This window comes from Thunnus maccoyii, chromosome 3 (genome assembly GCF_910596095.1).
Source record: "Thunnus maccoyii chromosome 3, fThuMac1.1, whole genome shotgun sequence".
Classification (NCBI taxonomy): domain Eukaryota; kingdom Metazoa; phylum Chordata; class Actinopteri; order Scombriformes; family Scombridae; genus Thunnus; species Thunnus maccoyii.
In genome coordinates, this window is record NC_056535.1 from 9742070 (window position 1) to 9863965 (window position 121896).

The window sequence follows — 121896 nt, forward strand, 5'->3', positions numbered from 1 at the left end:
TGCCTCATTGTCTGTATCAGAGGTGTCCAGCGTTGACTGTCTGCTATGGGGCTGCCATGGCTGTGTAGTGGCTCTCACTGAGTATTTCTTTTTGGAGCAGCAGTACCCGGCCACTGCCTGCTGAGAGCAACTTAGTCCATACAAGGTCAAGTAAAGGTGAGGCACTAGTCTCTTTGGCCCTGGTGTATAGTCTGCTTTACTACTGTGAGAGAAGTGTATTCTGGGTTCTGCTCTTACTCCACCAGACTAGAATGAGTGTCACTCCCCTGAGAGGAGCTGTCATGGGCAGGAAATGTGCTCTGAGAGGAAGAAGGCACAGACTCCACAACCACTGACCAATGGCTAACACACAGGACCATGAAAAAATGAATGGGAGGCAGAATTGGAGTGGCAAAAAGCATGCCTCTTAATTAGAAAAGGTTTACTGAGATGGTTTTTATCAAATCTTGCAGCAGGTGTTTATTAGACATGAAATAGATTCTGTTCAGAGTTCAACATTCCCTCCTTCAGGACCTGGAAAAGCCACAACATTACAATTACACACCTGGAGAATTCTGCAATGGCAATCAGAAAACATGATTAAAAATATTAAATATGAGGTGGTCTCCCATGAATCTCAATTTTGGAACCACCATGGCGGTGGCAGCCATTGTTTTATGATCTCTAAATGGCTTTAAATGTTTCAGATGAGTTCTAAAATGGGATATTATCACCATTATCAATTTGACATTATTTGCACAGCTCAGCTTCACACTTCAGCTTTTGTTCAAGATTGCAGTCTCTACCATTAATACAAGGAGCCCCAGTATTTATGATGTGCATTTAATGGCTGACTGACACAAATCTGAGGTAAGTGGGGTAACAGAGGGGAAAATTGTATGGGAATCAAACTTTCTTGTTAAAGGGGACATATGCTTTTTGTGATTTTCTGTTGTTATTCTGTTATGATGATGGATGTCTATGTTAAACATGTCAAAGTTCCAAAACTTCAGGTGAACATATGTAAAAATATTCCCTGCAAGTCAAAAGCCAGGGCTTCAGCCTGCTCTGAACATTTCATTTGCATTGTTAAATCTACTTCCTCCTCGTGATGATCAGTTTGTTCGAGCATGCCCACAAATGTCTGTCCATTCCATAGTTGTTGTTGCTAAGGTTGTTCCATGGGTTGTTCATGTTGTCTGCTCGCATGTGTTAGATCAGATTTGGGCTCAAACATGTATGATGATTCGAGTAAAGAACGAGATAAATAAGCAAAATCCTATTACTACTGTTTGTTTACTCTGGAACCGCTGGAAGTCTGCCGAATGACAGCTTCCAGAAGATGGCCAATCAGAACAGAGTAGGTTTGTCAAAAGGGCGGCCTTAAAGACACAGGATCTAAAATGGCCTGCTTCAGACAATGGCTTAACTGAGGGCTGCATAAAGAGCCAATGTAAGATAAATCCGTTTTGGGTTTTTTTTACTTTAAATAATCCTGAAAATACAGTTCCAGAATATAAATATAGACCTGGAAATGTGACTGATACAAGCAATAAGCTAATATAATAATAATTACATTAATTATCATATTTTTCCTGCAGAGAGGGAGGACCACCTGCAGAGTCATGCTTCGACTGACACTGCTGCTTGAGGACGTAGATTTTTATTCACGTATTTCATTATCTATTTATCACACTATTGCAGGAGAGCAGGACACAGATAGAGCCAGATGTTTCCTGTGAGCATGCTGGCAGACTCAAGAAGCTCAGCATCATTGTTGTCATCCATAAGATCTTCAGACTAAAGACCCCCCCCCCCCCCCCCCCCTCATTCCCCCACCCCCCCAGCAAGTTCATGGAAGCGCCTTGCATTCCAGACAGTCAAAGGGGTCTGGAACTCAAATATATATATATATATATATACCAAACTGACTGAAGGTTTTTCTGTCATCTTGTGCTGCCAGAGCAAATCTACCCCTGTTGTTCTAAGTTTGCATTGTTGCATTCACTTTAGATGCATTTGTGCTGCCACAAAATTGTATATTTGCATTGTATATAAACACAAAACCAGGAAATGTTTATTATGCACATGGGGTTGAGATACTTAAACCAAGCTTTAAACATACAGTAACCGAGTTATACTTTAAATCAGTCAAAGAAGTGCATTGATTTCTTGCTATGGCAAACCTGCAATATAAACACTTCACACAATCAATATGATAACAACAACATATAATACACAAATTATGATGAACATAAATCTAGAGCCACTGAGTTTAGAACTAAATAACTTTATTAACTGTTTTGCTGCCTAAAGGTGCATGCATGTGCAGGGCTGTGCACGTGTTTGTAAATGCATGTGTATGTATATTTGTGTTTGTGTGCTACATGTGGATTCATATATTCAAGATTTTGTGCATATTCAGTATGTGTGTGCGTGGTACTGGTGCAGAAACGTGAAACATGTGAAACGTGCGCTGGAAGCAAAGTGGTGGAGGCGAGGGCAACATGACTGCATGCTTGGCTTGCTCTCCAGGCTCTCCCTCAACAAAACAATAGAATCTTTTACTCTGCCTCTCCAAGTAGTGGGCTGTAGATTGGCAGCTGCCCAAAAATGCAAGGTTTAATAAAGTATCTGTATGTGGGAGGCCTGGCACATATGGCCAAAATAAATGCATTTAGCACCATCAAAGGTTTTGAAACATTCAGATTTGTGGAAGCTTTGTATCGGTGTGGGTTTGTGTGCATAGCAGGGGGTCATTTCAGTCCTTATATTGTACATAAAGATAGGGATTATGTCATTTTGCCATCCCTTAATTCATTCTTTATCGAAATGACAACAGTGAGATAATAGTCCTTACAACAAGCAATAAGTGGATATATGATAGTTAAGCCAGTATTAATATTGATGTTTGATGCATAACAAGGTGATGTCAGTTTTAAGATAAGAGCGTTTTATGATATATACTGAAATGGTGCCTGAGATAGAACCATCTAGCCACTGTGCTTTTATGAATTATGAATATACCCTGAAAGTAACACATTAGCTGTATTTCCTCTCTATGAGACAAGTGGCCTATGGAAGGAAAATAAAATTCAAAATTCAAAAAAGGAGCTACTACTTATGTGCTGCTTTTAATTTGACACTACCCTACAGGCCCTATATTGTACGGTATGTTAAATGCTCTAAAAGGTTTTACTGCTATAGCTTCTTCTTTTGGTTGCCTTGATGCATGTTATGGTGTAAACTAATTACAGGAGGGTTTACATAGATGAGGTGATGAGATATTGTTTGATAGCAATGGTACACGTTCGGCTGTTATGATCACATATTGCAGAGTAAGAATAATGGACGAACTGGCTCCATAGCACCTCAATGCTAAAGTGCAAATCTAACAGTACAGAAAAAAAATGTCATCTACATTATCCCACACAATGGAAGAAAACATGTTGTGTTGTCACATCATCTGAACTGTGTGGCACAGTCTTATAATACCAGAGTGTACAGAAATGTCAGCCCTTTAGTGTAACGAAAGCTGAGTTTGCATGAAATAGAGAAAGCTGAAATATGAGGAAGATAGAGTGAGAGGTGAAGCGTGAGTGGGAGGGGTAGAGGAGGGTGCACAAACACAAAACAACATAAAAATGATAGAAGCGCACTGGAATCCAATTTAGAGGCCTAATCAGAGCAATGCTAAAGGAGAAAGAAGAGCAGAGCTGAGGTGGAACGGTGTGCCTGATGAAATTCTGTGAGCACACATCAGCAATCATCTCTCCCTGCGTCATGGATAAGATAGAGATTGTAAGCTTGGCTGTGAAAATCTCTCAGTGGTGGCAAATCTGACATAGTTATTTAATACAAAGTGTCCATTGATATGAATCAGGGATTCGATTAAACACTCTCAGAGAAAAAGTACAGGAGAATTGTTGCTTGTTGCTTGAGCTGTACCTTATACACTAAGGTAACCTACTATTTGTACCTTTTAAAGGGACAATTATGTACCCTAAGGGACCAAAATGTTCCAGTAAACAGAGTATGTCACATTAGGCAATACTTAAAAAAATAAATCCCCCCACCTGTTTTTGCATTTATTCCTTTTTCTCACCGATTTCCTCTGCAATGCAGTCCATCAACCCCGTATGTAACTATGTCCATACTGGATGATTGCGCACATTATGATTTAAGTCCAGTGCCAACATTAAGTGCCAATGGAGGAAGTAGTATACCATAGCCAGGATAGCAGAAAGTAACAGTGTGGAGGTCAGGTTCATGGATGGGTATGTAGTTTGTCTGACTTTTATCAAGGAGACTAGAGATCACCTCCATCACAAACGAGGAATTAAACGAACAATATGTCATTTCTGCCGCTAGAGGTCTCTCAATCAAAACAATAACAAAAGACGGAGTTTGATGACATTGTGAAGTAGCGTGAAATCATGGGAGTTGTTGTCTTCATTGTTAAACAACCAGCTTTTCCAGGTTAGGATTACTTCATTGTTCATCGCTCAGGAGGTTTTTACCAGGAACTGAATTAGCTGCTGAGGTCTCCTCCCCTCCAGAACAAATAGACCCAGTGATTAAAACAGGTTAAACCATAAACCAAACCATGCAGTTTCATGTAAAAAATCAGCGTTTCTCCAATGGAGGGGCTGCTAGCCAAGCTGCTGATAACTTAAGATAAAGACGTTCGGCATGTTTTTACCAGGAACCAAATTATCTGCAGCGGTCTCTTCTTCTCCAAAACAAACGTGTACGGGGATTAAAACCAGTAAAAACACTGTATAAAGCAGTTTCACGTAAAAAAATCAGTGTTTTGTCAACACTGTTTGGCAGGCACAGGACGTCTGAGAGGGGCTGCCAAATGAAACGGACCGTTACCTTGATTAAATTATGGATTTCTCTGGGTTTGAAAATTGTTGGACACATTTGGGATAATGTAAGTACACAACTCAACAAAATATATAACATAGGTATAGTCGTTTTTAGACATTTTAAAGCAAAATAGTTACATATCATTGTTTTAATGTTTGCTTTTTTATCAACCATATCCACAATCTTTCCCTAAACCTTAGCCAAATATTTTTGTTGCCTCACTATGAGCATACCAAAGCAAAGTGGGTTTTTTTGTCGTTTTTTTTTAAACGCTTGCCATTTGACATAAAAAAAAACATAATCTTTGTTTTTCAGAATTGCCCAATATCAGTGGTCTCGACTGATGATAGGATTGTCTTGAAAGAAGAAATCTGTCTTGACCAGGGCTTTTCAAAATCTGACACTGTGTGCCCCTCTCAGACTAAATCAAGATAACAGTAATCCTCAAATCAGCGGGCCAAACTACAATAACTGGTTCCAGCAGTTAAATTTGCATGAAATACGTACAGCAAAAATTCATTTGCTTTCTGTCTCACTGATGTCTGGTTGAGTTTGATGCAGCCAACCCAGAAGCACTGCTGCCTGGTGCTGAACACAGGTCTTTGTGATGGTAGGCAAGCGCTACCAACACCATCCATCTTCCCTGATCATTATGCTCAATCTAAGTGACTACAGTAACTGTACTTTTTCTTCAGGCTGAAGTGGTACAAATCTCTATACCTAACCGTCAAAGTGTACTTTACAGTTGTATGGTGAATGGGAAGGTACAGTACCTAGGTCTGAAAAGGACCCATTATTTGTCTGTTCTGGTGCATCTTCAACAAAATGTACTTTTCAGCACAAAAATGTAAAAATGTATGTGTTTTTTCACTTTGTGGTATATGTGTTTGTGTAGCCCAATTTTACATGTACAGCAAAACCTTCCTCATCAGTATGAGGCTCATGTCTAGTGTCTAGTGTTTACCCACACAGCCCATTCTCACTCCCAACTCGTCACATATCGAAGCTTGGTCAGGACCCCTTGGCGCCACTTTTTAATGCACTGGGTACCCTCTTCAGCGTCATTTTTTAACGTGCAGGGTAGTCTGGTGCTATGAGACCGATGACGTCTATATAAGGTGGCAAATTTCAGCCTGGTCGCCAGAATAAAACATTGGCATTGTACGTTTCTTCAAACCACAGATATGTTGAATATGTACATTTCAACGAAACATATCATATCAACATTTCTGAAGTGACATACTTCACATGACATCTATATAAGCTGACTTACTTTCTCATTAGGAGGTAAAGGGGTTGGTGGATGGCTTGTAATGTTGGCAGAAAGTTGGAGATCAGCACTGAGTCAGCACAGAGTACGGTTCGAGACCACCTTGCCATTTTTATTTTATTTTTTATTTGAACCCAAACCATGATCTTTCCCTAACCCTAACCAAGTGATTTTTGTGCCTAAACCTAACCAGAACTTAACCAGAGCGTTGTCACACCATAAAATATAATCATTTTTTAACAGTGACTACCGTGACACTGCACATTGAAAAATGAAAAAAGTGACACCAGGTGGTCCTGACCAAGCTTCAATATGTGATGAGTTGGGAGTGAGAACTTGTTGACCCACAATCAAATAGTCAATTCTCTTCACACATACGAAGCAGTTCATCTTAAGTTTATTAGTTGGAAAGTAGAGGTGTTGTTTCTTTAATACATAAAACCAGTTCAATATATATTTAAACTCTGAAATGCAATTCAATATGCTTTTAAAAAAAAACTTCCTCATCTTTCTTGTCATTGCCACAGGGTCATAGGAATAAAATGACCCTGGATTTGTCATGGCACTTGTATAGCACTCCTATAAATCTGAACTTGACACCACATTGAGCTCAATCAGAACTGGTCTTGTAACCATGCCCTAACCTCGGAGAACACCAATTGTTAATGTTCTTGTAAGTGTCTTTCAGCTCTCCTGAAGCCAGATCATATTTCATGTTTTTATTGAAAAGAGTGCACATTTGAGTTCATAATCGCCCCTGCATTACGCCAGGGGCCCATTCCTCTCTGGCTTCTCTGATTTATGTTTCACTAATCTCTGCTCATGCTTGTATAGAGTGTGAATGTAGCTAGTGGCTGATGTGGATATCTGAGAGCATTATAAAGCACTACAGGGAGTCTCAGGCTTTGAGAAATTGTGTGGATGGGGCAGTGCTGTGAGTATACATCTATTGTTAATACATCCTCTGCCCCGAGGGCCACCTCCAGGGGTACGTTAGGGGCTGCAGTTATCTATTAGCCCCAACTTATTATCAGTGAAAGAACAAATGACATGATCTTAAAACCAGATTGTGTTTTCTTGAATTGTCTATGTACAGTATATGTTGGGGATGGAAATTTGTCCATGAGAGTTCATGAAAATGTTGCTGTAGTCAATGAACCATGTGACATTAAAGTTTTTTAAGTTTTCTTTGGTCTGTCTGGGGTCTGTGCAGACTGGTTTGCTGTTGAGATTCTGTACTGAGGTGGACTAACTCTGATTGGATTGTGGTTGTTTTCCTGAGTGTAATTTGCACATCAGGGAGAGTTCCAGCTGTGATGAAAGGAAACTGATTCATAATTCATGGGGTTGTAAATGTGGGTGCAACGGGCTAATGGGCGAAGTGCTGTTATGTAATGAAATACAGCATAATAAAATTTAGGAATACTGTATGACCCCTGTGATAGGAACCTGGGTTTTTTTTCACAAATTTGTCTATACATGTCAAGTTAATTTCATTTCACCATAATGCAAGACGACCCCTTTTTTTGTTCAAGGTGAGGTGCTTGCCAAGAATGTATATCCTGCTGGCAGCTAGAACAGAATTAAGTTGCATTATAAACAAAACAGCCACACTTGTGAAATATCCAGTCTTGTCTTATTACTGTCAGTGTTTAAAATGGGAACAATTGACATGAATCTGTCTTTTGAAGTGACACTTAAGACACTTTTAAAGCATAGGTCAGACTTTCTCGAAAAATAAATCATTAAAACAAAGAGATAAAAGAAAGGTAGAAGGACAGATCGGAGCGAGACAGGAGGATAAACAGAGAAAGAGTGGGAGAAAGAGACAACCATAGCATGCTAAGGAAGCACAATTCCTTTGTTCTCATGCCACACACAGGAAAAGGCCACATCAATGATGTTGGCTGTTTCCAGCGAATAGCATAAAAGAGGGAGGGATAGAGCTAGATGAGAAGAGGGAGAAAGTGAGCGTAATCCATTTGAGATTCTGGAAGGGACTCAGTCCTCCCTGTCACTCGTCCATCCTTCCCAGGAAACACAAAGAGCATTATGCATGAAGCCCAGAAGGTCTCTGAGCACGCACCATGCTGTCGCCCAGCTCCACCGTACAAAGTCACTCCGACACCATTTCTCTAGGAATTCACAATGCTGCATAACACAATAAAATACGTCCAAATCAATGAGGGGTTAAGAGGTGATAATTCTTACAGCTTTTGGCTTTGACCACCTCCTCACTGCCCCTATTGAAGTGTGACTAACAGCCAGTCAACTTTCAGATATGACATCTCTTTCTCTGTAGGTGGAGGTTGAATAAAAAAATGTCATGAGGGAGTTATAAAGGATATTCAAATGCATTGTGTCCTTTTCTTTTGAAGTCTCAAAGTGCTGTCTTGGATTTTTCAGATTTATGTGGATTTTCTCTTGGGTAGAAGTGCAAAACTTCCTTATTCTGCAGTAAAGTTTAGTGAAGAGATGCAAGATGGGGATGTGGCAACCACCCAAACATTGTACAGGTGTGTTTTGCAGATAGTGTTAGAGTAAAACACACCATAGGGAGGGGAAATAAAGAAAAAAGATAAAGCCTGAATCAGCTCATACAAAGAAAAAGCTATGTGATGGCATATCCCGATTAAGAGCTGGCGAGACAGAGCCACGTTCACCTTGTATGCATTTTTTGTAACGCAACTACCGGCACAAATCCCAGCACGTCAAACAATCTGACATAAACAAAGATTTCACTTTTACCTGCTTGCAGACATGCATATTTGTGCAGACAGTTTTCAAATCTTCAAGGGACATTGTGGGACTTTGTCTCCATTTCCCATATCTGCACAACTTATTCTCATAATTTCTTTAGTGTGCTATAAAAGGGCTAGACAATATTACCTGAAATACATAATGACACAGTCTTGATAGTGATAAAGGAAAGGATAATTTACTGTATACATAGGTTTTACCTTTTTAATTGCTCAGTCAATATGTTATGAGACAGTGCCTTTTGACTGATTGACAAATCTGAATTTGGCTCCCATACACCTTAAGGACATCTTGATTGGTGGGAAAAAATACTTGAGTCCCTCCAAGTTTACTCCACTTCCATTGTTCAATTATATTGTTGCCTTTTATATGCAAATTTGTCTTTTCTCTGTGAGGTAAATTATTACCACTCAGTGTAGCTTATTTTAAATTAGGCCGGTGAAAATTCATGTCAGTTTGGGGAGAATTTTAGTGTAGGACTCAACCCTATGGTGCTTAGTAACATATAGTATTCCTTTGATTCCCAGTTTGTGATGACATAATCCTCCTGTGTTCTCACTGGTTTTCTCCTACAGTCCAGATATGCAGGTCAGGAGAATTAATGAATTTAAATTGCCTGTAGTCATGAAGATGAGTATACGTTTCTGTCTATATTACTCTTGTATTTGACTGAAATTGATGCTGCATTTTTCTTTTTTTTTACTGTCTCTGCTTGTGAATTCTGTATTGAATGCCATGCCCTTGTAACATGATACACTGAATATGCAAAATATTACTGTCACACTTGTGGCACCAAAGAGCATGGAGATGCCATGAAGTGTCCTCTTGTCTTAAATCCGATGAAAGTCAAGTCAAGTCAAGTCTGTTTTATTTATTTAGCAAAAAAATCACAGCAAAAGTTATCTCAGGGCATTTTTCACAGAGAGCAGGTCTAGACTGTACTCTTTAATTTACAAAGACCCAACATTCCAACATGAGCAAGCACTTGGCGACAGCGGCAAGGAAAAACTCCTCTTTAATGGTAAGAAACAAACAGGACTGGGCTCTAGGTAGGCAGCAATCTGCTTTGACTGGTTGGGTCAAAGCAACCGGTCAAGGCAGACAGAATGATTCGTCCAAGAATGTACAATGAACATATATGTTTGTGATACACATTTTACTTACAGATGTTCACAAAGACCCCATACCGTCTCATAATAAATCTGCCAAGAAAAGAAGTGTGTGGTGGCTGAGCTTTGCAAGGGGCTGAAACACACATGTCACTTAGAATTCAGCTGTGTCACACCCCTGACCAAGCCAGTGCAGACAAATATTGGTTTTATGTCAAAAAGCTACTTGAAAGTTGGATGTGTTAATCTTCCTGCTAATGGCCTGGCAAAGGCCTCCTTATTATTCTGGCCCCAGCCTCCCTCTACCAAGGGTGTCTCCACAAGGTTAATTAGTGGAGAGTCCCCTGAGGTTCCCCACACGATGTAGGCTTAGGATAGTGGAGGTGCCTCTACACAAACAAGGTTAATGGAGCCTCAAATAACTCCCTCCTTCTCTTTCCCTCATCCACATGTATCCATGGAGAGTGTTACTGTGCCCCAGTTATTCATCAGTCTTTAAAAGTGCTATATGTAAGAATAGCTCCAGCCCGTCCTTTTTTGTAGTACCATTTTGTACCTCAAGAGGCTTTTGTGAGTCGCTGTAGTGTCCAGTCTCCCCTCAGTCTAACATGAGAGGATGAAGAAGTAGCGCTGCCCCGAGCAACCAGCAGCGATGGTGGAGATTTTGAGCCATGCTAAAAGCTCTTGTAATTTTCGATCTAGAACCATCATTATGTCACTTTATTAAATTTTAGTATTTTTTCAGGCAAGAAAGTAACTATTTAGATTCCCAATATGTGGTCAGTTTATCCAAATAACACCTGTTTGGATATTTGCTCCGACGTTTTCGGAGATATAAGGAGCTACTTACCAGGTGATACCAGCCAGTCATCTCAGCCACTAGAAGCTCAACTCCTGATAAACCGGTCAAACTTTGTCATCAGCCCAGGGAGAATATGATCTGATAAACTGATCTGTGCAGCTCTTTGATAATTTCCTAGTGGCTCTAATGTCTCTGTAGCATTTTGATATCTTGACGACCGTAGCACAGATTCACTGTAAACAGTAGGCTTCTTCATCCTCTCATGTTAGACTTAGGGCAGACTGGACGTTACAGTGACTCACTATCGTCTCTTGAGGTACAAAGTGGAATTTCGAGAAAGGACGGACTGGGGCTATTCTTATATATAGCACCTTTAAGGTGGCAGGGCTGGCTGCCTTGGGTGCTTGATCTGTAGGTATTAGGTACTGAGATGACATTCACATCTGCTTACGGTCATTGCATTACTTAAGTAATATTTCAGTTGTCAATGGGAAATGGCAGTATGGTAAACAACAAACTGCTATTTCTAGCTATATTATGTGAAGAAAACAAAGACGTTAAATCATCATGCGTCAGTGAGCAGAAACAGCAACAACAGGAAACATTTTCCCTACTAAAAAATGCATTTGGATATCATTTCGCCTAGAAAAACCATTTTAGGAACTATCATCCATCAACGATCTTGCAGCGTAGCAGCTTTTCTGATGTAGGTAATAATGTCCTATTGAGCTAATCTCAAGCCCATGGGTCTATCTTTACAAGGCTTAAATCAAAGAAATAACACACATGGAGAGAACGGGGCCCTTCGAAGGTCACTGTGTTACAAATGACATTGCATCAAGAGTCACACTCTGAATCACACCCTTGAATAAAGTGTGTCTCCAAGCCATTCCCTAAGGCGTATGATTAAGCACGCTGCACCTTGCCATGTGCAAGGCTCTTCCCACCACGCCTGCCCTACCCCCCTCCTCCTCCCACCTCTGTGACCCCCGACAGGAACAACATGATTTATCACACCAATATTCCCTTCAGCACCATCCTGATTGCTTTGATTCCTCTATTGACATTTCCTACCATACCACCTGCATGCATTTTTCATGCTTGTCCTGGGATGGCGAGCATGCGTCCATTGATGATAGTCATAAAAACACTCAAAAAAGACACCTTATCTCATATGGCGTGTCTGGAGCTTTATGTGCAACAATCATGTTTATTTTATGTTCCAGGAGTTCACAGGCTGCACAATGCAACTCTGTCTATCTCTGCACATCTATATCACCTTCAGAGAGAAAGAGATGAGAGGCATCCTGCTGCTTCTTCGAGGTCACAGGCAAGGAGGGCACTGATGTGCTGGAGGTTTGAAAGGGGAATGAAAGGCAGGAGAGGAGCAGCTAAAAGTTTTAAAGCATGACCCAGTCCCCCTTTAGTGACGAAGGTGGCACAGCGTGTGCTGAGAGGCTTGTGAAGGAATCTGGCTCCTCTTACTCTCTCATATGCACATCTAAGCACTTTCCCAGTCTCTTGTGGCCTTGTCACTGTGTTTATGACTGTATGTGTGTGTGTGTAGAGATTTGTGCATGATCGTGGGTGTCCGTGGGTGTTTGTGTTTATCAGGTGTGGTGCTTGGTTTTGTTTGGCTTACAAATTCCATGCTCCCCAGTGCAGTGAGCCATGCTGTGTGTGATTCTGAAGCCTGAAATGAAACAGAGCCATCTATTGCAGCCAGCATTTCAGATGTCACCACTTCATGCTGTTGAAGTTGAGAATTTGTCAGCATTTGTTTTCCATTGTGGGAATACAAGAATGTCTTCATAACCCCCTCCCTCTGCAGTGCAGCAAAATCACTTAATACATATGATCTGCATGGTATCTCTGCTGTATAGATGTTTTGAGAGCCTACCAATGATCCTTCATGCATCTGCTTACATGCATATATGATTAACAGATCAATCACCTCTGTGAGTGCTTCTCTCATATGATATCATAATATTATGTCTCCCATGCTTTGATCCAGGCTGGTTATTTCCATCCAGGGAACTGCAGCAAAACCTGCAGGAACATCACACACTCGAAGAGCCAACACTTCACAAGCTCTGTTTGATACATCTGTCTCCAAGCATGGAGACCCACTGAGTATGTTATTCCACAGCACATTAATGGAGGGCCTCCAGCTGAGTGTGGCTGACAGACATCTGGGGGAGAGAGATAGCTAAGATGTGGCAGCTCCTGTCGTTGTATTGATTTACTCTCCAGCACTGACATTCAGAGCAGACACAAGCCAAGCTTTGCCAATCCTATGTTCTTGGGCTGTTATGGATTTTATGGTGGAAAAGTGAAAGTTATTGTGTGTGATGCTGAGGTGTGGCACTCAACTCTGGGGGAGAGTCTGCCCTGCTCTTTGTCTTGAGTGAAAAATGTTTACTGTGTCATAATCTGCCCAAACTCTTTGGGAGGGAACAGAAGGATGAAAGGGAGGGCTCAGGCTCATACATATGCATAGCTGTGACATTGTGAACTCCAAGGGTTAGCACAGAAAATGATGACTAATTATGTTTGCCGTCTGTCATATCAAAAGATGTGCTGAGTACAGGATGGCAATGACCGTCCCCTCCTCTGCCTATCTCTTTCACTTTCTTTCTTTGTCCGATCTCCGTAGGTCTCAGGTCTTCGTAGCGTCTTTCTTGCCTATTTTAATTTCCTGTCAAGCAGTCTGCCTGCTGTCTGTGTGACTAAGCTGCTAGATTCCTTGCTTGTTGACTCAGCAGTTAAGTGCATTAATTCCCCATCTCGCTCACTCATTTGGTATTCTGATGGATAGAAAACAAAACTGTTCTCTGGCTTGCTAAAGCCACATAAATCTATATGTAAACATATAATAAAACAGAGTCTAAAACTCTAGCTTTGTGTTGGATCACAGCAGTGTTACAAAGCTGAATAGCTACTTTCAGAAGTTGTATGCACTTATTTTCCCCTACTTTTGTATGCACTGCCTGTACTTTTGGCCTCACGGCATTATATACATATATTCACAGAGGTCAAATTTAGTGAGTTAGTGCTTGGTCATGTCTGCTTTTCTTAAAGGCTGAGAGTTGGACCATGAGTGCAGATTATATAGAATGAAATGGATCTGCATTCAGTCAGAGAAAAGGTCATTAAAGTGTCCAGGCTCTGTGCATGTGTGAGAGAGAGAGAGTGTGAGACAGACAGACAGAGAAGCAAAACCTTTTGGATAATGTAGATTTTTCTTTCTCTCTCTGGTGATCTGCTATGCCGTCCAGCCAGTCAAGTTAATGAGATGGGCAGAGCCTTGCTGTCATTGTCTCATTGACTTTTGAAGAGGGCCTTGTAGTCAGAGTACTGAGCTGAATTCTTTTGAACCCACGTCTGGGAAATGTGGTTAACAGGCAGGTCAGAGAGAAGACATCGCACACAAAGAGGCAGAGCGAGTAAAAACAAAGAGACTCAGGAAGAACAACAGAGGGTAAGCAAAAAGTGATAGTAACACAGCAAGTGGAAAGAGAGAAAGAAAGAGACGCCTGAGATAGAAGTGAAAAAGAGAGAGAGATGACGGACAAACAGGGATCGACAGTGTGGTCCAGACTCTGGGCAGGCTCAGGGTGTCCGCTCCATGTGGTGAGCCCTGTGGGTTGTTAGCTGAGCACCCTGCTGCTACTTAAGTGTGAGGGAAGGGTCAGATCTGGCCGCACAGTCTGTTGGGAACTGTGGCTCTCCATCTCTGGCATTCTGACTGCTTGCAGCTCACTGAGTGGAAACTAACGATAGATTATTGAGGGAAACCGCAAATTAGTTGTTCTGCCTCAACATTCACTCATTTTTCTCAGGGGAGAGGAGCAGTAAGAAGAAAAGATGGGATGAGAAAGAATGGACAAACCTTATGATTACCCACAGGGCCAATAGAAGTGTTAGTGTAAACCAGGAAAAACAACCAGAGAACATGATAAAGATTATTCTCTTAATTTAATACGTGTTCAGAAGCTGGTGGCTGAAATCAATGAACTTGATTTTTTTACAATGCCATTTATCTTTGTCTACACATGCTATTTTTCTGTACAGTTTTAGTCTTTAGGCCCCTGCAAATATAGTGAATACAGGGTATTCCATACCTTATTACCAAGAACTGAAATATTGTAACATACTGTATATAACATACTGTATATTTTCCTCTTTCCTTTCTTTCCTTTTTGGTAAGCTTATAGTTAGGACCAGGCTATGCTGCTCTAGGCTAACACAGTGCCAAACAGCTGCTATAGCTCCAACTGTACACATTCATGTACCATTAATGCATGTTACTGACTTGGCTTCTTCCCTGGAGTTTTTGTGCTTTCTCGTCTTGCAGGTTTCTATGGGTCATGGACCCCCTAGTTATGGATCCCGGGCTTCCGTGGATCATGATTGCGGACCACCTACTGCCATGGTCTTGCTTAACACCAGCTATTATTATTTTTAATCATATTCCTATTATTATTATTGTTGTTATTATTGTTGATATTGTGCCTCCCCGTGTCTGTCTCTCCTCTCTCCCCCTCCCTCTTTCTCTCTAAACCCAACCCGTCGAGGTAGATGGCCGACCACCTAGAGCCTGGTACTGCTCAAGGTTTCTTCCCTAAAAAGAGAGTTTTTCCCCACCGCTGTCACCAAGTGCTTGCTCATGGGGGAATGTTGGGTCTCTGTCAATTAAAAAGCATGGTCTAGCAGAAATAAATAATATAATAATAAATAAAATTGACTTGACTTGACTTTTAATGAAACCCTGAAGCAGTTCTAACCAGTATAGTGTGTTTTACTAAGTAATGCGTGGCTTTAATTATATTTTGTCTTCAACATTTTATTATTTATGAAAATGAGCATACAGAAGAAATTTGAATGTTTTGGATGAAATAATAATAATAATAATGAGATAATATGAAGAAATACTATATATTACTAGAGCTCTTTTGGTAGCTTTCTTTGTGAAATGCCACATTGATCTCAAAATCCAAACTTTGTTGTAAATTTAAGACGCTTTGTAAGCAACATAAAACAACAGCAGTTACTTTGTATTCTGGGAGAATAATGACATGATTTCTATCACTGGAGACAAAAACACAGTTTTTGCTCTGCGAGACAGGACAACATCCCAAATGAGAAAAGTTGAATTGCATTAGTAAGGGCCATTGATATTCTGACAGTCTTTTCTGAATATCAATTCTCCCAAGAGGAGAAAAAGTCCCTGGTGAAGCAAAGAAAAAAAGGAAACCAAAGCCTAAAGATGTTCAAGTGAATCATCTTTTAGTCATTCTGCTTGGCTTTGGCTCTTAGTGAATTTTTAGACTTAAGTTGAATGTGTCACTCTTCACTGACAGGAGATGGGGCAGACGTTTTATGTATTAGGCAGGATATGTTGACATACTGATACTGAAATATTATGCCAGTGCAGCACTTTTCACTTCATTTGTGCTTTCACAGTGGTTAGTTTAAAGAGACCGGCAACCAAAGACTGTTTCACTGTGTGGACTATGGATCACTGACTATCAAAAGCTCTCACCCAAAAGAAGAGGGTTAAGAGCAAAAATATCAAATAAACATGAGGCAAATTCCCTCCCAGTTGATATTAAAGCAGTTCACATTTGCACATTTTAAAAGTTTTCAAGGTTTTACAATGTAGATTTAGTTATTTAACCATAACAGGGCTTAGAAAAAGATCTCTTGGTTGTAGTTGTTCATCATCCTCTCCTCCCTTCCATCTTGTCCTCCCTAGCCTGCTGACACTGATGGTTTCTAAGTGAGTATCTCATCCCTCTCTCTCTCCCTCTGTCATAATCATTGCTCTTTATGATCGGTTTGCCCTCTCTGCCCTTTCAAGATGTGGCATGTAATGAGGGCTCTGGAGGACTGTGTGAGTGGGCTATTTAGCTATTCAGACAAGATCAGCTCACACATCCCACGCTCTCTAACTCGACTCCCTAACAATACCTCTCAGCTAAGCGCAGTGATTGTTTGTCCCGCTCACAAGGTCACACGCTGGATGGAGCTGGTTCTACTCAGACATTCAAAATCCATGTCTAGCCTTTTAGTGTTTAAATCAGATGATTAAATGAGTAATTTACTCCATAGATTCACAGATATGAAGATGCATTGTGATTATTTTAAAGAGTTAAATAGCCCCCAAACTGATAATGTTCACACACCTCACTGTTGAATTAATAAATTATTCAATAATTTAATTTTCATGTCAGGTCATATAAATTATCCATCCTTTAAGAGGTTATTCAGACACACTTATTTGCAACAAACTAAAATTTCCACATGTACTGTAGCCTATACCCACCAGCATCTTACAGCACAACTGCACATTATTCATTCTCTAGCAGTGCAAGCTGAATCATAGACATTAGAGGTCTGCATTGAATTGAGTGGACTTGTACAGTTAAAGTGCATAGTATGCTGCCATGAATATAAATGCATGATGCACACTGACTTTGACTCATCTCCTATTGGGATTATTCAGATGTTAATCTCCAACAAACCCAAAATCCTGTATGCATTCCCACCAGCATCCTACAGCACAACTGCTATTATTATTGGCCTCATGAATGTTTAAACATATAAAGACAACCTACTTATATTAAATCCCAAAAGATCTGCTACAGTCATATTTTGTATAAATATAAATACTATACACAGTCTCACATAAATGTAAATAAAAAAACAAATTCAAGTCATGCATAGGCAATGCAGTCCACTTGAATTATAAAGCTTTTATTTGTCATAATTTATTTCTCTCCTCTTGCTCCAAGCTTCAGAACAGTTTTCACTATTTACTTTTTTTCTATATTATTTTAACTGTACAAATTTAAACTCTACACAGTTGTCCTAATGCTGTTTTTAAAGCCTTTTCCACAATGCCAAGAATATAATTTTGGTGGAAATACACAAAAGAGTTAGAGTAAAACTAGTTTAAGATTAAGATCTAATATTAGCGCAATTGTTGAATGTAAACTCCACCTTAAATCTCCCACACACCCAAAAAATATATATTATATATATATATATATATATATATATATATATATATATATATATATTATAGACAAGACCTTGGTGTCACCAGTGGTGGCTATGGCACTGCATTGAATGGAAAATCAAATCTTAAAGTACAAGAATGTAAAACAAAGTGTGCCTCAGACAAAATGTTATTTTCTAACAGAGCTGGATGAGCTTCTGCAGTTGTGAAAAAAAGATCAGTTATGCTGACCATATGTTTATTATACAGTTGAATAAGAGTTTTTGATGGTTCTTTAAGATGACATTGCAGCACTACCTGCATTTTATTTCAATTTAATTTATTTTGACACAAAACGATAGCACAGGACGTGAGATAAAGTACAACAAATGTTACTTAAACAATGGAAGGACATTTTTCAAAAAGGCACCTGGCTTATCTGATGGTAATAACAAAATTGATGTAAACATAGATGAGCGGTTTAAATAATACTTTGGTAAGTACTTTTCTCTATAATTCATTCTGCTTACATTCTTACATGCAAACGAAATATGATACTCGTTCATTTAGTCTCTATGCAACCTGTTTTATCTTCCAATGACCTTTGGAATTTAGATATAATACATTTTCTTTGTACTGAGTGAACTTTGAATTTCAAACTGCTAATAAGAATGCATGATGCACATTCAACTTTGGAGAGCGTGCGTGTGTGTTCATCTTCTTTAAGCACCGCCCATGATCGCCGATTGACCTATGAACGGAGACGTTAACGCGCACATGCTTCCGACGTCACCTCTCTTTGGTCTTCCGAGTCAACCATGGCGGCATCCGTGGCATCCCAGGCTGCAGCAAGAGGACTGAGGACAGCAACCTCAAAGCACATACTTCTTGACAAACTTAAGGTAGTCTTACAGCTGATATTCCTCAGAATGCGGCTCTCTTCTCTCAGGCTGGGCTCGGCTGCTGTACGCCCGTTGTCACCGTGTCAGGGAGCTGTTAAATGTAGCTAACCTGCTAGCAGGTTAGCATGTGTGAGCGGAGAGAGGTTTGACAGATCAAAGTTGAACTGTGAGACTCTGCTAACCTTTAGTCCTGCAATCATGCATGTCTTGTAATAACTGCAATTCTTCAAAATTACTTATTGTTTGAATACAGCTTGTCAGAGGAAAACTTAACTAAACTGTTAACTTATGTATACCTGTCTAAATGTTATAGTATGCTCCATTTAGTCTTAATCTGTCACTCCTGACATTAACATTTATAACCTTGAATGTATGTGTGTAAAAAGAAAACTTTGTAGGTCATTTTTCGTTACTTATACAGTGGGCTGTGAGAGTACTTGGTTCATCATTAACAGCACAGAAATGTTCGCAGTTTAACTCAGTTGTCAGACCACTTTAACATATGAACCTGATCCCTGCTACCAGGGAACAACTGGACGTTTCTGTATGCAGCACCGTTTCAGATAAGACCACAGTCAAAAGGTTGACTCTTGCACTTTGATCTGTCAGTGTCTGTTTTCTAGCTGTGAACAACAGAATTTATCTGATTAGGTTTATCTATGTGGCAAATGATTGCAGTTACATTGTGAGCCCCTTTGCAATCAGAGCATCAGGCTAAATGATCAAAGAGAGAATGGATACAAAAACTGCTAAAGCCACAATAAGGAATCAGTAATAAATCTCCCTGCCTTGTGTTTACTAACAAACAAATACACTTTTATAGTGAACTAAGCAGAGCTGTGTATCGTAGTAAATTTCAAAGCTTCAAGACAACAGATGAACATATCAGCATGTTCTGTCCTGCTATACACAGTGGCTCAGTTGGACGTTTTTTTTTTTTATGTCATTATTTGAAGTGCGTCTGTGTAAACATTTGTAACACAAGTACAGATATCCTGGCTGAAAGGACAAAGCAGGAACCTGCTGATACTGTAAACACTGGTCCAGTCAAGTGATCACAGTCTGTTTGGCACTGTGTTAGTCTTACAGTTGGACTTTTACAGTCTTGTGTCGTGTTGTTGTTTTTTTTTTTTTTTTTTTTTTTTTTTTCATATCTGCCTTTGCTGTGTGGCTTTGATAGGTTTTGGCACTGCTGAAGCCTTTTTGACACGTTTTAAATGGAGTGCAATAGAATTGTTTTTAAATAGCCAGTGCACCATAGTGGTTTACAGTAAACACTGGATTGAATATGGGTTGTGCTTTATGAAGCAAATGTGATGACCAGGGTGCAGCTTTTAAATCTATCTATAATTTGTTTCTATTTATCAAAATCATTAAAAATATCATAAAATAATTAAATAAATAGTTAAATGCCCATCGTAACTGCTTTCTCTTCCAGATGTTATTAGGTGATGATAGTGGGCTGATACATGAATGGGGCAATTATCATCAGGTGATTTTAGTTTATCACAGATGTATTGTAAGAGAGCATATGCTATTGCTGTTGACAGAAACGATATAAATATTGGTGCGATAGAAATTATTTCTCAACTGTTGATAGGGGACATTGCTTGACATTATACTAACTGCAAATCACATCACAAAACATAGCTATTTCCAACCAATCATATGGTTGTCCCTAAGGTATAGACCTTAGGAGATGAGGCCATTTAAAGTCACGTTAGGTGGATGTGGATGAGACAGTCCCTTACTGGTGTAGGCTACTTAAAGACTGACTTTAAAGTTGATGAATTTATACAGTATTGTTAACTGCATTGAAAATCTGTACCAGTAAAGATGGGAAATACCACACACTTAGTTTTTTACCTGAAGTGTTGCAATCCAATAAAGCATGCCGAGTGAAAACACTTTCATCTAACACCAGCAGTTAGACCTGTCCTCTGGAACAGGCAGTGACACCCCAAGAGAAACACCCGCAACAAAAATTGATATTACTTTTTGCTTTTTTCACCAGTAATAGAGGCATCAAATATGCTGTTTCTTTTAAAAATGGCAAAATGCGTGGTAATGATATGCAATTTGGAAATGAGGGATTTGATGAAGTGAAGCTGATGAAGTTTTATCTAGGGTGCAAAGCAGAGAAGATTACTGAATTTAATTACAGGAAAGCACTAAAGGCATTCAGAATGTATAGGTGCTAGTCGGTGTTGAATGTGACCTTTTATTGATTAAACCATCAGAGGCAAATTTTACAGGGGTTTGACACTAAGTCATATTTTAAATTTACAACCCTGACAGATTTCCACATACATCACTGCACAAGAAAGAGGTGGAATTTTGTCTTGAAGAATTACCCAATATCCTACAAAACACTGTTCAGAACATGTGTTGAAGCTGCTCCTGAAGGCTAAAGGCTGAAGTTTGCCCTACGAGGCTGCTGAGGTTGTTAATTATTTTTAAGTTTTGTTAAGTAGTTTTTTTTACATGTGGCATTTAACACATAAGATTAAAAATACACAGAAATCACAAAGAATATGTGGAGACTAGTGGCTATATTGATCCAAAAATGATATGCAGTTACACACCCCACACTAGAAATTAAAGGTAGAGTTGGTGATTCTGGAGAAAGCATGTTGACATTTGAACTAAACACCCAAACAAACACACCCCTCTCTTCATGCTCCTTCAGAAGCTCCGCCCCCCCCAAATTCCTGACCAAAAGAGAAATATGGCAGAATCCAGAGTGTCTGATGTGAACACAACAGTCCATCCACACTCTCCACCTCTCTGCAGCCTCCCCACTTCTCACTCTACCTGTGTTCAGTGCCTCTGTCCACAGAAGTAACTGTCTGTCAGCTGCAGCCCCCGGAGAGCTGAGAGGACAGCGGCCGGACAAACTGCCTTCACCAGGTTCACTGACAGCAGAAATGTACTGAACCGAAATAGTTTGCATGTCGGCTCCACGGGAAGAAATTGACAGTGTTTGTATTTATTTATTCATTGATCTTACTTCCCCGCCCATCGTAGTGAGTGATGTGTGTCATTCATGCGTATCTAGGATCAGTGTGGATTGATACATTTAATAAAATGGAAGCGTATCTGTTCTATGAGATGTGCAAGTGAGGAACGTCAAAAGCACTTCTAAAAACACTCTCTATGTGAACTGGCCATGGCCTCTCTCCAGTTCACCAGCCCTCCCCTACCAGTCAACAAGTGCTGGAGATGGGAGACTGTCATGTCCTCACAACAGACAGCTGTTCTGATGACTTCTCCATTTTCTGTGCACGAGCATGAATGCCCCTCTTGCTGATTGGCTGGAATAATGTTGTATGGCTCGGTCCGAGCCTCTTTGTTTGTTTCCCATTCACAGTGTCAGTGCTGTGTATGAATACTGGATTTTTTTCAGTGCACACACAGAACAGACAGCTAGCCGACCGTGAGGAGATAATCACTGAATTTGACAAAAAGTGTATTTAACAATCTTTCTCCAGAATTGCAGACTCCACCGTTAACTTTTTTCTGTTTGGTGTACTAAAATCACAATATTGTTGTTTTTTCCTTTCTGATATCTAAGAGATATGTGATTGATGATGATCTTTCTTTGCCTTCTTACCAGGGATGTCAGTTTTGGTTAATTTTGCTTTTGACCGACTGACACCCATTAACTGGTTACTAACCGGCAAATTTTTAAGAGAAGTTGTGATGTAGCTTTCATTTGTGAGAGCTGTCCAGCAGTCGGTGGTCAGAGCTAGCTTGTCTGCCCTGGTTAGCTTGACATTTAGCTCATCCTTCTTCACCTCAAAGTGTTTTCAATGCTTTTAGTCACAGTAGCTCTCAATGACATAATGTACTTGGGCTCAACGTACCAAACTAGGTTTTTCTAAGTGCTCGCCTGTGAGTGGTATCAGTGCTGGTATCAAAAAGTAAAGTTAATGTTACTTTTTGAATATAACTTACATCATAGTATAGTTACAGACTCACATACTCTCCTACCAGGCTCTTGGAAGCGGTCAAAACTGATTTTCTCTGGCAGTTAGCATTTATGCGACTGCCTGTTTGTCTTTTTGAGCTCCTTATCATCTGTCACAGTGGTATTTGGCAGCTTGACATATTCTGTTTCTGCCGTAGAGACGTTGGAAGACACTTTGGACTTGTTTTCACTCCTCATGAATTTATTTCCTCCATGGCAGAAAAACACTTTACATGAACCTTCTGGACTAACAAAACACTTTTAGTGCTGACTGACTCTAACACACTCACTATAAACAGACTTTAAGACATTTGCTAGCCTAGCAACATCAAGGCTACAAACAACCCATAATGCAACACTCCGTGTAGGAGTCGGTTTTACACCACTACTTATCTGATGATGTGAACACGTAATTGTCTAGTCGTTAGCGGACTGCGTATGCAAATTAAACTACAGACTGACATGCGTAACCAGTCCAAAAAAAAGACTCTAAATGTCTGCCAGTGCTCCGTATATTGTTTTAGTCAAAGATGCTTGCAGTGGCATCCCCTTAAAAAGTAAACTCTTGCAAAACTTCTAATCTCACATTTATGCTTGGCTGTTGTACGTGCTTCTTGAGTACATGCACACACTTTCTCTTTTACCCCCACTTGTGTGTCTCTCTTTTTCCTCTTTCTACCCCTCTCTCTTGGGCCAGGTGATAAGAGTAATGATCAGGGATTCTTTCTGCTCTGTTGCACAGTATCGGAGCTTGAACTGATTGACAGCCAGGTATCTCCACAATAGAATCAAATCAGCTTTGACAGTATGCCAGCTAACCTAAGGAATTCAATTTGTGATGATTTGTCAACAGCAATACAGAGGACATCACAATATTCAGATGGTTAGGCTCTAGGATGCTCTTAAAGGGGGAGTGGGACGTTGTGTTTTCCCCCCTGCTCTATCTCTCTCTTTCTCTCTCTCATAAATCAAATCTCCTGAATTCTTGTCTGCACAGCGAGATAATCCTCAGGCTGTTTTTCACTGTCGCTGCACAGTGGTGAATTTGTAAACGTTTGCTAAGTTTTTATTTTTTGTAAGGTGTTCCTGCTTAGTAATAGCCCAACAGTGTTGAAGCCCAGCATGGTTTGAAGGGAAACACTGGGAAGCGAGGTGTCTCAATGAGACTCAGTCCTGAATATTTTACAGAGGGGGGTGGAGAGCCCTCTGCTTGCAATGACTTCTTTTGCTGGAACTTCAAACGACGGGCGGCTTCCCCATCTGTCTCAGCAAGAACACATTTACATTTCCTCCCCGCAAGGGATACTGGAGGACGAAGTTAGCTCTAACTGGATTTGAATATCGCTTCACCAAGGTTAATAGCCATTTCTGTAGCTGGTGAGGTGCTTAGGCTTTTTCAATAATTTAGAAGGGCTGCAGTCATTAGGAAATGTTGGCAGCCTCTGAAATGGGGAATGCAATGAGTGAATGCACTCCTATCAGCTTAACTTCTGCTGTTGTTCCAGTGTAGATAATGAGGGAGAAGTGGGAGTGATGCTGAAAATTAGTTGAGAAAACAATGTCAGTGATTGCTGACAGCTGTAATTCATTAAAAGTGTAGTATGTTGAGGATTATTTGCAGCTGCCATACTTACACTACACTAACTTATCCGTCATCTTTGAAATTAGACCTTCAAACACATCAGAACTCTAAACTGACATGGTATGGATTGTGGATTTGTTTTGATAATTCAGATTTCCTGGGGCCACTCCATATGAACATTTTATTAAAGTCATTGAGACCTAACTTGCTCTCATCAGTGTTAGGATATTTGCCAGCCTGATAGTGATGGCAGTATTACTGTGTGAGTCTACATGCTGTGTTACACCTGGGACACACTCTCTGTGTGAGGAGTGTGTGTGTGTGTGTCGCGGAACCTCTTGCTTTGAATTTTGGCGCCAATGTTAACAGGTTAGAGAGCAGCCACACAGCCCGTGTGAGCCTCCTGTTTCAGGCGTGGCTGCAGCGGCACGTCATCTAGAGGTTCAACATGACAACAAAATGACAGCAAAACGCAGTAGAGACTCTGAAATGAAACAAGTGCACATGAATTACATAAATAACATAAATAAACATAGTCTCTACTGCGTTTTGCTGTCATTTATGGCTGCGCTACTCTCCTCTGCTCTCTGTGTTTCACCGCGGGTGGAGCTGAGCCCTCCGTCTGTGCTACACACACAGCGGAACAGAGGAGAGACAGTGAACCAGGCGAAGTACTTGAGTTCACGACAACTACACTCGTTACTGTAAGTGCATAAAAGCTTCACAAGTAAAAAGCCAAGAAGGGTAAGTTATTAATGTACACACGGTATATATTGTCATATTGCACAGCCCTACCTAAAAGTAATAAATTGTCTCCACACCACCCGCAGTTATACTCAGCAGCCGTAGATGCTTTAACTGGATCTCAAAATTTGATTAGCTAATTTGTTTATCCTAGACATGGATGTCGTGATAATTATGGAAGTGTGCAAACATGTCATTAAACATCCTTTTCTTAATAACAATAATAATGATAATATTACATTTTCTTTTCAAGGTACACAAAGACGTTTTACACAGAAGAAGAAAGAAAGAAAGAAAAATAGATCTCTATATAAATCACTAAAAGCAAGAGAACACACTAAAAGTACATTCTGTAGCAGGGGACATTAAATCAAACACACAAAAGCAGCTCTAAAAAGGTGAGTTTTCAGTAGTTTTTTGAATGCAGTCACAAATCTTATTTTATAAATGTAACATGAACCACACGGTTATGGCTCTCAATAACATCAGTGACTCACTTTTGAAGCTGTAGCCACGTTTATACATGTAAACTTACATGTACATTGGACTGACCTTTGACATAGTTGTGCATCCTTGTATTGCTTGGCTTTATTTCTGCCTTATCTTCCCCTTAGACCTGACACCTTTGAATATGACTCCGTACATCCTCTCTTATTAACTATGCTAATTACTGAAATCCCTATCTGTAGAGACACAACAGTCAGGTTTTCTTTTCTTAAGCCTGTCTGCAGGAGATTAGACCTGCCCTGCCTAAAGACCTGCCAATGATGCAAATCTCACTGATCTAAATCCTGGAGCCACGCTCTGCTGCTCCCGCCTCTGTCTCTGCTCTTCTGTTCTATCCTCAGCTCTTTAACAGACAGATGCCATTTCTCTCTCCATACTCTAATGGTCTGGGCCTAACTTTAGCTTTTAAGAGGTAAGGACATAGAAAGCTACAAGTGGGCAGTTGCAGTAATTAGAGCAAAAGGTACATCTTACATACTTTGTCTGTGATTATTTGAAATGACCCTTATCCATCTAAGATTTATAAAGAAATGTACGACCATTTAAAATACCATTCTGTAGCTGTTTAAACTGAAAGTATAGGCATATTCATCTGTATGCCTAGATGTGCTTAACAGTGTAAATGTAGGCGATTAATCTCTAGTGTTATGTCTGTGAGGATGAGTCATTATGCTTTTCTTAAACCAAAAGGCAAAGTGGCCTTAGGCTTTACCAGATTTACAGTCTCACTATCCTTGCCATTACTCTTCATCCAAATCTATGGAGGCAGTGCCAAAACTGAGGACAGAGAGAGGAACTTCTGCCATCAACACTCATTTACTTTATTAATTAGAGGAGACCAGGCTAGATGGCTTTCTGAATTAGCCAACTAATGCTTCATGGGGCATGCTACTGCTACATGGATGGCTGTAAGTGGGAATATGCCTGTGATTCACACTGGCCTGTTTATGCATAAAATCCACATCAACTCTGCTTCTTTGCCTCCTCCGTTTCCTTTTCTGCGTGTCACCTCTTTCACAGCTTACTACACAGCGCTTGTCTAATTGCAAGACAGCCTGTATTTATGAGTTGCAACACAGTAGCAAACTGCCATCTCATTAGCAAAAAACATTCTACTGCAATAAGTATGGCAATGATTTTGATAGTCACTCTGAGTACTGCTCTCTCTCTGATTCAGCCTGTGCTCATGGAAGTGGACACTATAAAGTTCCCCTTTAATTTCCCCCTGCATGGTTAGCTAAATGGATGGGAGAAAGAGACGAGTTCATAACCTGAATGGGAACAAATCAATTACATAGAATTGGTGAACTGGCAATCTGTTAATTTCTTAAACATTTGATAATGCCCCTTAAGGAGCATTCTGGTTAATTAACTCTGCAGTCATTTGTTGTCACTAATTAGGCAGTGTCATTTCAAAGGGGTTAGGGTCTGGCCAAGACAAGTAATGAGGATTTTAACCTCACCAGACATCCGGGAATGCTACTGTATAATATGTGATATGCAGTGCCTCTGGAAACTGCAGTTGTCCACTCACTGTAGTTAGCAGTTTTGGTTAGCACAGCTTTGGTTGGTTTGGTTAGCACAACTTTGTACAGATGAGAGGTAGGGATTATGTTTAGGCAGGAAAAATTTATTTTTTCTAGGACCCAATTCTGCATAACTGCATATCACAAATCCAGTTTCTGCAATGTGGTAATTTATGATAGTGTATGTAAATGTGATAAATGATATGTACATATTTAAATTAATCCTTTTAGATTTTAGCTCTCCTATCACATTAAGTGTTCCCATTAAGCTTCTTCCAGTGACCCAAGACTCCCTGTTACTCACACAAGGCCCCTTGTGTGAGCAATAAGCAAGACTAAGCGTCTACAGTCATGCTGCAGCTCTGTGAGGCTGTACTTAAGCACACCTTAGAGCAAAATAACAACATCACCATGTTAACATGCTGGTGTTTTGCAGTTATAATAGGGAGGGTAACATGTCTAATAAAGAAATGGATATTTCACTCAAAACCCCAAATGTCAACCTCATGGTGGCGCTAGAGGAAAAGTCAAGGAATCACCAAAGTCATTAGGATTCATGATCTGGGGAACATGAATGTCCGTACAAAATGTCATGTCAATCCATCCAATATTTGTTGAGATGTCATTCTTGGCTGAAGCGGAGGACTGATGGATGGACCAACACACCGATTGAGAGCATGGCTCCATGGGTGGTTCTTACTCTTGTGTTTCTGCTGCACTATTTTTCTGTGATGCTTTCTTATTTACTTTTTTTATTCTGGCAATGGAGGAAAAAGTGTATTAAGACATGCCATCTTAGATTTTGATAGGCAGGGAATACTCTGTGGTCATTAGGAGGACATTCAGAGTCCTAAAATGATCTCAAAGGTCCTTTTGAAACCTCCCTGATTGGAGTCCCGTAAGCTTCTCTCCTGTTCTTAAAAGGGATGTCATGCAGGCCACATCAATACAGATTTGCAGAGTCCTCATGAATATGCCTGCTTTAAAATTAGCCTTTGTGTCAGTGGCAATGAAAGCAACAGACTTTCTTTATTTTTGCAGAGACTCTCTTAAAGGGTGGGCCCGGTATTTTTTGTTTTTTGTTTTTGAGGTTTTTATATCATTCTCTAGCTTCCTAGTAGTGTTCTATATGTATTCAATGTGCTTAGCACTCTAAACCACGTCACAACCCAGAAAAACACGCAGATAGAGTCGCCCTTTAAGAATCAATCCTGGATTGATGTATTGAGATTTTCCCCCAATTGAACTGTACTACGTCCAGCCTTTGAGACTTGTTAATGATGATAGCCTCAGTGTGAATGAGAAGGTGCCTTGTGCTCTGCAAGTTTATTCTGCTTTAATGCAGCTTTTCATGGGGCATGTTTTTTAACCCCCACAGTACCACTAAGGGTGTTTTTTTTCCGGGGCAGCTTCAGGTTGCGCCCGACACAGATAAGACCCACAGAGAGGTTAAACCCGTGGGAAGATGTTCTGGGGTAAGCTGAAAGAGGCTTATTTCGGTTAATTAAGACTGGTGGTGAGTCTGTGTCTGTTGGGAAAAGGGAGGTTCTGTTATGCTCATGGCTTCGGAAACCTAGGCGCCAATTTATAGATTGTGTACACATGGCGAAATACCTGAGTTTTCGCTTATTAATTCTCAAATTACCACCACTGAAGTACGCCTTCTATGTATTGTATTTTCTTTTTTTATGTTAGTAATATTATCAAGTGGGTTTTATTTTTCATCTTACGTACATCTACATGTTTTTATGTTCATTTTGTCTTTTTTTTGATGTGAAGCACTTGGTGCATGAAATTAATTTTCTTGTAAAGCACTTTGAGCTGCGTTTTTTGTGTGGAAGCTGCTATACAAATAAAATTATTGTTATTATTATTATGTAAAAGTTTTATCTACAGTATATTCATAATTTATAAACTAATGGTAAAAAAAACTCAAATTAATTTGTTACTTCTGAAGGGTAGTGAGTGATGAAGGCTCTTATAAGTTATTGACTGGCTTTCCAACATGTCCACTGCTGTACTTTATTACTGGCAGAGCACTGGGTGCCATAATGTTCTCAGAGCTGTGAGTCATACAAAGAAAAAACAGCCTTCAAAAGCACAGTAGGTCATGTATTCAATTGAGGTGGTCACAATGTTATATACACATGTACCATATATTGCAATGCAGTAAATATGGAGGTCAATATATTAAGCACACCCTACTTTACAATGTTATACAATAAGCAGTTTCCTCACCAAGGCAAATATTGAGTTGAATCAACACTTCTTTGACTGTTTGAGTATTATACAGTTGATGAATTGCTTTGCATACATGCAGGTAGGGCTGCAAATAGTGAGTATTATTAGTCATTAATCTACCCATTATTTTCTTAATCAGTCGATTTGTTGGAACTATAATTAAATTAATTAAATGTCAGCAAATACTTCCATTAAACCATCAAAAGCAGAGCCCATGCTGACTTCTGCAGTTGTCTTGACCAGCAGCCAGAAACCCAAAATATTCAGTTTACTATCATAGAAGACTTAAGAAAACTAGATAATATTCACATTTGAACATAAAGTGAATTTTTGCCATTTTGCTTAAAAATTACTTAATTAATCAGTGATCAAAACTGTTGCCAGTTATTTCTGTCTGTTATTGTATCCACCAGCTGTTTTAAGAGTGTGTAATATAGGTGAAATTAAGATTTAATTCAATATCATTTTACTAGGGCTGCAAGTAATGATTATTTTCATTATTGATTAATCTGTTGATTATTTTCTCAATTAATCGATTAGTATTTTGGTCTATAAAATGTCCAAAAAGGGTGAAGTATATCGATCACTGTGCCACAGAACCCAAGGAGCAACCTCAAATTTCTTTTTTGTCCGACCAACAGTCTACAACTCAAAAATATTCAGTTTACTATCATAGAACACTAAAGAAGACAGAAAATATTCACATTTAAGAAGCTGGAACCAGTGAATTTTAGCATTTTTTTCTTTAAAAAATTGCTCAAAGCGATTAATCGATTATCAAAGTAGTTAGCGATTAATTCTCTGTCGATCAACTAATCGATTAATCGACTAATCCTTGTAACTCCACAATATACATCACAAAATGCCTTACCTATGCACAACCACATGCTGAATAATCAAATTTATTATTGCATTTAAATATTTGTCATCATATGTAATTAATTACTATTGAATTTAACTATTTCCCTTCTTTAGTATGTATGAATACCATGGCTAAACAGCAAGACAGCCATGGCTGGATTGTTAAAACCACCACAGTGTTGAAGCCATTTGTTAGATAAATAGCCTGTGTTCAGAGATAATGTTCTCTTAGTGTTACCAGCTGCCGGGCAGAATCACAACCTAACTCACTGTTGCCTCGATCCAGTCTATCTTCACTTCCATTCAAGAAACAAATGTGTTTTTTGACCTGTGACTTCAAGCCTTTGGATTTTTGAGTGACAGATTGACGAGCAGCGCAGCATTGACTGGCTGCTATTTATGGGCCTGATCAAAGGTGATTGCCTGCTTTGTAACCTTTTCCTGTAAATTAAGGCTTATGGCTCTAATAAATTTCCAAGGGAGCCAGAACTACTCTGTCAGATGGTGACTTTTTGACATTGTTCCACTCTCTCATAGTGATAAAGACAACTGCTTTAAATTAGCCCTAGGATATTGACTCCCTAAGTTTAACAGAAGGGCAAATGACAAAGTAGTGGCATGTCTTGAAATGACTTTGCAAAGTGCCAAGATCACTCATCCCCTCACTGCGATGACACTTCTCACAACAAGTGTGGTTTGACATTGTGCATCCTGCTCTCACCCAGACATGAGACTGCACAATTTTTTGCCTCTTTGGAGAAGTCCTGATGTTGCATGATGCTGTGCTGAGTACCATATGGACCAGACAAACAAGTCTTTTGGGAGTAGCGTTGCCTATACCAAGATTTTGTCCTTCAGTGCCACTTGTGTATCAATACAGCTGCGGACAAGGACTTGGCAATCTGACGTAGCTGCTGCCATCGCACTACTTCTCCTCTCTGTGTCTTTGTGTGAGGGCACAGTCACTCCGAGTGCTCTGTGAGGAGAGGGGCCATTTGGTGACATAGCTTATTCAGCACATTTCAGTGTTCCAACATTTCCTTTTGTTGTTTGTTTTTTTTTGTACTTGTGAATGTCAACACAATTCAGTTTTTAGGAGATGTCTTCGTGAGTTGTTGTCTTTAGGTTTGTTTGTTTTCTCCCCGATTCTTTGCATTTATTTTAACATTTATCCAATATTATATTTGTCAAATTGTGTTGTTCATAGTCTTAGTGTTGCCTTTTTTATTTTTATTGTGCCAAGAGATCATCTCAGCAGAGTTCAGAATTTTTACCCAAAAACACAATGAGCCTGTTAAATGCTGAATTTAGCAGACAGTGTTTGTTAGCCTATATTTATATAGGCTAATAATTTTTGCATGTACTGTAGCTATGAACAGTTTTTATCTTCTCAAAAAAAAAAAAAAAAAAAAAAGGAGATTGAAGATTTACATTTTGTTTTGAGCCATTAATCCAGAGCACTATTAAGATATGATTGAAATCAGGACTGAGGTTTTCGGCTTTAAACAAAAGCCCCGTGCAAAGAAAGAAAAAAAAGTTGCTATCCATCTTTGCTACAGTGTATGGCAGTGACATTTTGTGATCACTCGCTGAATGTCAAGACTCTTGCTGCAAGCCTGCTGAAAGGCAAAATTCTTTCACGAATAAGTGCTTCCTCAAAACTACTTCAGCTTCTTTCTCCTTTTGCCTAATTTGAATTTTTGTAGGAGAGATTTTTGCTGTGTGCTTTTGCATCAAAAGCACAGCGCAGTTTCAAGGGTGTAAAACATAATGGAGATGATGGCAGGCTATTATTGGAGTGGTGTCACATTAAAAGTGTATGTCTGCATTGAGTTAGTCATGGGATATTCTTGTCACAGCTTTACCTTTAGTCCCTCACCTAAAGGAAAAGCCAGTATGTATTTTATGAGCCTGTTTAAAACCTGCTTTTGGTGTTTTGACGGAGAGCCAAGTCTTTAGTCAGTATGGCTGATTTGAGCACAAACTGGAAAGAGAAAGGAGACAGAGCTTTGCTTGTTGATTCGTAAAGTCTGGCTACTGGTGTGAATACTTGCATTTGCAATTTCCACTTCACTGTTATTTTTTCTTTTTTGTGTTCTACATTAGTGCTACTGAGAAATCCTTTCTATTTTGATTTACAAAATGAATGAGACCTATATCTCATATGTCTTTTTTCTTTTTTTTGCTTTGTTTCTCCTCGTCTCTACATATTAATGGAGAATATTGCTGTTTATCAGTGTCACCACTTCCACTCTCTCTTGCCTCTGTGCCCCACTTCTCATTACCAGGATGAATTCATGAGAAAGATCTTGAGTGCTTTTGTGTGTATGAGAGTTTGCTTTGCATACTTTATCCCATCTAGGGCCCATGTCAGAACATACAGCTTTGTTTGTGCTATAGTGTCTCTTCACCAGTGTGCACAGTGTATCCCGAGTGTATCTATCCGGTCTTCTCTGTGTGTTTGTGTGTGTGTATTAAGAATAAGTAGAGGTACTGGGTAGGATTGTCTCTAGAGTGCTGCTGATGATAATTACTGTAGAGAGAGTGTCTCAAGGGGCTGCAGGCCAGCTGCTTGCCTGCCTGCCTTGCTGCCATACTGCCACCCGCCACTTACTGCTCTCTTCCAGGGTAGACATGTAGGACTTGGACCAGTCCTCTCCTGTCAAGACCTCAGCAGTGTCTGGAGCAGCAGCAGAGTGACTGAAAACATAACTGTGGTCATGACAGGCCTGAAAGGGATTTTGAGGTAGTAGGGACTCAGGGACGATTTCTTTATGTGAAATATCTATTCTCAAGGTGGCAAATTCATCTGTGTTGTAATTCTGTAAGTACAGAGTTGCGTAATAGGACATGCTACTAAGTTTGGAAGCACTTTGTAAAACTGTAAATTCCCAGTTGATACTGTTCCTCACGCTCTGGTATTCATGTTCTTTAAAACAGGAATATGGAAGCATAGGTTTATCTTTTGGCCACTTTTGTTGACTCAGTTTTGTTAATCAGTTTGGTACGGCAAATAGCTCTGATTACTACGGTGCCTGTGAGCCTCAGCCAGCATTGCTATGGAGAATGGTCCGTCATCGTAATTGAGAAGGAAACACCACATTATAGTTCAATAATTCGTTTAACATTGACCCAAAATCTGAATGTGGATTGATTTTAAACTGCTGAATGTTTTGTCAGGCATCTACAAAACCTAATCTGTCAGATCAAAGGCTTCAGATCACCGTTAGATGCATACAAAACAAGTGGGAAACAGAGTTGACTTCTCTCCTTACATTATTATGTACACAGATTTGTACTTTAAGACTTTTTCATCAACCGCACTTTAAAAAAAGCATTTTTGGGGCATTTTATATCTTATTTGTAGTGGTGTAACGGAACGTAGTTGATCCGTGATCTGTACGGATCGCCCTCTTTAGTTTTGCACACATGCACGCACGGTTTGTCATAAATGCTGTAAGTACAGGTCATGGACAAACAGCGCGTCGCTAACAGGGATTTTGAAGAGCAACGACCAAACCAGCATCTAACGGGTCGAAGTGACATCTGCAGGTATGTTTACACGCTGTTTAATGTGCTGCAGCTGAGCAGCTAATTAGCTATTTAGCTACTAAATGACGTTAGTGGTGCACTTTTCCCCAGTGCATGTTTGTTATGTAGCTCGTTCAACAAGCTGCAGGACAAGATGAGTGTTCATTTTTGTAAGTTATCGTCAAGTTTTGATGATGTGGATACAGGCTGTTGTTTCATTTACCACCATGTTTTAAGGAAGAAGGTATCATGCCTCTTATTGAACTTAAATTTAACAATTGAGTATTAAATATTTTATATATTTTAAGATTTGATTTAAACATTGGACGTCTTGCATGTTGTTTCCATTTAAGACCATGGGCAACAGTTCCTAGCTTTAAGTGTTTCACAGAAAGCAAAGTCATATTTGTCTCCCTTTTTTTTTTCTGCTGATCTGGAAAATGATCCGATCCATGACTCAAAACTGTTATACAATCCAAACTGTGAGTTTTGTGATCTGTTGCACCCCTACTTAATTGGAATTGGAAATGAGGGGTGAGAGAGGGGGAATGACATGCAACAAAGGTCCCTGGCCAGACTCAAACCAGGGATGTTGTGATTATAGGTACCATACCATATGCATACCATGTGATCATATGTGAATATTTCTGTCACCTCTAGAAATATTCCAACACAGTTGTTTATCTTTTGTATGAATGATTTCACTTGGAGTTTCATGCTTATGCAAACTTTGACATTTTTAATTCTAAAACGCTCTGTGGTATACTTGAAAGAACTCTTTACACTTTGCAACTTTATAGTAATTATATCATATTTCAGTACTATACTATACTACTATACTTTTATTAATAAGTATAAGAAATAAGAAATTACATGTTTCACCAGTGTTCATAATATTTCGTCCACTCCATTAACATATATGAGGGGGCAAAATATTTAGGAACGCTTTTCAATATAATGCACTCCATCACAAAACCACCACCACCCGCTACCACCTCAATAACAAACATGAAGTAGAATCATCACCTTTCTTACAATGTCAACAAAAATATAGAAGCTTTGTAAAAGTGGAAAGCTTCTAAAATAAAATAAAACTGTTCATTGTAAAATATAGAAAGCTAAAGGTGCAGTTTTTTTCTACACCATTGCTATTTTAATTGAATTTGGCACAAAGTTGCCACACAAAGTTTTCTATTTCTAACTAGGCTGCCAATATTCATGTATTTATGTACTTCTTTTAGGCTTGTTTGAGGTGATATAATGTAGATGAAGGCAACAAACAAACAAAAGTTGAGTTTGCAGTAAGAAAAGAACCCAAACTAGGCTACACTTGTCACAATAGTCATAAACAGAACTGCAGGCTGAATAATAGGTACAGTATAGGATGAACCAGTTACAGTATTTGCCAATCAGGCAGAAGAGTTTTCCTGAATATTGACTATAATATTATACGCTTATGGTCAACATTATCATCATCGACATCAACAGCAGACCGCATTACTGGTTCCATGCAGGCTGAGACCCAGATATACAAAGGCATATTGTTATAATGCCAAGCAAGAACACGTCTTTGATACAGATTGTCTATATCAGTGGTTCCCAAACTTTTTTAGACCCTTCAAGGGATTTTTTTTGTCATGGCACCCTGAGCCACCCAGTTATCATGCCAATATAACTTGCATGGCCTATATGTACACAGAAGTTAATCGATTTTAACAATTTCATGTTATATTACACGTCATTATATCAAAGTATATTATATTGTATTAGGCTGTATTATATCAGTATTAAGTTTAATAATATTGGCTCTTTCTTAATCACTCAGAATAAAAGCCAAGAGGAACTGTGCTGATTTACAGATAAATCATTTTACTTATAATTGTTGATGGTTTACAATAGGATAGTGAGACCAGCTGTGTTGTGTGGTTTGGAGGCGGTGGCACAAATATGAATTTGATAATGTGTAATACTACACTGAATGTGGACGGACAATGATGGACATCAGTCTTCCACAAGCAGCCAAAACCTTCAGTTGTCTCTGTGTTGAGAACTGACGCTTACTTTTTTCCTGACTGTTGAGCTCCTGCAAAACTCCTGAACTGGAAAGGGTGTTGTGTTACTATGACAACAGTGAGTTGTCATGTCAGCTGCGACTACCTGCATATTAGAGTAGGCTACGTAGAGTTTTTAGTATGGTGATTTTGATAATATAATAATAATAATAACATGATTAATCTCCTGGCGCCCTAGGGTGCCATGACATTGGACCAAGGGTGCCATAGCACCCTCTTTGGGAACCACTGGTCTACATGTAAGTGTGGGTCTGACACATACTAAAAAGTGCTCCAAGTTCCTTTCCGTTCTCTGGTGTTTTGCCCAAGGTAATTGTCAGTGCCTGGGGGGGCACCCCCAGTCCCACTTGACTTCTCCAGTAAGCAGCAGCTGTTATTTTGGGAAGTCTGCTTAGCTCTTTTTATCCCCATGACACTCCTCTCTGATTTTAGGTGATGGAAGAGCCATTTCAATGGAAGTCTGATATGTGATATGTGTGAGATTCCCAGTTAGCTGGTTTGGGAAGGGTAACAACAGATTGACATGGTTGCTGCCTATTTAGCTACAAAGGTGGGTCCTCATTTAGCAGAAATTGAGATTTAAGAGTTTACTTGTACTTTCAGACAATGGCAGTGGCTTTCAGGTCACATTAATGTTACCCACCAGTGGTTTTAGGACATTCTCCCATGTTTTTATGTTTTTTTTTTTTCTTAAAGTTTATTTTTTTGGTATTTTTGCCTTTATTGAATAGAGGATAGTGAAGTTGCAGAAAGGAAACAAGGGGAGACAGAGAGAGAGGCATGCACAGTAACCATTCGGCTAGCAGGGCGCTCCTCTCCCATGTTTTTGAGCCTGTGTATTACAGCAGTGTTGCTCTTTCTAAGAGGCGGTGAACGCTTTGTGTATTCTTTCATTTAACCTTACTAGTACTTTCCTGTATTGGCGAACATGCTTTCACTTCTCTTTGCAATGGAACTTGTATTCAGATGTGCCAGATTAGCCAAACTGTAGTATTTACTTTTTATAGTTTCATGTCAACCTTTGTGTTCAGATCACATCAGTATTTCCAAGCAGTGTTATAAATAATTGTTGATAAAGTTGAATTTGAAATTTCTGCTGCTAATTTTGAACTTCTCTCATTTACTTTGAGTGAAGCCAAAAGTAATGATGATGAATGTTTCACTGATGAATTATTGTCTACAAAACTAAGTTGCTTTATAAGTTTCACATGCAAAAGCTTGGACCAGTAGAGTTGACACTGACTGTGGGGTGTGGCATTGCTGATGTAACCACCAGTGTGTCCGTACTAAGCTTAGAGTCCACACTTTGCCGGCATCTGATCGCAGTGTAAGCTTGACTATATTGTGATGTGTTCTGGGTCACTGGATTCAAAATTTAATGTTTGACTGAGACCTGTCATGATAACTACTTTTGTTGGACGATATATTATCGCAGAAATAATTGCAATAAACGATATTGTCATTTTAAGACCATTTTTATGCCACTGATATAATGATAATATAATAGCATAATAATGTAAGTCAGGGCTTTCTGCAAGGATATGGAGTAGCCAGCGAGTGGGGGAAAAAGTAGCCAGTTAGGGAGGTCTGGGGGGCATTTCCTCTCTGAGAAACATTTTGTCTGTAAAACTCCAAATTTGTTGGCCTCTGGCACATTGCAATGCCACTATCCCACACTGATTTTCACCAATTTCTTACCTTTGTCTACTTGATTGTAAACATGTAGTGAATTATTTTCATCTTCACTATCATCCTGAGTGTGAGGCAGAGGCATAGCCTACATTTTCCTCATATGACACAGGCCTGTCACTTTGGCAACATTTCCTGTTTTAGTTTGTGTTTGCAGTGTGTCTTAGAGATGGCTCTACTGTAAAAAGCGCAATGTAATGATATGTAATGATATTTCAGTCATTCATTCATTCATTCATTAAGCCCATATGGTTATCTTTTAGATGAGTTTTTAAGTTAGTTGTATTGCCATTTTTCATGGCCACTGTTTTGAAACAAAGTTGACATACCGGCTTATTCACATTGATGGGCTCGCCTCTCTCTCGACTTAAACACAAAATGTTCCCACCCTGGAGCTGTGGAATGTGGCTTTGAAACCAAGTCTATTTGGACTTATTCTTCTGAATTTGCTGTCTGGAATTATGCAGTAGTTGGGAAAAACACCTGTTAGCCTAATACCATAGTCTACGTTGATTGATTGCATCTAAGAAGCCTCTTCCCTCTGCATGTGCACATAGCCTACTGTGGCCTGAAAGGAACAGTAATAATGTGACGAGAGTAGCCTGAATAGGCTATAATGATAAATAATAATAATGATAAAAACCACTGAACTAAGTACGCTAACCAAATAAAAAAAAAATAAAGAAGCAATTAAACGGTTAAGAAAACAAAGACAGGATGTGCAACAGGAAAACAAATTGTCAGGTGTCAATGAATGTAGGCTCAGTGAGGCTTTGCACAATTTTAACAGCAGGAGCAAAAACTGGATCGATCAAAATGCTGAAACCTTCTGGAAACAACCGCTGAAACAGGTAGACAGGTTATTTACCTGAAATAGATAGACCACACACAATAAGTTATGCTGTTTATTCTGTCATCATGTCGGCTAAAATGTTGGTGACCTTCTTGTAAAACAAAGACATGTAAACACAATGGGTAATATTGAGGTCATGTCCATATCGTACAATAAGTCGATAACGTAATTATCATGACTGACCTACTTTGACCTGTCACCTAATATGTCCCGGTGTGATCTGGTGATACTTCTTGCTGAAAAGACGTAAACCAGGACCTGTGACAGGCTTTGATCTGCCATTTTCTTTAGTCAAATATAGACCAAAAGATACACTGACAGATGGAGAGATGCACCCAAGCTGATCCTCCCAAGGCGAACTGTTTGAATGGCAAGGGAAGTGAATGTTTTAAGAGAGGAGGAAGACTCCTGCCCAGCAGGTACCTGACAGCAGTCAAATGAGTCCACAAAAGAGAGAAAACTTGTTCTGCATCTTGGCTTGTTAAGACTGCGGGATATGTGTAGGAATGAGCGACAGGCAGAAAAAGAGTGAATCCTTAAAGTCATGTACCCAAACATACAAAACAGCACTTTTGCTTAACAGCAAACAGATACAGACACATCCATGTCATCCAAATCCATATGAGTTTTTCCTAAATTCTGTTGTAATTTTTCCATTTTAGTTTTTTCAGATTGATTCATATTGCTATTCATGTAGTCCTGCAGTATATATCTTGCCCTGCCATTGAACCCTTCTAGATTCCTGCGGGAATTACATCATCAATATTGGCTGTTATAGAGTGTTATGGAGATAGACTTGAAATCATATCCACCCCATGTACACATATATACTACAATAACTGAAACATATGAATAGTATGCTGTAGAATTTCAGACGAGACTGCAGAGGTGACCCACGGATGCCCCTCATTACTGTATTCAGTTATGCGAGAGAGGAGGCCAATATGGATCAACATGTTCTGTTCTTCTAGAAAACAACCCATTTTGGCCCTAATGAAGTCTCCTGACAGACTCTCACGAGAGTTGGAATGGAGAAAGCATGCTAATACAGTGTGCAGTGGCACAGAGAGGGGGGGCATGAATTGTGGATTAGCAGTCATGCGGTTTTGTTTTTAGTTGAGGTCCACTGATGATTGTGCTTAGGACTTGATTAAAACGGTTGGGCTTGGCTGTTCCCTATTAGAGTGGCCATGTCAAGCTCATTAGCCTTTAATCACTAATAACCATTAAGGTTTAGTCGATGGTTGCGTTTCACTTCCTCCATCCGCTTTTATGGTTGAGTGACAGTGAACTCTTTTTGCACACATGAGCACAAAAACATCATGGTTGTGACAGACTTTTTGGGACTTTTGGTTCCGACTTATGAAGAGTACAGATACTTGTTTGATCAGCTCCGTCTTTGCTGCTCTTGAATTCTTCACTATTGATTCATTTTGTATGTGTTGTTTTTAGAATGGGATTAGCAAGCTTTTTTTTTCATGTCCACACATTGTTTTACCTTCTAAGTACAACATGAAATCCCTTCAGTTACAGGTCAGCATTTTTAACTTTCAAAGAAAACAACAAAATCATTGACAGGAATGGTCAGTTGTGTACCACGGAGGTTCAGGGTGTCTGGAGGTTTTTTGATATTGATTGCTTCCCCTCTGGTGGAATGTGTTAAGCTTCATTTATACTCTCGAGCGGACGCGCACACTGACAGCTAGGACGGGTAGTTGATGTGTTTAAACTACCTTCTGGGGTCTGCTCGGAGGATGCGTTCCACGCATGCGCAGTAGATAGCCGTCTACAGGAACACGACATTGTGACTGCGCGGACTGGTGCGGACACCGTCTGCTGACGAAATTTACGTCACGCGGACGCGGCAACTATAATTTCAGCTTTAGTGGTCAACTCACCTGCCATGAAACCTGGTGATTCTTGACATATGCCCTGCACTATATAGGTATTGGGTAACGTAATAATTCTTAATGATAAGCTGAAAGAGTGACTGCTGCAGGTTTATTGCTGTCTTTTTATTTTTCTGCTTCTTCAGCCTTAACATGTTTGTTTTAATTATCACTGTTAAGTACTAACACATCCAAAAGAGATATGTCATCTAATGCAGCAAGGACATGCTGCTAGTAGTCATTATGTGACTTTATGCAAGTGTAAAATTAACTGCTATGAGATATTTAGCCATTATCTGTGTCTCTTTGAGTACAGTCAGTATATCTTTATCATTATTAATGACTTGATTACTCTAAAATTCTTGCTTTCAGTGTTTCCTAAAACACCCACTGTGAAAGTTGAGTCAAGATGATGTTGTCAAACTACTGTTTTAACTGTTTCCACAATACCCTCTTCTTCAAACTAATGCTAAACATATCTATATATTCGCTACTACTACAGTCTCCCTATTTTCATACTGTAGTGTTGTCCATCTTGTGTCTGGCTCTTTCAGCAAAATAATACCAGTTTTCTCCACTGCCATAATTTTTGTCAGTCAGTGTAGAAAGACCCAGATTCAATTTCAAGGTGTTGTGCACTGCTTGTTGCTATTTCCGTATTTTAGGATGTGTGTTTGTCCCTACAGAAATGTATTTTTCCCACTGTCAAGCGTGGACTCAGACCCGTGCAGCTGGATACTTCTTTTAAAACCCCAATCCGTGATTGTTGTTCAGAGCCGAATATTGACCATGCAGACTTAAGCACAGTTGGTGTGATGGAGCATTTGATTTTTCTATATTTAAGTAGTAATAAAAATGTACTAACAATATTCCAGTAGTATACTTAATAATATATGGTATATGTCATATTCCATTATCTAATGACTTATTATACAATAACATCCCATCATCTTCTGCTTCATAATGTATGCCTTATGTTAGTTTCCTTAAATAGCTAATGTCTGGTATACTCCTAACAGATGTAACAGTGGATAACAGTTTAGGTCAGTTGCTAACTTAGTCAGCAACATAATGAAGTGTAATCCTGATGATATGTTAGTTTAATCTTCACTTGGTTTGGAAATACATGCAGTGAAACATCATTTAATGCTGAACCATAATTTACTTCGCAATCCTTGTTTTCACTTTACTTTAATGGCCTTTCTCTCCTTAATGACTCCCTTAAGATATTTCTTGTAAAAACATTTGCATGCATGCACACACGCCCATACGTACACTCACACACACCCATGTACACAGTAGTGTGTACTGGTGCAGAGGGAATCTAACTCCTCTAACACAGCCTTTGTCTCTCCATCGCATTAAAAAGCCAATTTTCCTTTTAATAACAACAGCTGGAGCTGACAGGCCCTGTGTCTGCAGATGGAGCAAACAGTTCCAGAGCTGTCCTGCAGCTTAGCCCTGGCTGACTGCCTCATTACAGGAAAAGGAAAGAGAGCGATTGCAGGAGGTGGGGAGACAAGGAAGAGGGAAGAGGAGAAAGGATGTAGCCTGTGCACTTTAGGGCAGGTTTTAGACATGTTTTGGTGTTGTATAATGTAAAACAGCTCAGGAGAGAGAGCACAGTGCTGGGAGAGACGTTGAGCTGAAGAGGAAAAATTGTTATCATTTAGCATGGTGACTTACAAGTCACATTCATACTCATTCTGCCTCCCTCCTTTCCTTTCTCCCTTCTAGTCCACCTGGTTGAGTCCAAGGAGATGGCTGAATCTACAAGAGTACCAGAGCAAAAAGCTGATGCAAGAGAGTGGTGTGGCTGTCCAACGCTTCTATGTGGCTGACACAGCTTCTGAGGCCCTGGAGGCTGCAAAGAGACTCAGTGAGTACACACACACACACACACACACACATATAGTTTACCTATTGTATGTCCACTCTACCACTGGGAAGGAAGCAGGCTTCCTTCTTAGGGCTGGGCATTGTTTGAATTGAATTGTTTGATACTGGTGTCAATAAGATATTCGAATTAAGAGAAATATTTACTTTGAGATATATGAAATATAATAGTATGAAATTGGAAAATGTATCATTTATGCTATATTACAAAATAGCTGAGAATGAGTGTAACTGATGGTGTCTGTTGCGGAGTAGCAACTATTTTAAACTGTTTTGAAATGACATGATTGGTAATCAAGGTCTTTTGATGACATATTGATGACACATAGTGCAGTTAACGTAGCAATGCAGCCTTTTTCTGGAGCAACACAGCAAATTCGTTGAAATACCCAAGAAATCAGCTGTTGTTCCCTTAAGCCTGTGGCCACAACATAGCCTCACTCGACAATTATTCTCATGTTGTATAGATTTACATGTAAGCTGATTCTTTATTACTTAAATGTTGATAATGAGTCAGTTCCAGGGTTTTGTAAATTGTGATTTAGTTATAATTATTGTGTAATTGTACTGCTGTACACTGTGCAACCTTAACAGTCTTGTTTGTGCTGCATGGTTGTGGCCCTGCTACAGGACGTGCAAATGGCTGTGGTTAATCAGGGTTGAAGTTTTATCAAGTTTAATCGCGTCTTTATGTTGTTTGCGTATGTGTGGATGCCTGTGTTTTTTGAGCTTAATGGTTATGCCTGCTCAGTTTTTCATCACAGCACTCAACCGCACTAATTTGTTTCACAACCTCTCGTGTTCAATTCCTCACGCTTTGCATGTTTTTTGTTTTGTTTTTATTTATTTTTAATCCTTGGTTACAATTTGGATTATTGCCCCCACACACTCACACAATGCTATGCAAGGAAGTGACTGAAACTCTGATTTTATTCTTGTAGCACAAATCTTCACAAATACATTATACTCGCATGAACAAAGACGGTTTAACATACATTTGTATGCACCCACACATAGCTTTCTCTTTCTCATCCCCTACCTTCCCTGTTCTACTTTCTTCCCACACACCAAACTGCCCAACACATACACTGTATATTTCCACCCTCAGCTTTATATTTTATTCATTGTCCTCTCCAACTACAGCAACGGCTTTCTGATAGTGCATCCAGGTTGGTTGTCAGCCAGCGAGGTGCCACTCTTACCGCTGCCTTTGGATTCCAGCGCCTAGGGCGCTACTTTCAGGGGCCCTGGTTACGATTCAGACAAAGATAAAGTGAATAGGAGGAAGAGGATATATATTTTCATGACAGTACCTACAGTATATCGCTTTGTAAGAGAAGAAATGGAGAGCCTGAAAACTCAGGATGAAGGAGTAAGAAGGAAATAGATACCTTAATAAAATCCAGATGCTAACAATGCTAACTTTAGATGCTAATAAGTCAGAGAGCATTTGTCCATAGTTGTGACATAATTATGGAGCTGTATCGAAGTTTTTCCTGCCAATGCTGGAAAAATGGCAATGCTAAAAATTGCATGATTGGGTTATTGAGCATTTCTATGTTGAACTGCAAAATGTGTGCAAAGGAAAAGATACTTCATACAAACGGTGGCTGAAAGTGATTTATTATTGCAGATTGTCCACTGCGGTAGAAGTAATTGCATGACTGCATTTGTGAAACATTTTTATTGGTTTCTTCTACCAATATTTCAAGATCAGTAGCAGGGAACTAACATTTTATTTTGTGCTGCATTGCTTTCCAGAAATGGACAAGACACATGTTATATAGCCCAGGATCAGGTCTTAATTAGCAGCAGTAAATTCAAATTAAATCAACTGCATCTATGACCACTTCATGAGTGGAAGTAAAACCCAGCTAAACAGAAAACATGCACCAATGCAAATTTTTGCAGCTTTGACAGTAATTCATGGTCCGCTTAGTAAATCAACCCCCTTTGTTCCCCCAGTGTACTTCAGATGGCTGGAGCTGCTTTATTGTCTTATCTCCATTTATTCAGTGAGATTTGGTCAGTGTCCTTGTGCGCGTGTGTGTGTGTGTATGTATTTCTCACACTTTTTGTAACATGTAACGATCGCTGGCTCACTATTAAAGCCTGCAAACAAGCACCCACCAACGGTTCAATTCTTCAAATACACACCGTGTCTTTTTATACTCTTACATGAGTGTGTTCAGCTCACTTTTGGGCCATGTTAGGTCATACATGATTGTGATAGAGAGTGAGAGAAAAAAAGGGAGATCAGTAACCTCTTTAGTTAAGATCTGTTGAGCTGAAATGCAAACTGAGACTGCCAAGCTCTGACTCCCACAGGAGCTCTGTTTCATGGCTTTCCACTGTAGAGGACACAGAGTACAGCTCTGTACAGGGGATGCAGGTGGTTGGGGTATCTGAGCTGACGGGGCGCGACTCAAATGGATTTCTGTGTGGTGCTGATATCCTGCTATGAGTCCTTGGTTCCCTGCTTACACAATAGAATGAACCACTCAAGTGTGGAAGCACAGACATAGAAGAATGACATGCGTAGCGTAAGCTTACCCATATGAGCACGCAGACATACAGGCATTCATACGTACATGCACAGCAACCAGTATTCTCCTCTCAGCTACACTCACTTAACCATGAAGTGGTTAAGTTGACAGTTCAATTGCAGCTGTGCTGTATAGAAACTCCTCTCACTCCTCATGTACTAAAGAGTGGTCCAACTCTCCTAAAGTGGACACAGATTGATTTGTTCTATTACTGCTGAGGCCAAATAGCTTAAAATCTTTCTCCTTCACTATCAAAACATAAACTCAGAAGAAATCCGACATGGACCATTGATTCCCTTTAACTTGAATGACAACTCTTAGGGGAGAGTTAACATTGTGGCAGATGGGTGACTCATAACCAGCTAATGGCTCATGGAAAGTAGCGTTTGATTTCTAAGGCCCCATACTGGGCGAGCCATGCAGGGAGTTATCAGAAAGTCCAAACTTTTTGTAATATGTGCTCAACTGGGACACAGTGGGGATGGCACAGTACCTCCTGTTGTCTGTCAGAAATTAATGACCCAGATCCATCAGTCGCATATGAGTTTGTAATGTGACAGCACAAGCAGGACTGTAGGTTTGAAAAATAAACTTTTGCACATTGAAGTTGCATACTAATATGGAAATGTCTAGATTAAAAAAAAAAAAAAGTTTATAAGAGTTTAAAGATCCTTATACTTTTGTAAGTAAGTTTGCATATTTGTGTATATATTTCCTTACTCTCACCAAATTTTAGGCATTCATGTATAGATTTATCTTCTTTTGGTATTAAGTCATCACCATATTTATTGATGCTGCCAAAAATGTGCTAAGCAGGAGTAAATGGGAATAGTACAAGTAAATGTCTCTCTGGCAGAATGAATAATTGATGTGTGTAATGCAATGCTACTATGGCATGCTGCAGTCGAGTTTCAGCAGCATTTCTATTTCCAAACTTCCTAAAATGTGACCTAAAAGAGCTAAGAAAAAAATCAACCAACAAATATTTGTGGTAGTATCTCAACACTCAGCCTGTTAAAAATATATATGACAGAGGATCTGTCATTATCACGTTTCACTCAGTGCTTCATTAGGCTCATGAAACAATCAAGGACTTAAAAAAAATATCATCAGTGGTAGCACTAAGGAGCAGTGTTTTTACATGTGGGTTCCTGTTTTGTTTGTTGGACCCAAATGCATAGGCGTGTGCACATGGGTGATGCGATACACATTCCTGCTAATGGTTTCACACTATTCCACTGATCCACAGGTGGCAGTAACGCACTAAGAAATGCCAGAATGCGCCATCGAAGGCAGTGAAGAAGATCACTCGAGCACATCACCCGAAATTTTTGTGTCACTTCAGGCATCACTACCCAATCTTTAAAAATTGGAAGATGATGTCATCTTTGGCAGATCCCCTTCTGAATTGTTTAAATATTATAAATAATTATTGATGATGTTCAGCATCAGTCAATGTAAGACTGACCTTCCTTTCCTTAAGCAGTGATATGAGCACACCTATATGTATATACAGATATATATATATATATATGTATGCGGGTTTTTCACAAAGGCCTGGTTGCTATCTAGCACTTTTTAGATATCAAAGCAACTCCAGTAATGAATATAGATTTCATGTTTGCCTTCTAAGCAGATATGCAGGGCCATGCACACAGATATACACACACACACATACACATACCTGTACACTGCTACAGCCAAAGAGAATGTGATTATGCAGTCCACTTTGTGTGTCGCCACCCGCTTGACAGATGCATCTATTGAGCAAATCTTGATGGATTTTCAGTCTGACTTCTAAATCAAAACCACATTTTCTCTCCCCTTACCTGCTGTAAGAGCCCTTCATGTCTGCCATGCCTCCTAACTCGCCCAGCAATCGCTCATTGAAAAAGCGGCAATGGAAGAAAACATTGCTTCGGATTCTTATCTTCACCGCATGGTGAGCTTGTGCGATGAATGGGGGCAGCATACACTCCGGTATATGTACACCTCATATCAGATGAATTAGGAATATTTTTTCCTTCTCTACCATTGTCATCTCCCTGACATACCTTTGACAAATTGTGTTGCGATCGTATTTTCTGTATCTTTCTGTTTTTGTTTTCACTTTCTAAAGTTACCTTAATTTCTCTCACACCTCATTCACCTCCATCTACCTCCGCTGCTCTTCTTCACTTTTTTTCTGTTTAACACAGCCTCACTGCCAGAATGACAATTAACAGTCATTTTAATTTATTTCATTTGGCTATGAATATTCAGCGTAAACAGAGCAGTTTTTATGCATGGCTGTCAAATCTCATGTGTGCTTATTAGAGGGATATTTAGTTTGATATGTTGGCTTACTGCATAATATTGAGCTACCTTGACATTAGCCAACTCTTTGATGAGGCAGGTGTGTGTGTTTGTGTGTGTGTGTGTGTATACAGGCATGCATATTTGGTTATGCTTGTGCTATTTGTGATGGTGTGAGGGAGAGGGAAAGAAAGAGACCTATAGGTTCTGCTCAACATGTCTCCAACAGTTTCAGTCTGCCACGCGTTGCCGTCTTAAGTCGACAGGCTTGAAAACACTCACATATTTAGTCGGCTGAGGTTAATATCAGTTCTTACATCTAAAATGTTTTATCAGCCGTGCTCTGTATGTGTTTTATCTTTTCCAGAAAGGAGAGAGGCTCTTTTTTTGGTTACTGGAAATCTTTAAATCTGGAAATCTTCCTTAAAGTCAAGTCAATGAGGCTCAAACTGTGTCTCAGATGGTGTGTAAATAAAAGTAGCTCAAGGCCAAGAACACTGTTTTTGTGTGTATTTTAAAGTGATTGTTTTCAATCTGCTCATTTAGTTGCCTGCTGTCTGTGGCAGCTCCGACCCCCTCTATGCCTCTGGCCTGTGATCTGCAAATTGAGACAGATCTCACTGTAAACCAGGAGCTAGTATCGTTCCACACAATACTGCCTTCAAGTGTATTGTGGCAATTTTGCTTTAGTGTTGATGCTAGTCTTCACAGAAAGACCTAAGCATTATTAAATTAAATCTTGTACGCCTGTTTACTGTAGATGATTTTGATATTATAGTGTGTTCGATTCATTGTTTGCCAGCTTCAGAAGATCTAGCACCCTCGTTGCTGAATGTGTGGATGGTTTTGATGGGGTCTAATGTTGGATTCTGAATAAAATGTGTGTATTATATTGTAATTACATGTTTCATAAAAAAAAAAAATCATAAGTGCATTCAGTCTTGACTTCAAAAAATAATTATTACTTGCTTTTTCATCCGGCTCAGAGTCAAAGGCTGCCTAGTGTACCGCATCTGTTGTAAGGAAAGGGTGAGAAAATTGCAACAACTCAATCTGCAACATAATGGCTGGCTAATGGCTGATGGGTGAGATAATTTGATCTCCCCTTTCATGGAATTCAGTGGTATGGGTTTCCCATTGTGCACTGAGGTGAAGAAGAGACTCCCTCCTCTGCATCGTCTGCTGGATGGACTCCCAGACACATCCACTGTGTTTCCCCATCACCAACAGTGTAGAAAGACATGGAATATACCAGGCACAGAGCCAAGGGCATGCTGCAAGGATCCAGTGGCGTAGAGGGCCAGGTTAGCTGTACATGTGATGTAAAATCCTGCATAATTGTGGTTTGGTGTAAAGAGGAAGGTACTGTATGTTTTTCCAATGCTGTCGTTACTGCAGGTAGAGGAACAGTGTTCATGGCAGGCACCTGCACTTCAATGTATTTTTCAGTTGCAGTTCTCTTTTGTATGGCTGTATATGCCTGCCGTTGACCAGAAATGAATGGTCAATCGCTATGTGTGCAATGCATTAATATGCAATCTAGTACATCAGTGCCTTTATGCCACTGTGAAAATATGTGAGGAAGGTTTAAAAAAAAATTGTATGCATAAATAACACTTTAAGTGAGTGTGACATATATGATTGTGCAGGAAAAAATAACTGGTGGATCCCTAATATCAGTCTGAGTGTTTGCTTCAATTTAGAAAGTATGTGGTTCTCAGTGGTGGTGATACATCTGAATAGTTCATTAGTAGGAGTGTGATATAGAAGACTTTGTCTGTTTTGTCTACCCACATTGTGTCATTATAATGTGGGTAGTTGCCTGCACTCAGAGCTCCCCACTCATTTCGTGTCACCCGGTGGACTTTGGAGATCTGCCTTATTCTATAAACTATGTTTCCTCATTTTCTGTAGTGGTGCTTTCAAGGACTGTCAAATGTGGGTCTCCCAAAACACTCCATCTGCCATGTTACACTGAAAAGCAGACACTAAAATATCATACTACTAAATACTTTAAGATATCATAATTTGAAGAAAACTAGTTTCATGATACAAGGCAGAATATGGCGCCGTGGAACCAGACACAACAGTGTGTGGAGGAGGAAGAGACCACCGCAGCCTGACACACAAACTTAAGCTGCTGAGTTTCTCTGTGAATCCTCAGGTGGACAGAAATGCTGAATCTAACACAAAAAAAACAAACAACTAGCTTTACAATATAATGTCGGAGCAGAGATTGGGCGCTACTGTTACAACTGAGGCCAAATAACATTGTTGTGGAATCAGACTTAACAACGTATGGAAGAGAAAGCGACCACGGCAGCTGTAACAGTGGCAGCTGAAAGAGAGGTGCTGCAGCCGGGGTAGCTTTGCAGCATCGACTGGTGACCAGTGAGGATTATCAGAAAGAATGGAGACGGGCTGAAAACTCGGCGCTGCAACAATGTTTTTGGTGCTTTTTGGTGCTTGTTGTGCAAAATAGGTAAAAGAAACAGTGTTTTCTTACAGTTTTTCACCCCTTCATCCACAATTGTTTCCTAAAACAAGCTGAAATGAAGACAGCAGACTTTAAGGTTTTTTTTGACTGTCCACCAGCACAGGCAGCTCTGGCAGCATTCAGGCTTGTGTGCAACTCTCTGTAAGTTTACATTGATCCACATAACTGACTCCAGCGCGCCTAAGTGTTATGATCCTTGCACACCGGTACGATATATCCAGACTCAATGAGGAAAAATGTTTTTTAAATGAAAATAAGCCTCAGTAAAGAGATATAATACTTTGCCTCTGCTAACCGGCTGCTCTGCTGGAAAAACGTACTCGCCCTCTCCGTTCTGTAAACACACCATCAGTAGCTGATTGGACGGTACCGTGCTCAATGCATTCTGGTTGTTGAAGGATTCCCCCTTAAAGAGCGATCTACAGCATTTTCTCAGTTTTCTCGAGTCATATGACACCAATTTCAAAAATAATTGCACATTTCTCCTACATAGGTGACCTAGTTTTAAGAAATCATCATATTCACAGTGGTGAATTTTCCATTTAAGTCACGGAAGATATGGCATAACACACAAGCTCACACACGGTGTGCCTCCACATTGTTGCTGGTTATATCAACGGTTCCGCTTTCTCTGGCAGGGTGCAGAGAAGCGTTTACACCTCCGACTGGGCATGGCACCGGCATATGAAATCATCTAGAGAGTACCATATGTTTCTCCACCAACCCAACACACTGCCTAGTCTGCACCATCTGTCACAGAAACACTCCTCCTCACCATGGACATCACCACGAGTTGCTCTGAGGACCTTCTTATCCATGTGTGACATTTGCATCTCACCCGAGTCGTCCCTCATAGTCACCTCTCCCCTATCCTGACTGGCTTGTGTGCAAGTCGGAATGAGGAGCTATGCTTTCTCAGTTTATTTTCCTCATCTCTGCTTTTGTTTTAATATGCTGTCTCCATATTAGAGGATTGAGAGGTGTTGTTGTCTTTATTAATTCCAAATGGAAGAAACTAAGGAGCCATGCTCAATGGATATTCCATCTGAATAGTTATGTTTGGTAGAATCATGAATAAAGGTTCTCCTGTTTGCTATTTGTTTAAAAGCCAACTGCACCAATTACCACAACAAGGAATCTGAAGTCACTTGTTAGCTTGTCGCTTTAGAGAGGCTGCAGTGAGAGGATCACAGTGAATGAATGGGACAATGTCAATTCTACAACATAGTTTAGGATAAGTAGGCTGAATTAAAACAAGTGCAAATGCATTCTCATTCATTTGAGCTTGATTAAAAAGTGACTGAAGTAAGTGAGCTTTTACTGTTGCAATAGACAGCTGCTCATCTAACATGCATAAGCATGACAAAATGCAACCTAATGCAGATTTCACACTACACAATTTTAGCCCTGATTTTCCACTTGCCCTCAGTTTTTGCAGATCGCTGATAAAAGCCCCAGGTCAGAGGCAAATCTGTGTTCACTTGGCGCTTGATCGCTATGTGCGAACTGTTGAAAGACGTAATCCGAGAGCTCGCCGATGCCTTTCAGACGCCTGAAAGATATCAAGCAGGCTAAACATCTGGACCTCTCAGAGAGTCCTGTAGTGTGCAAAGTATTGTGACTGGCAATGAGGGCGGCAACGAGCTACAGCCAATGAGAGCTTCTTGTGTGTGTTTTTGTGACAAAACATAGTTTGGAGAGCAGACAGACTCGTCTGGGATTCCTCCTGGGGAAAGATCTTGTAATGTGTCACCCCCATTCACCAATCAGTCATGTAGTGTCCAAACCACAGTGACTTTAAGATTCCCGATTACAAGACAGAAAGACGTGTTGTGTGAACAGTACAGCAATCTGACGACTTTGAAAGTCATGTAGTGTCTCCGTGGCATAACAGGTTTTTAAATGATAATCATTTATGATCAAATAAAGTGATTTTTCTAGTTTTTCTAAGCTAAAATGCCTACGAAACGCCACTTTACGTGTGGTTGTTAATTTCTTTGGTTTAAGATGTGCAGTGTATCGGGTCACAAATCAACAAGAGATTTTGAAGCCATGTCGTGGGTGTTGAGTAGTGATATGCCTCTGCAGCACATCAGCATTACTCATGCTTCATTTCCTCTGTGTTTCATTGTGTCCCAACACTTGCTCAGTGATAGAGCCATTATCTGGATAATACTGGCCCTAAATTGCATGTTTTATTAAGACTATTCCATGCGTCATCGAACAGTGAATGCAATGATTTTTTTTCCCTATTGCTCTCTCTCTCGCTGCCTTTTCTCTGTGTTGACTCCAGTTCAGTTCAATTTTTTTGCCTAGCTAGATTTGAAAAGAAGTGTTGTATAAGGGCGAGGTCCCTTGTCATCAAATTCTGTTATGCTCAGCTCTCCATGTGTGATACCAAACCAGACTCATAAATGACTAAGAAAATTTTTCGACAAACCTAACATTTTAATAGTCCGTGGAATGGAAAAAAAAAAAACCTCACAGGAGCGCTATAAACCTTATGGACAGATGGGGCCCACTTCCTTTTCAACTAGGGACAGACAAATATATTATTGTTAAAACATGGACCATGCCCAGACCTCTCCTTACTGCACATCCCCTCCCTTCCCACTCACACTGTCCCCACTGGAGCCGCCTCGTGCACTTCAACACTTCAAGTGCCTTTTAAGACCACTTTCATCTTCCCCCTTCAGAAAATGAGGCAGAGTCTCTGGTGAAAAGCGCTGACAGTAGCAGTTAGTGCTCAGTAGAGTTGGCTCAACCATAGCCCTTTCACTTCTGTCTTTGTCTCAAGTACTGAGGGATGAGACGACCCTCTTAGAGCTTTGTGCGTTTGTGTGCGAATGTACACCAGCTGGAGCCCATGTCATGTCCTCTCCATGTTGGTCTACTGGACAGAGGCCACTAAGACAGCTGTTCATCTATTCAGGCAACTGATCTTACAATAATTGGTTCTTGAACTTCAAAAGAATAGGCAGCCTCAGTCTTATGGGATATTGCAGTGGTATTGTCGCCAGCCCTTAAGGTGCTTTCCATCAGCGAGTGATGGTACAGTAGCCCATCAATGGTTGCAAAAGTGAAAAGAGAGAAGGTCTGTTTAATGATGTTCATTTCAAATGGGCAAGCTTCTGAGTCACTCTAGGAGGAGAGAAGTTAACTGAAAACATGAGAACCAAATGAACTCATATGTGTACACAACTATGTGGACAAGATAAGTTAACTAGCTCTATTTATAATAAGGTTACCTACAACAGCACCAGTTGTGGTGTCAGAGTTAGATAAGAGAATAGGTGAAGTGTACTTTGATGCTTTTAATTGATTTGTGACCGTCTGATGTCACCTGGCTGCAAAACAAATGTCCTCGATGGGGGCCTAATAATGTTAAAGATATATAATACATTATATATAAAGTAAACTTGGAGTACTGCCCTGGATTTAGTGTAATGCTGGTATTTTCACTTGACGTACTCACCTGAAGATCCATCTCCCCTGCAGTGGTTTGTCAGCCAATTTCTTCTTTAATATTATCTTAAGAGTAGCATCTTCTGTTGCTGCACAGTGCATCAACCTACAACCTGTGTTGTGCTGCTGCTGATGTGTGGGTTCACATAGTAGAAATTGGGGGCAGCTGTTTCCCTGTACGTGGTATGCCGCTTCTGTGTTTTGAGTTTACAGTCAAACACCAAGCAATACCAACCCCTGCACATGCATATGTGTCGTTATATTTGACGCATTGCTCGTCTTTGAAGCACCCTTGCGCAACAATGCACTGTGCATTATGACATCAATCCAAGAGAAAATAATACAATAAACAGATTTTTGGTCTCTTGGTCTGTTAACAGGTCTATCAACATACAAACTTTCATGTGAGGAAGGCATGCATTTGGATTTGGCTGATTCAAGTCTGGAGGCTTTTTCTCCCACTTATACTGAGACGACTTCTTTCTACACTACTGGCATTTGGCCACTAAACACCATTTTGTGTTTGACCACTTTGTACTCAGTACATACTCGGTCCTCTATCTTTGTCTTTGTGTCAACTGTACACTGCAAATGTACTTCTTGCAAAAGGAAAAGTTGCATAATTACAGAATAATAAGTTGTTTGAATTCATACTGCTGCTCCTTGTTCATTTGTGAGGAATATTTGGCTATTGTCATTGAAGTGTATATATACTGGTCTGGTCCACGTACGCTCAGTAAGGAAATTCACTTGACAAATTTACAACCATTAACCATGCTGCTGCTGTTTACGTGGCCAGAGTTTGAAACAAGTATTATGTTAATAACTAATACTTAAATGGGTTGAGGTTCATTTACATAGCTATTAACTGGTATTGTCAAGTCAAAACAACATTGCTCTCTCTTCACATTTTACCCACACACTCTGACTTTTCCCTTCTCTTTTTTTTTAAACTCTCTCATCTCTTATCTCTTCCCCGCTCCCTCGATTTGTTCACTCAGTCACTTTTTCCCTTTCATTCTCCTTTAACTTCAGTCTGTTATTGCTCTCTCTTTTTTATTCACTGTGTCGCTCCCTCTGTCTTTGAATGTATTGCCGAACACCACTCAATTTATGCCCCATCCCTCTATAAAATAAGGGTAGTACTACAGCAGTACCTTAGTGTCCTGGTTCGCCACTTTATTCACATTGTAGGGGAAATAAATGAGTGCAGGGAGGTAGTTGGAGTGAGCCGCAGGTATCTCTGCCTCAGCACCCCACTCCCTGCTGGGCCTCTGCTGATGGACGGAACAGCTTTGGTACCGTCAGAGAGCTGGTCTGTCACACAGGGAGACAGATGTTAGTCTGGAGTTCTCCTGTCTCCACTTCCTGCCACTATAATACACACCTACATATAATACACACGGGCACAGCAGCCCACTGACACTACACCAGCTTCATTCAGAAACATGTTTTAGACTGTATGATAACTGCAAACATTTGCATATTTTATATATGCAGAAATTTTGAGAATCTGCAAACATGCACTGAAGCACACAGTGAGAAAAAGAGCTCAGACACAGACACAGACACGTATCCCCGCCCAGACACACAGTACTCTGACCTTTCTGAGGACCTGTTGTCATCCCATACATTAGCTGGCTCGTAGTTCTCTCGTTTGTTAAGAAAAAGCCATGCATCTGAAATTGTCTTAACAGCTGTAAATAGGCTTTGCAGGGTAAAGCAGCCTGTCTCTCAAAGAGCTGATTTCTGTAAGCTGCTTAGTGTTTCTACCTCCTCATTACGCACCCTAACCTATTCATGTCGTGGGTGAGACGTGGAATTATTTCTCACACATCCTTTCTATCGTATTAGGATGATACTAATGTGCCAGTAGAAGTGAGCATGTAGCCTATTATTTGTTGTCAGGGTCTTTTGCATAAACGCAGGCAACCTCGTAGTGTTGGTGTGAGTTGGAGTTGAGAGTTTAGTCAGATTCAGAAATGGGAATCACACCTGTGGAGTAAAATGTAGAAACACCATTGTGCTTCTCTTGTAGGTTGCTCCAACCATTAGACACGCTTTTGTATTTATTTTTCATGCTGAACTGAAACTGTGCAGTCAATATTGAGAAGCGAGCAGCTCATGGAGCTACTCATTTGTTTATACTGTTGGTCATTTATTTAAACAATTTTTATGGAGATTTTCTGAAGCGCTCTGTTGTCTGCAACCCAGAGTCAGCGTTGTTCTAGTTAACTGTCTCATGATGTGGTTTGATACAAGCAAATGTCTTTGCTGAGGCTTCGTTCTGAAACAAATAATTCTCCATACAGATGCCCTCTTTCTCATTTAGCACCCATCATTCCACAACACCATTATCATTACCGTCACCCCTCTGGTTGTATGGCAATGAAAAACTCTCAGCCAGGGGTTTGAACTGCACCTCTCTGTCACTGAGAGGAGACCGGGGCCATCTCAGGATGTCATTAGAAGTCCTATCTATGTCTGAAAGCCAGGTGGACTTGTCCTCTAATGAGGACTCAGCCGTCATGCAAGTGGTGACTGGAGGAGGTGTCACACAGTGGTGCCACAGTCGGTCCAGGATGCCAATATTCTCCTCCACTGAGTAGCACTGAGATGGCATCATTAGAGGGAGAGACGGATATAGGCACGGTGGGCTTAACCAGACAAGACAGTGAGATGGTAATGATTTATTTAGTTGTAGTAAACAAAGAGGTCAAATTGTTATCTTTGACTTTTATTTTGTCCAAATCTGTGTTTGCCCCTTGTTATACAAGTCCCAGCATTTGGTCTCGCAGACATGCCAGTAGCAAGAGAACTTTGCAATGCATGGTTAGGATTTGTCAATGTTCGTTATGCCTCGACACCAACGACAGCTGTGGCTGGAGGCATTACGTTTTTGGGTTGTCTGCCTGTCCATCCGGCCCATTCTCGTGAATGCGATATCTCAGGAACGCCTTGAAGGAATTTCTTCAAATTTGGCAAAAATGTCCACTTGGACTCAAGGATGAACTGAACAGAATTTGGTGGTTAAAGGTCAAGGTCACTGTGACCTCACAAAACATGTTTTTGGCCATAACTCAATAATTCATATGTTAATTATGACAAAGTTTTACACAAATATCTAATGAAAATAAAATGATGAAGTGATGACATTTTATATCAACAAGGTTTGAAGGTCAACTTTACTGTGACATCATAATGTTCTGCAAAGACACTGTTCACCTTGGCTACACACAGCACACAGCTAGCATTGTTAGCACAGCTTTGCTTTGTTATGCTAGCCGCTGTTCAAAACACAAGCTGCTCTCAGACTACTGGAAGCTGGAAGCAGCCCGGCTGGGTTTTTCCGGGTTATTGGTGAGATCTGCAACGTTAGCCTGGTGCAGCCTACCTCCTCCACCTTGTCTTTGGTGTCCAGTTCAGTCAAAGTTTGTCAAAATGCCAGTTCAGTTGGTTCACATAAAATCAATCCGTTTCAAGCTCGTAGACTGGACGGGATTGGCAAAACCAGAAACTGACTAAACCCTATTAATACCTTTTTATTAAATTCCCTCAAAGTCTTCACTATATGAGTCTGGACAGACATGGATGTAAACTGCAACTTGACCCCTTGGCAGAAGCATACAACCGCGAGGTGGTATTTATAGTTGACCTTTTAACTTCAGCTGAACAGGCAAACATATTTAGCTTTAAGAATTTCAAGGCCATTATATGTCGTGGTAGATGAAAAACTGTGGGTTTTATTTTCTTATCTTTCCTTTTGGTTCACCTGCCATAGCTGCATGAGTGGAGATCCATTTTCTGTCTGACCTTTTTGCAGTCTAGCAGGACTGGAAATGCTAAAAGTTTATGGAAAGCTGAACTTGTCCAAGATAATATCAGCTTTACCGCTGTGGTTAAATGAAACCATCACAGACAAAATCTAAACATTCAACACGACCTGTTCCATTTACTGGCACTGCCAGTGCGTAATTAAAACATAATGTGGTGGCAAAGCTATTACACTGAACATTGTACAGAAGTAAGCACTGGCCTAATTTGACCTTTCTATACATGTGCTAGTGATAGGCACATATTCTCTTTTCTGCTCATGCAATTAGTAAAGCTTATCAGATAGTCGCTCTGTTTTAAGTCATTAATGTCCTGCATTGCCAGTGGTAGTTTTTTGATACAGTAGGTTATGAGTTCATTGTTCCCAACATCAGTGAGCCATGTATGTGACATAGCAAAGAGCCCTGTGGCTAAGTGAGTCAAAAAGCCAGAGCTGCTCCAATGGCTTTCTGTAGCTATCAATATGCAGTTGACAGCATAATTGAGGTTATTTAAAGACATGTCATGTGCCACTAGATGGAAGCAAATGGAAACATAGATTGTTATTTCTACTTGTAGTACTTGAATACCTCTGGATTATAGTTATATAATTTATCTTTCAGATTCTGGTAACTAATTCCAAAAAATACTGGGAGAAGAATAATTACGCCTACAATATTTGTTTTAACAGTCCTGTAGACTGACATTTAAGACCTTTATTTTTTCTGAAGACTAATTTCCACTTGTTTGGCAGCAATCAACACACTCTAGCATCGTAACCTGGAGGTGTACTGTCATGATGAGCACCGACGCTGAAGGTTGAGAGGTCTTTCGTTTTTTTTTTTCCCCCTTCCCTCTAGTGTTAATGGCATTTATCAATAGCAAGGGTTAGACTCTCGGTGGTGTTTGATTGTGGCTATGCACGCTTGTGTTTGTTTACTCCTCTCCCAAGAGTTTGATTAGTTGTCTCCATTTAGCTGCCACACTACTTTCATTAAAGCACACATGCAAGCTGGGGAGGAATGTCCTGATCTTTTTCTCGATTCATGCAGATGGTAGCCACATCTTACTCTCAATGGATTGGTGCACAGCCTACATCTGTCCCTCACCAGCCAGCATCCCCCTTATGGCACAGCCCCGAAGGCTTAATTAAATATCAGACCAAAGCTAACTCTGCTGCTGGCCACCCATAGGCTACATGGAAAAGGAGGAGGGAATGGGAGAACAGGCCTTTTTAAAAATGCACAGAAAGGAGGAGGGTGAAAGAGACACTGATTGTTGAAGTAACATCCCCTTTGCTGCTGTCACTGGCAAGCAGACTGGGCGTTGATTTGCACTCATTACTGGGAAATGAGTAAGGCCTGAGGATGATGACCGCATTACTCCGATTGCATGTGATGTGATCGGAGATGTTGTGCAATGTTAATCTCCTCCCCTGTGTCCCCAAGATATACAAAATAAATGGAGATTAAAATCTTTCTCTGCATCTTCACAGTGGGCCATATATGACACAAATGGAAGTGGAGAATTGATTATGCAACCCCCAAGAAGAAAAAGGTTTTTCATTCAACTAATAACCGAACCCTTTCCTGCAGGAGGTATTTCTAATGATCATGGCTGCACAAATAAAGAAATCATTTGATGTATCTAGTACATCAATACTCTGTGTGTTGCACACTCACAGTAATGAGAACTTACATTTAAGGAAGCATCTTGGAAAGAATATTGCTGTCTGATAGGACATATTCTGAATTCGATCTGCGTCAGCATTCATTAGTATGACCTCTCAGTTTACAGATTTAATATTGCATTTTCAACTGTATGAACACCTTGAGCTCTGACTCTCCAACACCGCTCACCGGTGTCTTTACTGATTAACATCAGACATGTGCCCTTCTTTCCCCTTGTTCATCATAGTGTCTAGGTTGAACATAAAAGCATGACTTGTCTCTGATTTTACATACTACTCTCCCTTTCCCGTCCACTCCCCACCCTGCTCTGCACTCATTAGGAACCAACCTTTATCTGAGTGTTAGAGGCCATCTCATGTCTGTCATACTACCAGATAATGGTTGCCCTGCTCTTTAACATGTTCACTTTACCATGTTCACTGTGATCTTTGAGGACATCATTATCCTCTCTATGTATTTCAGAAGAGAGTGGCGTTTCAATGTAACCAGAGATTTTTGTATGATTCTACTGAGATTTTTTTTTCTGTCAGAATGTTTTGTTTTTTTGTTCATCATACGTTCTTTGAGATACAGTTTGCCTACATTTACCAGATTATATCTTCTGTTCCTCCCGTTTTGTCTCCCATTTACAAAGTTTCCTCTCATAATCAGCACATGACTCCTTCAGTGCCCATTCTTAATCGCTGATATTGCTACAATATCTGGTTGTGTGCTATATAATAAGCTGGTTTGCTATCAATTACTAGTGCAGCAGGAATGAACACCTGCCTCGTTTTCACCCCATTACCTTCCCTGGCATATTACATGCCTTTTAATGTATTTAATATACCTTCACTTTAAAATCATATCTTGCTTTTTTAAGGTCCTCATCATGTGTCAGTACTCTTACCTTTCTCTACACCTCCAACAATAGTCTCCCTGTTGGGCTACGTCTTTGTTCTTCTACTTGTTCCTTTTTTTCCTCTTTAAAGCAAAAGTCATTTTCTCTGTGCCGTCCCTCTCCGCTGCACATGCCCGCGGGACACTCTATTTCATCTTGCTTTGAACTCTTTTTAATTTTGCGCAGTAGCAGTTTTTTATTAACATATTTATTCATTTATGACTCCTCTCAAAGCCCTTTGCATATGAGCACACCTTTATTCTCTCGTTCTCTCTTTCTCCCCTCACAGCTCCCAACTCTCCACAGAGAACGGGTCTTAATGCAGTGTTAGTTTAATCCTTGCCACCCTGTCACAGGCTATTTTCTTGGGGTCCTTTTCTTACTACAGCAGCAGAAAGTGCAGCCAGAGGTTTTTAGCTCTCTCGGCTCACCAGCTCCTGCTAGACGTTCTCCACCCTGCCCGTAGAGCTACGCTTTTCACGCTGGCAAGGTAGGAGCTTGTCTCCAGACCCCAAGGTCAAGGTGTCTTTCTAGCCATCGCACGGCTGATCATCCCCTTCCACTCTCCCTTCCACGTACTTCCCACCCTGATGGCAGCCACCTGTCAATGGCTGAACTCCCCCACCTAGATAATAATAACCTAGCTAGAGACCATCTTTCATCAAATGCCCTCGCTCCATTAGAATAGGAAGATTGTGGGCAGGATGCTGAACAGACAGCTGAGAGGCCTCCTCCTGATGTGCAAGTTCTTGAAAGGTGGCGGTGACAGCAAAGGGGATGCAGGGTGGTTACATAATTGGAGCAAGGTCACAGGAAGTTTTGCCAATAGTTGTGCAGTTTTTTATTCCCCTTCTTGGACTGAGAATGCTAGTGGATGCCAGTCATAAGGAAATACACACACATGAAACTGTATAAGTCCATATGGTATTTAGAAGGTATACTTAAAAGACCATTTTATGTCCATTTTCACTATGGGAAGAATCTAACATTCTTCCCTCAATCAGATGGAAAGATAAGAGGCAGACTCAAGGGGGCCTTCAAGGTGCAGAGCCTATATCTTTAGCGCTCCGCCTCTCTTTCCTTGTCTTTCTTTCCCTCCTTTCGTCTCTCTCACTCTATCCGTCTCTCTCTGTCTTTCAGATGCCAAAGAGATCGTCCTGAAAGCTCAGATTCTGGCTGGTGGCAGAGGCAAGGGTGTGTTCGACAGCGGCCTTAAAGGTGGAGTGCACCTAACTAAGGAGTAAGTATGCCCTTATGCGCATTTTATACTGTGAGTGAAAGTAGGAGATTCATATTATTTTCTCCTACGACAGCGGCTTTTAAAATGAAGAGGCTCAAAGAGCTCTCTGAAGATGCTCCCTAGGCACAAAGACACAGTCAGGATTGCTTTTGCTGCAAATAAACTGTTTTTCTTTCTTCCAGTGTCTAATTTACGTACAACTACCCTCAATTAAATGTTGAAAAGGGGATTTTAAGGACGTCAGAAGTGTTATGCACCACATACTGAGTTTTCCTCTCTCAGGTTGATTAGGTTTTGTGCTGCCACTGAGGTTTATTTTGTTCTAGCTTAGCATTACAAAGTGTGATGAGAGTATTCCTCCAATGAAGGCTCACACTGAAATTTTCTGCAATTTTCAAAAGGCTGAACAACAACTTGAAAGAGCTTTTCTTTGCTCTTTCAAGTACATGTTTTCATGTACTAAACTATGTGCTATCTTTGTAGTAAAGGTACCTACCACTTACTGCCGCCTTTAAGGCAAAGAGGTGATTTATGACAATTGTCCCAGACATGTATCATCGTCACCCTACTTCAGGGTTTCGGAATGGCTGGGAACTTTTTCAAAGTGAGATATGCTGAAGTTCATTGTCCCCAGACAATGACATGAGCACACAGTTCACCTTCCTCCCATCTATCAAAGGATGAGTACAACCCCTGGCTTCATTTGTATTCACTTACAAAACCAGAGCAGGTTTACAGAACAGGCTGCTTTTAAAGTAGAGGTTCATTCACACCAATGTGTAGATCTACCTAAGTGTCTCCAAATGCTGTGCTTTGTCAGAATATGTTACATTAATGCCCAGAAAGTGCTCCGGCATATCTCTCTTCAACTGAACAATGCCCTGGAGAGATACTTAGTACTTATTTATCTTCAGTTCACCTGCTTCTTTTTATCCTTCAATTTGTAAATATATGTTTTTCCATGATGTTTTTTTTTTTTTTTTTTTAAATTAGGAGTGTTGTTTAAAAAAAATGATACAGTTGAACCAATAACTTCCCTCCTCTAGCCCTGCAGTAGTTGGCGAGCTGGCCAATAAGATGCTGGGTTTCAACCTGACTACCAAGCAGACACCTAAAGATGGAGTGAAAGTGAAAACGGTGAGCCACTGCACAGACTAAAGGAAAGAAAGATATACCCTGCTTTTTCTTGTTTTTTTTCTGACCTCATTTCAAGGCATTTTGAGTTCAGTAATGCAATTCTGTAAAATTAATGACTGTGAAGGCAGACCGGCTCTATGTTTTTTGCAGTTTTTGCTAGTTTTAAATAGTAGCTGTCCACTGTTGTTTACTGTTGGTGCGCTGGCTTGTGTTATGGCTCATTGCATAAATTGAACCAAGCCCACTGTGAATTTAAAGTGTTTGGTAAACAACTGTTTCTATGTGCCACTAACAAGCAAGAATATCATTTTTCTACTTGCATGCTGCATGTAGCCACTCCGCAAAACAGACATTTCCAGGTGATGAAGCCTTTTCAGTCTGTGGCTTGTGTGTGGGTCTCTCTCTCTTCCTTTGTCTCTCCCCATTTCTGTTAACACCTACAATCCCCTCTTCCACCCAACTCCTGCTCCTGCTGCAGAGTCTAGGTGGAATCAAATGAGTGTCACACTTGTCATTTTATAGAAAGCACCTGCGGCAAAGGAAGTTCACAAGCTTAGAATTATCCCCATGTCTCAGAGGCTGGGGGAAAGCAAACAACAAAATGGACAAAACTCACATTTAATTCGAGCGAGAGGAGACCTCTCAAATTGGCCATCAAATAGTCAAGAACATCTTCTGATGCCTGTAGCACAGAACTCAGACCAGGCAAGAGCAGCCGTTGACTGACCTGAAGGACTGAGAACAGTTACCGTGTAGTCAGAACCTGGTCTGTCAGATGACAGCCAGAGCTTAGCTGTCAACTTGCCAATGGAGCTTGAATCAACCCTCAAGCTTTACTGCACCGCAGAGCAGGGAACACCATGGAAAAAGGGGTAGCACCCCTGCATCTACTACATGGATTTGCTGTCAGGGTGCTGATAAAGGGATGAAGGGAAGATAAGGGAAGATGAGACAGGGGTGTAAAAGATGGTTGTGGAAGAAAAAGACAAAAACGGGTTTGAGGGGAAAGGAAGGAACAAAACGGTTGGTATAGAATATGTTTAGTTTGACTGAAGGAACAAGCTACAAGTCAAACGACAGGAACTTGAGAGAACATTTGAGTGACTGGGGAAGACAACATTTGGACAAAGAGATAGGTAGGAGCATCATTCGCTGAGCGATAGGGTGCAAGCAGAACGTAAGGGCTGACCCTAACACCCCATTCACAAAGCTTGCAGCCCATTAGCCACCACAAAACTGATAGTTTCCTGTCAGTTTTTTTTTTTCTTTTCCAAATGAGCCTCTTGCTTGCTTCCTCTCTCTGCTTATCTATCCGACTCTTGAGTGTAAAGTTCCCCTCTGTTGGCTTCTCATTCTCTCATTCACATTATACAAGATTTTCTCATGGCTATGCTTCATAGATTCTGCCAATCTATGGACTCTCCTTATTTGCCATTGTGGTCAATCTTGTGTTGAATATTATGGAACTTGTGCATATGCATTGTAATGAAAAAAGGCAACGTTTGTAAATTTTTGCTAAATACCATAGGAGGAAGTCAAGAAAAATCAAATGGGATTTTTTTATTAGGGCTGCAGTTTTTACTCTTTACGTGATCGTGAAATCAAGATTGTTTGGTAGCCGACCACATTCCTCCATCAGCCCTCTCTCCTGCTGTGCCATGTCCAGGTGATGGTTGCTGAGGCCCTGGACATTACCAGGGAGACCTACTTTGCCATTCTGATGGACCGCTCTTGTAATGGTCCTGTCATGGTGGGAAGTCCTCAGGGAGGTATGGATATTGAGGAGGTGGCAGCCAGCACCCCAGAACTCATCTTCAAGGTAAGTTTTGTTTCACGCTCCTCATTACAATATGAGACGGTTAATGTACTGCTAATTACAATAATAGTTATGCAGTTTACCTAGCTCAAAACAGTGCAGAAGTTTAAATGGGTACAATTGATTTTTCTTTTTGTCAGTTTAATGGAATTGATTGATCTTGTCTTCCACAATTCTCTTTAAAAAGTCTAAACCTCTGGCCATCTTTGCTCAAAGATGTCACTTGACAAAAGTTTTATTTGGCTTGAAATCATGCTGCGACTAGATTGCCTAGAAGGTCTTACAGATAGAGGCTGTGCTCTGTTCATATTTTCTGCTAATTAAATTCAATTTATTGTCTGGACCCTATTTAGACTGCAGGAACTAAACATGATGCACCCACACAGCAACACACTGGAGTGTAGCATGAACAAATATACACAAATATGAAGAAACCTTCTCTATTATATATTGTTATTAATTTGATTCCATGCATTGATTGAACTCCTAAAATAATAAGAGGTTCTTTTCATTGTTACCAGATGTGGGTTTGGCGTGCATTCCCCGTTATTATTATCTTTCTTTTGCTGTGTCCAAAGATGTTAGAGTAGATTGTACAAATCCAGCTGAGATTCATATCATTCACTATGTCCATTGTTTATTTATATATATATATGTATGTGTATTAGATCATATAGGCTGTGCACAGCTGTGGTGTTGCTATTGAACACACATGGTATTACAGTACTTTGTTAGCACGTCTCGTTAAAGTCTTTATGTTCCAGACCTACTTTATACAGTATTATATATTTATATAGTTCATACTAGCCAACAAAAGTCACAATTTCATACTTTATTTTCTCCAGCACTGTGCATCCTTAAATCTTTCACACTTTTTTATACCTTTGAAAAGAGTTATAAGAGAGCTTCTCTCTGTCTGAAAGTCAAAGATATGAGGGTTTGATGATCATAAATCCATCAGTTCAGTCCCTCTCTCCTGTTTCTCCATGTCTGGAAACTCGCCACTACTTAATTATGGTGTCGGCAGTTTAATATGAACATCCGCTTTGTGTCAAATTATAGCCCAGTGTCTGAGCTGTTCTCTCTCACTCCCTTTTACCATTTGTTTCTCTCCTCCTCTCTTCCACTTTCACTAAAACTCTTATAGGAAGCCATAGATATATTTGAAGGTGTGCGAGACGACCAGGCACTTCGCATGGCAGCTAATTTGGGTTTCAAAGGACCTCTGCAGAGACAGGTAATGGGCACACTGAAGGCTTTAAAGTCACAATGCAAAGAAGAGGCAGAAAGACCTATGATGTCCACACACACATATACACAGACAGATGTATATTCATTCACAAACAGACCAAACTTTGGCTATTTTTAGTTTTTCAGAGGCAAGTGTTGAAGTGTCATTACACTAGACTGACTTGCCAGGTGGTCTATTGTCATATCTGGCAGTGACGCACAGCACTGTGCCAGGCTGAGGAGAGATCACATCACTAATGGTACCATTATATGGTAGAAAATGCCGCACATTGATTTTGAGAGTGAATCATGCAGTAAGACACACACCTCATCTCAATGAGCAACCTATGATTTTGAGGACAGTAAAACTAACTAATAAAATGAGGCCAGTTAAGAAGAGCACAGAGAGACCCCCATTCACATTCAGAATGGTATATATGTGCTTAGATGCAGAGTTAATTTCAAAACCATTCATCTCTTGGGATCAGATCACTAATTTGTTTTCTTTTCCACTGTCAGCGTGGCATGAGAAATCAGATTAACTCAGAATCCTTACATGTGCAATGTGTTTAAATTAGCCAAATGAATCTGAGGAGAAAACTGAGAGGCAAAGGCCTTTGAGCTATGGTTGCATCCCATTTATGTGATCTTTTTTTTTTGCAGGATACTGAATGAGCATTGATTTTAAATGGGCAAGAAGAGAAATTGACAGTAATGATTTAAGTGTTTCTTCTGTGTTGCTGTATTCATCTTTTGCCCATGTACTTTTTGTAAATATCAATCCTGTAGGGAAAATAAGCAGTAACAAAAAAGAAAAATGCATATGTATGGGTACTACAGCCATGTGGAAGCTGCTAAAATTTGCATTATACAGTAATATATGTCTGTACGTCATGTTATAATGCATGCCTTATATGTCTGTTGTCACGCCTTTTGGATAAAGTGAATAAAAATTTCCCTTTTAGCTCAGAGACACACACATTCATGCAAAACAAACTCAGACAGCATGATAGTGAAGGTGATTTGCCATGTTTTATGTAGCCTGTGTGGGAGGCTGAGTGGCCTTGGCGGGGCCGGCTGCTCAGATCCGAACCATCAGGTAATTACTGTCCTCTGTGGACCTCGCAGGCAGCAGATCAGATTAAGAGGCTCTATGATCTGTTCCTGAAAGTCGACGCCACTCAAGTCGAAGTCAATCCTCTCGGAGAGACTCCCGAAGGACAAGGTACCGTGTATCACAGAAAATGTCGGTCTTTCTGTGTGTGTGTGTCTGTGTGTGAGTGTGTGTTGACTTGGCCCTCTGTGCGTCATGTGTTTTCTGTGCGTGTCTCTGCATGTGTTTTTTCCTGTTATGAAATCATGTTAAACCTTTGTAATATTTCAATGGAAAACTGGGAATTCATCATTTCAGTATCACGGACTGTGGGGTACAGGCATACTATCTCCTCAGGTCTGAATGCATTTAAGAGTGTGAAGTTTAATTGCAACACACTGACGTCATTTTCTTGTCAGCATGACTTTGTCTGGATCAAAATCCAAATGGCTTTAGGGAGCAGAGCTTTCCATATTCATAGCATGTTGATGTTTGTCGATGTTTCCTGGTTGTTGATGATTAACTAAAGGCGTACAGTCTGTCATCAACTAGTAATGAGGAACTACAAATTACAGCAGCTACAGACACATCTCTCATTTACTCTATGGTTGTTGAAGAGTGAGTGTCCTCTCTAGGCTACTGTATGAATATCTCAAAAAGCATCTGCTAAGCTCAAAGCAGGGTGTCAGCAGGCCCTTAAAATGTCTGTTAAATTCAATTATAAATACTGTTTATAATGTCTTAAGTCACTGAAATGAGGTTTTTATTTCATCAAAGTTATTGTAATATTTTTTTTAGATTTAGTCGAACCCTTCAGCAGCAAAATTTGAAGTTAGTAGCTTATAAATCTTTTAAGCCAGCCTAATGCTCAACATCTATTCTTAAATTAATAGACATACCTTATACTTATTTGCTACACCATCAGAATATTCATCACACTGTTCTCTTGATTTCTATGTCCAACAGGAACCGTTTTCTGGAATCATATATTTTAGTTATATCTTATTTCTGATAGTTATCTATGTGCTGAACAAAAATACATTATGTACATTAACCTGGGATACTTGTTAGGAGAGATGCATGTAGTATATTTGACAACAACAAAATTGGGATTATAATAAATTAATAAAAATAACAAATCAAAGGAATGTTAGGAAATCATCATCCTGTGGTCACTGCCTGGATAGCAGCGCAGTTCTGCCTATTACATATTCACTTGATTGTAATTAACATTGAGTCATTAGATTCAGGATAAAGTTATTGTGCAGTAGAGCAAGGAATAATATCTATATTGTCAGTCAGCTCTTTGTACTTCAAATATAGATTTGAGAATCCAGAGCTTCAGCACATGATTATTATGCTGTAAAAGCCTTCGTAAAATAGAATTACTAATGTAAAGTTAATGGAGCTCTAAATTGGCAGTTGGCCCTTCTCAACAAGTGAGAGTCTCTCTGTTGTCCCCCATTAAAAAACAACTTTAGAATTGGCCATTCTCTTGTCGCCTGTCAACTGAAACCTATCAATATAATTTGTCCAAAATATTAAGAGTCTTTAAAAGTATGAAATGTCCCGCTTTTTAGAAAGAAGAGCTGGAAGCGCTGAACCTATACAGTGTGTGTTTTCTTTGTAAGAGTGATACTGCAAATTATAGCTGATACCAGGCTGATTTTGAGTCCACTAATAGTTTGCACAGAGATTTGGATCACTAGTTGCCATAGCTATGGTTTCAGGCAAGTTGTGTGCTCAAAGCCTGTCTCAGTCCAGTTTCTATATTCTTTCCATGTTTTCCTTTTCCCCTGATGTAAGTGGATGATGAAAACGCTTGAATTCACAAAGAAAGACAGAGATATGGGTAAATTTCAGTCCCCCTGTTGTCATTTAGCACAATAAATTGGCACAACATGACACAAGTGGAGGTTCGGTGTCTTGCTCATCATTCAGATGACAAACATTATACATAGTCACAAAGCATATTGTAGCTGTTGTGATGCTGTTTTTGTTGAACTTGTACTGAACTTTGTTTTTCTCCCAAAGAAATAATTGTGATTGTCTCGTCTGTGGCGCTGAACACAGATTGACTATGATGTGTCCTATCGAGACGTATTACAACACACTGAAGATGCATCACTTCTTTGATGTTATGTAGTCACCTCAAAAACAGATTCTTGTTGAAAGTATACTGCTTCATCAAAGATTGACAAGAGACGTTTGTTGTTTCATGATTTCTTATGAATATTAATGAATAAAATGACTCCTTTCAAACGGCAAATTTAAACTGAGAGGTATGAGTTTCCTTTTCTACCAGTAAGAAGAAGGTGGCTGTGATTGAGGCAGGCTTTGTAGACAAGCTTCACATTAAAATTAACTCATTCTTTGGTTCGATTTGTTCACATGTCACAGGGGAGCACAGCTATTTTCCAGCAGGCATTCAATAGATGTGTATTTAAAAGGAAAATTTCTCAAGGTTATGAAAATTTGTATTTTTTTTCGTCTCATTTGGTAATAGCTGAATTCATTTGTAGATGGACTGTGATAATAGATGTGTCAAAACAAAAACAAAAGGAATTGTGTAGTAGGAGCGCTACTTTACCTGGAGGACACGGTGTGTTTATGTCCTAGTCCCAGTCCTACTCCCCAGTCCCACATGTGTCTGTCTGCTGCATGTACCATATGTCTATGTACATGTTCCATTTACATTGCTTTTTGTCTGTATATATTCCCATGTTCCCTTAACTTTCTTCACACTATAATGTATGGGTTCTTTGTAAACCTGTGATGTGCCATTCATTAGATATGTTCATGTTACTACTGAGAGCAAGTACAGTTGAATACTACAGCAAATAGTCTTTGAACAGCTACTTTGTCAGGAATACAACAGAAGAGCAACTAGCATATCTGTTTACAGTGCAGCCAAATAAACGTGTGTTGTTTTAATAAAGAAGTCATTAAGTAATCACTGCAACTGCAATTTGATTTCTGATATCATTGAGATAAAAATTAAAAACTATAACGCTGAATTACATACATGCATCGTTTCCCTTGTGTAGGCAGTTTGAATTCAGTGTAGGAATACTAACAATATGACCATACAGAGAGAAAATTACAGAAAGTGAAATACATTGAATGGCTTCTGCTGAAAAAATGCTGACCATAAATAGTATCAAAATGAGGTATGATTTTATGAAAATCTTAAGGATTATAAATGTATACCCCTAATTGTTAAATTTCTGATGGCTGAATGTTTATAGGATATCCTTTAGTCAAAAGTTGGTACGTGGTATCATGGGATATCCAAGTGTATAGCTGAATATTTGTTTTAATCTCCGTCAAGACTCAAGCTTGATACTCAAATTCCTTCAACACCCAGTTTATTGAACCAAGCAAATTCTTTATATTATACCATAAAATGATACATATATTCTCTAAAATAGAGATTTAAAACAGATCTTGGCTTATGAAAAATGTGCTGGAATCTAATTTCTTAAAGTCCTATGGCTGCTATATTTGTGTTATTTTTACAGAAAGTCCTTTGACTAATTTGTTACGTTTTTGCCTGCTATTTTTACAGGTAGCTTCATGAGCAAGGTCTCTTTGAAATGCACTCTCTTTGAAGTGTAAAGGAAATGTCCATTTACTATAATGGTCTATCCCTTAGAGGCAGTGTCAAAAACACATGCCTTAGTGAGCCAACCTCTGAAGTAATTAAGACCAGTAGGCCGCGGGGACACCCTTGAGTTCATTAATTTCAGGTTTTAGAAATGATAATTAGTTGGCTTTTTATATGTGGTCCTCCTTTGCTTCGCTTTTCCCTTGCTTGCTGTCTTCCTCTTTCTCACTTTTGTGCTTTTTCCCTTGCTGTCTTTATTCCTAACCTTGTCTTTGTTATCTGTTATCTCTCCATTCCTCTGTATCTTTGCCCCAGTGGTTTGCTTCGATGCTAAGATCAACTTTGACGACAACGCCGAGTTCCGTCAGAAGGCCGTTTTTGACATGGACGACATGACTGAGAGTGACCCCACAGAGATGGAGGCAGCCAAGTGGGACCTCAAATATATCGGACTGGACGGAAACATTGCCTGCTTTGGTATGAGAACAAAACCCTGTGACAGAATAGGCTCATTTATCCACACAGACACACACATACACTAATCATTAAATGAGTTCTCTCATAAGTGAACCCATCCGGGCATAATGCTTTAATGCGTCTCTTAAGTCACATAAGTGAAAAGCTCGGACACAGTTAAAACTTAGTTAAAGTAAAGGCAGCCTGGGCTCTCCTCCAGTCCACATTACAAGCAGCTTTCTGAGGACTCCAGAAGGAATGCTGCCGTAACCAATGCTTTCTAATTAGCTATAATCCGCCCAGAAAGTCTCCAGTGAGCTAGATTGTTAGCATTCTCATTAAAGGCCCCCTCTCTTGTCATAAATCAAAGCTTTTACAGTGTACAGCAGCACTAACAGGTGCTCTTGCTTCTTACCCCGTAGCCTCATAAACACATTAGATGTCTGTTAGTACTAGCCCCCCCCACCCACCCACACACATACACACACACACTGCACACACACCCCATCCTGCATCTGCAGGTCCCAGCCTCTCTTAAAGTAACAACTGCTTTTAAGGCCCTGTAGCTTCCATGAGAGCTCCAGTAAAGTGACAGCTGTTAAAGCGAGTTTCCCTTTTATTGAGACCTCGATTTGGGAGTTTGCCAGGACACAAGTTCAACTTGGCTAAACCAAACGAGGTAAGACATTTTTGTGCACTTGGCTCCTGCACAACTCAGCAGGGTAGCTGCGCTGGCAGTCGGCTAAATGATGACACAGGTCACAAAAAAGCATAGCAGAACCTCTTTTAATCAATACTCTTTTTCTCTGAAGTCGAGAGTCAAGTCATAATCAAATTTTCTCTGTGTTGCTCGACTTGAAGCATTGAATGTTCCTGATTAGAAGATTTCCATCTGATTCATTTTTTAAGTGTGACATTTTTTCAGCTATTTGCTCTGCTTTTAATTTACTGCTAAATTCCTTTGTGGGTGTTCTTACAGTACATGTCATCTTTCCTTTAGCGCCGGTAATGTTATTTTAATTGACTCAAGGCTGCCGCAGTCTTGCTTTTCTCTCTTTCAGTTTAATTCTGGACTTTAGCCTGGACGTAAAGAGCCCAAATTAGCTTTGTTATACTTAATGAATACATTCAATAAATTGTACGATAGATCATTTTTATCATTTTAGCACTTTTAGCGTTTATAGTATCATTAACACTCACCTAGCTTATAAAATGAGTACACCTGACATACCAGTGTTGCACACCTTTATAGATGAATGTTCAAAACCCACCAACCTTAGCACCTCAGCAGTTGATACATCGCCTCATTCAGATTTCCACTGTGTAAGTCTCACTCTGAAAAGGCATTATCTATTTGGCTAAATGTGTATCTGCTCTTTACTTATCCTTAATATTGGAGTATAACTTTTTACATATTTATTCAGCTGACACTGATTTTTTTTGTTTGTTTGTTTCCCCTCAGTGAATGGAGCTGGTTTGGCCATGGCCACATGTGACATCATTGACCTGCATGGAGGAAAGCCAGCTAACTTCCTGGACCTTGGAGGAGGAGTCAAAGAGAGGCAGGTGTATGAGGCCTTTAAGCTGCTCACTGCTGACCCCAAGGTAGGTACAAACTGTTGAAAAAGTGAGTGTCTTTTTTGTTGCGCAGGTTGATTTTAACAATTTAGTACATTGGTCTGATAAGGCAAATTGGTTTCTTATTTTATGGCAGATCTTCAAAGAGAGAGTCAGATAAAAAAAAACAATTTTACCACCTGTTGAATTGTGTTTGATATTGCAGTCATGTATCTTGTCACAGCACATTCATAAAGCCCTGTCTATATGGTTAGCACTTTGTCACTGAGACAACAGCGCTCATTAGACTAGGGACCTTGGCATATGTCCATGTTTCACTGAGGGAAAAAGACACTGAGGGGTTGTGTGATTATACGCCATCATTTTCAGTTGCACTGGCATGATAAATCGCTGCAGCATACTCTGCAATAAAACGCGGCTTTTAAAGACGCCTTATCACATGTGCTTCCACAGACACATTAACACAAACACAGGTTCATATGCAACTCTGAATGAATGCACATACACAAATTTCAACCAAAGTATGCGTGTGACTGTCTTGCAGCTCAGCATGAGTGGCAGCTTGGGGTGTTTTACAAGTGATTCAGCTCTATGTTCAGAAAGCTAATAACTCCAAACTAAACACTGTGAACCTTGTAACGATACCGCAGTGCTGACTATGTGTTGACAGTCATCACACAGATAATTCCCCCGTTGCTGTCACTCCCATATCCCTGGACTGATCTCTGGTTGCCTCTGTATTAGCATCCCTGGCAAAACTTGTTTGAATGGAATACAGAATAGCATTTCATACCAATTCCATCTTCCTCCCCCCTTTTTTGAACCTTTATTTGCACCTGCTGATATGACTTCTTTTTCAAAAATCTGTATTACACTCGTTTTCAAAGGGCACCTGCACACCTGGGAATTGCACAATTCAACCACAGCTTTCTAATACTGGTTAAGCATTCTACCAGACACGTTGGGGTGTAAGTGCAGGTTCACTGCAGCAAATATACATCAACAGCAGTTATTGAGGGATGCATCTCACTGCACTCAGACTTTCCCTAGGTTTTTCAGAGATTTGAACAAACAGCCTTACTTTTACATATCTGCTTTTCCATCATTGCTAGAAAAAGGCTAGCTTACTTAATTTAAACATCCAGTTTATGGAAATGGAGGCTGTGAATACAAATATATGGATTGCGATACACAGTCTGCTCTTAAAATGGATATTCTCCATTTGATTCTTAAAAAAATTCAATTTTTTTCTAAACCTCAGAAGTAGAATTTTTCATACGACTCAGTGTTAGTGATGAGGGCCTGGAAATGGTAGCATTTTCAAACACTTTCTGTTTCATATTTATCGTACAGTAGTGAACATACTAGTGTTGCACACCTTTTTACAGATGAATGTTAAAAACCCACCAACCTTAGCACCTCAGCAGTTGATACATGGCCTCATTCAAATTTCCACAGTGTGTAGATTTTATTTGGTCTCACCTGAATTCAACCCAATGGTCTGTAGGGGAAAATGAAAATGAATGCAGCGAATAAAACAGAAATGCGATCAATAGGGAAGAAAGAAAACTACAAAGACTTGTCACTTTCTCCTGGTATGGGGCCATCATTTGTTATTATTGAACCCCTTTAAAACAAGGTGGAATTCAGGTTTTAAAGTCTGCCTTCATTGCCCCCCACACCCCCACCGCACCAAAAAAAAAAAAAAAAAACACTCCCGCATGGACAAAAGGATCCTCCTACAGCCTCCTCCTGTTCCTCCTTCTCTTTCTGTCTTGGGTTGATTCCCCAGATCCAGATGGGGGAGTAAGCCTGCTGCCTGTCCCTCCTGCTGCTGTGTATGGAAATAGAGACAGGGAGCTCCTCCCTAACAGGCAAAAAAGTAGAATAAGATTGACATTAAACTGGGTTGGAAGCACCATTAGCATTTCAACCAGGGGAGCTGAGAAACCTGCTCTGATCTGTGGAGGGAATGTTAATCATTTCACAATAAGAGCGAGAGAGAGCTGCACATTTGCATTTGTTTGTTTTTTTTTTGTTGTTTGTTTGTTTTTCACAAATTAGCACTCCCAAACTCCAATATATAAATAAAAGAATATGAGCCGAAGTTGACATCATGCCCTCAGCTAGATAAATGTGACAAGGCAAGAATGATTGATCGCATGTGTCAATAAGTTATGGTGAGAGCGCTGTTCTCACTGTTTGCCTTACATATCGAGGTAATCAGTGCTGATAGCCTTCAAATATGCCATACTTTGTTTACAAAGCAATCCCAGTCAGACTGGTTTATTTGTATTGCCCATCATTATTGTTTTACAGTTTTGTTTTGTTTTTTACGAACAACCTTCCTCCTTCTTTCAGCAAAAAGTTTTGACAGCATATGTTACACGGATGCTTATTTACCGCACAAAATGAGTTCCATAGCAGCTGTGCAGATGGCCATTAATGTTCCGGTGCATACATGAATATGTGCTTTTTATTAGAGACCACTGTGACTTTTGACTGGAAGGTTTAGAATGATTTATGTGCTCGGAAAAGACAGAGGTGCATTTAGAGGCCAGGCAGGCAGTACAGCAGTAAATATCACGCTGTAATGACGCCATATATTTCCACAAAAACAGGTATTTTGGCGTCTGTCTTTTTGAAATCTTTCTTCCTCAGTCGCTTTTACGCTTTTGTCTCCCTCTTCCTCGCTCTCTTACTCTCAGTCTCTGCTTTGATGTCTCAGGCTCATTGTGCTGAGAGAAGTGGAAGTGATGTGCGTGTACTGCTGGCACTGAATAGCAGAGACGGGGCCCTGAGATGACAAAGCCTCCTTGTTCTTGTTTGCTCATTTCTCAAGTATCTACCCTTACAGTATTCATTACCTTAAACATTGCTATTCTCTGTAAGAAAAAGGGAGGAAAAAAACAAATGAAATTGGAGTGTACTGTATATAAAGTGGAAACGAAGTGGGGAAAAAAAGTGAAATGATTGGGGGGAATAAATGAATTATAAGGTAGTGTGTAGCCAAGTGTTTGTTAACTATGTGAGATGTTATGTAGCTCAGCTGGGTGTAGCAGACCATTCAGCTTTGTTTGAATTTAGGCCCCTGGCTTTTTAAGCGCAGACATATTTATTTTCCATGCTAAAATAAATAGCTCCACTTTCTTCATATCCACGTATAGAACAGTTTGTTGACAGAATGGCTGAATTTATTGAGGTTTCCTTCACATCACCTGTAGGCATGAAGCAGGAGCAGGCAGCAAATACCAAATAACCTCGTTATTGCCTTGTGCCTGTGCCGTAAAGAAAGTGGCAGATGGATGTTTTGTCCAACTCGACATCCATTTTGTTCTCGGGGCTTAAGGCTGTTTTCTGTAATTTTTATGGGCTGGAGTAAATAATGAAATTTTTTTCTAAAACGCACCCTTGTTGTTTGTGTGTGAATGTACAAGGGCTGCAACTAAATTAAATTGGTAATTATAATGGAAAAAATATTTTATTGTGATGAGATACAGTAATGTGTACGTTATGTGAACTACAGCAATAAAGCTACAACTTCATTTCTCTGCCTCGCAGAGTAGAAGGATGGTGACTGAAGATCAAATGTGAGATGTTCAATTTACAATCAACAAAAACTTTGTCCTTTTTACAAAGTACATTCTAACAACTAACTAAGAAATTACACAATATAACTTTTGTATTTTTCAGCTATGATAATCATGAAAACCTGCATATTGTGACGCCCCTAATCTGCATGCGTGCATATTGTCTGTCTCTGTTAAAGCTTGAGTGTACGGCTTTTCTAGGTTTGCTACTTGTAGGCTTGTTTGTTACACGCTGCTGTAGTTTGTCGTGCCGCTGTGTTGTTTCAGGCGAAGCAGGCATGCAAAGTGAGGATGCTCTGCTCTGAGGTGAAAGAGGGACAGATTGGCACATTAGCATTAGTTCAGCTGGGTGACCCACCTCCCAGGCAAATATGGAGGTGTGTTCATACGCATGTGTTAATGTTGTTGCATAATCACGGTGTTGATCATGAAACATCTTTTCAGCTCCCACCGGCATGTGTGTGTGTGTGATCTCAATTCAGAATGCTGAGGCTCACCTGTGTGTGTGTGTGTGTGTGTGTGTGTGTGTGTGTGTGTGTGTGTGTGTGTGTGTGTGTGTGTGTGTGCATGTGTGTGTGTGTGTGTGTGTGAGAGAGTGATTGTATTTTGTCTTTGTGAGTTTTCCCTGCATTTTCACCTCCTCACTGTTTGTGTGGGATAATTATGCATGTCCCCCAGTGCGTCAGCCCCCGTAGCTAAAACTGTGTACTATTTTCCTTCTTCCCAGCTCACTGACTCTGCTTTAACTCACCTGTGGCCCCCCTTAAACCACTTCCCTCCTTGTTGCAGTGACACTCCTGAGCACTGCCTGCTCCTATGTCCCATCTCCTCCACAGGGAGCACAACACTATTACTACCTTTCCAACACTGGCCTCTATTTCTGTGAAAGAGTCTGTATTGGTATTATTCAGCAGTACTTACATGGTGATTCATACCTGGACATTTATTGTGGCGCCCCAGTGTGTCTTCCTGCCAGCCAGTTATCACTGTTTCCTCTTGTGGTTCCTTCCGTTCCTTCTATTTCTCCTTGTTCTTTCCCTTGGCCTCTCTCCCTCTTTGTATCTCTCTTTTCTTCCCTGTAGCCTTTCATCTAGCTAAATCCTGTTAAAGTCAATGTGAGAAGCTCCTTTCAGTTTCATGCCTGCTAGCTAAATCCTGTAGGAACCCAGGCACTGCCTTTCTCATCCCCATATGGAGATGTCTGAGCCCATGTGCTTCAACATGTATAGTGTCACAGAAAGGCAGTTGCTCCCGTCCAAGCCAGGTGAGCTAGAAAGAAAAGTGTGCTGTGTTGTGAAAAGTGCATCATCTTGTCTTCAGGCTGCAGGGGGAAGGAGCCCTATTTTACAGAGCTCTTTCCTTCGGGTGTTGCAACACATGACTACGATGGAAATGGCACACTTCATTCACTCGCTGCGCAGCAACGAAAATAGGTGCAAATATATACACAGCTTTGCATGCTTGTATCGTTTGTTAGAGCTCCAACATCACAAACACATCTACACACACATGCAGCCCTCAAGGGATCCCTACAACTTTTAATCACAAGAGTCACCTGTGATGTGAGAGCCCAATAGTGTGTTATTTTAGAAGGAAAGAAATCACCTCTCCGCCTGGAGCCGAGAGCCTGTGGGAGCTGTTGGTCCCCTGTGTTATAAACACAAGCAATGCAAAGCCGTTGAGAAAAGGAGAGAAAGGGGGGAAACAAGCTACCACGGTAATGGAGTTCATTCCCAGTGCGCAGAATATTACACAAGTACTAAATAGGGGCCAGCCATGAAGGGACCAGTACTTAGTCCAGGCAACACTCTCAGCCTGCCATATTGAGGCCAGGCCACTGAAAGAGTGAACATTGCTTGCAACAGGATGACAGTGTGGGGGGTTGCGTGCTTTAAGGGAGAAGTGGCTCTCTGGATGATACATTTCATTTTTTTTTCAGTTATATACTGTGTAGGTCATTGTATGGGTTTGCCATTACAAGAGAGAGGCTCTACCTCATATAATGGCTTTCCTGCAGATTTGCTTACAGTGCATTAAAATCCCGCTTTACTGACATATATAGGGTTGGGTTTTTGTGTATCATAGGACCTCTTCAGCTCCAGTGCATTTAAAATCTCTGCAGCAATGTGGCAAGCTTGTGTTATAGGCTAAACCCAGAGTGCACTGACCCTGTGTTAGTCCTTGGAATGTATTCACCATGAGCCTGATGAAATGTAATTGGTCTGTGTGTACATACACAGGGACAAACTCTTCAGCTCAGTGTATTACTCTGGGTTTTTTAGTTGGAGTAGCCTATATAGTGAATGTGAGGAATGGTGGGGGAGTGTATAGTTTTCAAGGCTGTCCATTGAACGGCTCAGAGATATAGGGCAGCAGTTCAAAACTCAATTGTGCAGCCATAGTGAAGCCCACATCTATAGACTGATGCAGAAGCAGAAATCAAAAACCCATGTATCAGATGGACACATCAGACACAACAGCTCTCACCCCTTTATTTGCAACTCTGAGTTCAGCTTTAACAGTCGATATATACTGTATATATTTTAAAACAGGATGTCAGTTTACAGAGCCAACTGTTTTGGATTTTAAGGTATTGTGTTTTCCTTCTTTTCCATATATTGTATGTACAAGCCTGTAGGGATGGCAAACTTGAGTAATTTGTTTTATAAGCAGGTGTATGTCTGTCCTGTTAAAGTGGTGATTGGTAGAGTAGGACTGTAGTCCCTAAAGAATGTTTTTTTTATTTTCCTATGTAGTGTATATGCATAAAAATAACAGCAGATAATAAAAATTATCCATAAACCAGCATGTTGTTGGTATGTGAAGCATGTTGCTCATCTATCATGCAAATATTTGGCAGATTTTTGTTTCACCTTTATAGCAAGTGTAATAATTAGACTGCCTTTCCATCTAACATTTCATATATCAAGTGTTTATGTGCTGTAATTGTAATATGATGGAGTCATAAATGGAATCTGATATCTATTTTCACCATGTAATATATATGCAGCTTTTTACAAATTTTAATTGCTCTGCTCTCTAGTCTTTTGCATTTTACATTAATGATCATCAACTCACTTAGAATTCATTAATACAATATTGCGTATGAGTGCCTGAAAAATATCTCCATCAATTAATATCTCTTGAATCTCTCTATGTAATAATGCTGTCCATTCTTTACTAGTGGTTCTCTGAGAGACAAAATGCACGTTCCTGTAAAGCGCTGCCACCTTTCACAATCAACATTTGGTTTGATTTTGGTGGTGATGAAGTTTAAGATCTTTACCAGGCTCACAGCAGTTTCAAATAAAAAATGTATGATGGTGTGCATCATGAGCATGCCATTCCATCAGGATTATAGCAAGCTGAGCTTTTCAGTACCTCAGCAAGATAACCTGAAACACAGAGAATGTGAAGGACAGCTCAAACTGACTTGGCATATCCTTCACAATCTTTAGAACTCAATCCCACAGACCTTGTGTTGAACAAAGTGAAGAGTTAATTAAATCAACCAACAATTGCTCACATCTCTGGAAATTGCTCCTCAAGAGCTTGAAAGACATGTCAATTGATTTCTTCCTTTAAACAGGGCGGCAGTTACTAATGTTACAAGTGGCTGTGTGATGCTGTTTGGAGCCCATGTCTTTGACAGTTTTGTTTATTGGAATATGCTTTCATTTTCACTGTATTAACACAATCATTGACATGTTATTGAGCAGGATTCCTCAAACTTTTGACTGCACTGTACATATAAATCTTTATTTCAGTGATACTATATAAGCCTGAGGAATAGCCTAAGATTTTGAAATGTAGTTTTATTGTTATTTCAGCCATATGTACTGTATATATAATAATATGCTATGGGAAAGTTAATTGTCTTACAGAGGACTGATTCCCTTGCAGAACGAGGCAGTATTGAGTCAGTGCTGCTAGTGACCAGATTTAAACAGGTGCCCAGTTGGCTTCATGAACAGTTGTTTCTAATAGGGATGGGGATTTCATTTAATGTTATGATGTTTAAACAACATTTAGGTGTTGTAAGAAACGACCTGACTTGTCTAAGACTTGTCAGAGTTGTGCATGTGAGTAGGATAGGGTGAGACAACGACACGATTGTTAGCATGCATTTAAATCGATTTATCTTTCTAATTTCATAGTTGCCTTTGAGCTTGGGCAGAGTTGCAGACCTCTAACTTTTGTAGTTGTGTATTGAGACGAGGCATTCACATGTGAGGTGACAGTGACACTTACTCATGTCTTTCTCATACACTGGCATGTATACACACATTCCCCTGCTCATCGAACTCTTGAACTCAAAAATGCACCGGCCGAACACATCTATACACTGTCATAATGCAGATAACAGATGTATGCACACATCATGAATTTTGGGCAAAAAAGTACACTCTGCACCCACAAGCCATAAGGGAAGGACAAATAGGGTTGTCACACTCCATACATTCTCCCTCTCATTCCTCTTGTGAAGGTTAATTTGAGGAAGTGAAGGAATTGTCCAGAGATGCACCATGGAGCTGATGACTTGTCAGATTGATTTGCCCTTCAGGGAACTTATGCCTTGTCTGTCTCCTCCTCCATCTGATCCGGGTTAGGACAGCGCAGCATGCTTTTAAAGAGTGATGTCATTTTCCACCGCACCATCAGGAGACAACACTATTACTTAACCATCATGTATGCATAAAGACTATGGATTGCTAATGTATTCACCTTATCCTGGCACCTTGTCTTGGCTCCAATTTGTCCCCTGTTGATTCTCACACACACACACACACACACACACACACACACACACACACACACACACACACACACACACACAGGACAGGTCCCATGGGCATGTCTGATTGAGCTTTCTCCAGTCTGCCATTCCTCATCCGTGGGAAATCAATAGAGGATCTGGGATTGGAGCTCGGGCTAATTGAGCTCTGCACTCTCTGTTCTCTTATTGCTGCCAGGAGCGTTTTGTCATCGCAGCACCTGGTTCACACCATGGGGCCAGCGGGAGCCAGCCAGCGATCAGATAGGGCCTTTAGATGCCACAGGGAGGGGAGCTGCTTGTGATTGAGCGACCTTGTGAAGTCGAGCACTGAGAGGAAGGGCAGAGCAAAGAAGAGCTTAATTTATTCTCATGTGTCTCTATAGGAGCTGCTTGATGTTTCTTCCTCATCACATGTTGATGGAGGAAATATAAATGTATCCTCTGTTGCACAGTTTTGGAAGGCAGAATCGTTAGAATAGTGATTATCACTCTAGCTCCCATGTAACTTTATTCTCAAGTTTCTTAAGTTGCTGCACTCAGGCAGGTCCCTGCATCCATTTGCATGTATCAAGGGAATAAAAAAAATGAACTTAGATCATTGCCTTGGCAGCATCACTAACCCACAATTTTCTCGAGCTATAAATATTATGCCATGAGAGCGGTGGTTCTGCTGTGTTTACACTTCACACATGGTTTGAATATAATCATGGATCAGTAGCCCACAATAATGCCTCATATTATATGTGGCATGCTGTTGCTAGCCAGTGTTATCCTTACAAACTGCTTTTCTGCTCTTCTCAGCATTATAAATGGAGATTCCTTCTATCCAAACCATCTGCTGTCTTCACTCCACCCTTTGCCACCATTCCAGTTCTCCATCTCTCCATCTGCCCATGTTCCAAGACTTGAGGGAGTGTCAACATCACAGATAGCGCTGTCCAGTGCTTAGAGATATTGCGGCACAGTTGTGACTGTTAGACCTCCCTCATTTCACGCTCCCCTTGCGCTTATGTGTGCACATGCTGGGGGATTATGTGAGGCCACTCAAACACCCAGTTGATGAGACCATTCGTGCTCTCTGAGCCATGCACTGACACCACAAACACTGTGCCCTTTTTTGTCCTCTAGGGCTATTAATGTGGGTGATATTTTTGAAGTCACTTGTCGAGGTTAAGCCTGCGTCATCGAAACAGAGGTTAATTGCAGTTAGTGCACTTGAATGTTGTTGTAAATGAATTAAATGATGGCCCGCAAACAAACAACCTGCCTAGGCCTTGAAAATGTATTTTTTCCATCCCTCTTTGGCTGGAGGTGGTCAAAGTGCGCCTCACATCATTAACTGCGGCATGAGTCACTGCAAGGTGCACCATTCACAGGAGACACATATAGAGCAGTGATAATTCAGTAGCATCAACATACATTTCAAAGCATTCAGTAAAATGCATACTGAAATTAACAATCTGTCATACCAATAGAGGCTCAAAGAATATAAGGCTGTTAAGACTAAAATTCATACATTACAATACAGTAATCTTGTCAGAAATTCAGATAATAGAGCTTATAGCATAGTATTTAACAAGAGCTCACATATACTTTGGCATCATATTGGCTGTTGAGAATGGAAAGAATGATTGCTAATTGCTGATGCCAATTCAGCTGTAAAGAGATTGTTTTGGGGCCATTTAATAGACCTAATATGCTATTTGATCATTTTCACATTACATACAAAATAGAGGACTCAGTGTTTCACCAAGGTTGACTGCTTTGGGGTGGCAGGATGGGCTGTGGGGGCGATGGTGCTAACACAAATAATTACAATATTACAGAACATTTGGGCCTGAGTCATATTTTAAAAGTCTTATATTTTATTTTATTTCTCAGTGATCCACTCAGAACTATTTTTTTTTTAACAAAGCTAGCTTTTAGCATCTTTGCCACTGTCACCAGATTCAGGTTGGGTTTCAATTAAAAAAAAACACAGATATTGTTTTTTTCAGGTGTGGGCAGGGGGTCTGCGTCAAGAGTTTCCCAGGCAACGACAGAGGTTGACTCACATTTCGGAACAAGGCCGCACAGAGGCTCCCAAATGCAAATGATCATTTAAAAAAGAAGGAAAAAAAAGAAGATTTTTTTGGTCTGGTGGGTTCTTGTTGGTCTGGCGGCCTGCCAGGCCTGTGCAATTATAGGGGAAACACTGGGACCATTGCCCAACTTAATTGGCAATTGATGACACAAGACATGACATGAGAAGAGACCTAGAAATTTGCAGTTAAATGTTGCTAACATTAGGGAGCTAGTGGTCTAATATTAGAAAATCTCAAATAAACCTGCACTATTTTCTGTGACCTTGGAAATATCTGACCCCTTTCAGACTGAACCCGATTAAATCCATTTATAGACAGATATATTATAAAAAACAAATCACATTAAGACATTTAGGAGTCTCAAATGTTGCCAAGCACAAGGTTAGCAAACAAGGACATTACTTTGGTTTATGTGGGCCCCCCCCTCCCAAAAAAAAAGACAGATGGGTCACTTTAAGATTTAGAGATTAAGTATTTATGTGTAGCTGCTATATAAGCATGTTTGTTCTTCCTGAGACCTGTCTTTGGATAATATGCTTGTGTTCAGGCCCCTGAAGCTTTTGTTTCTTCCAATAGGGCCATAGGCTCCTAACAACTCACATTAACCTTCAGATTTTAGTCAGACCCGGCTATCAGATCCAACAGGCCTCCTGCCCTCTCAGTTGTTGCAGCCCCCTGGATTTGGACAGGGTCGTGGGTTGAGACACTGGCTCCTCTCCACCAGCCCCTCTTTGCTATCCACCTCCATTACACCCTCAGTATGACACTTGCAAGGGCAGCAGTAGTGCTTTGCTTTGTCCTTTGTTTTAACATTTTAATCCACTCTGAAAAAAATCAATAAAGTCTTGCATAATAATTCAAACACAGCCGACAAACACCAAAGACACTGGTTCTTAAATCATGGCTTGTGTTTTTCCCAAATGTGTTGCCTCACGAGTAAAGTGTGCACAAATATACTACAGTTTAAATGTCCCATCTCTTCTCAGTGCCCCTCCTCCATCACTGGTCATGTTTCAGGTATTTGTTGCTTTGTATGGCAAGACATGCCGGCAGCAGTACAGCGAGAGATTATTGTCAGTGTAATTGGCTTTTCCAGGCCTGATTTGATATGAGCCTCTTGTCTGATCCACACACTTCTTTATTATCGAGCGTAATGGAAAGACGATGAGGCTCACATGAAACGTTCGCCTCATCATATCTCCAGAGGAATCACCTCTTGCGTTTCGTTTATATGCTCAGGGTCAGGATAGAAAGTAGTGTATCTGTGTGAAGATGCAACGCTCAGAGCATACGCACATACACAGAAACAGACATACATTAGCATTACACAGACATAAGAAAGAAAATGATCTTGAATTTTAAAAACAAACGCTATGCACATTATTAACTGTCTGTATTCAGCAGTCTATGCATTTAAATATACATGCAAGAATTCATCAAGAGTTAATACTAAATGATCTGTGTTCAGCCATTATATACCGCCTCACAGTTCCCTCATCCAGATTTTATTGTTCCTGCATTCCTGAAAAGTGACAACCAGCAGAAAGAATTTAGTATCAGATTGTATGATCTAGTTCAGTCCCTATCCGCTGTCCAGACTGACATGACTGTCTGCTGCTGCAGCCGTCTGCCTTGTTCACCAAGCAGCAGAGGCAATGTAGAACACGGTTCCCCTACACTATTATCTCAGTCAGTATCTGCTACTGCCAGAGGAGGATACACATGGACAAGAGATTTGCACTGGGAAAACTGAAAGGCACTGTAAAGGAAGGGAGGAAGATTGATATGCAGCAGAAATAGTTTGTAGAATCAGTTTTTGGCTCGCATAATTTACATAACTGCAAAATCCCACTTGGTTAACACAATAAAAATTGACAGGTTACATTTAATGCAAGAAAATTGCAGGTTTCAAAATGATGCCAAACAAAAAATAGGCCATTCTGTCTGAATGTTCAAGTGACATAGAACTAAAGCTAGATCTTCTTACTTTCTCCTCTTGCCTAGGTTTACACTTAACAAGCCAGCATTCATTGTACTTGCTCCACATTTTTAGAGACTTTTTATCATGTCCCTGTCATTTCCTCTCATTCATTGCCAGACTACCATGGTTATTGGTGATACAACATTTGCTTCGTAGAGGTTTGGTTGCCAAGACAACAACCTCTGAGGCCTTTTACGCTCAGGTTTATTTTAAGCACGATAACGCACAGTATAAGGACTCTGAATTATCAGTAAATACCAGATAAAGGTATAAAATAGCTGCCTCTGACTTGTGCAGATCAAGATGTGGATGAGTGCATCCACTCTAAAATTGTTCTCTCATCATAATGGACCTTAAATGGATCCTGGTAGATGCATTTGTCCAAGAAGTTTTAAGTTTCCACTTTGATAGCTGTTTTGGTCCTGTTTTGTAACATCTGCTGCTCACTGTCTCTTTTGATGCAGTTTAATTTAATTAAAAGAGAACAGTCAACTTTCAGCTGCAGGCACAGTGGATTCAGTATGAAAACATCTGGTTAGATTGTAACCATGGTGAAGCATAGGTGAACTATAGGACGTGGCCAGGCAAGTCCATGTGTTTTAAAGAAGTATTCACATACACTGACCGCAGAGAAATCATTCCCCCTGCATATGGAATATGTAACCAAGTGGAGAGATAGTCTCAACATGACAGAAACAGCAAGTAACTTATGATGTACTATGACATGATATTTACTTGGCTGGCAAATAGAGTGGGACAACGAAATAGAATTTCCTTGCAAATACTAGGGCTGTAGTCTCCTGGTCGACTGGTCGATTAGTTGGTCGATATGCTCTTGTGTAACCAAATTCTCATTGGTCGAATAATTGCCGTGTTACTTTCATAAGGAGAAAAGTGCTATATCAGTAGCCTTCCAGGATTAATCCATCATTTCCTGCGGCGGAAGGGACAGACTAACAAATTACCTGTGTATTCAAAACACCCCGTTGTTTTCACAACTTTGAACTCACCCAACCTCATGGAGATTGCTAGGTCTAACTGTGCCCAACGTTTAACGAGCGCTTACTGAACGTACTGAACGTTTACTGAATCAATGTTTCTCCTATAATTATAACAACAAGAACTCCCGCCAGGCCAAAAAGATATTTTTTAATGTCAAAAATAACGCCAAATATCCATTCATTCGGAAATGAATAGTGTTTGGGAGTCTCTGTGCAGCGCTGTTCCGGTACGTGAGTCAACCTCTGTTTCGTTGTCTGGGAAACTATTGGTAGCGTAACTCCGTTAAGGAATACAGCATTGCATAGTATGTTTGCATAGCGAGTGGGAAAGAGTGAGCGGCAGGAAAGTGACGGTGGACGTGAGGTTAGTAGTAAGTTGTCAGTCTGACAGTAAATGTACAGTACAGACTACAGTGTAACTGTTAACAAATGCTAAAAAGTCAAGTCTGTTGTTTCCCCAAGTGCTGGAAAAGTGAAGGGAGTTAGCTCCAAAGTTAGCAACAATGGGTTAACCTAACCTGAAGACGCAAAACAGAGAAATGTGTGACTGCGGAGTTCACTGTGCACTCTGTCCAGTTACATCCACCCCCCGACTAATCAATTAGTTGAAGATTATGTACGATTTCAGTCGACCAAGATTTTCTTTGGTTGACTACAGCACTAGCAAACACAGTAACACAAAGTGAGATATTGATATTTTGGTGAAAACTGAGTCTTTGACATTCAACTGAAACTAAAAGTTCACAATATCTGCTTTCATTACTCTACAAAATCCTGACAGAGACAAAACTGCCTGCAATTAAAGAGAAATCCAAATAATGTAAGTAATCTCTTGGAAAATAGATTGGAAACAAGTAGATGTGTTTAAATATGTACCTGTCACCTGTCATATAACTTGCCATATCATTTTTAACAACCCTATGGCATTCATAGTTTTTTTTTTTCTTTTTTTTTTTCTTTCAGATCCAGCATTGCATCATAGTATCATAGCAAGCATTGGGAATGGCTGAAATACTGTGTAGAAAAGGGGATGAGGAGAAGAGCACTGACAGAGAGCGAGTGAGTGAAAGAGTTGAGTTGAAAAGAGCGATAAAGAAAGGAAGATGAAAGTGAGTGCAGAGTGAGGAAAGAGGGGGGCAACGGGTGTAGAGAGCGGTGAAATGGGTGGAGGTGGTGGTGGTGGGGGGGGGGTAGCAGTGATTACATTGTCCATCAGGCCACAGGACGGCCTGCATCAGCCCACAGGATTGATGTTTGACAGAATAATTAGAAAAGTGTCTCAGCCTGTAATCACTGGAGCTCATCTTGCCGGAGAAGACTTCCATTCGCTTTCTGCCACACATGCACACACAAATACTCTCACACACACGCACACACACAGACAGGCTAGTCTGAACCATCAGCGGCTGACTGTTATACGGGACAGTGGGTTGATAGAGTGGTAAGATGGGAGTGTTCCTGTTTATTCTTAAGGAACTGAAAGAGTTTATCTGCAGAGGTGGGGACGGGAGGCGAGTGTGGCACCTCAGTCACTGGTTCAGTGAAGGCAGGAGTCGAGAACACGCTGGTGATTTCGAAAGTGCTAGAGTTAGGGTTTATGGACTGGAAAGAAATGAATTAAGTGGAGTTTTACTACATCGGGAGGCAGAACGAATGAGATATGGGACTGAAGACCCCCCTAACCCTTCTTTGACTCTTTCAGCGCTTGTGTGTGTGTGTGTGTGTGTGTGTGTGTGTGTGTGTGTGTGTGTGTGTGTGTACATGCGTGCAAGAGAGGTGAGGGGATTGCATAAGTGTGGTTGCTTGGAATGGTAGTCAAAGTTAAACCACACAATATACTGAACAGTCACATGCTGCCCAGCAGCAGTGAATAACCCCTTGTGTCCACCACACACAATTCACAATTTAGCTTTGACACAGTTGCGTCATGGCTATAATGTATTTTTTTGCCTTTTCTTTCCCGATGTGGATAGCAGCTGGATTAATCATTTTACTGCATTTTACCGGTTTTACTGCTGTCAATCAAGTGCATGTAAACCAATAATCCATCCTTTTAACTAGATGCAATACTTGTATACGGAGTAATTCAGTCCACATTATATGGTTAAACACACTAACTGCTCCTTTGCGTTAATACTATAGACACACAACTATGAGATAGACTAATTGCATCTAGAACCAGACTCCGGAGCAATAGGAATATGTCTTGAACAGTTATATTGCCATATGTTATATTTATCTTGATCTTGTATTTGAAAAGTAACTGAAAAGTGGATACATGATAATATTCATACAGTATTGCCACAGTGCCTCTTATATTTCTGTTATTCACACATGAGCTCCAAGGACAAATCATGTACTGTAATATTTCTACAACATAAATTTGCAGTTTTATATTCACAGTAATGTACATTTATAAAATATACATACATATAATAATATATTCATGTATATATCTTTATTATGCATAACTACTGCTGTTGTATAACAAGTCAAATAGGTTGGGTCCCTGCTTCAATGGCTTGAACCTGTCTGGCAAATATAGACTGAAGCATTAAGCTGTGGAAAGAAAGACACAATTTAACCCGATGACAGTGAGACAATGAATAAAATACTTCATATTGGATCTGCCACACAAAGCCTGACGAAACACCTCTTATTATGTTTGGTAGACATTAGGTATAGGAAGACTTGCCAGAAAAGCTCTTGTATAACCAATTGTTACATTACTATTTTAGGCGTTCAGAGATGAAAACTCCTTTTTCTCCTGGGTTGCTTAAACATATAATGAAGCATTTTGTAGTGGACTCAGTAAGCAGGTATCTTTATTTTGTTTTGTCAAGATTTAAAGCTAGTATTGATAATGTTTAATATATTAAATGGTTTAAATCCAGACAGTAACTTCACCAGTGAGACTAAACAGAGGTTGAACCGTAGAAGCAGTTTACAGTCTTCCATTGGTTGATTCTGCTGCCGATCAAATATGTCTGCTCTCCTATTGGCTAGTTTTACTGCCTCTGCCTCTGTTTTTTTTCTCCTGTGTGTGCTCGTTCTTCTCTCTTGGGCAGTTTAACTGAGTGGGGAGCGTACCTTTGTCCTGCTCAGCAAGTCAGAGCCCAGAGGCCCCACCCCACTGTGTATGTGACAGTGTTTATATCAAACAGTCACCACTGCACTCAGACACAGAGCTGAGCGGCTCACTGGTCACTTCTCTACTCAAAGTTTATTAAACATGTCGCGTGTCCAAACAACTTCACACTTCACACTGCACGTCCTTGGGTCCTCAGCAGTACATCCGACAAATGTGAAGTTGAGTCAGAGCCCAGAAGCCCCACCCCGCTGTGATGTGATGGTATTTATATCAAACAGCCCCTACTGCACACAGACACAGAGCTGAGCGGCTCGCTGTTCACTTGTTTATTCAAAGTTTATTAATATTAAACGTGTCGCGCTTCCAAATTTCACCAAAAGAGCGTCTATCTCCACAGTAAATCACCTGCTGAGTGTTTGATGGTTGTTTATTTGTCCCTTAGAACGTAACCACCATGAAACAATCAGTCTCTCTGTTGCTCGTTCATGCTCTCAGCTCGCTCGCCCTCTCTCTATCTTTTTCTCTTGTCTTTTTTCAAACTAAGTCGGGAAACTCACAACAAAGCCCAACTTTTAATGTCAAACGAAGAGAGATGTCCTTTCTCCTTTCTCTCATGGCAGGGTTGTACAGTTCTGATTATGACATGCAGTCACAGAGCCCAGAAACCCCATCTCGCCACTGCAGAGTGGAGCAGCTCACTGATAGCTTGTTTTTTCAAAGTTTATTAATATTGAACACGTCATGAGTCCAATTTGGACCAAACTCAACACTGCACTCCCTTGAGTCTCCAGCCATACACTGGCCAAGTGTGGATTTGATTGGATAAATGGTTCAAGAAATACACAAAGGACATACATACATACATACAGAGATTCTTTAGTTGAGAGATAACATATTATTAATTATTAATATAGTAATGGTATGGCAGAGTGTTTTAAAAGACAAATACCGGGCACATTTACTGCACTATAAATTCTGCTTTTGAGAGATTTTGATTGGGTTAACAGAACCAGAACATTCTATTAAAAGCAGAGTAAGAGCACTAGTAATGACACGTTTTGCAGCAGCACATTTTTCAACTTTCAAGCACTTCCATAAACAACCTTCCCCAACAACTACACCGTCTTTCCTGTAATCAAACATAATTTCTGTCACATTGACAACTATAAAGGTGTGAAAAGTTAAAGTTAAATAGGTTCCAATCAATGAATTTGTCTGTGGGGTATTGGTTTAAAGAAGAATTTTTACTCATTATTTTACTGCTGTCTCTGTATTCCAGTATGTAAACCTCACAAGGATTAGTGACTCAAAAATGTCTACCAGATTATGTAAGTTTATTGTTACCAGCCTGAACATACAGCTCTCAAACGTCTAAAAGAAATCAGGAAGAGTTAAATTACTGAAAGTCTGAGGTCTTCATTAGGATAATAGCCTCAGCCTGCATCTGCAATTCAAAGGTCACATTATTTGTCCACCTTATATGCCCTTCCTGACATAGAGCAAGCCCCTAGATGAGACCTCCATCGATCTGGAATCTACTCAGCCTCTTCCTTTTCCTCCTGAGGCTTTTATTGGTTTCTCTGATCCCTCTAATACCTGAGCAAACCCTTAATGGCTAATTGATATGCTGCTCTGTTCTCCAGAGCTCCATCAAAAGTCTGCAGGGCAAAATGTCAGCCTTGGAGCCATTGCTGTGTGTGTGTCCCCCTCAAATAAAATCCCTTTTATTTGCATATAAGAGTGGACCACTTCTCCATTTGATTAGGCTTCAGGACATGGGAAAATTTCACGTAGCAGCTCCCACTGCAGCAAGAAAGTATTGGGTAAGCGCGCTAACATGCCCAATCAGTGTATGTATCCATGTCTGACTTTTTGAAAATTAAACCTTGATTGTGCCCATCTGTTTCGACCAGGTTTGGGTGTTTCTGGCAATTTAGCACCCACTTACCCAGACCTCACAGGACCCACAGGCGGTGAACGTGAGGGAATGACAGAAGGCTGGTGCAGAGAGTGAAATATGTCTATTCTATCAATTTCTAAGTCACTCATTTAGCCAGAGCTGAGTGGCGTTGAAAAACAGTCATCGCCTTTAACTGCCGTGATTCTGTCATTGATGAGGATGAAAAACAAATCAGTGGGCTTGTAAAAAGGGTATATATATATATATATATATATATATATAGGGGTTTGCAGGGAGCTGGCAAGGGTTGAGAATGTCATATGAAGATAACCTCCCATTCATCAGAATTACAGCTCTCTGCGGTTACTCCAGCCCTGCTAAATTGCCTCTCAAGCTAGTTTGCCATCGAACGGCAGAAAAAAATTTAAAGTTCCCTTTCACCTCCTTTTATACATTTCTTTGTGTTTTCATGACTGTTTCTCCATCTCTTCCTAGTGTTTATAATAGCACCAATGACCAACCTCTTACTTCAGTGCCAGTGCATTGTCTATAAATTCTACCCTACTACATATTTTCTGTTTTTTCTGTTGTTGGCCATATGTTATGCAAGATATGTCATTGCTACACAGCAGAATCACCGGTGTTAAATTAACTCTGAGAGTGTTAAATGTAATACTTGAAAAGTGTCTATATGTGTCCACTCTTTTAAGCGTTAAATTAACACTTTTGAAATTGTTATTTTTTTAACACTCACCCAGAGTTATTTCAACACTGTAAGGAGTTGAAAAATTAACACTGGCTATCACTGAGTAGTGTTGATAGTACTCTACACTAGTGTCCATGTTAGCAAATCAACACTACCAGACTACACTTGACTCCAATATAGTAACACTAACAGGTGTAACACAATTAACTCTGAAGGTGTAGAATGTTGTGGACAACCAATGCCCCCTCCAGCCACTGTACCCACCACAACCACCTACCCCACATACCTGTCAATTACAAAAAAAATACAAGACAGCAACTTGCACAAAAATATTGTGTATTAAAAGGCAGGTACAATACAAACATAATTCATGAACAGAAAACAGTTTAGCATGAAGTCATTCAAAATTACAGTATGGGACAATGTACATTTGGTCATCAGTGTCATACGAAAATTGCCTATCATAAGGTCTGTAGTACACCAGGTCATCTACTCATACTACTACTACTCATACTCCATGCCATAGCTTTGACCCAGGAAGCTGTGAAAACATTACAAGCCACATCAAAAGTTTCATTCAGGGCCTCACTGCCCTCTAGACTGCTTACCAAGACTTCAGTAAAGGGGCCAAATAGTAATCTTTAAAAAAAAAAAATTCTCAAAATGAAAAGCCAACTGATTCTGATGTTTCTTTACCAGTGTTTGAAGTTTTTAAAGTTCTTTACAGAGTTTTTGAAGAAGTTGTGCTTTCCTTCAAACCCCATGAACCACATGTGTATGAGCGGCCCAATTTTCCTAATACAGCTTGGGTAATGGATCATTAGGCGGTGTTTTGGAATCAAATTCGCTCTGGAAAGAGAGATTTAAAAGGCTTGTGATGATCAAAAATCAGATGTTTCAAATAGCAAGTCATACCATGGGTTACAATAGGTGAAAACACAATGTATACAATTTGATTTAAGAGGAGTAGCAAGTTCCAACAGCTATCATTCCTGCAAACTAAATCTACAAACATTAATGGAGTATTGCGTAAGAGGCACCATGACTGAACAGTGTTAAGACCAAGATCTTTGCTATTGTCATCCAGTTTTAGCCCACTTGGCCTGCTTTTTCTCTGTGTATATCCATAATTAAAGTTCGTAATTCTCTCTGACAATGAACTCAGAGAGGATATGGAGTTCTTAATTAAGTACTAAAACACAAGCTTTAACTCATACTGCACCACTCCCTCCAGTAGATTATGTACTATATCTACTGCATAGTTGTCTCAAGTATGGAACAGCTGGAGAGAATTGAGCAGCCAGGTTCTTTTGACACCAAATGTTGAGGTCAAAGCAGGATTTTGTTGAATGGCACCACAGTGTTCTAAATGAACATGAATGGTCTGTTGAACGTAGAGTTAAAACAGGATGATCACTGAACTTCACTGATTGCAACTCTGTCTTATCTGTTAAACAGAATCGACAACAATAATTTGCACTAAATGATTCAACAAGACCAAAGGGCCATGTAAAGCTAAGTTGTCACTAGTAACCTGAAAAACCAAACCCTTCACAGGCGTGACTGAAAAGGGCACCTGCATTCCATCAGTCTCTATAATCTTTAGATCATCAACAAGTGGCTTTAGAATAGGATCAAACCCATATTTCTTTAAGTCCTCTGAGTGAAAGAGGGCTACAAGATGAATGTTCATCAACACAGCTTTGGTGGCAAATTTCTCAAAATAAAATAAATGCAGCCAAGTTTGTGCATTTCCTTTTTTGAGCCTAATGGATTAATAGTTTCAAATTCATCATAGTAGAACTGGATCTGAAGAGCATGTTCTTGCTGTGAGAATAAACTGTGATTCCTGAAGTAGAAGCCATAATTTATATCTCTGCAAAAACCCTCCAGGTGTGGTTTGGCTTTTTGGAAACTGTTACAGAATTCACTGTTCCTAAACATAGATGAAAGAGACCCCATGATGGGTACATACATGAACTTATCATTGGCAGGAACTTGCCCATATGTGCCTGTTGTATTATCTCTGCTTATATCAAAATGCACACCAAGAATATGCTCTACAGGTTCAACCATTTTCCATTTTCCCATGTTAAGACATGAGAATGAATTTTCAAGCTGATCAAAACAATCCTCAACTTTCTCTAAGGTTTCTCTAGATGCATCAGGTGACAAACATTCAACAACAACTTCTTTTGCGTGAGCAAGATGTCATTAACTAGTTCCTCCATTGAACCAACTAAACATTGTACAGTACTTTCAGGAATTCCTAAGACTTGCACTTGAGCAATAACAGAGCTGAACATGTCTAGTGTTTTCCTTTTTTCAATTTGAGTGTTTGTAGTGAGAGTCATAGGAGGATCTACATTTACTGGCTGGGAAACAGAAGCTCCAGGCTCAAACTCAAAATTGCAGATCTGAAATAACACAGTCTCTATGTGCTCGAGATAAGTGCCACTTGTAACCAGAGTAAATTCAGGCTCATCACGGTTAAAATGCAAAGACCTTCTTTGGGTACAAACCATGCTGAACGTTCAAATGTCTAGATAATGCCAAACAACTTGTGGTGTACCTTGCAAATGTAATGTGAACATATTTCCAGTCAAAGATGTGTTCCTCTTCAAACTGCATTGTGAAAAATTCCTGCTCTGATTTCCTTGACCCAAGGCACTGCCAACATCAATATCATACACAGTGGTCTGGATGAACGTGTAGAAGTTGCCCAGCGCCTCATCATAGGACACAGCAAAAGCGAAATGTGCCTTGAACAGCTCGTCAAAGGCAGCAAATCTGGCCTGCGTTGTACAGGGAATGACCTTTTGGTCCAGGATGACGTAGAAATTCTGGATGCTGTTGTTTCTTTCTCTTACACACAGGATAAAGGGCTGAGCAGGGCCAGTTTCCTTTAAGGAAAGTCTCTATGCTTCTCCCCACCTGAGAAAGAGAGCGAATGAATCACAAAATTTGGAATTTGGTGTTGAGTGCCAGCACTGCTGCCAAGAATTAAGAGAAAATATTCCATTGTTTGACTCCAAGTGCACAATATTTTTTGTTTCATGAGCACAATTAATTTTAATGAAAACAAAGCTGCTCCTTTGTTGAAACACCAAGCCTGTCTGGAAAAAAAAAAATCTGCATCACGTCAGGCCTTCTTGCCATCTCAAAATCAATATTGGCCCTTCAAAACCCTTTATTGGTTGATATCTAAAGTGAAATATAATTTAATATAATTCTAAGAACATACCCTCATGAACTTTGTCAGGCAGTTAGCAGCATCCAGTGTGCTAATCTTTGAAGACTTCTTGCCCTTGGATGTCGGAGGTAACAGGTGAGGAAGCAAAAGGATGGCAGCCAGCTCACAGTCCCTAGAGAATGAGAATTAAAGTCTGTGTAATGGAAAACAAGAGATTTCTTTTCAAACACATTATACATGATAGAAAATAATTTCTGAAAACGTGAAAAGACTGTGAACTGTGTAGTACTGAATTGAGGAGTTAGAGCGTTAAACTGTTTTTCACCATTTCTGTGTTCAGGATTTTTGAGCAGGCCTGAAATGGTGGCTCTATGACGTAGAGGGGTGACTAGCATATGATGATGGTTGTGGGTCTTTTTGTAAGGAATTTACCAGATACTTCCACACCAAAGAGCATTATGAAGTCTTTATCAATCTGAAACACAAAACATAACATTGGAAAAAAACAAAACACAATGGAGAGCAGACAAATAGAGCAACCACAAAGCTGTCAACAATTCATTTTATGGCTTACCAAGCCTGATGTATCCAGGAATCTTGGAAAAAAGTCTAGGACAGTGGAGGCTGTGGCTGGGTCTTGAACCACCTTTTGACTGTGTTGAAATGTTGCCTTCATTTTGTCTTTAACAAGGGTCATGTCAGTTGATTGCCTTATCACCAACATAAAGGTGGGTTTGTTCTGCTTTACTGAAAACACGGTGGAAGGCAGTGACAGCCCTCCAGAGATTTTTCAGCTTTCTAAGAGGACTACTTCACTAATTCAAGGCCAATTCATGCTCTCTACATTCCACATCCACAGACAGCTGTGGTCTTGCGGATGTGTACGTGGTTCCATTCATACTTTTTTTAGAGGTCCGCGGACACAGACATGTCCCACATGTGTACAGATAAAATATTTTCATATACAAATACAATTCAGTTCACACTTATTGATATTACATAGGCTAATATCAACCTAAAACTTCAAATTTGATCAACTTAAAGTTACAGCTGCAGTAAGAAAAATGGTGACCACAGATTCTGGAGGGTGCTTCTTCACCGAAAGTGAAGGTGTGGTCAATTTAACACTTGAGTGTGAGAATTTTCAAAACAACAAAAGTCCACAACAACACTTTATGTAAATTTAAATAGTTTGCTGTGTTTGCTTTTTAGATAAACTGCTTTTCCACCATAGCATTTGTTTTGACTCTTTTATATGCACAAAGTTTAGTTTCTAGAAGGGAAAAAAGCACTATAATGTGTTTAGGCTTCAGTTACTCTGAAGCAAGGGTCCTTTGGAGTCTCCAAATGGCCTTATTTTGGAAAACACCTAAATATACCCTTAGAGAAACTTGTAAAATATTAATTTTCTGCGGTATTGTTATCAAATTTGAACTTAAACTAAGAATAAATGCTGTGGTCCCATCGTGTTTTCCAGCTATAGGTCATCTGCAGTGTGCTCAGATTTCTATTACTCAATGCCAGTAGCACTTACACTGATTATGACTGCTGGGAAAAAAACCTCAGTGTGTTGCATTCTCTCACAGCTTGGAAGAGGCCCCTTGGTACATATGTTCACATGTATTCTTAGAAAACTGTTACATTGTGTTGTTGGAATGGTGAAAATTGCAGGTATGCCATTTATTGTGAGGGGAGGGAATGTTGGTCAAGACATCACTGGAGAAACTTCTATAAACATGTTCAGCCATTCCTGTCAAATTAGCAATTAGTGTGCCTTCAAGATATGTCTTAAAAGTTCTCTCATATCAACACTGTGAATATGCAGAGCATAGTTTGATTGGATATTATTACAGTGAAATCAGGCTTTAGACCAAAGTTAACCTGAAACAAAAAATAGAACTTAAGTCAGTATCCTGTATTTTTCATAATCATTTCTCACCATCTTACTCGTTTATCCCATATTTTAAGTTAAACCTTAATAATATTTGAAAAGACCATATTCTGCTATGGTTAAACAAGCCTCAGGTGGCATTTATGATTTTATTTTTCTTTGTTTTAATTGTAGCAGTTGACCATGGCTACATCTATGCGATATATTTCTCTATGGCCTGGCTTTGTTTATCCATTAGTGGCATGCACTTCACTAAAGGTGAGTGGAAGGCCCACACATTTAGACATGCAAATGGTGGGGAGGTGACAAAAAAGAGGTTCGGGCAATGATTTGCCTTGCAAAGCACACCCATCTGCCCTTTCGATGGCTCATTGGCTCCCAAGATCAGGTGCAATCTGAACTGGAATCATTTGGATAATTGACCTTCTGTGTGCATACATTAGAATAAATTAATTTTGATTGGCCGTGCAGCATTAGGAACAAAGTGGGAAATGTTGGCTCTTTTATATTCAGCTGCTGGTTTGTTGTACCCAGTCTCTGAGGTGATTATGTATGCCATTCCCCAACTATTATGCATTTCTTCAATTTAATAAAATAATTCTTGCTCTGAGCAGGGTAGAGCTCAGCACAGCAAGACATTGAACAATACTCAACTTTTTAGGTAATGCTTCAGTCTGACTGAAGAAGTATCTACACAAATCTGTGTGGGTGCACACAAATGGAAATTTGTATGCAGATTTCAGGTGCGTGGGTGGGTTTTTGTATATAAACCTATGTGTCTGTTCCCATGTAAATATGCTGAAGCAGGGTATCCGTGCCTGCCTCATGTGTCCTCCTTAGTTTTTCCAATCTCCATAAATGACCTTGCTGTTGCAGTGAAAGTGCTCATACTGTGCGTGTGTGCACCAGGCCCATGTGGCCCTGTATGTCTCATTGCTGCCTGATGGACAGCCATTAACCCTTGGTGACAGGGTTGAGGAATATTTATGTCTGCCTGTCAGTGGTGACACGACACCCTCTGGGGATGAATAATATGCCTGCCCTACACTGGCTCCAATTGTTGAGTCCAATTCAGAGCAAAGTGGTTTGTGTGTGCGTGTTGGTGTGTGTGCCTGCTGATAGGTTTACAGTGTGTGTGTTGGTGCATGTACAATAAGTGTGTGTGGGTTCAGGCCAGGGGCATTCTGATACCCTGAGGTGAGCAGCAGGAGACAAGTTCTACATCCCTCACTGACATCTGACAAACCAACCGCTCACCGCAGGTCTGTCTCTCTCCTCCTCAGTCTGTGTCACGCTTGGCATTTCTCTATTACTTTGTGTCTGTCTAAATAATGTTGTATATATTTAAGTGACTTCAATTATGTTTAAATTATAACACACCCTACATTTTATTCAGAATAAGATTATGCCAATACATAAAAATTGTCATATAAAGTTGATGTTTTGGGCTGATGGCCTGACACTTGGAGCCTGGTTTATTTTCAGTTTGTACAGTCAGACAGTCCCCTTCTGGAAAGCATTCATGGTGTTGCACTTTGTTGTTCACATGAAAAGTGACAGAAAGGGTTATTTGAAGAGTGAATAAAGAGAGCTAGAGAGAGAAATTCAAACCCTGGCTCCTTTCTCACTTCCGCACTGCTGGCCAATAACAGCATGAAGTGTGTGTGAATGTCAGATTGTCTGTTTCAGAATGTTATAGAAATGGTTGGACACAGACCCTCCTATCCCACATCAGAAAGGTGTGGAGGGAGGGGGTTTCCTAAGCTATTCGACTATCCGACAAGTAAATTAGAGCATTTTTAGCTTCGGCAATTTGACGCATTTCCAATTGAAACTGAATATGTGGGAGGAATTTAGTTATGAAAGGGATTTAAATCAAATCCAGCAGATGTAATTGGACCTTTCAAATGTGGGCGTGGCTTTGCAAATACACGTCAACAAGATAGATGTAGAGAGATACAGAGCTGCAGAGAATTGTTTCCCTCCACACACACACCTCCCTCACCTACATTGTTAGATTGGGAGGAGGATGAGGGTGAAATTAATATATTAGACCTCAACCACATATTTGGAAGTGTTGCTTGGCTATCTACCAACAATCTAACAGTCAAGTGTGGTTTTTATATGATGGGTGAGGTTAAGCTAGGCACCCCGAATCACATTTGATTGAATGCATTTATGTAATTGCCCCGTGTCAAGACGAGTGAGTCATCAAAAACACTTTTACGATTTACAAGTAAAGAAAATAGAGGTATTTTGATATAAAAATACTCAAAAATGGTGGACATGCCCATTTTTAGCATGTAACAAGATAAATGGATGATAAACACAAGGACACAGGATTAAAAATGTTTAAGGTTTCATATGATGGTACATTTCTACCATACCTGTACTGTTTACACAGCCCACCCTAAATGGACCAGGTAGGTAACGGAGTGAGTGTGGATTTCTTCAGAACTTTACTTATGGTGCTCTGGAAATTCATCCATGCGACTCCCAACACTTCCAATTGGTTTAAAGTTGTTAGTTGGACATAGAGTGTGGACATGAGCAGCAAGAAGCACATTCACAAATATGCTCAGTACCTGTTTCATCTGAACTTCTCACTGCTGCCCAAGTCTTTAAATAGGTCCTTCAAACCCTTCAACCACAAGGTGATCCTCCTACTGTACCTCCAAGCCAACACCATGAACACACTGCCTCTATCTCCAGGATAAAGGGAGAAGTGACGTGCGACAAAGTATTTTTTTTTTTTAGGGTTGACTGTCAAAGTCACTTTCTAGGCTGTCAGATAGGGGTGGGCGATATAGCAAAAATATCACAATTTTTTTTCATGCAGGATCACGATCCATGATATTATCACGATTCTTTTTCATTTTGGTTTTTAAGACTATTTTGCAAGTTACAGAACAGTACTCAAGATTCAAAATTCAAAAAACTTTATTGTCTATCACATAATGATAAAAATTTGTCTTTGGTTAGGGGCTCACAAACAACATACACCCATGAAAGACTCACATAAAATTACATTAAAACACAAACATTTCCATAAATAAATAAGAGTAGGTATGCAAAGCTGCATTAAAAAGTAGTGACAGTCTATTTTGCCTTGTTTAAAATGGATATTGCCGTGTGAAACCAAACTTATTTCATAGCTGATGTTGTGTAGAAGCATTGGTTTGTCATTTCGGATAATTAGCAGGAAGTGCATCGTTAAAAAAAAAAAGGCACCAACACAGTACACCAGAGCTGACATCACCCTAGCTTGCAGCATGACAGAAGTTGGTGCTATCAGTTAGCAGGCAAGCTAACTGCTAAACAGTGGCATTAACCTTGCAGCCCAGCTGCATTGTAGCACAATACTAACGATCTCTCTGTTAAGGCGGATCATGGAGACATTTTAATTGTTCACAATCTTATATCGTCATATCGCACATCCCTACTGTCAGGCACTACAAGTGGATTAAAAAGCACAAACACACACACACACACTGAATAACACTGAGACAAATCTTACGTTCTTCATGTAATATATATTATTAGTAGAATGGAAATATTACAGTAAAAGCAAATACAGTATGAATTTTTCATAATTTTCACAACTTTATTTTAACAAAGTATTGTAATAAAATCTTATAGTTGAAACTAAAAGGCAGCAATACAGGCAAGATGAAGCACATTGCCAAACACATCTTCACAAACATTCAGTTTAGCCTGAGGCAACAGACGATTGGTCTAGAATTCAAACTGTGTCAAGATGAAAGCTGTTTTTTTTAAATATGTGAATCATAATAATGTAAATGATGAGTGCATGTCTGCACAGCATGTTGTAGGAAATTTGTTCACAGAGATTGCACTTTTTTTGAACTTCTTGTCGTGTCATTGTATTTGATTAGTTGTTCGACTCTCACTGCAATGTGGCCTTTAACACTGGTTGAGGAAGATCAAAAACGCCACACTGATATACAGTACATAAAAAATGTGATGGTGGGACTGATGCATGAACTCTTTGAAGGTATATGGAATGGGTAGAGAATTTCAAACAACAATACTGTGACAGTTTTGATTTCTTATCTCTAAGAACAAGAGCAAAGCTACAATGTCTACATGATTATGATGGTGGAAGGAAGAGAATGTCACCTGGACAAATCTTGGTTTCTGTTGATGTGTTGGCAGGTATAACGGTGTGTAAAGTGGTGCTAAGGTGCTAGTGTTCTGATATGAGGAATGCTTACGCACCCTTTCGTTTAAACACAACTGCATAGTTAAACATTGAATCGGCACAAGTAAATCCTTTAATGGTCAACATAAACCCTTTCTCAATATGACTGGGAAGATAATGATCCATGTTGTAAATCACAGATTGCCTCAGCATTCAAGATCTCAAGTGACTTTTCTATTGGCATTTTTCCCAACAGTTGGGAATACCCATGCTGAGCCATGCATCCGGTGAGCAACTGCAATCAGAGGTTGTGATGCGCTCACAGCTTGAGTTTTCCCTACAACAGGATGCAACAGTAAAAGGTGTTGTTTACCTTGATGATGTGTTGGAGGGTTGCTGGTTCACACAAACTGCAGAAATTGCCTGCTGCCTGCAGCTCTTCATCTAACCTGTTCACTGTAGCTGTTTTCTATTTTACTACACAATAAACACCTCCCTGTGGTTCTGTTACTTAACAGCAAGGGTGCTATCTGATAGATGAAAATAAGTACAGGAACATTGGAATGGAACAACACTGCAAAAGTCATTAGTTACACAGGATCAACAAAAATACTGTAATCTAAACAAAAATAGACTTGTAAAAATGGTGCTTTCTCTCTTGCCACCTACACCCATATTGAGCCAATCAGTTTAATATAAGACATGTTGTAGTTAAGGGAGGAGACTATCATGGTTTGACTTTTATTCCAAGCATGGAAAAAAATCGCAGGTCAGTACAGTTGTTCCCTGTGTTGAGGTTGTAGTCAAAAAAAATTGTTACAGTTTGACATGCCACCACATGACTAGAGCATGCAACACTGGGTCTGTGGAAAAGGTCCTTATTTTGGGCTTTTCAGTCCCCACATATCAATCTACTAGAGTGTTTTTAGAATGAAATGGAAAAGGATGTTTGTCGCATCAGTTTTCTGTCACAGACTTATGCAGAGAATCATCTACAATCATCTCTCCTTGGCTAGAGTATTGCAATGCGATCCACACTGGTCTCCATAAAGTGGGAACAGACTTTTGTTTTTTGAATCCTATAAAGACTGGTAAACTCACACATAACAACTTCTTTCAACCAATATTCACAAATTTTATAGTATTACCATTCAGAAAGAAGCACATATTCAACAACAGAATACATACAGTGGTTAACAGACTGCAAGTAGACTATGATTAGAGTTGTATCAATAGACAACCCCCAAATACCACAAGAACAAAAATCTGTGCATGACTGCACCAAAAACAGAAATGAAGGTCCATCCAGAAACAAAGGAAAAGGAAAAAGAGCAAACATATGGGTGAAATAAAGGGGAAAAGAGCTGAAACCTGGGCAAACTAGATTCTAAAATATTGCTCTCAGTCAAAACACACTATGCTATTTTTGTGTTTGCTTGCCCGTTAAGTCTTATTTGTGAGGCTCACACCTGTCAAACATGTTTAAAATAACCGTAATGGGAATGCCTGGCAGTGACTGGATCAGAAGGCAAACTATTACAATCATTAAACACCACATGCTGTATGATTTTATCTCCTGACTGTCAACACCAACTGGCCCAGACTGGAACTAACTCGATCCAACTTGGTCTGATCCATCAATACACCCAAATCATTATGTTATTGGCCCAACAATTGTGATGTGTTTACCCTTAAAAACTACAGCTTCTCACACTGATATTGACTTTTTTAATTGGTATTTTTTCACTGAACCCACTTATTGAACTTATTTTATTGGACATCTGATATTGGACATAACAACTAAGCTCTCAACCTATTACAATCCTTATTCCTTAGTCCTTATTATTGTTGGATTATGTTATATGGATGTATATGCTATTTCTTGGTTGTTTGAATGTTTGTGTGTTTTTCTTTTCCTACAACCTGTTAAAATTCCCTTAAATTTTTGGAATTGCCATTTTCCCATGAACAGCTTCCTTAGGTTAGGGTTAGCCTACAACCGTTCAGTGGGGTTGTCTTCATAGATAAATTGGACTTGGTAGGGAACTGTGAGTTTTTCAGACTGGAAAGTCCATTGTGTCATTGTATGTGATAGTGGGCAATACAAATAAACTTGACTAATACATAACCCCACTGTGCAATGACAGATGGAAGAGCAGTGCAAAAGTACAGCCTTATTTCTGTGACAGAGGAAAGGGGCAGAATGGTTGGTTACACACAGCCGCAAGGCAGCCGTCACGGCCCATGACCCCACTGCTCACTCACAAGAGATGGCAAACCTTAAGACAGTAATGGCCATCTCCAGGATCCATTCTCCTGTCACGTGGGTTCCGACAGATCTCACCTTTCCTCATTTTCCCTCCACTTCTCCTCATCCACCCATACCTTTGTACAAACCTCTTTAGGCTGGAAGCAAAGCCATTCCTGCCTTGATTGGATTCTATTCTTTGGTCTGCAGCGAAAAATGGAGTAAGAGGGGGCTGGAGGTGGGAGGTGGCTGAGTGCTCATAAAGCACTCTTGGCTAGGGCAGATGTGAGAAGACTCCAGGATGTGGATAAATGTGAGCGAGGCACAGATGCAGAGCAGGGTTCAGGCTGTAAAATGGTATTGCTCACCTTTCAGAATATATATATATATATATATATATATACTGCTTCTTCTGCTTTTTGAAAAGAATCACTTGGGCAAGCAGTGTAATTTGTAATTTTTCTGAAAAGGGAATTGAGATAACTTACCCAAAACAAATGTGGACTGTTATAGAATTGCATTTCAAAAGAGCTGGATTACATATTTCATTACATGAAATCAGTCTTGTTAGTACATGTATCAAGCCTAACAAAAAAGGGCAAAAACTAACATAATGGTATGTAGGTGGTGGTCTGAGTTTAGAGATACTTCTCATCTGTCCTCCAGATGAAACCTTGTCTCCACCAGGCATTGATCAGTAGGGATGCAGCAATTAACTGATTTCACTATTAACCAAGCTTTAAAATGTCACGGTTTTGTAACTGTAAAGGCTCAGGTACACTGTTTCTCTTCTCACTCTCAAAAAAGGGACAATATGGTACATTACTTCTCTATGAACAACGGTTGTACAGTGAGGAAAAATTAAAGAAATATAGACAATTGCCTCAGAGATGCATAAGAAATGTTGTCAATTTTTTTCTTTCTTTTTTACTAAAACTGCAAAAAAACAAACAAACAAAAAACAATAATAGACAGGATTTTCTCATCCCTCATGTAAAATTAGATTAATTATTTAAAATAGATTATTAAAAATGAATTTAAAAAATTATGCATGGATGACAGTTAATACTAACACTTTAGTTTATTGCCCACATTAGGAATATTTTCCCCTACAGGATCAATAAAGTTAATCTAAGTCTTCTTAATCTTAATCAATGTCCAATCGAAGTTCATCTTGGCATGAATTATTTATTTTCATTTTTCTTTTTCACTTTTAGCCTAAGACCACCCTAACCCTGCTGCAGTTCAACCCACTGTTGCAAAATCCTTGGTAAAGTGTGTGTCTTATGTTCCCTCTTCAAAACGAGCCCAAGATTTGAATAATACTGTGGCAATTTCAGATTGTGGAAAAAGCTGGATTTCTTCATCTAATGGAAAGGACAGTGCCACAATACAAAGTTCCAACAAGAACCTACCTCTCCACCAACAAAATCCTAAGCCTGTTCAAGGAGGTACGAGCGAGTGTGGAGGAACTGGCTGAGTGTGTATTCTTTGGTGCAACTACAGACCTGTGGACCAGCACTGGTGGTGGAGGAGAACCCTTTATGAGCTTTACAGTTCACTATCTCTCCTCTGATTGGCAACTTAAGTCTCACTGTATTTTCCAGAAGACCACATGGCAGAGCATATCACTGAAATGACGGAAAACATGCTCCAGGACTGGAAGATAAAGAGAGTCTGTCTGGAATTACAACAGACAATGTCAGTAACATGAAGAAAGCCTTTGAAAATTTCCCTTCTGTTTGATTTTCTTGTTTTGGTCACAATTAAAATCTGGCAATTTCCAAAGACCTCAAGATGCCAAGGGTGGAATCCACTACCAGAACATCCCGACATTTGATGCAAGGGTTTTCTCAAACAGTGAGATACTTCAAGATCAAAAGGAAGATAGCATTCTCACTAAACAAATGAAACGGATAATGAGAGAAGACTTGCTACTGCAGCTAAGACATACAGAGGATATGAAGAATGTGCTGAATATATCCAGTTTTGTGAATCCCAAGTTTAAGGGAAGCTTTGCTGAGAATCTGGATGGCACAGTCAAGGCATTCAGTGATGAAGCAGTGGCACTTACAACTCAACCTCCACACACAGAACAGCTTCCAGCAGCAAAAGGGAGGAGAAGAGCCTGTCTGGATTGTTACAGCAAATCACCACTGTAAGGAAGAACAGGTCAGCAGCAACAGGAAGTGCAATGCCATCAAGGTAAAAAAAAAAAAAAACTTGATTCTGAGGTGAAACTGTACTTGTCCTTTCCTGCAATCAGTGCTGATGTTGACTCATTGGTTTGGTGAAAGGCACATGTGGAAGAAATGCCAATGCTTTCAAAAGTGACTAGAAAGAACCTGTGTATCCCAGCTACAAGCGTGCCTTCGGAAAGGATGTTAAGTACATGTGGACATATCCTGTCTCCTCAGCGGTCAAGACTGAGCACTGGAAATATGAACATGCTCACATTTCTGCAATATAATATGATCTGAAAGGACTAATAATTGTGTAATTTGTGAAAAGAGCCCTGATGCAGACAGAGGTCCTGCAGCCTTTGACTCCTTGTTTTGTTCAGAATGGAAATACTTAGTTAACATAGCTTATATTTAATTCCAACGATATATACACTTTGTTCCTTTTTATTTATTTTCACTGTTATTCTCTTTGATTGTTAGCCTACTGTATTATTTATGTTTCAGAAGGCAGCAATTGTTAAAAACAAAAGCCAACCAGATCATTTTTTCCACCATGTTTTACAAGTTCTCTACTCAGGTCCAAAAGAAATGTAGAAAAAATACACAAACTGAAAATACTAAACAATGTTGTTGATCAAAAGAGCCCTGGTGCAGACAGGTGCTGCAGCCTTTGACTCCATTTATTTTGTTCAAAAGGGAAATACTGGCATGGATGTTTACAGAGGTAGCTTATATTTCATTCCAAAGAGTTATATAGACTTTTTGTTTATTTTTATTTATTATTTTGTACTGTATTATTTGGTTACTGTATTATTTCTGTTTTGAAAGGCAGCAAAAGTTAAAATCAAAAGCCTGGCAGCCAGGTAGCCACCTGCCTGCTGCGCTAGTTTTTTACCGTCAAGTGAAACTTCAGATGCCACTGTCTGTCAAGAGGTGTCTCCGCTTGTGACATGGCCAATCTTTGACATAATGCTCAGTCTGTCTCTCTGCAGTCCCAAGAAGGGGCTGTCATGCTTCAGCAGGCCGGATAATTATTTCCCTCTTATCCCTCCTTGCCAGGGCCAATCCTAGCCTTCAATAGAAGCCAGGGACCGCACCACTTCCCATCACCTCTCTCCGTCTCTTTTCTTCTCCATCTCTCCTCTTCCATCTGTTTCACTTCGCCTCACACTCTGACTTCAAGACCCTCTTTTCCATCAGTCTGTCTTTGTGTCTTTCTCTCTCTCTTGTTCTGTATCCTCTCTAAGAATAGATTTGCACAGGCAAAATAGCTCCTCACTTTGACAGGATTGATGCTTGAAAGTAGTAAATGTTCCATAAAAGATTGCCATATGCACATCTTCATTACATGGCTTGCATTACTCATTTGATGCTCCCTACATGTATGAAAAAGAACACACGGAATCTTGCTTTTTTCAACCACACAATTCTGCTGTGATCTGAAGCACAATTACACAGCGTGAGCAATTTCAAGGAATTCAATGATTCCAAGAAACTGTCTGAATGCTCCGTTGTGACAAGAGTGTATGTTTACTTTTATCTTTTGTAACAAGGCAGAATATTTCATATTTTTGTAGAATATGTAGACATGGTCTTATTTTTCATTTTGTCATTTATTTTCAAACATGTACAAGCAATACTCTGCGGTGGTAATAAGTGTTTACTGGTATGGAGGAAAATGTCTGTTGTGAAATGTCTGAATTCCATTCATCCATTCCATCCATTTATCGTCAGCCTGGATATGTAGTTCTCATGTTCTCATCACCTAAACTAACTAAGCTACAACTTTCTGGTTTGGATGCAACATTAGAAACTGGCAACAAGTGCACATAAAAGACATGTTTAAAAAAATCCTATACAACACATTGATCATACGAGGCAATTAACTCCCATTTTACTTCAAACACAATAATCGTTCCTCACCAAAAGCAGTCTCGTCATTCCAAGATGTGTGATTATAGCCAGCAGGCCCGCCTTGATTTGGAAATTGTGCATGTTGACCTGTGGCCCCAGGGCAGAGCATGGGGCCCCCAGCAGATCGAAAACAAATAAACAAGGCCTGCCAGAGCGGGCTGTGACAGTACAGGCTGTCTGCAGTAGATAAGACAGAACAATAGCCCTTAATAGGCCACAGAGAGACACACACCCATCTCCAGCCCTGCCTTTTTCTACTCCTATCTGCTTGCTGGTAACAAAGGAAAACAAGATGCTTTCCCTTTTCTTTCTTCCCTGCAGAGAGATTAGCAGCGCTTAACAGGGGTATGGGCATGAAAATGTGTATTTGAGTGATAATTCAGCAATGCTCGCACAACTCGTGACAAGGAGCCTGGTAGAATGAGAAGGAGTACAATGCTTTTACTTCCCTATGGGTTGAAACTTGGAGGAGAAAAGTACATCATATTTGTCAGCTATTTATTAGTCTATGGAAAGAATATGAAGACTTTTTGAACATGTAATGTTGCTTTCCAGTGTTTTTCCAGTGTATTTCATATCCATACAGATGACCATCGATGTATAACTTGATAGTTTTTTGGGGTTTTTTGTTTGTTTGAGACCCTCCAGTGTCCATAACACAGTAACCACACATACATATAATATAATATGTCAAACATGGATCAAAGACAAATTTCATGCTAACACACAGACAGGAATACAATATTAGACTACCTGAGCATGTCAAATTGTCGGGGTTACATTTCTTTCTTGTCCTAAATGCAGTTAGTGGCGTTTAAAACAGCAGGCAGAAAAGCCTGTTTCTCCTGTGAAGCCACTTTTTTGACTTTGACACAAAAAAGCCTTGGCAGGGTATCGGAGTGCCGGCAGCAGTGATCCTATTTTGTTAAATTTGAATCATTTCACCAGCACCAGGTAGAAGGCAGCGGCTCATACCGTAACACTGCCTGAAAGAAGACACAAAGATCCCCCTAAAAAGAGCGAGCTGGCACATTATACCTGATGCCTTTATGCTGAGCTCTGATGAAAGAAATCCACCCTGCTGCCAAGTTAGCTCACCTGAAATGAATGCCTTTAAGGAAAGAGGCTGTACTTGGTTCAGTGACAGGAGGTAAAACGCTACAGAGTGTGATGTTGGAGATTTTAGAAGGATTGGAGTATGCAATGCTATTTCACACCTAAAGGTAGGATTTCTGAGACGCCGGGAGCCTGATTGGGGCAGAGCAGAGCTTTTGATTGGAGAGGGCATCAAACCAAGGAGATTGACCCTAAATTTGGCTCCTGTTATTTTGGCCAGTTCATCTTTGTTGCATTATAACCCCATTTGGACCTTTAACTTGCTAAGAGAAAGCAATATCTTTTGTATCTAATAAGCAATGTGCAATTTTTGAACTGAATGAGCCTTTCCAGGAGAGAACATGATTAGAGAGATGAATAAGATGCACTTGTTTTCCTTTTCTGCTCCTTCAATTCGACCTTCTATTTCTCTGCATATTTTCAATCTAAGGCTGCGTTCCCTCTGGTCACACAGTATTTAACCACAATATCCCCCTTCAAATGACAGTGAGGGGGTTGTGTGTGGCTCTGGATCTGTAAGCGTTACTCGGAATGGGCAGCTGTGGTAGAAGTACTCAAACCTTTGCTTACTTTCATTTGTCAGTTTGTAGAGGGAAAATAACATCCTTTTGGTTGTATACTTGTGTGTACTTGCATGTAAACCAAAACCAGAGAAATTACAAGAAAACACAAACTTCCAGCAAAGTGTGGCTCAGTCCTCGCCACATCCATATTTCTATAAACTGCATTTACTTCTGTGCCAAGCAACATAAATCATGTCTTATGTATCATTAATATACATGGGTGTCAATAGGAGACGCATGAATGGAAGAAATATGGTTCTTCCCAATAGAGACAGCGTTGAAAAATGGGCTGCAGATATGAGTAGAATAGAGTCTTCTCTGGTGAGGCTGCAAAAGGCATCTAAATCTCTGCTGCCCCCCAGTGGGGACCAGATAATGCTCTTTGTATGTGTGTGTGTGTGTGTGTGTGTGTGTATGTTTGTTGGTGTTTGTGAGGTCCTTAGTCAAACCCTATAACGTGATATAGTATGTGAAGTTTCACCCACCCATGCCCTGTGTTGTATAATGTGTGGACGTCTCCTTTATGTAAGTGCTATCCTGTGTTGCCATGGCTCAGTGCCTACTGTGAAACATGAATAACGCTTATGAAAATCTATATTGCAATACTACATTCACTCCTTAACCCCAATCATTGCTTATCAGAATATTTGCTTCACAGGATCCTTGTTTAAATCTCTGCACATGTAGTTCACAGAAATTTAAATCTTTCATATCATTGGTGGTCAGGCTAAAAGCTATACAGTGCATACACAGACTCAAGCCTAGGGATGTAGTCAATAATATTTAATAATTGGACACACTTTCTCATTCAAGTGAATGGGAAGGTGTGTCCAAATGTTTGACTGGAGCTGTACATCTGTAGCTGTGATCACCTACGTTCATGCCTGCTGGGTTTGTCAGTCAACACGTTTGTGCTGTGCAGTGTCCCATCAACGCTAGTAGTGTAGCATCAGTCCTAGGTAGAATGATAGCTGTTTTACAATAAGAGAACCAGAATATGATTGTAAAAGTTACACATTGCTAAATAAATTTACATTTACATTTTGTCATTTGACAGACGCTTTTATCCAAAGTGACTTACAAGAGAGGCAAGACAATCAAGCATTAGAGGACAGTGACTCCGAAAAAGCCATGGTACAAATTCTCAAGTAACTGACCAGGCCAGGTGCAATGAGAAAGAGCATTAGCCAGAAGTTTTTTTGTTTGTTTGTTTTTTAAATAATTATTAAAGTAAGAAATAACTGGAAGTAGACAAGTGCATAAGAAATACCATAAACAACAAGAAAGTATTGCAATCAACAAAGCACTAAAAGGCTAAAGGGGCTAGAGTGTTGAGATGTTCACAGAAGAGTTTTCAGGCGTTTCTTGAATGCGCCAAGGGAGTCAGCAGAATGTATGGAGTTGAGTAGCTCATTCCACCATTGCAGAAACACAAACAAGAAGAGTCTGGATAGTGATTTCATACCAGGCAATGATGATATTACCAGACGTCGTTCATTTGCACACCAGAGCGGGAGGGAGGGGACGTACGACCTGATGAGTGACTCAATGTAGGAGAGTGCCATTCCATTGGTTATGATGCACATTATCATAATGATACAATGTTCGGCTGGAAGATGTTTGTTAAAATCACCTATGAAAACATTCCACTCAAGAGTTAAACTATTGCTGAATGAGCATGAAACATACAGTGTATTAAACTGCAAGCAGCATTAGCAGCAATACTTATGCTTAACGTTACATTAGTTGCCAGTTAACTGAGTCGTGAAATGAACCTAACCTTGGTTAAGATGATTGCAAAAGAAAAACGTACAAAATAGATGATAATTTGAAAAAACCCTACCTTTTTTTGGTAAGTGGTCATTGTATAAGTGAAATAATGAAATCTGGTGTGTCCTGCTATAGAAGAAAATTGACTGTCATTATTGGTCTCCACATCGCCCATTATTTTTAATATGTATTATCACTTATGCAATCTGCAAGGTCATGATTTCTGTATTATTTCCTCATTTGAACATCTGAGTCCAGTTCACTTGTGGGTTGAGGCTGCTGTTTGCCTTCCTTTTCCCCTTGTTTTTTGCATTCCTGGTCACATCCCTATGTGATACTTAATCAGCATGAAACAGTTCTCCATGTTGACCTAACAGCTTGCTCAAGTTCTTCGCATGGCGTCTGAGTCTTTATGCTCCAGCCTACATCTGTGTTTGTTTTGGAGCTCTCTCATGGTCTTGTGTCATTTGCTGCTGTTTATAAGGAGATGCTCATTTGGATAGCATGTAGAGGACAATGCCATGGCTGTCGCTCTGATAGCTATCCAAGTCCTTGATCTTCTCTCCCTGTAAACATCATTACCACACACTGAAAACATACACATTCACAACAGGCACGCACATGCACGCACACACCCACAAGCTGCTCATCCAAATCACCGCTAACAGATTAGCAGTGATTATAAACAAACATGGAGGATTAATCCTGTGTGCTCTCAGTCTACTTTTCCACTGAGCTAGCCAGGGTAATTACCAAGTGCTAGATTGTTAGTGTAATCGCACACACACACACAGACTTGCTGCTTTGCTTCGCTACTTAGTGATATCAGTTTCGTGCTCATTTTATGAGAAAGTTGAAGATATCTTTGGCTTGCAAAGAAACTGCAAGACGGCTTCTTTGCAAGTACATCTAGTCAGCATGTTGTAAAACTCACAGGTGTGTTCCTGTTGCTGCTGAGGAAAAGTGGGCCCCTTGACATTTTCAAATGGTAGCAAGTGAATTTGATTTACATGGTCATTATCAGGGTGGGAATTCACTTTTTGATCAGCAAACAACTTCATGTAGTTCATTCTGTTATATGAACCAGTCAGATTGTTACCAGACCCAAGTATGTAAAAGAGTTTTAAGAGATAAATATGATACATGGCACAGCTAGCAGTGTTTGAAAATCAGCCAGGTGTGCAGCTTCTGTTGTCACCATTTCCCATTAAAATATTGCTTTATTATTTCTCTCTAGGGTTGCTCTCTTTACCTGTTTCTGGCCTCTTCACTTCAATATATCTCTTTATTCTGGCTCCACTGTCACAGTGTTGTATAGCCTCAGGATAGGTAGCCTCTGAGTGCATGACCTAAACGAAGTTGGTGGTGAGGCTGCTCTTTTAACGTTTTCTCTATTAGTAAGATTTCAGTCTAGTTTTTTTCAGATGTGCTAAAGCATGTTTCCAACTATATTGGTCATATGTGAGTGTAACATTGCAAAGGATCTGCTAATGGTTTCATGTTTAATGCCTCAACCATTGCCAGCCAATGGCTGTTGGACATTACAAATGTACATCCATTGTACAATACCACTTGGATTTGCTCATAGGTGTTAAAACACAAAAATAAAATGATTATATGGTCCAGAACCATGTGCATTTCAGGACTCAGTGCTATTACAGCTCTGTCACTTTTCAATGCTACTACCCTGCTATCACATGCACGTGGTACATTTAGTTTTCTTTTCATTTACTGGTGTCTCCACCATTAGATTAAATCCTTTCTCTATCTCTTTCATCTCAGGTTGAGGCCATCCTGGTTAACATCTTTGGGGGGATCGTCAACTGTGCCATCATTGCCAACGGCATCACCAAGGCCTGTCGAGAGCTGGAGCTGAAGGTGCCTCTGGTGGTCAGGCTTGAAGGTGGGAAAAACGCACACACAGATCTAGGTTTGGCCTGCCTGACCCTCTTAGTAAGCTGGTCCCAACTGACACTCCACTCCCACTCGCACATTATATACTGCACATCATCCCCCTCAGAATCCCAGATCATTGATCTCAATCTAGCTTGTATTGAGAGCACTTGACCTCAATGAGGATTTCGTGATGTTGGATAATGACAGTGGCTTACAAAGCTACAATACACAACCAAGTTCACACCGCCAGCAGTTTTCACTCATCTTGATGAGCTGTTTAGCATACTGTACATTTTGAGGCTGAGCATCCGTCACGCCACCGTAGGCATCATGCAGGCAGACTGTGATTCAGCCAATCTCTAATTGAATTTTAAAAAGCCAGTTATTCACTGTGTCTTCAAACAGGAATTTTCCTAAACCTTTTTGCTATATTTTTACTGTGACCTACCTGCTCTGTGGCTGCTAGCCCAATATCCACAACCTAGATGGCTCCATTTACCTCAAATGGTGCATGCTACACAGGCAAACACAGGCTAATAATGACAAATAATACAGCTAGTTATACTAGCTCTATTATTTGTCATTATTAGCCTGTTCCACTTTTAACGTGATAATTAATTGTTAAAGAGCACAAATGTACCAGGATTTAAAGCACCTCTTCCTCACCTTATTTTAAACTTTGAAACCATTATATTATTGCTGCTCCAATCTCTAGAGCCTATCCATCTTCATTGTGGCCCAGTGTCCCAGTAAGAACAGCAGTGCATTTCTCATACATGTCACATTCTGCCGCACCCGTCATTAGTGGCAGCCAGAATAACAGTAGGGACGGCACTGATTGGCTCACCTTTCAACCTGTATATGCTAATGAAACTTGTTCAGTTGTGTGTGTCTGTGTCTGTGTCTGTGTGTGTGCATGCATGTGTGGAATGGCAGCAGTGACTCCCGGAGGCACGGGGCCAGTTGGTGGTTAGCTTAATTGTCAAGATCCTGCTGAGTGGTGTGTCCAGAGCAGCATTTTATACTGTATGTCCTCACATACTGTGCTAATATGTTTTGTAGGTCAGGGTGTGTCTGGTTTTTAATAATCCAGCTGTGTGCAGGGGTACTGTAGCGTATTGTGGACATGGCTGTTCAGAGCACAATAGAGTGTGGAAAGTTTAGTTGTCATGTTAATGTGGACAGTGGTCACCATCCCTCAACAATGTAAAAAAAATGTTTTCACTATTTTCCACTTAAACAAAAGCCAGTGTCACGTAGGTGTGTAATATTGGTGCATTTGCTCTCAAATAACCTAAACCGCAAGTGGAGCTATAACAATGACAGACGTGTGGCTTAAACCCAAATCCTACAAATTACCACTGTACACAAGTTAACAAGGAAACATTGTTGCCAGTTCAAATACTACATATGCATCTATGTAGTTTGTATCTGACGTCTGTCCTCATGTTGCTGATTTACACACAGCTAAATGTGCAGGACATTTAAATTTATATTTACCATGTAGCTGAAGGGCAGTAGTGGAAAGTAACTAAGTATGTTTACTGAAGCGCTGTACTTAAAGGTGCAGTGTGTAGAATTTAGTGGCATCTAGCAGAATGGACTTGGAGGAAATGGAATATAATATTCATTAGTATGTTGTAATTAGTGTATAATCACCTGAAAATAAGAATCGTTGTGTTTTAGTTACCTTAGAATGAGCCCTTTATATCTACATAGGAAGCAGGTCCTCTTCCACGGAGCCCACCATGTTGCACCACCATGTTTCTACAGTATCCGAGAACGTATAAACCAAACACTGGCTCTAGAGAGGTTTCGCGGCCAACGTAGGTTCTCCTACACACTTAGGAGGAGAGGTGGAGGGGAGGGGTATTCAGTTGGTTGCAATCTGTCACCACGAGATGCCAGTAAATCCGACATATTGCTCCTTTAAGTACAATTTTGGGGGTGCTTGTACTTTATTTGAACTTTTCCATTTTATGTTACTTTATACTACTACTCTAGTCCAATATTGTACGATTTACTCCACTACATTTATTTAACAGTTACAGTTAACAGTTCATTTTCAGATTAAGATCTCCCATATAAAACATAATCATATGGTTATTAACATATGTTCATAGTATCTGATGCACTGTTATAGATTAAACTCCCCAACAGTACATGAAATAGTTAAATATTGGCTCCAACTTGACTATTAAATCAATCAAAAATAATGATCCAATAATATAACACTGACAAGGGCAGCTCTACAAGACGAGTAATAATTGCTAATAATTCTGTACTTTTGCTTCAGTGAAATTTTGAATGCAGGACTTTTGCTTGTAATGGAGTATCTTTATAGTGTTTTACTTAAATAAATTATTTAACTTCTTCCGCCACTGCTGAAGACTGAGTATACAACTGCTGAGATTTGTCACAGCAGAAGCGACTACATTGGCAATCAAAATAGACCCTTAATTAGTTACCACTCATTTCTCATACTAGGCCCTGTAATTCAACCTGACTCACAAACAGTCTGAGTCCAGAAGGTCACTGCTAGTGGTTGGTCCAACCACGTTTCCTGGCCCGGGCCTAATCCAAGCTTTAGCTGTGGGTCATTACATCCTAGGCTGCAGTCTTGTGGAGAAGATTGGTTCAGAATCAATCAGCTCAGCTTGCTAGGCTGACCGCAGGGCAGTGGGAACGGCCCAGCGCTCTTCAACAGGATCAGAATGGATTAACTGGCACACTTTTAATTGGGAAGGCTCTTCTAAACGGCCTGGGTTGATTGCATTGGTGGAGAGTTGTGTATTCCCATATGTGGGCAAGAAGGGGCATGTGGTCTAGATGCTGATGGAGCTGAATTAGTTGATACGGGTGCATGAGGTGTTTTTGTGGGCTGATGGTGTCTCACCAAAGCACACCCTGTTCATGAGCCACTTTATTAGCACTCTTGTTCATCTGTTGCAAATTTGTGCAATAGATTCAGCACAGGCAGAAATTACAGATGCAGGTGTACACACTAATGTTTAAGGTATTGTAAGAATACCTGAGGAAGTACTGCACTGCCCCCTTTGGCCACAGTATGAAAATGAAAACACTACACTGTGAAACTGCTGTCTGCCACTATGGAAAAATTCCCCCTAAATAGCCCTCAGGGTCCAGGGAAAAAGGTGACTGCATTCGCTTAACTCTGTTCCCGGCCTATTGATTTACCGTGCCATTCCATAACTGTCTGTCAAGCCATGGAAGGCTGTTTTCTCCTTAAAAGGAGATTTGGCCATTTTCCCCCATTTAATTAAAAAAGGGTGCAAGGTCCTATAGTAAGGTGAGAATGCTCCTTCAGTCCTGACAGTGTCATTATAGCTTAAATGCAGCCATCTGCTGCAGCATACATACACACATAAACAGATATACATGTACACACACACACACACAGTATATACACACCCACATTGGCTGGTTTAGACACTAAATTCTGACCACTGCATTGGTTTTCCATACCTTTTTATGGTGTAAATACTGTTTCAATCTGATATGCTTAGGTATAGGGTGTGTGCCTCTTTAACAACAGTCTAGATAACACAAGAAACATGAAAACTCTGATTAATGACTGGCTAGCACATCAAAGGAAAAGCATCTGCACCATTCAGGAGTATCCTGCTCTGCGTTCAGATGAGAAGCATTTGATGTTTGACACACAGGATGAGGAGAGAAGTATCAAGGCTCATCCATTTTTGGCTGTGAAGGGAAAACTCTCACTGTTTGGCACTGATTATTATGTGGATTAAAAATGAAAGTCAGAACACGTATGATGACATTCAGTGATGAAAGAAAATTGTTGTTAAATCAATAATTCAAGGTAAGTGGAGTGGCAATACACAGAGACACTGGTATTTTCTGTTGTGTTAGGTGTGACAGCAATACTGTAACCTGATATGTAGTGTCTGTTCTTGAATATTCAGTGTTACTGTGAAGTGTTTGTTTCATCTATGTATCTGCTGCCCATTAAATTATCTACTTTGTGAAGTTTATTAAATTAGTTTGGTGTCTGTCAGTGACAAAAAATATTAGGCTAATCTCAGTAGTGAGCCTGAACAAATAAGCCTCAGCAAATGTTTTACATACATAAAGATTCTCCTTCACCTGTTTCAAACTAGCTTTACAAATTAATTTTAAGAGCTGTCACACTCTGCATTCAAAAAAAACCCCAAACAGTGTAATTTACCCAGATTTAAATTTGCCAAAAAAGTGTTACAATTCTCAGGCATCCAGGTTATCATATATCAGAGGTGCAAGTCAAAGGTAACTGGACTCACTTTAGACTCTTGAAGTTTGTAACCTTTCATCCAAAAAGCTTTGTTCAGTTCAGAACTGAAAAAGGAAATCATAGCAGGAAAAGCACAGGTGTGAATAATGAAATCAGTAATGGCTGAATCCCATTTAGCTGTTTTGGTTTCAGGGTCCTGCTATAGACATTTTTCACAGCAGACATTTTGTCATAGCAGGAAAAGCACAGGTGTTACTACTGTAATGACATTAACGATGGCTCTGTTCCATTAAGGTCTCCCAAAAAGCAAAACCAGTGAGCCAGCACACACCATATGAAGGCCCTGAGACCTGCACATGTAAAGGGAATACAGCCGTGATTCATGTTATTAATTACACTTGTTTTACCTGTTACCTGTTATGACATGTTGACATGTCTGCTGTGAAAAAGGTGTATTGTGCATGCTGGCTCAACTGTCACACTGTCATGGGACACTTAATGTTAATAAAAGGCATCATTAATATTATTAGTAACATTGATGAGTCATAAATTCAGCAAACTGACTCAGTAATGTCAGTAACACAGTTAATATCTATGTAAATTATTCTATCATTAGCTACCATTAGCTACTGGTCATTCCAAAACAAGTAAAGCTTTAGCAACAAAACCCCTGAGTGTATTTAATTTAACAAGGTGTGTGTGTGTTTTTTTTGGCTTATGACTTCAACCTTCATTTGTAAAAGTAAGATTTTGTTGATTCTTCTTTTAAAAGTCACATAGTCTTACTTTAATTGATGCTCCAAGAAAACAAACTAACTGCACACCCACAGTAGCAGATTTAGATATGTGTTTCACATCCTGTCTTTTGTTATCTTTACCTTGTACAAGAACACACACTTTCTCTTGCACATACAGTTTCTTTGTAGGTGTGAGACTACAGCAGGAAGTGTCCTCTCATCAGATCTAAGCTTCACTAAACTCAGCTTGCTAAAACAGAATTAGTCACAATTTTAGGAGCTGCAGCGTCAACAGAACTCCTCCGGCGCAAGTCTTTGGCACAGCCCCAAGCCTTATTATCCCGTTGAAATATGGTGGCCTGTAATTGACTCACACATTAAAGTGACATTTTCACAATAGTCACAAGTAAGCTTGCTAATTAGAGCGGAGATCCAACAGAAATGTGTCGTGAAGTTGCAATATATCACATGGCAAAATACTTAGCACTGCTTGGACTTTTGTTGTTTTGGCTTGAACAGTGAGTTTAAAGCATCAGAGCTGAGCAGTCTTGTATGGCTGGTGAGTTGATACATCATTCAGCAGTTTGGAAAGTATTCAGAGTGTTGGGAAAGCGGTGATGTTGTGAATTTGTATTGAATTTGAATTCCAATAGATGCTTGTTGGGGAAAACAAAGTTCAGACAGGCAACTGAGTTTTGCAAGCCAGAAAAATCAGAGCTGCTTTTGCAATAATTAGCAAGTCATTGGTCGTGATGAATAACCCCATCAGACCCTGGATATATTGAATATTCATTTCATAACTTCAAGTTACTAAAAATGAGGAGGAAGAAGTGAATAGAAACACTGTATGTTAAGATGGAATCCTAAACAATCTTTTTAAAACAAAAGTCCCTCTCAGTGCATGTGCTTTACATGTGTGCATTAATACACCATACTGCATGTCCCTATCTAAGCTGAGAGTAGGTCTCTGGCAGCACCTAGTGGCTGCAGGTGAACACACACACACTAATATACTTAGCATACTCTACACACACACAAACACACACACACATCCACATACACAGTCACACATACCTAGTGGTGCTATATCCAGCTGGGCCCTGTCCTCGCCTCTGCTGCTGTGAGCTATCAGTGCTCCCTACTGCTCACAGTGGAACTGCAGTCAGCTCTCACACATACACACATATGCAAAAAAAAAAAAAAAAAAAAACACATACGTGAATGCATGCCTCTTCTATCTCACTCCCACAGATGTGTGAATAACCCCTCACACATTACCCTGGTAACACAGGTACCACAGAAGCAGCGGTGACTAAACTAATGCCGCACACACTATTGCTGCTCATGAATATTTATGGGATGAAAAAATAGCAAAAATACATGTGTTGTTTACTTTATTTCAGTGCTATATACACTTTCCATAGGGATATTTGTCTTTTCAGAATACCTCCTGCATTATGTATTTGCTGTGGTCACATATGGCTGCTTCTCCCACAGTTTTATCTCCTGTTGTTTCAAGTTTATTGTGCAGCAACTTTGTTTTAATCATATGACAGATAGGCCTGTCAGTATGATAATACAGATCTGTCAATCCCAATGAAGTTCACAGGTCAGCCTATTGAATGATAAGTATACAGTACTACACCCCCCCCCCCCCCCCCCCCCCCCCCCCCCCTTCTCCTCACTATGAGCAACAGCATTAAGACTATAAATATGTCTGCGGACACACAGAGGGAGAATATTCTCTGCTATTTGATGAGAAAATGACTTGGGACACCCTATCCCCTGTTTCTGTGCCAGAGCAAGGTCTCTTCCTGCTCTTATTCTAATTAATTACAAAGCAGAATTGATTGTTTGGAGTGTGAGCCTGCAGAAATGTGTTTGGAATGACTTATTATCTGGCTGGACAAAAGAGATGAAATATTAGGCGTTAAGTGGCGCTGGTAATAGAATTCCTCATGAAAGGTCTATTGATCAGGGTGGCCAGGCCTCCGGAGAATTCACATATCATGCAGTCTTAATTACACGCCAGCCTGGAGAGCTAAGGTCAACCTGTAAGTGTCTGAGCGCACACACACACACACACACACACCTATTCATTTAACATCACAGACTTGGCGAGAGTGAGTGCAGAAAGACACCAATGCACACTAGTGGCAATTATTCTCACGTCGCATATTGTCACAGTACACACTACACATAAATGGCTTAACATTTGATAATAAGTAAGTGAAAAGCCATTTTCATCACTGTTACTGTAAAAAATACTAACCAGGTTATACTTTTCAGAACTTATTCAGTGGATTTCAAAAAAATGTACGTTTTTAGTGGGATATAATGGCACAATGCTGATGTGGAAACAAAGGTGAGTAATTAGGAAAAGATAAGTAAAATTCTTCATACCAGACAGAGAAGAGAATCACTGATACTAGATCAGACAGATCTGCAAGTGGCCTTTTCTTTGCCTTCATGTCATCATGTGTACAATCAGTGAATGCCACATAAACAGCTGGCTTTTGTTGTTTTCGCGGCGAGGGCATTTCTGCTTCATTTGACCTTTTGCTCTTTTGCCCTTTCTCTCATTCACTCCCTTTTTCCAGCACCAGCGTCTCCCTCTGTGTGTCCTTCCGTGCACTGCAGTGCCCCCTGCCCTGTGTTGTGACAGGCTTGTCAGGCTTGTGTTTGGCTGCGCAGTGTGCAGCCCTGGGAGGCAGCCAGTTCAGTGTGTAGAGCCTCGGGGTTGTGCAGAGTGTCTACGGGTGTCCCTCTCTCTCTCTCTTTCTCTCTCTCTGCTTGGTTGCTGCTCTACCAGGGCATGAGCGCCACTGTATCACCCAGCACCTGCTACCCGTAACCTCGCTGCGGCCAGGGGAACACACACACACACACACAAATTGCCCTTTTGCCTCACTGACGTTGTTCACAGACCAAGCTGCTTTCGGATCAGCAGTCGAATTTGCCGCCACTCACCCATAACTCCATCCATCTGTCATCTGTGTGGATTGATTCCTCCAAAGGAAGTCTTTCACACAGCGTGGTTTTTAGATCAGCGCAGATGGCAGATCAGGTGCAACCTTTGTTTGTCACTTTTTGTCGTTTTGTTGTCATCGTTGCCTTTTTTAACAGTGCTTTCCTATTTCTTACAGGGACTAACGTCCATGAGGCTAAGAGGATTCTGACCGAGAGCGGCCTGCCCATCACAGCAGCAGACAACCTGGACGACGCCGCCAAGAAAGCAGTGGCTGCCATCAGGAAATAGGAAACTCCACCTCATCTTTAAACAATTCTCAGTGTAGCCCCACTACGCTCTGCCTGTGCATCACCAATACTCATAACAGCCTCAGATCATCACTCAGATCATCAGCCTTTTCTCCATCATGCAGACATTCAGGACTTCAAGCCTTTGATCTAATAGGCCTGTACTGTTTAACACAATAGCTTACAACGAATTTCGTTGCCAACTTCTCATTTATATCACAGGCTTTGGGATGGTGTATGCCTTATAGAGCCATACAGTTCTCCTCCCTTTTAACATCTTCAATCAATTTTCTCTCTATTAAATACATATTAATTGGGATAAATCACACACATTATGAAAGTCAACATATTCATAGAACATAATAACGTAATAGTGACCTCTGTCAGTGATTAGATGGAGCCCTCACACTTTGTGCATTCCATTTTTCCAAGGCAGAACATGTGGCTCTCTCTCTGCACATTGTGGCATTTGTATGGATCATAGTCTGTATGGAGTATTCATTAAGAGAGGCATTTTCCATCTTCACCTCAAGCCTTGGCTTACAATACCTTAAAGGTGACTGAAAGACAGTCTGCTCACGAGTTTCAATATCATTGTGACATTTTAATGGCGCTTAGTTAAAATGAAAGGCAGCAATACAGCCAGCGGTTAATGTTGAATCTGTTTTCTCGGTGACTTCATTTTCCAAGTTTAAATCCATCCATCCAACGCCTTATCTGTGTCTCACATGAAGTGAAGTACCCACTCTTAATGGGCTGTGAATTTTACATCATGTCTTACTTGTAAAGTGCTACTTCACTCTATGATGTACAGTGTGTAACGGCGTAAATCTGTGCCTATTTCATGGAGGCTAAAGGGTTTGTAAACTATCTTGCCAGCTCTCTCAGTCCTAGCAATAGTTTCATACAGATCTGTTTAAAGAGAAAAAGAAATCTTTTTGTATAATCATGAATGTATAATGACAGGATGTCTTGGATACAGTGTGATAACTGTGTATATAATTTCAGAGATTAAAAAAACATATTTCAACACTACTCTCTGGGTTTCTTCGCTCAATACAAAGTAGAGCATCCTGGGGGAAAAGGCAGAAGCAGGTGGTAAGTAAGGAAGAAAAATTCAGTCATTCTACTGATATTCTGGCTTTTTTTTTTTTTGGAGAGAGTAAATTTGCAGAATAAATGTAACATCAGCAGGGGAAAGTAGACCCTCAGCCATTTGTACGGTTGTGTGCCTTTGAGCCCAAACTATTGACTGCTGGAGCAAAGGAGAAACACAGTCCAGCCTTGAGATAACCTTTGAATATACAGTAGGTGCTCATTCCAAGTAATTCAAGTCATCATTGCTGACATCACCCGTGCCAAACTTTCTTTTGCTGAAATAAACTAGAATCTAGGAGACATCTACTGAATGCATTATGATTAGAAATCTAGTTTAAATCAATTTTCAGATCAGTGTCTCACGTTGGGTCAGAATACCATCACGTGGTTTCAAAGATCCAGATCACTTACACAGACATTATGGTTTCAAGAGAAAGGATAGCTTTAATTTGTATCGATAGATCAAGATGTGTGGTAGCTATAGCCAGAGATGTAGCTGTGACACCCATAAGCTGTGTCTGAAAATGAATATTCAACTAGCTTTCAGATTCGTAACAGCTCTTCTTTATTTTGTGACTTTATGGTAGAATAGAAGGCAACACCTACTTTTAAACTTTTTTAGGCGAGATCATGATTAATCCGCACACAATCACAGGCTTAACACCTGCACACACATCACTGCAAAAACTGTTTTGGATGAAAAGCTGTTCATCTGTAGAATTAGATTTTGGTTTACAGAATCACGAATGAATAAATGAGCAAAAAAAAAATCATATTCAAATGTTTTCAAAATAGTGTCTAGGATAGGAAAAAACCTAATACTATCTCTCTGTTTTTATTATTTGTGGTATAAAAAAACATTAACTTTTTTTTTTCAAGGTTATGCTAGTATAAAATATCAAGTTTTACCAAAGACTTTAATCTTTCTATTTATCATTCATCATGTTTGATATTCATTTGGATAAATCTGTTAAAGTTTGCCAACAAGCTCAGGTTTACTCTGGGACCTCATTGTTGTTAATGCAATATGTCAAAGTGTGTCATACCTAATATTTTTACAGCATATTTGATATTTTGTCCTAG

The 121896-nt window shown here is 40.0% G+C and overlaps 1 protein-coding gene across 1 annotated transcript; it reads left to right on the forward strand.

Annotated features, from left to right (window-relative positions):
- Positions 1-18582: 18582 nt before the first annotated feature.
- Positions 18583-120750, forward strand: suclg2 (succinate-CoA ligase GDP-forming subunit beta). The gene is made up of 11 exons (XM_042406342.1): positions 18583-18697; positions 41900-42041; positions 60386-60485; positions 61532-61622; positions 63289-63441; positions 64586-64675; positions 65797-65893; positions 69684-69845; positions 71287-71429; positions 111355-111475; positions 119604-120750. The coding sequence occupies exons 1-11, from the start codon at positions 18614-18616 to the stop codon at positions 119714-119716; spliced, it is 1296 nt and encodes a 431-aa protein (XP_042262276.1). The 5' UTR covers positions 18583-18613; the 3' UTR covers positions 119717-120750.
- Positions 120751-121896: the final 1146 nt, after the last annotated feature.

Coding starts and splice junctions, on each gene's coding strand:
- suclg2 (XM_042406342.1), top strand. CDS start 18,614: ATGGCGGCATCCGTGGCATCCCAGGCTGCAGCAAGAGGACTGAGGACA. Junction 42,042..60,385: donor GGAGGCTGCAAAGAGACTCA/GTGAGTACACAC, acceptor TCTGTCTTTCAG/ATGCCAAAGAGATCGTCCTG. Junction 69,846..71,286: donor CGGAAACATTGCCTGCTTTG/GTATGAGAACAA, acceptor GTTTCCCCTCAG/TGAATGGAGCTGGTTTGGCC.